Source organism: Cryptomeria japonica, chromosome 1 (assembly GCF_030272615.1).
Source record: "Cryptomeria japonica chromosome 1, Sugi_1.0, whole genome shotgun sequence".
NCBI classification, from domain to species: Eukaryota; Viridiplantae; Streptophyta; class Pinopsida; order Cupressales; family Cupressaceae; genus Cryptomeria; species Cryptomeria japonica.
This window is the reverse complement of record NC_081405.1, coordinates 269188692-269306210: the sequence shown is the minus strand read 5'-3', so window position 1 is coordinate 269306210 and position 117519 is coordinate 269188692. Positions and strand designations below refer to the sequence as shown.

The following is a 117519-nucleotide window of genomic DNA, read 5'->3' as shown; positions in this document are numbered from 1 at the left end:
TCCACTCCAACTTGCCATTTCCTGCTTTAGTAGGAATTTTCATGCCTCTTCTTCACATCCCTGTTTGTTAGGGATCTTCCTAAATTTTGGGAGTCAGGTTCATTGGATGGGGAATTTCGTCCCAATTTTGAATCTATAAAAATTTCCATATTTGGTCGAGATTTGATGTCTAAAAATAGCATAACTGAAAATTCGTCCGAGGGGAATTCTGCTTTTTATTCCTCCTTGACTCCTTGGATTCTGTGCCTTAGGCAAAATTTCAAATTTTTTGCTTGAGTGAAATTTTTTTACCATGCCAAGGATTCATGAATTTTCCTTATGTGAATGACTTCTTGGATTCAGCGCCCTAGCCCTGACTTGGGCACATTTTGGCCATGTCCATGGAGACGTGGATTTTTCCGCTTGTGAATTCATTCTTGATTTTAGCGCCCCAGCACTAACTTGGGCACATTTTCAACATGTCCATGGAGAGGTGGATTTTTGCACTTGTGAATGACTTCATGAATTCAGCGCCCTAGCCCATACTTGGGCGCATTTTGGCCATGCCCATGGACACATGGAATTTCCTTCTTGTGAATGACTTCCAGAAAAAATATTTTGACCTTCCACTTCAGGGATGATTCTTCAGATTTAGCCATTTTAGACCCCTGCCTATCTGCTTTCAACTTTCCAGACTTAGAAGTGATTGTGCATGTTGATTCTCTATTGTCTACTAGCCTGATCCTGCCACAAATAGACTTTCCCGAAATAGAAACTTTCCAAAATGTCAGAGTTAGAGCCCAAGACAAGACGCTGGATGACTTACTAAAAATAGAAATTACTAAAAATAGTAAGTTTGATTTTTGGCAAAATGGCAGCATTTCAGAACTCGGAAAAATCCCTAAAAAATAGGGACTTTCTAAAAATAGAAAGTTGCTCCGTTTGGGCTCAAATTTCACTGGGAGATCCCTTGAAGGGTCTTGATTCCAGTCGTATGCTTAGTTTTCCCGAAACCCTAACAAGAACCCCTAAAATCTAGGACAAAAGGGAAAACCCTAGAAAAAGGACGAAACAGGCCCTAGACCTCACAGAATTTGCTTGACAGAGAAGCAAATTAACCCTAACTGACTCCCAAACATCCGTAATGTGGAGAGATTGAAGAGATAGCCACTGACACACACAAAAATGAAAGCCAAACGACCAAAAGGGCCTAAAAGTTAGGGGGTCCCTATCTCGGATGGGGTGATGTGTGATTAGGTCACAACAGGTCTAGAGTGAAATTCTAGATAGGTCCTATCCCTGGCTAGGTTTTTGAGTGAATTTTCCTTTTCAAGGCTTTTGAGGATTAAGTAGATGTTGCCAAGTTGAGAAGTAGATTCAAAATGAGGGAGCCTAGAGGAGACAAAGTGAAAAGAATGGAGCTAGGTAGGAGAAGACAAGCAAAACATGAATTTCACTCCTGACCCTTCCAAAGGGTCCAGAGCAAAATTCTTCAAACTACCTATTTCCTCCTTGTGTCAAGTCAAGACTTTGAGTCCTAAGGCGTGGTTGAGGTTGAAATGATGTTACTTTGCCCTGCAAGATGAATTGAAGTGAAGGAGATGAGGAATTGAGACCTAAAACTTGAATTTCGCTCCTGACCCTTCCAAAGGGTCCAAAGCGAAATTCCCAAAATCACCTAGTTTGTCCATGATGAAGGTTAAGGTATGAATTCCTAAGCCTTGGTTGAGAGAAGGCTAGCATGTGCTTGTCTTGGGAGGCATTTTGGAGTGGAGAATGATGGAACTTGAGCCTAAACTAGAATTTTGCTCCTGACCCTTCCAGAGGGTCCAAAGCGAAATCCTTTGAAGCTCCTATTTTTCACCCTATTTGGGCCAGGCGAAGAGCTAGTTGAGAGATAATGTTGAAAAGAGTTCTAAATTGGCCAGGAATGCAAATTTCGCTCCTGACCCTTCCAAAGGGTCCAAGGCAAAATTCTTATAGGGCCTATCTCTGGGAAGGATTTTGAGCGCACTTTATTTTGAAGTCTTCTTGTTGATGATTTAAGGTGGAAAATGCTTTGTTGAAATGAACATGTCATATGTACTTAATTACCTTTTGGTTTATTTTGCAGATGGAGAAAACCATATCAAGGACGACCTCTTCCAGTCTAGCATCATCAAGGACGACCTCTTCCAGTCCAGCATCATCAAGGATGACCAATTCTAGTCCATCATCGTCAAGGACGGTCCACAGGCAAAAGGGAAGACTCAAGGTGTTCAAGGAATTGCCAGCTACCTCCAGAACCTTCACTTCACCACACTAAGGAACCACAAGATGACAATGTAAGGCGCTGCTAGTATTTCAAGGACAGGCACACCATCCATCCATCACATCAAAGACAGAGGAGAATCAAATAAGGTCAGTGCAAGGGTCTGTTGAAGAAGCAGATAGCTTCAGAAGAGTTAATTAAAGTTAGCTTCTCAGCTTCATCAAATTGAACATCAACCAAGTTACAAGTGTCAGACAAGATGGCATCCCAGTCATCATTCCTCCAGTTGGATTGATCCACCTCAGCATGTCCAGATTCAATGTACCTGACTTATCGAGAACAACACAAACTTCGAGGCACCTACCCCTACTTCCTATTGGTCCTCACTCTTAGAATGTAATTTTCTAAATGGCTAAGGAAGTTTGTTGTAACAAACCCTAATTAGGGTTTATATCTTGTAATCCTATCCATTGATTCTAAATCAATCAGAGCCATCTATTTGTAAAGGGTTTCTCTATATAAGCCCTGGCTCCTCATTTGTAAAAGGTTAATAGTGGGCTGATAGAGAGTAGCTAGTTAATAGTTAATAGTTGGTTGATAGAGAATAGATAATAGTGAATAGTCAGAGAATAGGAAATAGTTAGAGTAAAGTAGAAAGAGAAGGCAAAGATTGTTGCCAAGATGTTATTGTAAAGGACTTGTAAACTTCATTGAAGAAATGGTGAATTCTATGGGTTGATTCAACAATTTGCATGGTCTCCATACTTCTCAAATTTGATTTCATGTTATTAGATGAGTGGAAGAAATGTGTATGATCGATGGTGAAATTTGTATATTCATACTACTAGCAATTTGTTGATTGCAAACTTGCCTTGTGTAGTCAACTGGAATCATTCAGCTTAAGCTTAACTTCAATTGTCACTTCTTCATTGATATGCATCAGCCCGATGGTATCTATGCCTATAGTGGTGATCTGAACATCATAAAGCTTTCCTCAAAAGATTTGCACTAACCTTGTGAAGATGGTCCTAGGATGTCAAAGCAAGACTTAGTTAGAATCTCATCAAAGGTCATTCATTACTCCTACATTCTTAGTGTTAGAAATAGATCCCATTTCAACCCTTCTCTTTTTCCTTTTTTCCAAAATCTAGGACCAGTAAAATCTCACGTTCCAGCAATATCTAAAGAAAATCAGACATTCACGCAATCAAACGTAAGTCCCCTTGTGATTCCAGCAAAACCACATCGTACCGCAAAGAGCTTATCCACACATAGAGAACCTACATACAAGAACCTTGGAGTTGCCTCGATTGATCCTTCGGCGAGATCTTCAGCAGTCGAGAACTTTGTTCAAGAGAGGATAAGGTACCTTTAGGTATTTTATTCTATGTTCGCATGTGTACAAAAAACACATCAACATGTGTCAAACTATCTAACGGGTGGGACACCTTAGCGAAGTTCTTGATGAACCTCCTTTAGTACCCTACATGACCAAGGAAAGACTTCACCCTAGTGACGTCTGTAGGAGCTTCCATTTCTACTATGACCTGAATCTTGTCAAGTTCCGTTTTCAATCCTTATTTGCACACAATGTGTCCAAGCAATCTTCCCTGTGGTACCATGAATCTACATTTCTTCAGATTAAGGGCCAGTCGTGCCCTTCGACATCTCTCCAGGCACTCCCCGAGGGACTTTAGGTGGATGTCTTGCCCACTATAAATAGACCAATCGTCCAAGAAAGTTTTGAAGTTCCCTACGGACATCTTGTCGAAGATGTGCAAGATGATGCGTTGAAAGGTCATCGGTGCATTACATAGGCCGAATGGCATTTGGTTGTATGCATACACACTGTCCTCCACCACGAAGGTAGTTTTCAACTTACCTTCCTCGACGATGGATATCTGGTTGTACCTAAAGAACCCATCCATGAAGGAATAGATTTCATGTCCAGCCACTTCCTCGAGGATGTTGTCGGTGAAGGGGTATGGGAAATGGGTCTTTAATAGTGACAACGTTCAGACACCGGAAGTCTACACAGATCCGGATCTGATTGGCCTCTTTCTTGAGGGAAATCACAAAGGGAAACACCCATTCACTTGTCTGCACTTTGAAGATTATGCCCGCTTCCAACATCCACTCAATTTCATCATTCACCCGTGCAGCATAATTTTTGTTCATACGATAAGGCTGCTTCCTTACCGGTTGGGCTCCTGATACCAATGTTATGCGGTGTACACATAGCTCTGGGGGAACGCCCTTCAAGTCCTTGTACGTCCATGCAAAAACATCCTTGTATTCGAGGAAAATTTTGAAGGTTGCGGCCTTCAACACTGGATTCCAATCATCTCCGACAAGGATGATCTTGGAGTCACTTGTCTCCCCAATATTTGTCTCCCTCAAATTGGCTTCCTAATATTTAATAGGTTCGCCCTTCGGGAACTGGTGTGTGGGAGTGTCATTCACAGAGGCCTCCCCTTCCTTGTACTCTTCATATTTTGGAGGAAATATATCTTGTTCTTCCTCGATACTCAATACATTGCATGAGGGTGTAAACAATTCATAATCCTCTATTTGCCAGTGGAAGAGGCCATTCATGGAGTCCCCGTCATCTCTCGAGCATGCTTCCAATTCTAACACCCCTCTGTCACTGGGCTCCATATGGCGCTCGTCTCCATCCTCACTCAACTGGTCTCCCTCAGATTCTGACTCGGAGGAGGATGCCAACTCCTCGCTCACCATCTACGTACAGAGATCGATCACGTACTTCCTCCCCGCGCTTTCCATTTCGCTTTCGATTGTGGTTCGCCTTTGCTGCAATGAGCCACCCACGTCCAAGAATGGCGTCTTACCCTTTCTGCTTCAGTGGAATCACTACAAAATCTAACACGAATGGTTGTGTGCCAATCATCACTCGATGGGCCATGAGGGTATCGAGGGGTTTAATCTCGTGTTGATCTGCCCCTAGCAGGTTGAACGTGGGGGGCCACAATGTAGGCTTTCCCCTTTTTTTCCATGTCTCTTCTGGGAGCACATTTACTCCTGACCCTCCGTCCAAAATCATGTCCGTCAAGGTAGTCCCCAAGATGCCCATTTCTACCACCGTCGGGTGGCGTCCGCTGTGAACTACTAACAACATAGGGTCGACCGTGGGGCTTACGACCTCCCTCATTTTGGCTTGTGTGGGTACGGAGTTTAAGATAGCCGTTTTCAACTACGGCATGGTTTCAAGGTCTTGAATCTTCACGGATACCTCTATTTGCAATATTTGTAGTAGGATTCTCTCTTCTCCCCTCATCCGTGACGGGCTTGTGGCCTCATGGCTATTTTGTCCTTGTGCGGCCATTTCCTTTGTGATCTCGACCCTTGCTTCCCGCACTCTCTCAGTCTTCATGCGAGGATCTAGGTACGTAGTCTTTTTGGCCTATGCCCTTGTGATTGCCAACACTTCTGCCTTCGTGGGTTCAATGTTCAAAAGGTTTACTCCTGGCATCGAGCAATTTGCATCCTCATGGTCGCCTAGCCCACACCATCGGCAGAGGAGGGGTGGCTTCTTTTGTGCAATCCCGGGCGAAGTGCCCCCACTAATTGCAAGCCCTACATTGGATCATTGGTCGGCCCTTGGCGTCATAATGGATACAGCATCGGGTATTGTTATTGTTGTTATTCCTTCCGTTGCTGCGTCTGTTGTCTCGGTAACCTCCAGATGATGTCGTTGTGTTGGTTTGTTGGGTCGTACCCGCTGGTGTGGATGTTGTCGCCTTCTCAGTGAACAACACTTGTGTATTTCAGGTCTTCATATTGTATGGGCACTCCTTGATGGAGTGTCCCATTACTTGGCAAATTTTGCAAAAGGCCTTCTTCGAGCATGTACCCTTCGTATGTCCTTCCTCCTTGCACTCCATGCACCACACATCTCCTTCGGTCTGGCTAGTAGAGCCTTTCATTGCTTTAAATTCCCTCATCATACGCTCCATGTCCCTCTACAGGGCCGTCACTTTCTCTTTCGACTCCTCGTTACCACTCTCATGAGAGGAAGAGTCATTTTCCTCGGAGGACTTCCCCTTTTTCTTGGATGTTTTGTATTCACTTTCTAAGTCCATAGCCCTATTGTATGCATCATTGTATGACAAAGGGGGGACTATCTTCATTTTCTTCTTCAAACTGGGTTTTAGGCCTTCTACGAACCACCTCTTCTTGAGTCCATCGGCCGGCTGACTCTCCATTTTCCCAATTAGCTCTTTTAGGTGCCTTTCGTAGACACGAACTGATTCCTTTTGTCCTTGTTTCGTATTGTATATCTCTGCCACTATTTCATTATCATCCTGGAGTAGGTGGAACTCCTTCTCGAAGGCTTTCCGCAGCGTGTCCCATGTGGCCACTGCAGTTTTATCAATGTCCGAGTACCAGTCGATGGCAACTCCTCGTAAGGTCGCTGGAAATTGCCTCGTCCATTCGTCCTAGTCCGTGACACCATTGGCCATCCATATGGTTTCGCGGGTTCTACAGTGCCTTACGGGATCCTCCTTCCCGTTGCCGGTGAATTTGGGCAGCTTTTGCCTATTGGCCATTGATGTGGGTCGTGTCCCCAAAGGTGGTTGTTTTTGTTGTGCACCCGTGCCACTCCCCCCCGCGCCGGTTGTGTTTCCTATTTGAGTGACTGGGGGTACTATGTTTTGTACCTGTGTGCTTGGTGTGATGGGTCCCAAGAGGGGGTCCTATCTGTCATGTGCCTGTGCCTCCTCCGCACCTACGGTCGTACGGTTGCCCTCTCCTCCATTCTCACCCTCATCCTCTGTTCCCTTCCTTCGGTGGTTCTCCGTATGCGGTGTAAGGGATAAATTCTTGAACTGGTCCCGGGTCTCTTTGACCAGATTTCTTCGTAGCCTTGTTTCTTCCAAAAATTCTTTGTAGTTTTTCACCCTATAGTGTTCTGGCGACACGCAGAAATCTCCTTTGGCTTCTGCTCCTACACTCTCCATGACACCTCCTTGGTTCCCTTCGAGCAACCCTTCGACAAGTTGCCTCAACCTCCGTCTACGTTCTACTCGTTGTTCTAGAATCAAGGCTCTCTATGCGACCTCCCACTCCTCACTTTGTACCTTCTTATTTCTATCCTTATTTAATAAGTTGGGCATTAATTCCCGTACATCTTCATAAATAGCAACAACACAAAAAAAAATAGAACACTTCTTTATTAATTCATCCCATTGGATACAATTTATGTTAGTAGTACGACACCATTATTATAGCATAGAATGTTCTTTTTTCCTCCTGGAGGTTCAGGGTTCAATTCCCCTTTCGCCTCTTGCCATCACGCTCGGCTTCCCAGCGACAATTGTTTTCTTCGTACTGTCGGAGGACCTGTTGGCATCGCTCCTCACAGGCAATCTCCTCCAGGTAGGCACATTGTGTCGGTGATGCCTGTGCAAGCAACTGGGGGAGGTGGTTCATCAACCGATTCGCTGCGGGGCTAACTTCCAGTGCAGTCCACACGGCACTTGTTGGGATTTCGACCTCCGTGGCCTCTCTTCGGACATAGGTCTCGATGGCCGCTTAAAGCAGGATTGAGAATTCCCTCGTTGTAGTGTCCTCCCCCTCGTAGAGTTCCGTTTGTGCGTCGTCAGCCTCTGGGTTAATCTCACCAATGGGTAGGCCCATCATGTCCGTATGCCATCCGCTCCTTCCTTTCCCGAGTGTGTCTAGGCAACGGCGCCAAATGTTTACCCCGTGGGGTGTGTTAGTAATATTGCATATCAACCGTCAAATAATAACCATGGAATAGAATAGTAACCAGAAACTCAGAGCAATGCTTTCATTAATGCCAAAATGTCTAGTACAATCATCATTCTCTGCATCCGTGTATCCAACAACAAGTACAAGAGCAAATATAAAAGACACAGTCGAAGGTTGCGGTTACCACCCGTGGGGAACCGTCATGCAACGGCCAACTACCCTTGACGACACTAACATACTTAACCAACGTAGCTTAACAAGTAGTACAAAGCCCATTTTACGACCTCAGGAAAGAGATTCACTTCTTCAAACTCATTCCAATCCTCATCTCCTTCCTCGGGATTGCACTCTGTCCTCTATGTGTGCCATTCAATTTCACACTTATCATCTGCTGTCCATCCACCTACACATGGTCCCTTCACATACATTTTCTCATCATTTTCAACTCCTTTGGTTTGCTCATCCTCAAGGGCATCCATCTTTGCTTCAATTTTCTTCAATTCTTCACGAAGGCCTTCTATTTTCCCCTTCTTCCCAATATTCTTCCCAAAATGGGATTATCACAGGTCTCTTGATGACCCATCTCATCCTCCTCTTCCTTGATGACATCTCACTCACTAGGGTATCACCCCCTATAGTCATAGGTGATCCCTGCAACAAACTCACTTTCACAATCTCTTACAAACTCTTATGCCTCCTCTACCCTCTGCAGTCACAGGTCCTACCTGCAACACGGATCCCTCTAGGAAATAGGCCCTCTATATTTACAAGTCTCCTCTCACCTGCAACAAATTCTTCTAGAACTCAAATCCTTTGCAATTACACCTCTTCTGCAACAAAATCTTTCTAGTGTTTTCTTGAGACACCTTCAAGCTTCTTCTACCCACAGGTCTTGGCAGATCCTCTACACTCTTAGGATCTTGTGGCTCTAATACCAAAACGGTCCAAGGATAAGTTCGTACTCCTAGCTACAGACTCGTAACTTCTCTAATTATATCTCAAATCACATAAATTCAAATCTACATTTAATAATTTCAAAAGAGCACTCAATTGACACAGTCCATCAAAACTGATCCATTTTCTACACAAACTCCTCTTTCCAGTAAGATACAGAGACAAGTCAAAAGTGTTCAATATCAGACATCAAGATTACTTACATTTACAAAAATGACATTATAAATAGATTTTAAATTTAATCCTCTTGTTTGTTTCACACTCCACAAGATGATGTGCTCTTTCTTTGTTTTTAATCCAACTTCTCTTCTTGCCAACAAAGTCTCTGCTCTGTCTTCACATGATCTCCCTCACTGGGTTTTCTCATTTCCAAATCTGCAATTTTTAAACTTCTCACTTTGCGCCTTTTCTTTTCTATTTTCTCCACACACTTGCACTCTGCAGCACCCTTCTCTATTCACGCATATCTCTTCTTCTCTCTTATTTCAACCTCTGCTCTAATACTTTTTTTTCCTTTCTGCATACCTTTTCTTTGTCTTACGTTCTTTTCTTACTCTCTCTCTATTTTAAAGGCCTCTCCTCTGCTCTCCATCAACACAATCCTTATCATTTTCCTTTCTTTAATAATAAACTATAAACTCCTTGTGAAGAAGAAAAATACCACTCTGCAAACTAATCCTTGGAATCTCTGCCCAAACTCATTACTTCTGCAAACTTTTATCTTTGTCATTTACCAACACCTCTCTGTCCATACTTGCTTTCTTTATTTCTTAATTTTGTTTCTGTATCTAATACAACCTTCACCCTTCTCTTTCCTTTTCTCTTTCCTTTACATATAGGCACTTCATATTTCTTTTCAACCTGCAAAACCTTACACTTTCTTTCATTTTGTTTTGATGTATAGGTTATACCACCCAGATGTGAATGCATAATCAATGTGGATACATGAGATAAGACACATGTAGTACACCTCCATCAAATTAGAAATGTACAACCACAATGTTAAAAACATGTACAATCTATCGAAATAAATATCTATTTGAATAAATGTATCCTATCCTATATGCATAACTAAACAAGAAGGAAAATAAAATAATGCATTTACACAAACGTAAGAGAATGATAAAAATACTTTCCATGTGGCATCCATTAGGTAATGAAATGGACTTGCTTTATGTAGCTTGGGATAACTTTGATGATATGGAAGCTCCTCTATCTAAAATCTTTATAGCTCTTGTTGCTTAGTTTTTCCTTATTTTAATCACATTATGCCAATGCGAATCAACTGATTTCCTTTTGGGAGATGAGTTTGTTTTGTGCAGTTGTTTACTTTCCGAGACCAAATAACTCTTAACTCTTCTGTGTGGCTTTGAGATGCTATTCATTCAGCAAGCCATTCAGCACTAAGGCGTCCTTAAGCTATTTGAAACATAGTCTTATCAAAATAACAAAGTGGCCGAATCATTTGACCTCACCTCTTTACATGAAATAGCAAAACTTTATATGTTTTTTAATATGTAATCTAACCATACGTGTTGGTGATTATTTTGAACATATAATTGAAGCACTTTTAACCAACACACCTCTAAGCTGTTAAAAAAAAAACTACTACATGATAGCATCACAACCTGTTACCCCAGTTTAGACACTGAACTTCTGATATATTTTTGAACTATAATAACCCTATGAGATTAAATATTACTGAGATGAAACCAAAATCCAAAAATCATATTATGCATATAAAACAACATTTCCTTGATCCGTAAAACTTTGTTACCATCAATAAATGTTGTCTCCATAACATATTAGATCCTCACTCTGTGTCACACCAGAGCTTAAAACAAAGGACTGTTCTTACAAGTAGCAAATGGTCTGTGTGACTTTCAACTTCTAAAGATTAAATCTCTCCATCCCATAATTCTTCAACAGTCTTGTAGGGGCTGGTTGTGTTATTAACAAAAGCATTCCCACGATATAACTTAGCCTGCTTGAGCATGCCGATCTTATCATGATCTTCCGGAGTCAAAGACCAATCAAATATTTGAAAATTGGAAAATATTCTATCTGTGTTATAGCTCTTGGGCAGCACACTCACCCCCTGTTCTACCCCCCACCTTAACATAACCTTCAGTGGCATGACAGTAACATGAGTTACCAGCCTAGGGTAGTAATCTCAAGAAAAATATCTAAAGACTCAAATATGATTGTATACCTGGGCTCTAGTCTTTCCATACTTCTGAGAAATTTCATGAATGATGGGGTCATCCATCACCAGATTTGAGCCCCATGGAGTATTTGGAGCTCCCAAAGGAGACCATGCACTCACATGAATGTTATGCTTGCTGCAATAATCTCTCAACTTCTTTTGCTGCCATTGTGGATGCATCTCTACCTGCAATTCCAATCCATAATCATCGCATATAGATAGTTACACATTACTATACCAAGTAATGCTCATGACTTAAAGAGGAGGTTTTGGAAACTGATAGAAATACAGGGATTTCAGAAGTAGATTTGTGTGAAGAATAATTAACCAGTCATCACATATTTTAAAAATCAATTAATAAAGCAAGCTCTTTAGCGAGTACTTTGGTAAGAAATGGCAGTCTTTCAATGTGAGAAGGAACTAATGATCATCTATACGTTAGAGAAAACGCTTGCTATAAATATTTTACATTTAGTAAATATATATTTAATCAATTCAAGCTAATCCTCATTCCATGGCGATTGAAACACATTGACCTTAAAGAACATCTAGACAACTTTGTTAGGATAAATTTAATATGAATGGCACATAATTCTGCATCGTACCATGTATTAGCAAAGATTCAATGGGAAATGGAGATTTGAATGATCTACATAAATTTTCTAAGTTCACTCACTGATTCACAAATACACAGTTATATTAAGGGAGTTTCAGATTAAGAAAGAGAAAAGAATATAAAACCTAAGCAGCGTATGACAACTCATTACCTGAACAACTGCAGGAGGAATCTTAGCATGACTCAATAAGTCTTCAATCTTCTTAGATGAAAAGTTACTAACCCCAATGGCTTTAGTAAGCCCCATCTCCAAGCACTGCTCCATACCCTGCCAAGTAGACTTCAAATCTAAGGGTAAAAAGTCTTCTTCTTTAGGCCCAGAATATGGATTCACCTCTGTTGTCAACTTGGTAGGCTTGCGGTCAAGGGCTCCGGACAATGGAGCTTCTTTTCTTAGTTTGATGGGCCAGTGGATAAGGTACAGATCAACGTAATCCAGTTGTAAATTCCTGAATATTACAAATAATTTGGAATTAGAGGATCTGCGATATGGAGACAATATAAAAGACTGCAATTGTAATGAGGAAATCATACTTCAAACTACTCTTGATTGCAGTTACGGGGTCGTCATGTTCGGTATTCCATAGTTTGGTGGTGACAAATACATCTTCCCTCTTAACAAGTCCATTTTGAAAGGCCGTGTTCAGAGCTTTTCCCAGTGGACGCTCTGACTTGTACATGCTTGCTGTGTCGAAGTGTCGATAACCTACCTACAAATATAATTGTTGAAAGAAACAACCCAATTGCATTACTGCTCACAAATTTCATTATTAGTGCTGCAAAATAATATGTAGCTTAGAACAGAAAGGGCAGGGAAGAGGGTTCCAATAGGGTTCTATAGTGGAGCATTTTAGCTTTGCGTTTCGAAAAAATTTACTGTGGGTATTTTCAAATCATTTTCAATTTTATACATCAATTTATTTTAAAAGTTTTCTATTTAACAATTTGGTTTTGAGTTCAGATGTTCAAATATGATGTCATATCAGTATGTTTTTTTGTTCAGGTGTCCAAAATAGTCCAAAACAAAATAAGACTGATAATTGTGCACTAGATCATGTTTATAGTGTGCTGATATAGCATCACATAATTGATTTCTCATTTAGATTTTTTTTTATTCAGTGAAGGCAGAGCCGAGATTTATATTAATTATGCATAATTACAGTATTAACATAGCTGAATGATGAAATATCAAAAAAGCTTGTTGAGTGCTTTTGAAACCATTCTCAGCACTTCGAGAATGAGGGTTTCCAGGCAGGCAGAAAACCATAGGCTTCATAATCTATCATTCCAAAATCTAGCAAGATTATGTAGTCTAGGATCATAAAAAACTGTAGAAAGTTTGGATAGCAGATTCTCAACTGCCAAAATAACAGAGATTTTAACATAGTTATGTAGCCAAAATTAGCTATTACGAGAGTTTAGAGATAAACAACGGAAATGTCTTTAAACAAAACCAAAATTAGAAACCTAGCTTGCAATTTTATTCAAGGGTTTGGATTGAGAAGCAGCATTTCTCGCGCTCCCACGACCTCTACCCGGAGGGTAGCCACGGTCACAACCAGACCCCCAACGGCCCCTGCTTGCACCACCCCGGCGATCCTGTTCAGCCTGGAGCTTCTCATCTTCGGCTTTCAAAGGCAGGATTCCATTAAGTCTTGCAAATTGAAGAGGCTCTTCCTCTCTACCCTGGTCTTCCGGGTTTTCCCCTAAGAATCGCCACTTGAGATATCTGAGACCTACTCCAACAAAAACCCTATGTCTGTCCAGGTCCTTCCCTTTCAAGTCTAACAGGAAAGGGTAATATTTAATGAGCTCACCATGGGCATTGAACAGAACCCTCTCGCTTGGCTGAGGAGCCCCTGAATCATGGCGTGCCTTATTCAGAATCTCTTGGAATTCCTAGATGATTTCATCTGGAAATAGCTTCTTGGTGAGGCTCCATACAGCTTGCTTAGCTAATTTTAGGTCCATCAAAGAGGCAACAAACTTGGAAGAAATACTAGTGTTGTCTCAAGGATACTCCTCCCTATTCAAATGCCCACTTCCTAGAATCATTTTTACTGCCAAGATAACAAGAGACTCTGAGTGGAGAAGGAGGCGTTTCAGTCTCAAGTCTGTAATTCTTCTAAAGGATACTTGGCGTGTCGAAGCCGAGAGGGAAATGGGGGTGTCTTCTCCAAAGCAGGAAGTAGGCCTTGGATAGACACTCATAATAAACCCATGAGGAGCCTCTGTCGACATGGTTGGCAACTACAGAGAATTCAGACAAGAAAGGAATGGGCAGATTGAACTTTGGGATGATTCTGGCAAGATAAGGATGATAATGACTTGCAGAATACGCTAAGGCAAGATCATCGAGTGCACTCTTTAACACCTAATTATGAGGAATAGCTTTGCATTAAATTCGCCAGCTAAAGTGGCGGAGTATATTTGTCCTGGACAAGCCAAATCTCCTTGGCTCAGTTAAGATGGCTACCCTACGAAAAACGCATACCTTGAGTCCTAAATGACGGCTCCTGCCAACTGGATCTCGGGAGGCGAGGTAAGGAAAAGGCTTGATTTGAGAATGCATTTAGATGACATCACTGGGTCCGAGCCCACTGTTTACCCGAAGTGAAGTGAAGTTTGAATTCAGAAAAAGAAATAACCGTTTCCCACTAGACCGCCAAAGATAGGCACTTAGACATTTGCTTTGAATTAGGAGGCGACTTTAACTCTTTTTTACTCTCCTCTCTGAAATTCGTCACTTACACTTAAAAGACTTAAGGGGCATATTCCTGCTAATTAACCTGATCTGCTAGACCAATAAACCGAGCTCCCTAATCCCACCAATGAATGAAGGTTCCCTGAGCTGCTAATTTTGATAGGGCATCTGCCACTGAATTTGCTTCTCTATAGATATGCTTCGCTTCAAAATGCCCTATTCTAGCCAAATTTTCTATTATATTGTCTAAAATTGTCTGTAGTCTCCAATTTGGGGTTTTTTGCCTCTTAATTTCATTTATTGCTATCTCTGAGTCTCCCTCCACTGTAACGTTTCTTAGACCATGCTTGATGCAATCCATCAATCCTAGCTGTAGTGCTTTGAATTCAGCTATGTTATTGATGTTTGGTAGAATCGGCTCTGCCATTTTCCCTATAATCGATCCTGAGTGATCTCTGATTACATATCCTATGCTAGAGGGGCCTGGGTTGCCTTTAGAGGCACCATCAAAGTTTAATTTTAGCCAGCTAGGCTTTGGAGGGGTCCAGGTAGCATCCTTTCTGGAATTGGTTTTTTGCCCAAAGGATGAAGGAATCCTGATCCCTTGCCAGTTTTTCCTGATGCTCTCGTCCCATGAAGAGAAAACTTTGGGCGGGTCCAAAGAGAAAGCTATTTTGCAATTTACTGTGTCCACTATTGCTGATTCAATTGAGTTTAGGATTGATTCTAGCCTTCTGGCTTTGTCTTCAAATAGTCTATGGTTCCTTTCTTTCCAAATTTCCCAGACTAAGCATGATGGGGACACCTCCATGATTTGACTCAATGTGCTCTCATTAATTGGGAAAGGCCAGCTTTGAAATAGAGATTTTATGTCATTCGGTAGGGTTGTGATCAACCCCAATTTAGCACAAAGCCAACGCCAACATTTGGAAGCAAAGGGGCAGTTCAAAAGGAGGTAGTCCACTGTCTTTGCCTGAGCTTTACACATAATGCACCTTGATGGTCCTTCATATCCCATTTTTGTAAACTTTTTTTGATAGGCTAGCCATGCGAAAATCCCTGTTTTTGGAATGATCTTGGAACTCCAAAACAGCTTCGTCGGAATGTCCTGCTTGTCCTGATTTGAATTACTGACTAGAACGTTGTAGCCATCTTTTGAATTATACTGCCCTATTTTGGAGGATGCCCAAATTAAAGAGTCTGCTCCTCTTCTATGATTGATATTTCTTGCTTTTAGTTGTTCTAAGAGTTGGTCTAGATCTTCCCCTGAGATTGGCAATCCTTCCATTGATTTCCACCTCCAACTTTGGATATTCGGCAAGCCATCCTCTTCCAAATAGTCTCTAACTCGAACACCCCAATGCTGTTTAAACCAGTGCTCTGTAATAGGAATATTGAGGGAGTTTGCAACAAGTGGATAACCACCCCAAGAGTTCTCCCAGAAGACACTAGATGATCCATCATGAATATCCCATGTGATCGATTCTGAGACCAATTTTCGACAGGAGATGATAAAGTTCCAAGTTCTAGATCCCTTGAGACAATTGTCTGTTCTAAGAAGGTTGAGAGGATCCTGATCTGGTAGATACTTGGTTGCCAGCATTTTGACCCATGTGATATTAGGATTATTTATGAATTTCCAGACTAGTTTAGCCCCTAGGGCTTTGTTTTGCAATTTAAGATCCTTGATGCCTAATCCCCCCATTGTCTTGGGCTTGATTATTTTATCCCAAGCAATTAAGGCAATTTTGTGCTTTTCCTCAGTGTTTTGTCAAAAGAAATTTCTCATCTTCTTAATTATAAAGGAGTTGGCACTAGCTGATAGGGATAATATGGATAATAGATAAATAGGAAGGGCCGAGACCACTGATTGAATCATCACTAACCTTCCATCCCAAGAGAGCCACTTTCCCTTCCAAGAGTTTGAATTTTGTTCCACTTTTAACTTTAAGGGATCCCAAAATTTAGTGTTCCTTAGACCTTGGTCTATTGGATGCCCAAATGAAAGCAAGGGAGAGATCCTTCTCTGCAATCTAGAATTCTAAGGATCTTGCCCTGTAGTAGATTTGAAGTAGAGAAAAAATAAACTTTAGTTTTATCCTTATTTCTTATTTGACCTGAGGCCTTTCCATAAGTTTCTAATATCTGGTTTAGGTGGGTTACTTCCTTAACTTTTGCTGCCCCTAAGAGGAGATTATCATTTGCAAACTGCAGATGGGTAACTACAAAAATTTTGGTTACTTTGATTCCCTCTAAAAGGTTATTAGAATAACTTGCTTTGATTGCCCTTCCCAAAGCCTCCCCCATTATAATATAGAGGAAAGGAGATATAGGATCTCCTTGTCTGATACCCCTTGTGGAAGAAAAGAAACCTATTGGCTTTCCATTTATCAGAATTGAAAATTTAGGAGTTGAGATGCATTCAAAGTTTCAAACACCCAGTCGATCCATTGTTTGGCAAAGCCGAAGGCTTGCATGATTTTGCAGAGAAAACGCCAATCTACACTATCATAAGCTTTTGATATGTCTAATTTTATTATCATACCTCGTCTGTTTGTGCTTTGAAGGGTGTGGATTGCTTCTTGCGCTATTATCATTGAGCGGCCTCAGACAAATCCTGACTATTCTTCTGATATAATACTTTCCATGAGGAGCTTCATTCTATTTGTCATGACTTTTGAGAGGATTTGTAGACTGTATTGCATAGGGAAATGGGTCTGATATCGCCTAGATTTGATGCTTTTTCCTTCTTTGGGATGAGCGCTATAAACGTGTTATTTACTTCTTTGAGAATTCTCCCTAATCTTCTTGAGCATTCTAGAGCTTCTGAAAGGTCCTAACCTAATATATGCCAGCACTTCTTGAAGAAGTCCGCAGGGAAGCCATCCGGGCCAGGAGCCTTACTAGAGGGAAGTTGATTAAGGGCTTGGAATACTTCCTCCAACTTAATTCTCTCATTTAGTTTTTGGTTTTGCTCGTCTGAAATGATCTTGGGGATCACTTCCAAAAACTTTTTTTGTTCCGGCAATTGAGATACTTCAGTGTTATTTAAGAGATTAAAGTAAAAGGAGGTGATCTCTTTCTTTATCTCATCAGGGTCCTCTGAGATTTGGTTATGCTTTGTCTCCAATTTTGATATCCAATTCTTGCTCCTTCTAAGCTTTGTTACATTATGGAAAAACTTGGTATTTTTATCCCCCATTCTGAGCTAGTTCTCTCTGGACTTTTGTTTGCAGATAATTTCTTCTTTTGAAAGAATATCCTCATACTCCAAAAGGAGGTTCCTTTCTTGATGAAAGGATTCTTGATCCATTCCCACCGAAATGATCTTGTCATTTAGAGTTGTCAATCTCTCTTCTAGTGATCTTTTTGTTGAAAAAATGTTTTTGCAGTGCTGAGAATTCCATTGGAGTAATTCCTGCTTTACTAATTTTTAGCTTTGCAATAAAGCAAAAAAGTTTTGATCCTTCAAATGATCCTTCCTTCCACCAATTTTCTATCAAGGTAAAAAAATTTGGATCTTTCATCCACATATTCTCAAACCTAAATGGAGCTTTGGAAATTTCCTGATTACCTTGCAGAGAAAGCATAATGGGGTAATGGTCTGATCCTGAGCAAGGAAGAGCAACGTAGGAGAGAGAAAAGGGAAAGAGCCTCAAGTCACCTTGCCAGAAGAATCTATCTATTTTTTCAGCTATATTGTTGTAACCTTTCCTTCTATTTGTCCATGTGAAGGTGTCCCCTGAATCTATTTCTAACAGACCATTCCTTTCAATCCAGTCATTGAAGTCCTGCTGGGATCCACCTAAGTGGGTGATTCCTCCCCTTTTGTCGGAAGCAGTCCTAATGGCATTGAAGTCTCCCCCTATGAAAAGTTGATCCTCAATCAAAGAAGACAAGACTCCATCTAAAGAGGACCATAAGAGGCACTTTTTGTGTGGGGACACTGGGCCATAAGTATTTATAACAAAAAAGGAAGTATTTGACTAAAGGTGAGTAATTTTGGCAAGAAGCCAATTCCTGCTAGATGCAATACCCTCAGCTTTGACTTGGGAAGGCTTCCAAACAATCATTAAGCCTCCAGATGCCCCTTCTGAAGCCACTGTCAATTGTAGAGATGCTTGGAACAAAGGACTAATTCCACTTCCAAATGAGACTGCATGCTTACACTCCAATTTAGTTTCTTGCAAGAGGATGATGTCCGCACTGACCAAAAGAATCCTTCTTTTGATCACCCTCTATTTGTTAGGGGCATTGAGACCTCTAACATTCCATGAAAAGATTTTCATTGTTGTTCAGGAAGGGGATTTCCCTTCCCTACTTTCCAAAGATCTGATAGTTTTGATTGATTCTCCGTAGCACCATCTTGGGTTCTAGCTTCAATGAGGGATTTGCGACCCTTCTTAGGAGGGGAAGATCCAAAGTTTGGATTCTCCAATATCTCTTGATTCTGATGCAGCCCTAGTTTCCTTTTTTCCTTAATCTGAGAGTACAGTATTGCTAGAGGAGTCTCTAAGATTGAGTCTGGGTCCTCATCCTCTATCAAAAAACCCTAAAGAAGATTTTGGGGTTTCTGATCTATAGACAAACCCAGACCTTGAGGCACTATAGGCGGAGAAAACAAAAGTGGGTAAGGAATTTCCGCCGAGAGATTAAAATGTTGGTTTGATGGGGGTAGATCTGAAGAAGGAGAGATCTCTCCTTCAGATAAGTGTGGTTCATATTCCTCCTCCAGATCAACTTTAAGGTCATTTTCAATGACATCCTCTTCTTGTAGGATTTTTGCAAGATGCATACGTTTTCTTTTACTAGATTTTATTAGCTTATGGGTTCCCCTTAGATTCTTTCGCCTTAAACTATTCTTCCTTTTTGAAGCCTTAGCAAGAGGTTGGGAGAATATGTTGAAAGCTCCTCTGCTCAGGGAAGGAGTTTGTTTTTGACCAAACAAACTCCTAATAGCCTTTTGAGATTGGATCTTAACAATCAGGGATAGAATGAGAGGAGGACAACTTAAAGGAGAAGGCAGAGAGATCTGAGGAACCTGACCTGGATTTGAATGATTCAGCTCGCCTGGCTTATCTCTTGAAAACCGATGAATTCTAGGAGTATGAAGGCACTGTGAGTCTAGAGGAGCAGGAGAGACGAGTGGAGTAGCTAAAGCTCTATCTTGAGACTGCTGAGAAGCATTCTTGCTTGCTTGGGCTGCATCCAAAGTAGTTGGCTTCAAAAGGTTTTCCAAACCCTTGACCATCTTCTGGAAGTCTTGACCAGCGGTGGTTAGCTCTGAAGGCGGATGAGATAGGTTGAGAGAGCCCATTGAAGCTGCCAAAGAGTTGTTATTGACTATTTGGTTTCGGATAATACATTTGCCAGGGATTTCCTTTCCCATTCTCATCACTTTCTGATTCCATCTACCCATTTCTAAAATAATTTCTAAATCGCTATAAAAGCCTTTCTTAAGGTCAATCTTAACATAAATGTTAGCTAAATCACCTTTGAGGCCTTTCAAGAAATCTGCCTCAATCCCCACTAAGGATCCTAAAGCATTGTCGATCTTCAACACAGCCTCCGAACACCAAAACTCAGATGGGAGGCCTACTAAAGACAGCCAAACTGGAGTTTTCTCGAATCTATGGTGCACTGGGTTGAAGCCTAGTTTCCAATCTAGAAAATGAAAGGTTGAGCCTTGAAAAAACAAAGGACTACCTTTCGTGATTGCTTTCTTCAAAGATGAGTCAACGCATTCTAAGAAGGAAAAATCATTTTGAAGTTGTTTGGCTGAAATCAGACCTGGAAAGGAAGACTTCCACCAGGCGATTATATCTTTGCTATTCCCACCGCTTCCACACCATTGTGCAAAGAAAGCATTTTCTTTGAGTCAAGCAATCATAGGATTCAGGGAGTCTGAAGGTAGAACAAACAATTTGCTTCCCATGGACTTCCTATTCCATTTTTTATCCTTGTGATCAAAGTTAGGAGTTGGTCACGGGGGAAAAGGTTTTTTGAAACCCGAGGCCCTCAGACCCCTGTAGGGCAAGGAAGATGCGGCTGAAGGGCGAGCTTGCAAATTTTGGCTATGAGAGTGCTGATTATATGACAGGGTTTGCTTGGGAAGAGCAAGTCTCTAATCCCTAGCTGAAATAGGGATGCTATTTGAGCCTGTTGCTACTTTCTTAGCCCAAGAGTCTAAGCTTTGGTGCTTCACGGCATCGTTAAACCAATGATTTCGATTACTTGCTTGTTGATCAATGCTAGACCGGCGAGGAAAGACTGTTCTCTCTAGTGGGAAGCTTGCTTGAGGACCCAACCAAGAATGTCTTTGATAGTTCTGGTTCTTATGAAGCCATTGAAATATGTGGTTCTTCTGGTAGCTCGAGGGTTTTTGGTGCTCTATCCGGGTGTTATGCCGCCTAAAGGAGCCCTGGTTAGAGTATTGATTTTGGAACCGCACTGATTTCTGAAAGATCTGATTTTTCTGAGTTCTCTGAACTTTAGACCTCAAATCCTGAGGTCTTGAGGTCTTGAGGGATAACCTCGAGGATTCATTTTTACCATGCAAATAATGCTTCTCCAACATCCGATTGCATTTTCTAGAAAAATTTTGTAACCCAACAGATCTAGATTTCTCATTTAGATTTAATGCAATCTTTTTTGAAGATAAATATTGACATGACTATTTGAATGCTCCAGTAAAAGACTCTATTTGATCAACTACTATCTCCGCTATAAAAACCTACTCCACTATAAAACCCTCTCCCTACCATAACAACAGAAAAATCACCTACAAAATAAAATGATATATCAAAATAACGAAGTACTAAAATGATACTTATGATATTACCCTTTAAAATCATCAATTACACTACCTAACGATGCTTTGCAAAGTATCACAATCTGCAGAAGCTGAATATAAGTGAAAACGAATTTGCCCAATGCCATAAATGTTCAATCACAAAGTCAATGCTAGATTACATAGAATGCACAAGGGAAAGGCTCTAATTTTTAAACCGTTCTGTGAAATACGATTTTGCATAATGCCCCTAATTATTATATCAAAGTAAATAGTACTGCAACAGTTTTAACTTTATATAATCTGGAACAGGCAAGTGCAGAGCTCTAATTCTATTTATGATGGATTTTATATTATTAACAAGTTTGTATTGTTATTTGATATGGAAGTACAAGTATATATTGATATTTTTTATTAAAAATTAAGAAATAAAGGTTATTTGTTTCACCTAAATTTTGAACCTGGGTAAATGGTCTAATCAAAGAACATGCCATCACCCTCATCAATTATGTTCAACCAATTGAAAGAGAAACCCTTTAATATCTGCAGTGAGCTTTAAAAATTAATAGTACAAAAATATTCACCCACAATTACAACTACAAAATAAAATGATAGAAATTGATCAATGTTGTTTCTTCATTAGATTATATAAGAGTTTTTTAATCAACATATAAGATCACATACTCTGATCCATCATGAAGATTTTAGAAAAATTGATCTGAAGCATTGATTCAAAAACTCTTGCCCAGTAATCCTAATCCTAAAACAACATTGATCAATATCATGAATTGTGAAAATCTGACATCTTTATAGAAAACCTTATAAAAAACTATAAATTTTGTTTATACCAATGTTTTTAGATCAGACTGAGAGATCCATCAGGATGAAAGTAAATCAAATAGTGTATAAAGCCAATTAATCAGCCTTCAAAAGCATCAGTCACGCTACCTACTAATTTCAACAGTGGTTCGAAGCCAACCCAAACTCAAGAAAAGAAAAAACTCTAAAATAGAAGCTAGAAATGTACTAATCTATTCTTTAATTGGTTTTGCAGAGGGCAGTTGTCTTATATTGTGGACAGTGAAATAAACCTGGAGAGCTGTAATCACGGCTGCCGTAATGTCCTCCTCATTCTGATCAGCAGAAACAGTCCCCAACCCAATCAAAGGAATTTGGGCTCCTGTATTCAGTTGAGCAGTTCTTTTGAAAACTTCCATAATTTCTGCAGAGCACTCTGCAAGCGTTCAAGAGGCAGCACCCTTAGGTTTGCATCTGTCCATCATCAACAGATTAAAATGCTACATAATCACTCTGAAAAGTAAGCAGAGACTTGATGTTAAGTAATTCTTCTGAAAAGACATTTTATTTCGCTTGATTTCTGTGGCGGGTAATCCGCCAGCTGGACTATCATCGACAGATAATTTTTACTCTTTTGAGTTTGACAAGACTTTTTTGAGGAGGTCCAGTTTAGGCATGTGCTCCGAAAAAGAAAGAGTAGCTGATTTGTTCGCTAATTACAGAGAAAAAGAAGAAATAATTTTAATGTCTACGAGTCTATGGGATAGCACATCAGACCTAACCAATTTTTGCAAATCTGCCTGCTTTCTGTGTAAAATGCTGACAAGTGGCCCCAACCTCTAGACAAAATCCTCGCTGAAAAAATCATACCAAGATCCCGCAGTCAAGAATTTATTATACTTGTCCCTAACATTCTTGAAGGCATCGCACTCTAAAATGAAGTGTTTTTCAGTTTCAACTTTCCCAGATGTGCAAAAAATACACTCTTTCCTCCCAAGTTTCTTTTGGTCTTTTCCCACCACCAATTTCACTACGGCACTGATGAGAGTTAGTTCTTAATTGAGCAATAATACACTTAGCTTTCTATGAAATATTAGCCCTTATATAAGATTTTTTATGATGATCATAAGCAAGATTGAACTCCATGATATAATATTTTTTCTTTCTCACTAACTCATTACCCCAAGCCCACTTGTGATTTATCTCTTTACTATTTGTGGGGTACTAATTTAGGTAGATATTCCATTTACTCAACCATTTGATGTTTTGTTGCATCCAAGTCTTCTTTCTTTTACACAAGGTGTCATTGAAAACAGCTTTAGGTCATCTTCCTTCCTCCATTTGCCCAATTCTTTTGAGATAACTAATGATGGCAGAGGAAAGAATGTCTACCTAGGAGAGGGGAATACAAAAGAATGGGTAGAGGGCATAAGAAAGTGGAGCTTTCCAATTGTGATGGGGTCTGCACGATGCCCCAAGTCTAATTTTAGAGGGAGGTTTATCCTTATCTCGAGAGGTTAAATAGTCATGACCTTACTATAATGAAGGTCTTTTCTAAAGGTAGAAAAATATAAAAGTTAATGCTTTCGGTTGGGAATTCTCTCTCTATGAGGATTTATTGGCCCACATTACAAGGATATCAACTAAATCGAGGAAAGCTATTAAAGTGAGTGAAGAAGCTATCTAATCTTTTTCAAGGGTGGTGAAAGGGACAAACTATTGAAGTTGCACTTACACTATAAGAGAACATCACTCAAACCAATTCAAACTGCAATAGCAGAATGTCTTATGAGATACATTTTTCTTGAAGGGAGGTTTGAATCGATGTATAACTACCATACAACTCTTGCTTAACCATTTAAGACAAAGTGTTAGTCTCCTTTCCTTTCTTTATTATGGCATTTTTGAAATACTTGATAAAGGAGAATATTAAAGCACCCAAAATGACTTCTAATCACCAAGGTCTCATGGTTTTTATAGTGAATTATATAAAGGCACAAACTCCTAGTCAAAAAATCCTAGGGAGTAGAGCTTCTTTTAAGGAGAGTAAATCTAGGGTTATGGAGTATTCTAATACCTTTTCTTTTGAGTCTTTGAGCCTAGGACATATTTCACAAGATGATGGTAAGGAAGGAATGGTGTTTGGAGATGCTTTAGGCGAATTTGATCATGAGGTTGTGGAATTGTCCTTGGACCGAGAGTATAAAGTCTGTGAGAAGATGGTGACCTTGACGAAGAAGAGAAAGTTCAAAGATGATAAGCCCCTAAGCCTACCCATCCAAGAAAGAAAGGGAAGGAAAATAAAATCATTATTTGGTCAAAGGACTCTAAGACTATGAACAAGAGGTTTTATGAAGAAGATTTGGAAAAAGAGTTGGAAGAAGATAGTGTCAAAGAGAAAAAAGGCATCAAGAAAGGGAAAGTCATTTTTTGTGGAACCTAAGATTGAGGTTCCCTTCCCAAGGATTTTGGATCCCACCCTAGATATCCCCAAGGATTCATAATAACCACCCTTTAGTTGCTAAAAATATTTTTTATTTATTACTTCACAAGTACCATATCAATCACCCAGACTTCTTGTTCTAGCCTAGAAGTGGTGCCTTCATAACTTTTTGAATCACCGTAGTGGTTACAACTCTACACAGTCACTTATGCTTACTCTCAAAGGTGATAAGCTCTTGAGGTCAAGGTCTCCTTTAGATCTAGACCTATGTCTTGAGGGCTCATTCCTGATGACCTTGCCTATGTATCCCCTCAAGGGAAATCAAAGGCTTTGAAGTTGGCCCTTGAGGTTAGAGGGAGCTCATTCTCTCCTCTCATTTCAAAACTTTGATCTCTTCTTTAAACTAGGCTTGTTTGTCAAACTCAGTCTAATAACTAATTGCCATCAAGTAGTGTACAAACATACAAAATTACACAAGGCTCATATCCTTTTATAATTCCCCAATTCCTTAGAGAGTGACTCAAATGCACATCACAAGATGAATGGATTGTACATATCACATATATATAGTGGCTATATCCAGCATACATCACATATACATAGTGACTAGCTCTAAAGCATATGTCATGTATATGCAATGACTACCTCTACCATACGTCACATATACATAGTGACTAGCTCCACTCTGTGTCATATACATAGTGACTAACATATACATAATGAGAGACTAACATATCCACAATGGCTAACTATCACTTGCTAATAGTGCATCCTAGATAAAAGGAATGTCGGTGCATTGCACACTACACCATGCTTCACATTATTTTCCCCAATCTTCTACACAAAATGAGCAAGTGAGAATAGGATTTGATGTATCTCATACTACATCAAGTGTCCATCCTCGTCCCAACAAGGTCAAGTATACCATTTTCACATTAAGATATGCCCAAATTATACTATGAGGTTGGTCCAATTGTTGCCTACATGTTCTTCATTAAAACTTATCTTCCCTATAGTCCATCAAATGACTAAGCAACCAAGGACATTCATTGTTGGCATGCTACTTGCCCCAAGGTCCACATACTCCTAGTGAAATTTGTCCTTCTATCTATGTGGTATGGTTAACAAGATGTGGGCACAATAGTCTCCTTGACTAGAATCATTCTCCAGTGTCACTCCTTGACTACTGTCAATCTCAAGCATACATGTCTTGACTATTGTCAATCTCTAGCATCGATATGGTTATCTCTAAATTGGTAATAGGATTTCCATCAGTGATCACCTCAGATTGGGAAGGGTAGCCTACATATTAGACATATGCAACCTCTACATATGCCCTTGTAGGGCTCTTACTCCACCCATAGTGGCAAAGTTAGTGCTTGTACCCTGCTCAACACTATAATTGGAAGAGAGGTTCCTAAGTCAAAACAAGAAGATCACAATTGGTTGATCTAAATGCACAAATTCTTATAGGTCCATGTTTAAATTTCACATCACATGAATTAACTTTGAACCAACACAAGATGACCTCCACTCATCAAGTACAAATAACCAATATCAACCATAAGGTAGTCAACCCATTCACTTCATTCAAATCAATATTCCAAAGCACATTATGTATTAAATACAAATTATCAACTTTTCTTCTTTCTTTCATAACCATCTAATACCCATTTCAGCATCTGAAAGCTACTAAAGAGAGAAGGTCAAACCAATTAGGAACAATACCACAACTTGGGGTTATCCCCTCTAGACCCTCCCCCCTACAAACTTGAGGTCACAGGAGCATCCTTCACCCAAGGACCACCAACATACCCACTTCCAAATGAATCTAAGTTACATGTAGTTCTCCTTACTATGTCTCTCACAAATGAACTACACACATTCTCCATAATTAAGGTTTCATTAATTAATCCAACATAATAATAGTTGGGAAATCATGACTAAGTTCATACTTTACCAGCCTATACTATAGCACTTCCCTTTAAGGATATTATGGGTTTCACTCAAAGTCCTTTGGTTATAATTCATAAACCAATTTGAACATCCCAAGGTTGGTTGATAGGGAGATTCTCACAAAAGAGTTGCAATTTTGGTTTATAGGTTAGAAAAGGGTGTTAAGGTGGGCTTCCATGTTTGTTTATGCCATGCTCTCCTCTTGAATCAATTCCAACACCTAAACTCCTTTGGAAAACTCTCTACCAACTAGATTTCTCTAGTTACTCAAGATCAAGGCTAGAACTCACTAGAGTAAGTTCAACCATAAAGATGTCAAATTCTATAACCTTCACTTGTAGGGGACTAGGAGGAGTCTGAGATGGTTTAACAACTCCTACCATGTGGTTTTGTAGTTTGTTTCCCTTCATTTCTTCATCGCTTTCATAAGTTCCTATTTTCAAGGCCTAGTAGCCCTATGAGCCCCTTTTAGCCCTACCTTCATGGTTTTTGCTCATTTTCTCAAAAAACTTCCAAAAGACCCCATAAAAGCTTTTATGATCTGGATACCCATTTGGACAGTCTTTTAGATTCAAGAGCTTAGATGGCCTGATACATCCGTACAAGTACGACCCACCAAAATGACACTTTCTAAGGGTTTGAGGTTTATATGCTTTCAACAATGGGTTTTATAGGTCTCCACATCCTGTCAAACCTCCACACTCACACTGAGGCTCTGCAAGACAACCATGTTCCATGCCAATCACTTGGCTCAATCAAATTTGATCACCCTTGCAAGAAATAGGAGAAATATCAGTCATGTTCCTAGTCGGGCTATGTCAGAGCTCGCCTAGGGCATGATGGTAAAGTGATCCAATGCAACTTACAGGACACAAAAAGGAATATTTACACTGTACACAGAATCCTTTACTTGAATCCCAAAGGCCATTGAGAAACCACAATGGGAATTCAAGTTGGAGCCATTTTTAGGGCCTTAACCCCTTTGCTCAGACCGAGAGTAGTGAAAACAAGAAAGAATTTCTAGACACCAACTAAACCTAAACAATGATTGAACACAAATACTTTCTAAGCACCACAACAACACAAACTAAGCATCCATGAAGGTACAATACGAAAATCAATCCATCTGGTACGGACTGCAATAAACAATTTTGCAATTTTTTGGAAACAAGAAAATGCTTGAAGTTGCTTATTGAGGAATTTGATTATCTATATCTTCCAACCACTTCACAATAATTTGAAAAGCCTTATATATGCCTACTCACTCACAACTAGCTACCCATCGGTTCTCTAACCACCGATTTGAGCATTTTTAAAAAATTGCTCACATTGTTGCAAAATGTTGTCAAGCAAACATGACAACTTTTGCTCCACAATGCATTTTTGAAACTTGTGCATATCTACACACTCTAAACCCCCTAGGATGGTTTGCTAACATCAAACCAACATTCCCAAAAGCCTTATGAGGCCTTACAAGGAGTTTTACCCAATTTTGCTAAATGATGCCATTTTAGGCTTACAAGGGCACATTGGCCAAAACTGAAAAAATAAGCTAACACTAGAGACAATCAAACTACAAATAACCTTAAAACACACTTTTGGACCTTTTAATAATCCTTTATTTACTCATTGACCCAATGAGGATCATTCACTCCAAAATTGTGAAAATTCATCAAGAAATCTAGGTGCTCCTGCACCATTGGTTTTGTCAATCTACGGGATAAACTTATTGCTCAACCTAAAACTACCTTAGTTTACACAAACCCGTAGGAAAACACTTCCATTCAAATTTCACGTAATATATTTAATATGGAAGTTTGTCTACCCCATGAATCAATAGATATCTTATAGTCATATTATAGAATATTATTATTGCACTAAATGAGGAGGATGCCATGACATTAAAGGAACTTATCAAACGTGTGTCCACTACAATAGATTTTCTCACGCTTAAGTGACCACACGATTATATCTAATATTTTTTCCAACTTAAAAAGTTTATCAATCACATATATCCCAATGTACAAGTACATAACCATTTAGAATTTCCCACAAGAGATGTAATGCTATATTGAATAATGCAAACATGTATATGATAATTATGTATCATCTTATGTTGAGGTCAATAAGATAGTGAGTTGCATATATAATTACCTCACACACGCGTGCACGCATGCGTTTGATATCCCACCTCATCTGTAGAAGTCAAGCTTCATTGTTACTCAATTCATATAATATTTGAAAACATTGTCATAATCAAACTATATGTAATAATATACATAACCTCATAATCAACAATATATATTGAACATATTCAAACACAAGACAAAAGTAATCAAAATATGATTTTATTGCAATAATTATGCAAAGCTTCGAATGACTCTATGAAGATGTCCTGCTATAACATGGTTCAATGATATTGATATCATATTTGCACTATGATATGACACTCTTTGAAAGACACTTAATAATATAATCTTACTTCTAGCATGAATAGTTCTTGATTTGAACCAAATTAAATCCATCAAATCACTATTTAAGGATGAACTCTTTCTCATAATATTAATAGAATTCTTATCCTTTTGATTTGTTTATATAAGGATGCACTCTTTCTCATAATATTAATAGCATTCTTATCCTTTGATTTGTTTATCCTAAGGTGTAACACAATAATCCTTTACTAAGTCAACCCATTTGAACAATTCATTAAAAACGTTATCCATTAAAAACATTATCAACAACTTATTATAATGATCATCTTACTATCAATTTGGTAATTTCATCATTGTAGTTGAGTATATTAAGCTTGAGGAACAACACTACCCTAACAAAGGTAAAAGCGCGGTGATTGCTCTACTAGATGGATAAATTTACATATTTTATGAGACCTCTATTGGAAGGAGTTTTGATTGAGTATAAATGATATAATATATTTATTTATTACAAATGATATGTGAGACACATATAAATATAAAACTACCCACTCACCTCAAGAGCCTGATTTGAAAAGAGAACCATCCGACTTAATGGTTTACCAAAAGGACCTCTGCATAACACCACACAATGTTGCACACCAAATGCCAACAATCTTGAGGATGACCAATAAGCAAATTATAGTTTCATTTTTCTCTAATCACACTATGCTTGTCCTCTACCCTATCCAAAAATATTTGGATACCTCATTCCATGTTCCTACCATACTCAGAGAGATAGATCTTTCTTCAAAATTACATACATTCGTGCATGACCAATGTTATATAGATCTCGAATGTGCTACATAATTAAAAATGATATTTAATGACATCTAAACTCAAACGGAGAATACTCAACTATGACCCCTTTTATAAATCTTAAGATACCTCATTCCATGTTCCTACCATGCTCAAGGAGATAGATCTTTGTTTAAAATTACATACATTCATGCATGACCAATGTTATATAGATCTTGAATGTGCTACATAAATAAAAATGGCATTTAAAGACATCTAAACTCAAAGGGAGAATACTCAACGATGACCCCTTTTATAAATTTTAAGATAGCTAAGCATTGTTATGTGCTATATTATGGAAGACAACTCAAACCTTGTCCCAAATTTCTCTACGAAAAATATAACTCTTCACTTAGAAAAAGAAGATCTAGGGGAGAGGACCCAATAGTTGAGCACCCTAACTTCATGCTTCTCAAAATCCTATATGGAAATATCAAATCACTCCCAATTTTCTACAATAGCTTATTTGGCTGGTCCCTTTCTTATAACTAAGATTTCAAGGCCATATCATCAAATATGATGCCACACCAACATGTTTTTTGCCAAGGTGTCCAAAAAGGCCCTAAAAGAAAGTGGGATCACATGATTTGTTGCTTTTTAGATCTAAGGAATACATTTCATTCAATTATAGGTAGTCATCATCAACACTCATAACTTTAAAGTCACGACTATTTGTGCAACAATAAGTGCTATAGCAACTATTGGAATGCACTCAACTAGTGGATCCTCTCTTCTAAACAACACAATAAACTTATTCATACTTGGAATCTATCAAGGTAAAAATTTTAGGCAAATGGTTCCTATTTCAAATGAAACTCTTGTAACTAAATGATGTCAATGTAAAAGAAATTGTTTTTACAACTAAATCAAATTATGTGGTGAAAATTATACCAAGAAATGCAAATTGGAAGGAATACAAAATACCTTAAATATAAGTCATAATTTGTTCTTTTTGTTAGAGTTTTGTCTATAATTGAAAGTAAAAAAAACTCAAATTTTAATTAATTAATTAATTAATACATTAATACATCAAATGTAAAATCCATAACTACATAGATGTTGCCTTTCCATGGTTCTATTTTCATGCCCTTCCTTTATACCTTTTTCTGCAAACATCTATTATTTCTTGCCTTCAAGCTATCCCAAAATCGCCCCTATCCCACCTACGGACATTTTGAGTGTTTTTTTTTTCTCTAAAAGTGCCCAGAACCATAGTTTCCTTCTTGCCTCTCCATGGCTCTGAAACTCTACTCCGCCCTAGATACCTCCATTCACCCATCCTACTGTCATTTTTTTTTCCTTCCACACTCTCTTTCTCACTTTCCCACGCCATCCTTGCATTCTCTCCCGTTTCTCCCCACGAGACCAAGCTTGAATGGACAGAATAAATAGTCGTGAAGGTTTTAAAATCAACATAAAGCACTCATTTCCCACGCAATCAGCAAAATGGGAGAGGGACGCCATAGTGGATTAATGGCGTGACCCCTTTTTTGTTTTAGCATTCAGACATGTCCATTGTTTTATTTCTTGTAAGAATTAAATCCATTAATAAGTCTTAAAAACATTCATTCATTCTTACATTCATTATCGAAAAGTGACTGACATAAAGATATAACAAAATTTTCCTATCCTCCTTGCAAGTACTCTTCTAGAGAGGAGCTCTCTAGGTTCTTGATACTATAAAGGAGCCGGTTTCTTCCCAGTACACCATGACCACATGGTTCTATGTGGAAACTAATAGAATTGATATTAACCTTGAAGCACTACAGAAAAGAATGGGGGGTGAAACTCAGCCTTGAGGAGAGGACGGTATGAATATTCTCTAAGGCTGGGAGGGATAGACCTGTTCAATATTAGTAGTGAATTTGAGGCTGAACTAATTGTGGACAAGTGGAAACAAGATGTCAATGATAGAGCCACCTCTCTGAAGAATGAATTGACGATCATAAAAGACAATCATGAGCATGCTGTGCAGATTAGCAAATGTACGATTAGCAACAATATAGCTGGAACTAAATTTCTTATTGGTAAGCTTAAGGATCTCCATAAAAGTCATTTATTTCAGGAGATTAACAAAGCTGCTCTGGGGGATACAAGTGGACATGCTGGGTCTAGCACCAGAACCAGAGCTAACAAGAAGAAATCTCTTGAAGAAGAGAAGAAAGACTTGCTGAGGTTTATCGAATTGCATGATAATTTCTATTAGCAGGAGCTGAAGGTAGCTGAAATCTTAAAACTTTTGTAGTTGGGGTTCTGTTCTTGCCTTTTATTCTTCTGTTGTTTATTGGGTTCTTCAAAACATATTTTATCTCTAATCAACAATTATATTTTACTCATCATTGGCATATATTTTAATATGAAATCTAACGATATCTATTGGTTGTTATTTTGAACATATAGCTGAAATACTTTTAACCAGAACACCTCTAAGTTACTGAAAAAAAGCCTACGAATGATAGCATCTCAACTTGTTACCCCAGTTTAGACATTGCATTTCTAACATATTTTTGAGCTATAACAACTCTACGAACTTAAATAGTGCTGAAATGAAACCACAATCAAGAAAGCGTATTGCATATAAAACAGTATTTCCTTGATCCATAAAAGTTTGTTGCCACCAATAAATGATGTCTCCATAACATATTACATCCTCACTTATATCACACCAGAGCTTAAAACAAAGGACTGTTCTTGCAAGTAGCAAATGTTCTATGTGACCTTCAAATTCTAAAGATTAAATCTCTCCATCCCATAATTCTTCAACAGTCTTATAGGGGCCGGTTGTGCTATTAACGAAAGCATCCCCACGAAATAACTTAACCTGCTTAAGCATGCCAATCTTATCATGACCATCCGGAGTCAAAGACCAATCAAATATTTGAAAATTTGAAAATATTCTGTCTTTGTTATAACTCTTGGGTAGCACACTCACTCCCTGTTCTACCCCCCACCTTAACATAACCTGCAATTACATGACAGTAACATGAGCTACCAGCCTAGGTTCGTAATCTCAAGAAAAATATCGAAAGATTCAAATATGATCGAGTACCTGGGCTCTAGTCTTTCCATACTTTTGAGAAATTTCATGGATGAGGGGATCATCCATCACCAGATTTGAGCCCCATGGAGTATTTGGAGCTCCCATAGGAGACCATGCACTCACATGAATGTTATGCTTGCTGCAATAATCTCTCAACTTCTTTTGCTGCCATTGTGGATGCATCTCTACCTGTAATTACATTCCATAGACCTCAAAGAACATCTACACATCTTTCTAAGAAGAAACTTACTATGAATATAATTCTGCACTGTACCATGTATTAGCAAAGATTCAATGGGGAATGGTGATCTTAAGGATCTACATAATTTGTTAAGTTTATCCACTGATTCACAAGTACAAAGTTATATTAAGGGTGTTTCAGAATACAAAAAGGAAAAAATATATACAACCTAAGAGGCGTATGCCAAGTAACTCATTACCTGATCAACTGCAGGGGGGATCTTAGCATGACTCAATAGGTCTTCAATCTTCTTAGAGGAAAAGTTACTAACCCCAATGGCTTTGGTAAGCCCCATCTCCAAGCACTGCTCCATGCCATTCCAAGTGGACTTCATATCTAAGGGTAAAAAGTAGTCTTCTTCAGGCCCGGAATATGGATTCACGTCTGTTCCCAGCTTGGTAGGCTTGCGGTCAAGAACCGCGGACATTGGAACCTCTTTTCTAAATCTGACAGGTAAGTGGATAAGGTAGAGATCAACGTAATCCAGTTGTAAGTTCCTGCATATTAGAAATAATTTGAAATAAGTTCTGCAATACGGAGATAATATAAGAGACTGAAATTGTAATGAGGAAATCATACTTCAAACTATTCTTGATTGCAGTGACCGGGTCGTCATGTTGGGTACTCCATAGTTTGGTAGTGACAAATACATCTTCTCGGTTAACAAGTCTATTATGAAAAGCCATGTGCAGAACTTCCCCCAGTGGACGCTCTGAGTTGTAACTGCTTGCTGTGTCGAAGTGTCGATAACCTACCTACAAATATAATTGTTGAAACAACCAACCCAATTGCATTAACGCTCACAAATTTAATCATAGGCTCATTGTGCTGCAAAAGAATGTGCAGGTTAGAATAGAAACTCTTGTCTATGCAGTCATTAGACTGTACATTTGATCGTATTTATTTATTAACTGAAAATAAAAAAATTATTTTTAATTAATTAATACAGTTAAATGTGCAGCCTGAATAACCCCGTTCAATGGTGAGCTATATGCAGAAAATAGGAATCTATAACATAAACTTAAACTGATATATCAAAATAAACAAGATTATTAAAATGCTAATTATAAATTATATAAAGAAAATAGGAATGGAAAATGTTCACCTATAACATAAACTGATACATCAAAACAAGCAAGATTACTAAAATGATACTCATGAGCTGCTTAAAGAATATAGGAATAGAAAACGTTCACCTATAACATATACGTGATATATCAAAATAAGAAAGATTACTAAAATATACTTAGGATTATTCTTTAACATCATCAATCACACTACATAACAATGTTCTCAAACAGTCTCAATTTGTAGAAGCTGAATATAATTGAAAACCACATTTGCTCAATGCATGAAGTGTTCAATCACAAGTCAATGCTACTGTAAAAGTATATCTAACATAGAATAGACAAGACAAAGGATCTAATAACCTGGGATATATAAGATATATAAGTGATGAGTTCTAACCCAATCTAGGGTGGACTTTCAGAAGTTTGTTTTTCTGTTTCATTTGGAATCACAATTCTATGCTGATATCTTTTTGGCTGAGATTCAAGACTGAGGGGTATTTATTTCACAAAAGATATCCATTTCACTAAAGTTTCCTAAGACACGATCTCATCCTCATCTCTTATATCATGCATACTGCTGAGAGTTTTGAAACATGATTGATGACATAATCAATGAATATCCCATTACCCTCATCAATATGCTCAATCATTGAACTGCAACCCTTGATATCTGTAATAAGCTTTAAAAATTAATAGTACAAAAACATTCACTCACAATTATAACTATAAAATAATATGATAAAAAAATGATCAATGTTATATCTGAATTAGATTGTTAACAGTTTTTGAATCAATGTTTCAGATATACTCTATGATCTATCATCAGGATGCTAGATAGCTACAGAAGAAATTAATCTGACACATTAATTCAAAAACTCGTACACAACCCAACCCAAAAACCACATTGATACCCTGATATTTTTAAATGATAGAAAAAACTGTACATTTTGTTAACACCAATGTTCTGGATGAGACTGAGCGATCCATCAAAATGAAAGCAAGTGAAATAGTGTACAAACCAATTCGTCAGCCTTCAAAAGCACCAGTCACATTACCTACTAATTTCAATAGGGGTCCCAAACCAACCCAACTGTAGAACCGAAAAACTACAAAACAGAAGCCAGAGTGTACTAATCTATTTTGTTAATTGGTTTATTAGAGGACAATTGTTAAACTTATATTGTGGACAGTGAAATACACCTGGAGAGCTGTAGTCACGGCTGCCTTGATGACCTCCTCATTCTGATCAACAGCACCAGTCCCCAACCCGATCAATGGAATTTTGGCTCCTGTATTCAGTTGAGCAGTTTTTTTGAAAACTTCCATAATTTCTTCAGAGTACTCTGCAAGCATTCAAAAAGGCAGTACCCTTATGTTTGCATCATGTCCATCAACAACAGATTGAATTGCTACATAATCAGTTTGAAAAATATACAGAAAATTTCTATCCATGTTGAGTGGCTGGGTAAAGTTGAAAAGACGTGAGAGATCAAATGCCACGTGGGAGTGACAAATCCAACAAGCTTAAACGACATACATCAGAGGAATTCTAAATGATTTATCCGCGAAGATATTTTATTATTTTGATTTTTGTGGCTGGTCACCCTCAAGCTGGACTATCTTGAGACACAATTTTTTCCTTTCCCATTTTAAGTAGGCATTTGATTAATGGCATTTAAAATTATTCTAATTGCAATGATGAAATCTGTATATTTTATTATGTTTTGTTTTTATTTTGAGAGAATGAGTTAATATATTTGTGTATTGTAATTGCAATAATGAAATTTGTATATTTTATAATGTTTTGTGTTTATTTTGAGAGAATGAGTTAATATATTTGTGTATTGATAAGGAAAGGATCTAGTATGCGTTTCAATTGTTATGATAGAAGTTGTTGATTTAATACCTATACTTTTTGATTTAATGTCTATTTTTGTAAAAAAATATTGCACCAATAGCTATGACTTTAAAGTTGTTATTGTCGATGAATGAAATATACCATTAGTTGTAAAAAGCAACCAATCATGTGATATTGCACCAATAGCTATGACTTTAAAGTTGTTATTGTCGATGATGACTACCAATAATTGAATGAAATATACCATTAGTTGTAAAAAGCAACCAATCATGTGATACTACATCATCTACACAACTATTGGAGTTTCTTTTGCACGACTATTGGTCTAACCTTTTTTTTTTGGTTGTTTTGGACACCTTGACAAAAAACACGCTGATGTGGCATCATATTTGATGATGTGGCTCTAAAACCTTAGTTATAAGGGGACTTGCCAAATAAGCTGTTGTAAAAAAGTGGGAGTGATTTGAAATTTCCACGTAGGATTTTGAGAAGCACAAAGTTAGGGTGCACAACTAGTGGGTCCTCTCCCCTAAATGGTAGGTATAATCTTGTATTTAGTTAGATTTCTTCCTTCAAGCTAGAATTTATGTATTTATATATTTCTATACATTTATTGTCATCTTATCTTCTAGACATGCATATTGATATATTCATCCAACGTGTTTATCATACGAATACATGTATTCTATACATTATGTTATCCATCCAATTTTACCATTTTCATGTGCTAGTCATTTTTGCAACTACAAAGGTGAGTCCATAGTCACAGATTCAACCCTTAAAAATATTAAATTTTAAATTCAATTGTCCATGCCATAGTCATAAAATTTTCTCCTAAAATATGAAATTTAAATATTGGTTGTGTTGATGGGTGTTTTGTGACACTCTCAAACGCAGAATAAAATACCAAGTATTGTATCCTCTCTTGAACAAGGAAGCCTTGATTGTTAAACAATGTGATCGGTTAAGGTCACCCCAAGGCTCCTACCATCAAGTCTTGACATTAAAATGAATAGACTCAGTGAAATGATGTGATTTGTTGTTTACACAAAGGGACTTATGATTTTCACTTCCACAAAACAACTAGAAATTGAACATCCGATATAGCAATTTAAGTGATGCTCTCTTCCTAAACTAACTTAAACTCTTTGAACAAAAGGACAAAAGATAAGGGTTTGGGAATTTAATCTAAGACCTATGGAAAATGATGATAATGGATAGTGCTTTAGATAGATGGATCTCATAAATCAAGCTTTACTTTGACATGAGGAAACAACTACACAAAACTAATGTGATCTCCAAAGGTAATGAAAGGTTTTCATATTGTAAACATCCACCTGAATACACAATGTTGGTGCAATCCAAATGAACATCCACAATCAAACTATTGCCTAGTAAAGTTCAAACTAACCATACACTACAATTTGCAATAAAAAAACTACAAATGGTATGAATCGGAATTCCATCAAACATCTTCACATTTTTCCATACAATCAATGAACTTCAACTAATACTTGAGAAATAGAAACCATGCAAAATGTTGAAACAACATGCAAGGATCCACCCATATCTTCAATGAAAATTATGTATTTATTCCAACATAGTCTTGGCAACAATTTTTGATCTACTACTATCACTATTAACCTTTACAAATGAAAAGGTCAAGCCTTTTATAGACTTTGAGTTACAAAATGTAGGGCCCAAATTGATTCTAAATCAACAACCAAGATAATTCAATGAAACCCTAAGTGGAGTTGGTTATAACTACCACCTCATACATTTAATGCCATCCAATGAGAAAATTACAAGTCCTTAAATGGACATCCTTTTGAGAAAAAAAAAAGACCAATAAAAAATTAGTTGTAAAATCATATTAAATGTAATTCCACATGCCAATTTCCCTCTTTGTAGGAGTTAGGTTCAATGAATCTAGACATGATAATCCTTGGATTATTTGATTGGTGGAGGTGAGTAGACACCATGTTAGTTATGATGGTTCATATTCCCAAATTGCATCATCTTGTGAACTTTCTTCTTCTTCAACTAACTTCTTTGGTTCAACTCCACTTCTCTATCATCATATAGAAGTCTTTCATTTTTAACTTTGATTAACTCTTCTGAAACTTCAAAATGTCTTTCTTAATCTTATCTTTTGCACTTCCATCCTCATCTTTGAAATACTTCTTAATGTTTTTTATCTTTGCATCCTCTTGCCTTTCAAGTTGTTCCATCTACTTCTTTGTATTGTTGAGTCCTTCATATTGTAATATCTTTCCTTGACATTTTTTTGAACCTTGATCTCCTTTGCATTGTTAAGTCCATCTCCTTTATTCGCCATCATTTTTTTGGATCATTCCATGCATTCATTCCTTGCATTACCTAAAAAGGAAAACACCTTGAATTCCGATTGTGAATAAAAATGAAATGCAAAAACATCGTGAGAGGAAAATGTTAGTTCAAAGTTTTGCACTTTAAATTCATTTGAAGAACTTAAAATTATTTCATGAAAATATCCCTCAAAACATTATGAAATGAATTGTATCTCAAACCCTCTTTGGATTTGTAAAATATCATCAAATAATGCCTCTCAAAATGACTTAAATACCCTCATCTTGACCTCATTTCTAGAAAAATGAATGTTAAGACCTGATTTCTCCTTTACAATCAGGAAATAATTTTGAAATTCTGGAAATGAAGTTTCAGGTTTGGAATTATTCAGTTTGGTGAGGAATTTTCTCAAATCTGGATGTATATGACTCAAGATTGCTTCCTCTAGCCTTCAATATCAAATTCTTATTTCCTTCCTATTGTGACGTAATCACGCATTGCCCATTGCAAATGGGGATCCCCTCTTTTTGCTTTTTAGATTAGGTTTTGGCATCTTAGCAGTTTTGTCTCCAGTCTCTAAGCCATATAAATTAGTCAAGTTTTGTGAAATTTGGAGGAGTCATCAAAGTTAGTAAAGTGAAGGAATGGTCGAAAGAATGTTTTGATGCTATAGATGAGCTCGGATAGGTCAAAGGAGTAGAATTGCAATTTCTTAGGGTCAATTCTGACAACTTCCTATTTTTAGGAAATTTTCTTTTTTGATTTTTTCTAAATTTATAAAGTTTTGTTTTTGACATTTTGGGACCAATCCAGGGACCTGCTTTTTTCTAAAAATAGAAAGTTGTTTTTTTGCTTTTTTCGAGGTCATGGATGGTTTCGGGGTCAGAAGAGGCGTCAGGTTGGAAGAATTCATCTAGAGCAAACCAAGTATGGAATGACTTTCAAATCTAGAAGATATATTCTTGAAAAGCTAGTTGAAGATCATGACGAAATGGTTAAGTTGGAATCAAAATCAAGAAATTCCTTGTTCAAATCCTTAAGGTCACTTGGGAAAGAGGAAATTTTTTAAGTAAATATTAGGCCATGGTGAAAGTTTCCAGTCAATGATGAACTCTACCAAGGCATGAAGAAAGTTCATCATCTAGACACGAAGTCTGCCTTGGGAAGCATCAAACTTTCCAATGCTACCTTGAAGTCTGCCCATGCCATGGAGAAATCTTCCTTGTGAGCATTGCAAGTCTGCCCTAGGTGATGTGAAATCTTTCTTGGCATTGTGCAAACTCCACCCAAACGTAGCGAAATCTTTCCTGACCTTGTGTGAAGTCTACCCTAGGAAGGGGTAAGAAAAGTGATTAAGTGTTGGGAAAAGGATAAGAATTTTTGGTTAAGTAGGGCAATATCATGAAAATTTCCTATTGAGAGGTAAAGTCCACCCTAGGGAGGCTGGCAATATTCCTTGATCACTCACAAAGTCCACCACCTTGGTGTGAAAATTTCCAATTCACCATGGAGTCCAACCAAGGAATGGGTCAAGAAATGGGTAAGTGTTGGCATTTTAAAGGGAATAGGTCAAAATTTAAGTCTGCCTAGCAACATGACAAAATTCCTTGTGCCATCCCCAAGTCCACCCTACCTCATGGGAAAAGTTCCTCAATAGCAAGCAAAGTCCACCTACCATATGCAAAATCAATTCCAAATCATGTGCAAAGTCCACCCAGAACTAAAATAATGGAGATCCATCAATCATGTGGATTTCATGTTTATTTTTCACTAAGGATTGATGAAGCTACAAAATACTCCTTTGGGGAGCAAGTTTGATTTAAAGTTATGATTTAATGCCTTGTTATAATTTTTCTGATTTATGTAGCAGAGATGATGAAAGAGGCAGCAACAAAATTAAAGACAAGTGATGCATTTACATCTTTGGCATTGTTGTCAAAGGGGGAGAAGAAAAGAATAGAAATCAGATATGGCAGACATGTGAGAAGTTGAAGATCAGATTGAGTGAAGCACTGGTTAAGGGGGAGATGACAAAAGGAAAATCGATAGAGATGTGATATCGGCAAGAAAGTTGCAGATGATGATGTTATTCTGATTGTATATCTGATTAGTGTTGCCATCAATGCCAAAGGGGGAGATTGTTAGGATTTGGCATAGCTGATGCAGATCAGGTGATGCAGTTGAAGTTGGATGACTGTATCAATAAAGGATAGAAGTCTATTTGTGATGAATAGATTGAGATTCTATGAATAGATGACATGATCAATTATTTGTGTTGTCATTGATGGCAACAGATGTTCCTAATGTTTTGTTTTGTCATCTAAGCAATTTGGTTTATCGAAAGACAAGGTTTACTGACAATGAACTACAATTTGTGAAATAGGACTTTAACCGGTAAAACATAATTATTTTGATTGGATCGGTTGATTGGCGATGACCGGTGATTTGTGGTTTGGATGGTGAACTTGTATCATGGAAAGGTGTATATGACTGGAACCAGAACTTGTAATGATTATCGGAAGGCATGTTTCAAATTTCTGATGAAGTTTTGCTAAGGTTTTAGTAGGGTTTAAGGACCGGTGAATAAATCATCAAACCGATAATGATTTTTGTTATGACGGTGATCGACAACGAGTCTACATGAAGTTGGTAACATGACACAACCTGCGTGAAAGATTTGATAGTTGTTTTGGCACGATTCAAGGAAGATTTTCTTGGGAATCAGCAAAACACTTAGTAGAGTGTTTTGAGGATACATATCGGATTTTCGCGATGAGTTAAGATCAACCAACGATTGATATTGCATTGTAATTTGTTGTAATGATCTGTATAACAATCTATGATGATCTATTGTGATCTAATTGTAAATTCATGATGTAATTAGGTTTTGTAGCCGACCTAGTTGAGATGGCTATTTAGGTTGACACAGTTGATGTTTATTATGTCGATGGTCTTAGAAAATGTGTTAAGTCGTCCAAGTGAAGTGTGAGATATTCCTAAGAGTTGCAGAGTGTTGTGTATATTTGTATTTGATCAAGCAAGCAGAGAAGTAAACAAATCATTTTCTTACCTGTTGTTCCCTAATAGTTGCAACAGGTTAAATCCCTTAACTAGGTAGTTCCTAACAGGCCTTAAACATTTAAGTCCCCTAACATTGAAAATCTCAAAAGAGTGTTAAATCCTCTCACGAGGTTGATCCTAACAGATCATCAAGCTCCTGATCAGACTGCAAGGCAAATCCCCTAACCGAGTGGCTCCTAACAGGGCGTACTTCAAAAGAGTACAAATATTTGTGGGTGCTAACTCCCACCGTGGTTTTTCCCTATTTAGTTTTCCATGTCAAAAACTTATGGTGTTCATGTGTGGAATGTTTTTCATGTGATGTTCTTGTTTATATTTCATTTCATGCATTATTTCTGAGACATCGATTATGATGTTTTATCATAACTTTATCAAAGGTTACCGGTATCGATAAGAAGTTGTTTGAGAAAGTATTTGATCTGATTGATAAGGTTAATGTGTTGGTAAATGATCAAGTTTATATGATTTCTTTGGTGGTGAAAGTATTGGTAAATGATTTAATTAGTGTGTTGAGCAAATCTGATAAAGAGGTTATTATATTTGATTACAGAAGTTGAGATATTTTTTACATGGTTTCAGATCTGAGATAAGTTTGATTTTGAGTTAAAGTTTGAATTTGTCTTTATACCAATTCACCCCCCCCTCTCAGTATTAACCAGATCCTCATGGGATTAACATTTTAAAATAGGTTTGTTTGTCAAACTCAGTCTAATAACTAATTGCCATCAAGTAGTGTACAAACATACACAATTACACAAGGCTCATATCCTTTTATAATTCCCCAATTCCTTAGAAAGTGACTCAAGTGCACATCACAACATGAAGGGATTGTACATATCACATATCTATAGTGGCTATGTCCAGCATACATCACATATACATAGTGACTAGCTCTAAAGCATATGTCACATATACTCAGTGACTACCTCTATCATACGTCACATATACATAGTGACTAGCTCCACGCTGTGTCATATACATAGTGACTAACATATACATAATGAGAGACTAACGCATCCACAATGGCTAACTATTACTTGCCAATAGTGCATCCTAGATAAAAGGAATGTCAGTGCATTGCACACTACACCATGCTTCACATTATTTTCCCCAATCTTCTACACAAAATGAGCAAGTGAGAATAGGATTTGATGTATCTCATACTACATCAAGTGTCCATCCTCATCCCAACAAGGTCAAGTATACCATTTTCACATTAAGATATGCCCAAATTATACTATGAGGTTGGTCTAATTGTTGCCTACATTTTCTTCATTAAAACTTATCTTCCCTATAGTCCATCAAATGACTAAGCAACTAAGGATGTTCATTGTTGGCATGCTACTTTCCCCAAGGTCCACATACTCCTAGTGAAATTTGTCCTTCTATCTATGTGGTACGGTTAACAATCTGTGGGCACAATATTCTCCTTGACTAGAATCATTCTCCAATGTCACTTCTTGACTATTGTCAATTTCTAGCATCGATATGGTTATCTCTAAATTGGTAATAGGATTTCCATCAATGATCACCTCAGATTGGGAAGGGTAGCCTACATATTAGACATATGCAACCTCTACATATGCCCTTGTAGGGCTCTTACTCCACCCATAGTTGTAAAGTTAGTGCTTGTACCCTGCTCAACACTATAATTGGAAGAGAGGTTCCCAAGTCAAAACAAGTAGATCACAATTGGTTGATCTATATACATAAATTATTATAGGTCCACGTTTAAATTTCACATCACATGAATTAACTTTGAACCAACACAAGATGACCTCCACTCATCAAGTACAAATAACCAATATCAACCATAAGGTAGTCAACCCATTCACTTCATTCAAATCAATATTCCAAAACACATTATGTTTTAAATACAAATTATCAACTTTTCTTCTTTCTTTCATAACCCATTTCAGCATCTCAAACCTACTAAAGAGATAAGGTCAAACCAATTAGGAACAACACCACAACTTGGGGTTATCCCCTCTAGACCCCCCCCCCACCCCTACAAACTTGAGGTCACAGGAGCATCCTACACCCAAGGACCACTAACATACCCACTTCCAAATGAATCAAAGTTACATGCAGTTCTCCTTGCTACGTCTCTCAAACTTCAAATAAACTGAACACATATTTTCCATAATTAATGTTTCATTAATTAATCCAACATGATCATAGTTGGGAAATCATGACTAAGTTCATACTTTACCAACCTATACTATAGCACTTCCTATAGCACTTCCCTTTAAGGATATTGCGGGTTTCACTCAAAGTCCTTTGGTTATAATTCATAAACCAATTTGAACATCCCAAGGTTGGTTTTGTCAACCTACGGGCTAAATTTATTGCTCAACCTAAAACTACCCTAGTTTACACAAACCCATATGAAAACACTTCCATTCAAATTTTACGTAATATATTTAATATGGAGGTTTTTCTACCCCATGAATCATTTGATATCTTATAGTCATATTATAGCATATTATTATTGCACTAAATGAGGAGGATGCCATGACATTAAAGGAACTTATCAAACGTGTTTCCACTACAATAGATTTTCTCACACTTAAGTGACCACACGATTATATCTAATATTTTTTCCAACTCAATTTTTTTATCAATCACATATATCCCAATGTACAACTACATAACCATTTAGAATTTCCCACAAGAGATGTAATGCTATATTGAATAATAAAAACATGTATATGATAATTATGTATCATCTTATGTTGAGGCCAATAAGGTAGTGAGTTGCATATACAATTACCTCACAAACACACACACACACACACATGTTTCATATCCCACCTCATTCGGTAGAAGTCAAGCTTCATTGTTACTCAATTCATATAATATTTGCTAACATTATCATAATCAAACTATATGTAATAATATACATAACCAACAATATATATTGAACATATTTGAACACAAGACAAAAGTAATCAAAAGATGATTTTATTGCAATAATTATGCAAAGCTTCAAATGGATCTATGAAGATGTCCTGCTATGACATGGTTCAATGATATTGATATCATATTCACACAATGATATAACACTCTTTGAAAGACTCTTAATAATATAATCTTACTTCTAGCATGAATAGTTCTTGATTTGAACCAAATTAAATCCATCAAATCACTATTTAAGGATGAACTCTTTCTCATTATATTAATAGAATTCTTATCCTTTTGATTTGTTTATATAAGGATGCACTCTTTCTCATAATATTAATAGCATTCTTATCCTTTGATTTGTTTATCCTAAGGTGTAACACGACAATCCTTTACTAAGTCAACCCATTTGAACAATCCATTTAAAACGGTATCCATTAAAAACATTATCAACAACTTATTATAATTATCATCTTACTATCAATTTGGTAATTTCATCATTGCAATTGAGTATATTAAGCTTGAGGAACAACACCACCCTAACAAAGGTAAAAGCACAATGACTGCTCTACTAGATGGATAAATTTACATATTTTATGAGACCTCTATTGGAAGGAGTTTTGAGTGAGCATAAATGATATAATATTTTATTTATTACAAAAGATATGTGAGACACATATAAATATAAAACTACCCACTCACCTCAAGAGCCTAATTTGAAAAGAGAACCATCTGACTTAATGGTTTACCAAAAGGACCTCTGCATAGCACCACATAATGTTGTACACCAAATGCCAACAATCTTGAGGATGCCCAATAAGCAAATTATAGTTTCATTTTTCTCTAATCACACTATGCTTGTCCTCTACCCTATCCAAAAATATTTGGATACCTCATTCCATGTTCCTACCATATTCAGGGAGAGAGATCTTTTTTCAAAATTACATACATTCGTGCATGACCAATGTTATATAGATCTTGAATGTGCTACATAATTAAAAATGATATTTAGTGACATCTAAACTCAAATGGAGAATACTCAACTATGACCCCTTTATAAATCTTAAGATACCTCATTCCATGTTCCTACCATGCTCAAGGAGATAGATGTTTCTTCAAAATTACATACATTCATGTATGACCAATGTTATATAGATCTCAAATGTGCTACATAAATAAAAATAGCATTTAAAGACATCTAAAATCAAAGGGAGAATACTCAACTATGACCCCTTTTATAAATTTTAAGATAGCTAAGCATTGTTATGTGCTATATTTATGGAAGAAAACTCAAACCTTGTCCCAAATTTCTCTACGAAAAATAGAACTCTTCACTTTGAAAAAAGAAGATCCAAGGGAGAGGACCCAATAGTTGAGCACCCTAACTTCATGCTTCTCAAAATCCTATATGGAAATATCAAATCACTCCCAATTTTTTACAATAGCTTATTTAGCTAGTCCCTTGCTTATAACTAAGATTTCAAGGCCATATCAACAAATATGATGCCACACCGACATGTTTTTTGCCTAGGTGTCCAAAAAGGCCCTAAAAGAAAGTGGGATCACATGATTTGTTGCTTTTTAGATCTAAGGAATCCATTTCATTCAATTATAGGTAGTCATAATCAACACTCATAACTTTAAAGTCACAACTATTGGTGCAACAAGAAGTGCTATAGCAACTATTGGAATCTAAGCAACACAATAAACTCATTCATACTTGGAATCTATCAAGGTAAAGATTTTAGGCAAATGGTTCCTATTTCAAATGAAACTCTTGTAAATAAATGATATCAGTGTAAAAGAAATTGCTTTTACAACTAAATCAAATTAAGTGATGAAAATTATACCAAGAAATATGAATTGGAAGGAATACAAAATACCTTGAATATAAGTCATGTAATTTGTTCTTTTCGTTAGACTTTTGTCTATGTACTTTTGACTATTTATTAATTAATTGAAAGTAAAAAAAATAACTTTTTAATTAATTAATTAATACATTAATACATCAAATGTACAATCCATAACTACATAGATTTTGCCTTTCCATGGTTCTATTTTCATGCCCTTCCTTTATACCTTTTTCTGCAAACATCTATTATTTCTTGCCTTCAAGCTATCCCAAAATCGCCCCTTTCCCACCTTCAATATTAGTAGTGAATTTGAGGCTGAACTAATTGTGGACGAGTGGAAACAAGATATCAATGATAGAGCCACCTCTCTGAAGAATGAATTGACGATCATAAAAGACAATCATGAGCATGCTGTGTAGATCAGTAAATGTACGATGAGCAACAATATAGCTGGAACTAAATTTCTTACTGATAAGCTTTTGGATCTCCATAAAAGTAATTTATTTCAGGAGATTAACAAAGCTGCTCTGGGGGATACAAGTGGACATGCTGGGTCTAGCACCAGAACCAGAGCTAACAAAAAGAAATCTCTGGAAGAAAAGAAGAAAGACTTGCTGAGGTTTATCGAATTGCATGATAATTTCTTTTTTGGTGAGGTGGTTGTGAAAGTTTTGCTGTTAATCAGCCTCTTGTAAAGAGTTTTAAGACCTCTTCAAAACATATTTTATCTCTAATCAACAATTAAATTTTAGTCATCATTGTCATATATTTTAATATGAAATCTAACGATATCTATTGGTTGTTATTTTGAACATATAGTTGAAATACTTTTAACCAGAACAACGTCTAAGTTATTGAAAAAAAGCCTACTAATGATAGCATCTCAACTTGTTACCCCAGTTTAGACATTGCATTTCTAACATATTTTTGAGCTATAACAACTTAAATAATGCTGAAATGAAACCACAATCAAGAAAGCATATTTGCATATAAAACAGCATTTCCTTGATCCGTAAAAGTTTGTTGCCACCAATAAATGCTGTCTCCAAACATATTACATCCTCACTTTATATCACACCAGAGCTTAAAAGAAAGGACTGTTCTTGTAAGTAGCAAATGTTCTATGTGACCTTCAAATTCTAAAGATTAAATCTCTCCATCCCATAATTCTTCAACAGTCTCATAGGGGCCGGTTGTGCTATTAACGAAAGCATCCCCACGAAATAACTTAGCCTGCTTAAGCATGCCAATCTTATCATGACCTTCCGGAGTCAAAGACCAATCAAATATTTGAAAATTTGAAAATATTCTGTCTTTGTTATAGCTCTTGGGCAGCACACTCACTCCCTGTTCTACCCCCCACCTTAACATAACCTGAATTTACATGACAGTAACATGAGTTACCAGCCTAGGTTCGTAATCTCAAGAAAAATATCAAAAGATTCAAATATGATCGAGTACCTGGGCTCTAGTCTTTCCATACTTTTGAGAAATTTCATGGACGAGGGGGTCATCCATCACCAGATTTGAGCCCCATGAAGTATTTGGAGCTCCCATAGGAGACCATGCACTCACATGAATGTTATGCTTGCTGCAATAATCTCTCAACTTCTTTTGCTGCCATTGTGGATGCATCTCTACCTGTAATTACATTCCATAGACCTCAAAGAACATCTACACATCTTTCTAAGAAGAAACTTACTATGAATATAATTCTGCACTGTACCATGTATTAGCAAAGATTCAATGGGGAATAGAGATCTTAAGGATCTACATATTTTGTTAAGTTTACCCACTGATTCACAAGTACAAAGTTATATTAAGGGTGTTTCAGAATACAAAAAGGAAAAAATATATACAACCTAAGAGGCGTATGCCAAGTAACTCATTACCTGATCAACTGCAGGAGGGATCTTAGCATGACTCAATAGGTCTTCAATCTTCTTAGAGGAAAAGTTACTAACCCCAATGGCTTTGGTAAGCCCCATCTCCAAGCACTGCTCCATGCCATTCCAAGTGGACTTCATATCTAAGGGTAAAAAGTAGTCTTCTTGAGGCCCGTAATATGGATTCACATCTGTTCCCAGCTCGGTAGGCTTGCGGTCAAGAAACGCGGACATTGGAACCTCTTTTCTAAATCTGACAGGTAAGTGGATAAGGTAGAGATCAACGTAATCTATTTGTAAGTTCCTGCATATAAGAAATAATTTGAAGTAAGTTCTGCAATACGGAGATAATATAAGAGACTGAAATTGTAATGAGGAAATCATGCTTCAAACTATTCTTGATTGCAGTGACCGGGTCGTCATGTTGGTTACTCCATAGTTTGGTAGTGACAAATACATCTTCTCGGTTAACAAGTCCATTATGAAAAGCCATGTGCAGAGCTTCCCCCAGTGGACGCTCTGAGTTGTAACTGCTTGCTGTGTCAAAGTGTCGATAACCTACCTACAAATATAATTGTTGAAACAACCAACCCAATTGCATTAACGTTCACAAATTTCATCATCGGCTCATTGTGCTGCAAAAGAATATGTAGGTTAAAATAGAAACTCTTGTCTATGCAGTCATTAGACTGTAGGTTAAAATAGAAACTCTTGTCTATGCAGTCATTAGACTGTACATTTGATCGTATTTATTTATTAACTGAAAATAAATAAAAAATGTTTTTAATTAATTAATACGGTTAAATGTGCAGGCTGACGGCTGCATAGCCGTTGCCCCCTTCACCATAACCCCTTTCAATGGTGAGCTATATACAGAAAATAGGAATAGAAAATGTTCATCTATAACATAAACTTAGACTGATATATCAAAATAAACAAGATTATTAAAATGCTAATTATAAAATATATAAAAAAAATAGAAATAGAAAATGTTCACCTATAACATAAACTGATACATCAAAACAAGCAAGATTACTAAAATGATACTCATGAGCTGCATAAAGAAAATAAGAATAGAAAATGTTCACCTATAGCATATATGTGATATATCACTAAAATGATACTTAGTCCTTTAACATCATCAATCACACTATATAACAATGTTCTCAAACAGTCTCAATTTGCAGAAGTTGAATATAATTGAAAACAACATTTGCTCAATGCATGAAGTGTTCAATCACAAGTCAATGCTACTGCGAAAGTATATCTAACATAGAATAGACAAGACAAAGGATCTAATGTTTAAACCCATCTATGAAATACAATTTTACATACAATCTGGGATATATAAGTGAAGAGCTCTAACCCAATCTAGAGTGGACTTTCATAAGTTTGTTTTTCTATTTCATTTGGAATCACAATTCTATGTTGATATCTTTTTGGCTAAGATTCAAGACTGGGGTATCTATTTCACAAAAGATATCTATTTCACCAAAGTTTCCTAAGACACGATCTCATCCTCATTTCTTATATCATACTTCTGAGAGTTCTGAATCTTGATTGATGACATAATCAATGAATATCCCATTATCCTCATCAAGGTGCTCAATCATTGAACTGCAACCCTTGATATCTGTAATTAGCTTTAAAAATTATTAGTACAAAATCATTCACTCACAATTATAACTATAAAATAATATGTTAAAAAATGATCAATGTTATATCTGAATTAGAATGTGTAACAGTTTTTGAATCAATGTTTCAGATATACTCTATGATCTATCATCAGAATGCTAGATAGCTACAGAAGAAATTAATCTGAAACATTAATTCAAAAACTCGTGTACAGCCCAACCCAGAAACAATATTGATAATATCATAAATTATGAAACCCTGATATTTTTAAATGATAGAAAAAACTGTACATTTTGTTAACGCCAATGTTTTGGATGAGACTGAGCGACCCATCAAAATGAAAGCAAGTGAAATAGTGTACAAACCAATTAGTCAGCCTTCAAAAGCACCAGTCACACTACCTACTAATTTCAATAGGGGTTCCAAACCAACCCAACCCAACTGTAGAACTGAAAAACTACAAAACAGAAGCCAGAGTGTACTAACCTATTTTGTTAATTGGTCTAATAGAGGACAATTGTTAAACTTATATTGTGGACAGTGAAATACACCTGGAGAGCTGTAGTCACGGCTGCCTTGATGACCTCCTCATTCTGATCAACAGCAGTAGTCCCCAACCCGATCAATGGAATTTTGGCTCCTGTATTCAGTTGAGCAGTTTTTTTGAAAACTTCCATAATTTCTTCAGAGTACTCTGCAAGCATTCAAAAAGGCAGTACCCTTATGTTTGCATCATGTCCATCAACAACAGATTGAATTGGTACATAAATCAGTTTGAAAAATATACAGAAAATCTCTATCCATGTTGAGTGGGTGGGTAAAGTTGAAAAGACGTGAGAGGTCAAATGCCACGAGGAAGTGACAAATCCAACAAGCTTAAACGACATACATCAGAGGAATCCTAAATGATTTATCCGCGAAGATATTTTATTATTTGGATTTTTGTGGCGGGTCACCCTCCAGCTGGATTTCCTTTCCCATTTTAAGCAGGCATTTGATTAATGGCATTTAAAATTATTCTAATCGCAATGATGAAATTTGTATAACTAGCAATTGCACTTTGGTGTCCAATGAGCACGCCGAATAAGTGTGGAGACTCAATTAGAATAAAAGGGTCCATTTCTTGCATACATTTATGCAATACATGACATCAATTGGTAGGCCATTTAGCAAATGATGTTTTTTTGTGAAAAAGGTATCAATGGAGAAGTGATAGCTTCAAATCAACTATGCATCCTCTTACAAGGACTGAAATGCAATTGCAGAAAAACCTCTGAATGAGAAAGTTAATTAGGCTCCATTACCAATAAGCTCTCAGAGAGAGAGAGAGAGAGAGAGATGTGCAAGGATTTTAGTATCGACTCTATCTACATGTTAATTTTTCATTAGCTTGACAGATTCCAAGGACAATTGCATATATATTTTGTGCATATTTTACGATCATAGAAAGCCATGACAAGATGTCTATAAGAAATTCTACTAAGCAATTTTCTCCTAGTTAATTGGATCACTTTAACTATATAAAGATTATTTCTCTACTTAGAAAATAATATTAAATTAATCTATAAATTATGATGTAATATTAAATAAAATTTTAATGATATTAATTATAAATTATATATTATAATATAACAATGAGTAGAATCTTAAAAATAAAAAATAAGATATATATATGTGTGTGTGTGTGTGTGTGTGCAAGAGTAATATTAATATAAATAGTTTATTTAGTGTATAATTATAATTCATGGGATCAATTTGTAGCCCATCTAACAAATGATGTTGTTTGTTCAAACAATATCTTAATAAAGAATGAGAGCAATAGATAGATATAGGGAGAGATGGAAGAAGAAAAATGGAGGGATGGAGGTAAAAAGGCAAAGAGATATTGATAGAGAGGTATAGAGAGAGGGAGATGGATGGTTACAGAGAGGGGACATGTCTAGATATAGAGGGGGAGAGAGGACGATAGAGGTAGAGATGAAGATAGATAAAGATAGGAAGATTGAGATAAATAAATAGAGATAGAGAGGGGTAGAGGGGGAAATAAAGACAACAAGAGATAGGGAGATAGAGAAGAAGATGTAGAGAGAGGGAGAAGGAGAAATGGAGAAAGACTTAAACGCAGATAGAGATATAAGAAGAGAGAGAGAGAGAGAGAGAGAGAGAGAGAGAGAGAGAGAGAGAGAGAGAGAGAGAGAGAGAGAGAGAGATGAAGAAAGGGATTTAATTTATTCTATTAAATAAATTTAAGTAAAAATAAAAATATAAAATTTCACAATAGTATGAATTTTAATAAATAAATAAAAATTTAAATAGACATTTTTATAAATATTTTCTTTAAAAAATAAAAAAAGATAAATTAACTTTTTCAAATTTTATATGTTTTTAATTAACCAAATTCGAATTGGTAGGAAGTTGGACTGATGGTGCGCATGCAAGCTTCTTCGGGCTGCCGAGCTAGGGCTTTGTTGCCCTAGCTCGCGGGAGGCGAAGCTGCAGGTGGGTCGTCAGGGAGCAGTTGGTGCAAGCGTTGCGGGGGAGAGGAGTTGTAGGTGGGGTCAGGGGAGGCTCTGCGGTGGGTGGCGTGGGGGTTTCGAGGGGCTATGTGTGGAGGGAGGTCTGCGTGCAGCTTGGAGCTGCGGGGGGAGGAGGGTGGTCTGCGTGTGGTCGGGGGTTGGGGGCTGCTGTGGGTGGTTTAGGGGTTAGGGGTTTAGGTAGGCACTCCTTCTCAGTGTGCATTAAGGGGTGGGCCTGCTAGTCCGGTGCTGCCTCGAAAGGCCCTTCGGGGTGGGGGTCTTTCTCTTTCCTTAGTTTTTTTGTCGGAGCTCCGATGACGAGTAGTGGTGGTAAGGAATCGCATGTTCCTCCAGTCATGGATTTTCGCACTGCAGTGGGTTCAAAACCCCCATTCCAGAGTATCAAGACTTTTAACAATAACCTTTTCTCACCTAAATTGGGACCGGGGACCGCTGGCGGTTCTCGCATTATGAAGACCAATGGTTGCCTGGAGAGATGCAGTGAGAGACCGAAGCTGGTTATTCCTCCTGAATTGATTGCTAAAGACATTGAGTACTTTTCAAAACACTCACTTTATTGCAAGTTTTTGGGAATGAGGGTTTCTCTGCAGTTTTTGGAAAACTGGGCGCAGAGGACTTGGGTGTCGGAAGGGGAAATGGAGATTATGATGCTAGCAAACAACTATTTCATGGTTACCTTCAACTGCATGGAGGATTGCATTAGGGTCTTTGAGGGAGGTCCGTATTTTTACAATCAGGTGGGGTTGTTCATCAAGCCTTGGCATGCAGGGTTTAACCCATCGGAGGAGCTTCCAAACAGGGTTCTTGTGTGGGTTCGTTTGCCTCGTTTTCCTGTGGAATGTTGTTGGGAGGATGTGCTACGGATGCTGGCCGCACTATTGGGGAAGCCAATGGGATCCTCAACGCAAACCCTAGGAAGAAAGGTAATGACTTTTGCTCGTATCTGTGTTGAAATTGATCTTAGTAAACCTCTGCCAAATGCTATAGATATGAGTGCGGGTTCTTATTCATGGATCCAACTGCTAGATTATGAGACTTTACCTTTTCGTTGTTGTCTGTGTCATGAGTATGGATATTTACAGCGTAAGTGCCCTAGATATAAACCAGTGGTTTGCCAACCTCAACAATCGGCTCAGAGCCAAGATAGGGCTGATAAAGGAAAAGCCCCTATGTCGACAGAGGTAGAGGGCGTTGATGGTTTTGTCTCAGTTAAGACAAGGAATAGGAATCGAGGACATAAGAGGTCCTTACAAGAGAGACAGGAGGAAGATACCTTTAACAGATTTGAGGCCTTGGACGACCTTAGCCATCAAGAAGTGAACCCAGGGTTAACTCCTTTGGAACTAGGTGCGTCAGGAGGGGGTCCGGAAAGTGGTATTGAGGATTTTACTCAGGCCCTGCAAGTGATTGGCAGCCAACAAATGGAGATGGACCAGTCAATAGGAGTCCAGCAAGGAATCACTTTGGGTTTGGAGGTAGTTGCGGTTGGGGGGGAGGGCTCTCTGATAGCCCTGAAATTGGAACCGGTTGGGGCTAAGAGTAACAAGTCTTCTGTTCACTTGGGTCTGCATCAGAAGGATATCAAGAAAAGTGCTATGGAGAAGAATTCAAAGGTCAGCAGGAAGAAGGATTTAGATAAAATCAAACTGATGGGAGAAAATTTGGTAGAGTCAGGGTCGGTGAAGACTTTGGATTCTCACTTTTCCAATCCTCCTAAATGATTGTGCTCTCATGGAATGTAAGGGGCTTGAATAGTGGCCCTAGACAAAAAGCTATTCAGGATTTGATCAGGAATCATTCACGAGATGTCCTGCTCTTGCAAGAAACTAAACTCTTAGTGGAGAGTATGATGGGTCTGGCGCTGAAGCTCTAGGGGTGAGGTGAATGTCAGTGTATTGGGGCTGCTGGCTCCTTCGGAGGGGTGGCCTATCTTTGGAACCCTTCAAGGATTCGCCCTGTCAGGTGGATGGCTTCCAGATCTTCGCTATCCGGGGTTGCCTCTAGTCTTGAGACCGAAGATCTTATTTTATTTACTAATATTTATGCTCCTATTGATTTCCAGGGCAAACAGAACTTATGGTCTCACATCTCATATATGTGAAGGCTGGCCCCTTTCCATCCTTGGATTATGGCAGGAGATTTCAATGCTATCCTGGAGTTGAGTGAGAAGAAGGGGGTTTCATGCGGTTGGAGCCCCCGTCTCTCCTCTTTCGAGATAGGATCTCATCATTACATCTGGTGGACATTAAGCCCGGTAATGGACTGTTCACTTGGAACAATAGGACAATGGGGAGGATTGGATTGCTGAGAGGTTGGACCAATTTTTGGTTTCTAGTTTTTGGGTTGGTGGGGGGTGGTCCACTAGTTCTGAGATTCTTGACTGGAGAGGGTCAGACCATTGGCCTATCAAGCTGGTTTTTTCTGCGGCCTGGTTTGCTCGCTCTCCTTCGTTCAAATTCCAACTTATGTGGCTTCGTGATCCTGCTATGCCTGCTTTGGTTGAGCAGTGGTGGAGGAAGGGGAGGCCGGCCTTTGGTACAACTATGTATACTTTCACCAAGCAACTGCATTTTGTTAAGTTCCAGCTTAAACAATGGAATCGACAAGGTTTTGGGAACATTTTTCATGCTAATAAAGCAACACAAACAGAGTTAAATGGCATCACTAGGGAAATCAAAGAGAGTAGTTTGTTTGAAGCTTTGCTTAAGAAGGAGGAGAGGGCTGTCAGGGCCGTAGAGGAATGGGAGCTTAGGGAAGAAATTTACTGGAAACAAAGGGCCCACATTGATTGGCTTCAAGCAGGCAATAAGAACATGACCTCTTTTTCCACTCTATGAAATCAAGACGTCACAGTGATGCGGAGCATCATGTAAAACCCTTCAAGAACCCCAAATCAACATGGAGTTTCAATCTCAACACATCATCTTCACTTGTATTAGAGGCATAATCTGATCATAATCATTATTCTATAGTCAAAACAATATTAATATCAACCAACCAATACAATATCAAATCCATCATATCATTTTACAACCCTTTGAACATTAATCAAGACCAAAACAATGCATTATGTTGTACCGGTTAATGACAGTTTGATATACCTGTACTCAGTTATTAATAACTTTAAAACCTGCGCATATTTGGAAGATCGCTTCAGTGAGGCTGTAGAAAACTATGTTTTTAAAACCATATCCAAAATTTAGAACGATCCAACAGTGCAATAAAAAGTTATCATCTCTACACCGAGACCCATTTTGACTGTCATAAATCCGGGAAATGTATGCTTGCTGCCTGCTAGGGCATCATATTTCACAATAAATACTTAACCAAACTAAAACAATACCATACTCAAATGAGAGTCCTCTGAGTCTACTTTCATAATATGCAAGTCATTAATTTTTCCAATTGTGAAATCACAAGATAAGTACAAACCCTTTCCAACAACTCCATTTAAGACAGTTTAAAACCAGTTTTCACCAAAATCTTCATAACTTCCACAAATATAAACAAAAATGCCTCAAACCAAAGGGAAAAGAAATATGATTCACATATCTTTCCAATAAGTCTATTTATAGGTCTTAATAATATCATATGAGTTCATACCATACGCTGCAATGTGACTGTTCTCAGGAAGTATCAAATCTGCAATTAACAACTTTCACCAAAACTTCCATATCTTCTTCATTTCTAAACATAATAATCCAAAAAAAAAGGAAAAGAAAGGTAATTGACATATATAACTATACATTATACATATACAAAGGTTTCCAGGCCATACATGGTCGTACAAGACCTAGAACCAACACAAAAACTGGAAAGCCAACCAAAATAACAATAGTAGAATGCACCAAAATGTATTCAAAATGTTCTCCTTTCTTCTCTATTCTTCCAATAATGATTTGGTTCGACCAATAAAACATATTTATAGACTCTTTGGTAGTTATAAACCATCCAACTACCTTTATGACCCTTCATCTTCCCTTTTACAACTTTATGTGCAATTTTTGCACTTTTACATTTTTTGCAAATGTTGCACTTTTGCAATTTTCTTGCAACTTTGACACTTTTTCCTAATGACTCTCCAAATTGTAAAAACCTCATAAACATGTCCAAATAATCTATTTAATACCTTTTTACATACTTGATAGCCTTCTCATGGCCTTTTATACAATTTTGACCATCTTGACCTATAAGGGCCTATATGGACAACTAGGACATAATTAGGACTTGCTTACATTTTTAGGCTTCCAAGTCTTACAAATCATTCCAAATGGATTCAAATACATTATAAATGACCTTCAAATATAAATTATATTTCAAATGATGAATTTGACCATATATTTTCCTTATGCCATGGGTGCTCCTGCACCACACAGTAACTCCAATCCTGCTCTGGTCAATAATAGAGGTGAGGTGTTATTATCCTTGCGGGAGATATCTAGGGAGTCTTTGTAGCATTTCCGAACCCTCTTCAGTGAGGAGTTTCAGGGGGAAGCGAAGGAGGAGAATCAGGTTCTTGCTTGCATTCCTCCTCTTGTTACTGGGGAGATGAATGAGCAGCTTATGGCCCCTATATTGATGGAAGAACTTGAGAGGATTGTCTTTCAGTTGAGGAAAGGAAAAGCCCCTAGCCCAGATGGGTTCCCGGTTGAGTTCTTTCAGGAGTTTTGGGATATCATCAATTTGGACTTACTAGTAGTAGTTCAAGAGTCCCAAGGAATAAACAGATGTTGAGGGCCCTGAATGCTACCTTCATTGTGCTTATCCCCAAGTGTGAGCGGGCCGACAGTTTAGGCCAGTTCTGCCCTATATCTCTCTGCAATGTTATTTATAAGATCATCTCGAAGCTTATTACAGAGAGGCTGAAGAAGTGTCTTGGGGGTGTGATCTCTGAAGAACAGAGTGGGTTTGTGGAAGGGCATCAAATTCTGGATGGGGTGGTCATTTCTACAGAGACCATTCATTCTATGGCCACCTCCAAGGAAAAAGCTATGTTTATCAAATTGGACATGGCTAAAGCTTACGATAGAGTTCGTTGGTCTTTCCTTCAGAAGATCCTTAAGGCTTTTGGTTTTGCTGAGGAATTGATTCAATGGGTTATGAGTGGAGTTACGTCCACTTCTTTCTCAGTGCTAATCAATGGGGATCATACCGAGCTGTTTGGTGCATCTAGGGGCCTTTGTCAGGGGGATCCCCTCTCCCCTTATCTTTTCATCCTCTTGGCTAAGGGCCTGGGGGGGATGATCAAACATAATGTTGGTCAAGGTAGTATTCAAGGGTGGAACTAGGGTAATGAATTGCAGCCGCAGTCTCATCTGCAATTTGTTGATGACACAGCCTTGATGGGACTTGTTAGGATCAGAGAAGCTACGAATCTGCGTAAGGTTCTAGATGTTTATCTGGTGGCTTCAAGCCAGTTAATCAATGAAGATAAATCATCTATCATTTTCTTCAACACTCCTGAAGCTATTCAAAGGAGGATTGCTCTGATCTTGAGATTTCAAGTTGGCTCTTTGCCCTTGATTTATTTGGGTATTCCTATCTCTCCTGGTAACCCTCCTCGGGAGTCATGGCAGGGTCTATTGGATAAATTTCGCTCGAAGGTTGAACATTGGACTCATAGATGGTTGTATTTTGTTGGGAGGGTTCAATTGATTTAGTCAGTGGTTCAAGCTCTTCCAACTTATAGATGTATGCTTCAAGTGGCTCCCAAATGGTTCTTGAAAGACCTGGATTCTTTGGTAAGGCAATTCTTATGGGCAGGTAATCTATCCTCATCCAAATGGAGTCTGGTCAATTGGGACCTGGTGTGTAGCCTGAGGCACTTTAGGGGTCTTGGCTTAAGGCAGGCTATTTTATTCGGGCAGGCTTTGGCGGCAAAATTGTACTAGAGGTGGTGTGTTGAGCAGGATCGTGGTTGGGCTAAGATTTTGGCCTTCAAATATATGCAAAGGATACCAACTCAGGAGGTGCCAAGATATCCACTAGAGGGTAAAGGCTCTACGATTTGGTATACTCTCAAGAAGGGGGCCTCTCTCATTAAGGAAGGACTCTTTTGGTTGTAGGAGGGGGGAAGAGGTCCTTTTCTGGAATGACTCTTGGGATGGGACCCCCCATTCTTGATCAGTTTCCTAACCTTGGTAACCTTAGCCAGAGGTTTTTGGAGGTGGGGTGGTCAAGGGTGAGTGACTTCAAGACTGTATATAGGTGTGGGAGGTTGGAGATGGAGCCGTGGAAGGATTGTAATGAGTGGCCAGTTGCTGGGATGGAGGAGGACTGTGCTGAGTTACAAGGCATTCTGGCGAATAGACACTCTAGTGGCATTAAGGGTAGGGATGGACTTGCCTAGTCTTTGAATCCTAAGGGAGTCTTTACGGTTGCTAGTGGTTATGGGGAACTGTTGAGCCAAAGATTGGAGGGAAGAGAGGTGCACTGGTGGAAATAGGTTTGGAACAATTCTTCATGGCTGAAGTGCAACTGCTTTGCGTGGACCCTGGCCTGGAATAGATGCCTTACCTAGGATAATATTTGTAAGCGGGGTTTCTCGAGGCCTTCGATGTGCGTTTTGTGTGGCAATGGGGAGGAAGAATCCTCACATCTAATCTTTAGGTGCCCCTTTTCTATGCTTATTTGGCACTATTGGTGGGGGGTGTGGAAGTGTTCTTGTGTTCACGCAAATTCTCTGGTGGAGTTTTGGATCAGTTTGGGTAGACCTCCTATCTCGTCCCCCTTCCTCCAGACGGTCTGGTATATGGGGCCCATCTTTATTCTCTGGCAAATCTGGCTTGAGAGGAACAGAAGGATTTTCCGTGAGGCCAGACTGTTAGTGCAACAAGTGTGGAATAGAATCATGGTTATGATTAGGGAAACGATAGAAGCTAAATGTGAGGTAAATTTTCATTTGGACAGAACTGAGGTGGATATCATGAGTAGGTTTGGCTGGCATGAGTTGTCTCCTGCCTCTGCTCGTGTCAGAAGAGGTAGGTGTGCTATGAAGAAGGTCCAAAGGTTGGGAAGGTGGAGGCCCCCCCAGGATGAGATTATCAAGATTAACACTGATGGCTCCTCCAGGGGTAACCTAGGCCCGACAGGGGTTGGAGGTGTTGGTAGGAATTGTTTGGGGGAGGTGGAGTTCTTCTTCTCGGTGCATAAAGGGAGGCAATCTAATAATCTTATGGAGGGACTTGCTATTCTCTATGCCCTGGAGCGGACTTGGGAGTTGGGTAGAAGGAAGGTTATCTGTGAATCAGATTCACAAATTATTATGAATTTGTTGACTGAGAAGAAGGTAAGTGGGATTCATTGGCAATTGGCAGGGATAGTTCATCAGATTCTTCAAATTAGTTCTTTAATGGAGCAGGTGTCCTTCATCCACATTCCCTGTGAATGGGACAGAGCAGCTGATTGCTTGGCTAAGTGGGCTTCGAAACATGACAGTGACTGGAAAATTGAGGGATGGGAGCATCTTTCCCCGGATTACTGTGAGGTCTTGCAGAAGATTTTTGCTGAGGATATGGATAGTAATGATGTTGGTTGAGCTTGGTTGGAGCTTGAGGTTCTCTTTTTGGAGCCTTAGCGCTTGGGACCTCCTTGTAATTTTTGTGTCTTTGCTTCAATAAAGTTTTTACCCCTTTTATTCAAAAATAAAAATAAAAATTAACCAAATTCACTAGAACTTATCATGAGTCTTAGAAACAATGACTCCATATATGGTATACATTACACTACGATAATCGTACTCCATGAGATGTGATTGCATTCTTCTTTTTTCATATGGGCAAATTATTTAGGGGTGTCCAACAATCTTCTATGCTTGACTTACATGTAAACAACCTTAATTTTAACAAGTCACTATTATTTTATTGTTCATGATTATAATTTGTTCACTTTGTTGTAATGAGGGATAGACAACTTGAAAGGTGTTTTCCAAAACAATATTTTATATATTATATATTAATACATATTTAATATATGTATGCATTTAACATTTAATATGACATATTAATATACATTTAATATTTATTATATATTAGATAAAAAATAATAATTATATATTCATTATATAATATTTATATGTATTTAATATCTGCATATATTTAATATAAAAAAATAAAACTAAATAAATATTATAAAAGAACAAGTGTTTATCACAACAATGTTTAATATTTAATAATAAAATTAAATATATATTGTACAGATAATTTTTTTTAATTCTTTAATTTAATATTGATTTTACAATACATATTAATATATTATATATCTATATAATTATAATTAAATCTATTTACTTAAAATTAAAATGGACAACTTTCTAGTCATATTTAAGGCTGGTGTAATGTTGTTTGGAAGGAAATTTTGGAGTCTACCAAATTTGTAATCCTAATAATAATAAAAAAATTGAAATGTTATCACTTGTGTTGAAAGATGGAAAAGGTACTTTCATAACATGATTAAGATAGGTATGTGATGCCCCATGCTATAATTTTGTAATATATTAAGCAATACATACCTGTATGGTGACATATATGAATTTTTAATCTGGGATTTCTTATGCCAAAATATAAATTAGATTTTGAAAAAGGCAATAAATATAGGGGATTATTTAAAACAATGAATGTTGTGCATTTCCCCATAAGCAATGGCGAAGTGGAGCGACGAGGTTAATATTGTGTACAGTGAATGGTGGATGACAGTAAAGGAAATGACACACATTCCAACCTTGTATGCATGGGATAGAAAAATGAGCGCACAAGATATGAGTAGAAATGAGAAAATGGTGAACGAAACCCTATGAAACCCTGATTACCTTTCTTCATATGCGCGCATTTAGTAATGCATCGGGAGAAGTAAAAATTACCAAAATAAAAAATTTATCAACGGCGGTAGACGTCCTAATCGTCTTGCACACCTTTAGATAAATGTACACCATTGATTTTATATTTCAGGTCCTCCATTTCATAGAATGAGACGCCTTCAGCGTAATTATTATGTTTTGTGTTTATTTTGAAAGAATGAGTTAATATATTTGTGTATTATAATTGCAATAATGAAGTTTGTATATTTTATTATGTTTTGTGTTTATTTGGAGAGAATAAGTTAATATGTTTGTGTATTGATAGGGGAAAAAAACCACTAGTTGAACACGTTTCAATTGTTATGATAGAAGTTGTTGATTTAATACCCGTATTTGTTGATTTAATGTCCATTTTTTTTCTAAACATTGCACCAATAGCTGTCACTTTAAAGTTGTTATTGCTAATGATGACTACCAATAATTGAATGAAATATACCATTAGTTGTAAAAAGCAACCAATCATGTCATACCACATCATCTACACAAGCATTGGGGCTTCTTTTGCACAACTATTGGTCTCACCTTTTTTTTAGTTGTTTTGGACACCTTGGAAAAAAGCATGTTGATGTGGCATCATATTTGATGATGTGACTCTAAATTCTTAGTTATAAGCAGGGGACTTGCCAATTAAGCTGTAAAAAAGTGGTAGTGATTTGAAATTTCTACATGGGATTTTGAGAAGCATAAAGTTAGGGTGCACAACTACTGGGTCCTCTCCCCTAAATGGTAGGTATAATCTTGTATTCAGTTGGATTTCTTCCTTCAAGATAGTATTTATGTATTTATATATTTCTATACATTTATTGTCATCTTATCTTCTAGACATGCATATTGATATATTCATCCAATGTGCTTATCATATGAATATGTGTATTTTGTACATTATGTTATCTATCCAATTTTACCATTTTCATTTGCTAGTCATTTTTGCAGGTACAAAGTTGAGCCCATAGTCACAAATTCAACCCTTAAAAATATTAAATTTTAAATTCAATTGTGCACTCCATAGTCATAAATTTTTCCCTAAAATATGAAATTTAAATATTGATTGTGTTGATGGGTGTTTTGTGACACTCTCAAACACGGAATAAAATACCAAGTATTCTATCCTCTCTTGAACAAGGAAGCCTCAAATGTTAAACAATGTGATCAATTAAGGTCACCCCAAGGTTCCTACCATCAAGTTTTGACATTACAATGAATAGACTAAGTGAAATGATGTGATTTGTTGTTTACACGAAGGGTCTTATGCTTTTTACTTCCACAAAGCAACTAGAAATTGAACATCCAATATAGCAATTTAAGTGATGCTCTCTTCCTAAACTAACTTAAACTCTATGAACAAAAGGACAAAAGATAAGGGTTTGTTAATCTAATATAAGACCTATGGACAATGATGATAATGGATAGTGCTTTAGATAGATGGATCTTATAAATCAAGCTTTACTTCGACACGAGGAAACAACTACACAAAATTGATGTGATCTCAAAAGGTAATGAAAGGTTTTCATATTGTAAACATCCATCTAAATACCCAATGTTGGTGCAATCCAAATGAACATCCATAATCAAACTATTGCTTAGTAAAGTTCAAACTAACCATACACTACAATTTTTAATCAACAAACTACAAATGGTATGAACCGGAATTCCATCAAACATCTTCACATTTTTCCATACAATCAATGAACTTCAACTAATACTTGAGAAGTAGAAACCATGCAAAATGTTGAAACAACACACAAGGATCCACCCATATCTTCAATGAAAATTATGTATTTATTCCAACATAGTCTTGGAAATAATTTTTGATCCACTACTATCACTATTAACCTTTACAAATGAAAAGATCAAGCCTTTTATAGACTTTGAGTTACAAAATGAAGGGCCCAAATTGATTCTAAATCAACGACCAAGATAATTCAATGAAACCCTAAGTGGAGTTGGTTATAACTACCACCTCATACATTTAATGCCATCCAATGAGAAAATTACAAGTCCTTAAATGGACATCCTTTTGAGAAAAAAAGAGCAATAAAAAATGGGTTGTAACGCCATATTAAATGTAATTCCACATGCCAATTTTGCTCTTTGTAGCAGTTAGGTTCAATGAATCTAGACATGATAATCCTTGGATTATTTGATTTGTGGAGGTGAGTAGACACGATCTTAGTTGTGATGGTTCATATTCCCAAATTGCATCATCTTGTGAACTTTATTCTTCTTCAACTAACTTCTTTGGTTCAACTTCACTTCTATATCATCATATAGAAGTCTTTAATTTTTAACTTTGATTAACTCTTCTGAAACTTCAAAATGCTTTTCTTAATCTTCTCTTTTGCACTTCCATCCTCACCTTTGAAATACTTCTTAATGTTTTTTATCTTCGTATCCTCTTGCCTTTCAAGTTGTTCCATCTACTTCTTTGTATTGTTGAGTCCTTCATATTGTAATATCTTTCCTTGACATTTTTTTGAACCTTGATCTCCTTTGCATTGTTAAGTCCATCTCCTTTATTCGTCATCATTTTTTGGGATCATTCCATGCATTCATTCCTTGCATTACCTAAAAAGGAAAACACCTTGAATCCCAATTGTGAATAAAAATGAAATGCAAAAACATTGTGAGAGGAAAATGTTAGTTCAAAGTTTTGCACTTTAAATTCATTTGAAGAACTTAAAATTATTTCATGAAATGAATTGTATCTCAAACCCTCTTTGGATTTGTAAAATATCTTCAAATAATGCCTCTCAAAATGACTTAATAACCCTCATCTTGAACTCATTTCTAGAAAAATGAATGTTAAGACCTGATTTCTCCTTTAGAATTTGGAAATAATTTTTAATTTCTAGAAATGAAGTTTCAGGTCTGGAATTATTCTGTTTGGTGAGGAATTTGCTCAAATTTTTTATGTATATGACTTAAAATTGCTTCCTCTAGCCTATAAAATGTCAAATTGTTATTGCCTTCCTGTTGTGACATAATCACACCTTTCCCAATTGCAAATAGGGACCCCCTCTTTTTTCTTTTTAGATTAGGGTTTTGGCATCTTAGCAATTTTGTCTCCAGTCTCTAAGCCTTAGAAATAAGTCAAGTTTTGTGAAATTTGGAGGAGTCATCAAAGTTAGTAAAGTGAAGGAATGGTCAAAAGAATGTTTTGATGCTACAAATGAGCTTAGATAGGTCAAAGGAGTAGAATTGCAATTTCTCGAGGTCAATTCTAACAACTTCCTATTTTAGGAAAAAAAAAAAATTCTAAATTTAGAAAGTTTTGTTTTTGTCATTTTGGGGCCAAACCAGGAACCTATTTTTTTCTAAAAATAGAAAATTGCTTTTTGATTTTTCTGAGGTCATGGATGGTTTTAGGGCCAGAAGAGGTGTCAGGTTGGAAGAATTCATCTAGAGAAAACCAAGTATGGAATGGCTTTCAAATCTAGAAGATATATTCTTGAAAAGCTAGTTGAAGATCATGACGAAATGGTTAACTTTGGAATCAAAATCAAGAAATTCCTCATTCAAATCCTTAAGGTCGCTTGGGAAAGAGAAAAATTTTCAAGTAAATATCAGGCCATGGTAAAAATTTCCAGCCAATGATGAACTCTGCCAAGGCATGAAGAAAGTTCCTCATCTAGACATGAAGTCCGCCTTGGGAAGCATCAAAGTTTCCAATGCTACCTTGAAGTCCGCCCATGCCATGGAGAAATCTTCCTTGTGAGCATTGAAAGTCTGCCCTAGGTGATGCGAAAACTTTCTTGGCACTGTGCAAACTCCGCCCAAACGTAGTGAAATCTTTCCTAACCTTTTGTTAAGTCTACCCTAGGAAGGGGTAAGAAAAGTGATTAAGTGTTGGGAAAAGGATTAGAATTTTTGGTTAAGTAGGGCAATATCATGAAAATTTCCCATTTAGAGGTAAAGTCCACCCTAGGGAGGCTGGAAATATTCCTTGACCACTCACAAAGTCCACCCTAGGGAGGTTGGCAATATTCCTTGATCACTCACAAAGTCCACCACCTTGGTGTGGAAATTTCCAATTCACCATGAAGTCCAACCAAGGAATGGGTCAATAAATGGTTAAGTGTTGGCATTTTAAAGGGAAGAGGTCAAAAATTTTGGTTTCCTATCAAGAGGTTAAGTCTACCTAGCAACATGACAAAATTCCTTGTGCCATCCCCAAGTCCGCCCTACCTCATGGAAAAAGTTTCTCAATAGAAAGAAAAGTCCACCCTACCATGCAAAATCAATTCCAAATCATGTGCAAAGTCTGCCCCAAGAGTGAAAGGGAATAAAGAAAGGAAGAAAAACAAAAAAAATTGCCCAACAAGGAAAGTGAAAAGTAAAAAAATGAAATAAAAAATTGACCTAAGTGTTGGTTCAAAGCAAAAAGAAATAAAGCAAGAAGAATTCACCCAAATCATGTATGCAAAATTTGAAAGAAAAAAAAAACAAATAAAGCAAGGGGAATTCAGTCAAGCTTTGAGAAGATGATAAGATGAATAAAGTAAAGGGAAATTCATCCAACTTGAGAAGGCAAATTTGGTGGAAAATAAAGAGTAAAAGAACAAGAAAAATAATTTGCCTAAGTGGTGAGGGTGAGGTGAATAAAGAAAGGAATTCACCAAAGTTGAGAAGAGAAAGTTTGGCAAAAGGGTGAAAGGAAGAAAAAATGAAAAAAAGCAAAAAAAGGATGACACAAGTCATAGGAGGGAAAGAGTGAAAGAGTTTGACAAAGTAAAAAAGTGAATAAAGCAAAAAAAGGTTGGAACCAAAAGGGAACTCACCTAAGTGTTTAAGAAAGATGAATTAAAGAAAACAAATCTGAAGGCACAAGGAAATTTGTTTGAGGGAAGGAGCTTTAAATTTGGCTAAGTTGAAGTGAATAAAGCAAAAAGGATTGAAAAGAAAAAGATGAAGTTTGCTCAAGAGAAAAGAAATTGCCATGAAATTAAAACACAAAAAAACTAGACAAGGTAAAGTTTGAATTCCCTATAAACATAAACATTGGTCTTTATTCATTCACAAGTTGTCTCTCATACTTGGAAATTCAAGCTCTTCCAAGAAATCCTTTCAAGTTTATAGGTAGTTTTCAAAGTGAAATTGCAGATGCAAGGAGATTTAGGGAAGAAATCAAGCCAAGTTGAGGAATTTCTTCAATATTTTTCAAGTCTAAAAGCGTTCTCAAGGCAAATTTTTAGGATTTCGCACTTCAAAATTCCTTTTTCAGTCCGAATTTATGATTCTCAAACTTGTACATGGATTTCCACCTTAAATTCTTCAAATCTCATCGAAGATCCATGTTGCTTTTTGTGCTTTTTCAATCTTGAAGTTAGAAATTTCATAAATCGAACTTAATTCCACAATTTCCAGAATTTTTCAAGTCTGATTTTAGTTTTTGAAGTTTTTTTGTCTGATTTTCATTCCTAAAGTTTGTAATCAGACTTAATTTTATAATTTCCAAAGGTTTATTAACTTTGTTTTTCATAATATGACTTGTCTAAGTCTAATTTTTAGTCTAATTTCAAGAATTTCATGAGCTAAATCAAAATTATCCTTTGAAAAATCCTTCAAACTTTACACCCCGGGATGGGAACCCCCTTATTGTTTTTAAACTTAGAAAAAATTCATGATTTTCAGGTGGTAGATGTCAACTGGGGAAGGGATTTCCAGAAAGGTGAAGATGAAACAAAGGGACCAGTTGAAAAGATGATTCCATAATGCAGGGAAGGACAACATTCATGCTTCAAGGTGGAATCCAAAGATGAATGGAACAAAGAAGAAGGACTTACACTCCATCAAGACATTCAAGAAGATTAAGTCATACAAGGATGAAAGACTCTACATTTCCCTTGGATTTCTTTTGAAAATCCAAAATCAAAAGAAAAGAAAAAAACTTGTTACCAAGGAGCAATAAGTTCAAGACACAATGAGGATGAAGAAAATGTTCTAATCATCTTGAATTTCCTTCGAAAACCCAAGATTAAGGTATCAACACTTCTTCATGATGGGGAATGCAAGACAAGATGAAGTGGCGTCCTGGCAATCATCAATCAACCAATCCAAGGGTTCCAATCCAAACATGTCCAGTTGCAATGAACCAGACTCAACAAGTGGAAGATATTAAATGGCTCCTATTTTTGTTAGTGTAGGTTTTTATTTCCTAGTGGGTTATTTATTTTTTCCCTATATTCCTAGGTTTTTCCTACACTTCTTTTAATGTCACTTAGGTTAATAAATCATGCTTAATTAGGTGAGTGGTTATGAGGTGTCACCTTCCTACATGTGTGCATCCATTTTCTATCTTGGGAAGATACTTGTTATCTTTAGTCCAAGAGATGGTTGCTCTTGATTGGTCGGTATTGCCACCTCTTCCCTCTCCCTGGTCTATAAAAGCATGCTACCTGGCTTGTATTTGTTATCTCTTGATTTTGCATCCTCTTAATGCTATTTTGCTTCTAGCATTTGCATTACTCTCTTGGAGACTAACTCTGTGTTGCTACTTTGATTTCGTATCATTTGCATTCATAGTTTAGATATCTATTCATTTGCACTAGTTTTCTGAGTTTATAATATTTTTAGATTTTATCATGGTATCATAGCTATTCTATGTGCAAGAGTAGATTTTAGTTTCCATATTTGAGAGATTCGGGGGGGGCTAATAAATCTTATTATAGTTTTTTGCTGGGGTTTGCACATGTGTTTTATGAAATCTGGGTGATTGTAGCATTTCTGGTTATATTGGAAGCATCTATGGTTGTTCCAACGCGTCCAAGAGGCCTATGAAAGTCAAATCTAGCTTTCGTTTCACCAAAATCAAATATCGTCATACACAGTTGCAAAACTGAGGTTTCAAGATCAAATCTGACAACCATCTTGCATATTTGGTGTTCTCAATCAATATTGCAGGTTCCAGCATTCCTTCTCTTGACTTTGGTAGCTGATTCAGCCTTTGCATGCCATTTTTTGGTTGTTGGGGTCATTTTTTATATCTAAAGTCATTCTATTTACACTGGATCTACATCTTATATACATCAGAAAGAAAAACGCCTTCTAGGTTTTGTTCGCAGCACAAAAAAACCATCTGGGTATCTTTTAGTTTTTGCATGTAGACTGTATGTTTTGCAGAAATGCACTCAGAAAGTTACAATAGGACCCCTCTTTGTTGGTTGTTGCAGTTTTGAAGGCCGTTTTCAAATGCTTCGTTCTTGCTCATACGGACTCCATTTTCCACGAATTTTTTTTTTATTCTAGATATTTTTTCATGCTCTATGCACTAGTGTAGCCGTTTTTTGATTTTGATGCAGAGATTTTTCCGAAATTGCATATTCTCAGTCGTGACACTGCATAGTTCTCGTTTTGTGAACTTCGGAGGATCATAACTTTCACATACGACCTCGTATCGAGGTGATTATTTTTTTGAAAGTGCATGATTTTTTGTGTAGATTGCAGTGGTGATGTTTATGTTTTCTGGATATTGTGCCAAAATTTCATTCTCAGCATATGCTTTTCATGAGGATTTTGTAATGCATTGAAATCAAGACCACTTAGTATTTCTTGCTAGTGGTAGTTGTAAACGCACTAATGTAAAGTGCCAAAACATAATTTATTGGGGGGGTCTTTGATTGAGTGAAAAGGTGGGGGGGGGTTGTCTTGATTGTGTTCTCTTCCTTTCGAGATTTTTTTTCTGCACTTCTTCATCATGGATCAAATAATAGCGCCTATCCTAACTCCATGTAACTACTTTGAGTGGAAATCATGCATGACAATCTACTTAAGGAAATCTGGATTACATAGGATAACTATGGGGCTTGAAACTGAACCTGCTAAAGATGAAGATAAGCCTAATTGGTTTAACAAATGTGATGAGGCATATGGAACATTGTGTTTTTATGTTTCTCTTGAATTTCTCTTTCACATTGAGTCTTTAAATTTGCCAAATGAAATCTAGTAAAAGTTAGAAATACTATTTGGCACACAAGATTCAATGAGGGGTCATATGTTGGAAAATGAACTAATTAGTTTAAGTCTAGGCAATTTCAACACAATCCAGGATTTATTCACTAAATTGAAATCACTAAGGCTATAGTTAAAATAAAGTGGAATTGAAAAGAAAGATGTACAATTGATTCTTAGTATTCTCTCTAAGCTAAATTCAAAATATTTTGTGTTTGTTTCTACCTTCTATGCTACTAAGGGTGCACTTGGTACACAATTTACCATGCCATCTCTAGATGATTTTGCTATCTCTCTCACTTGGGAACAGGAAAAGCTAATTCAGATGGGCACTCTTAAGTCCTCTAAGTCACATGCCCTGGCTGCCAACCAAGGCACAAAAGAATAGAAAGGACAAAGTAGTAATAACAATAGTAAGGATAAGAAATAGGAGAATAGCAAGGAGAAGAAGGATCAGACGTCAGTTGCTTTAAAAGAAACTAATGAGACCCAATCTTCCAAGGGAGACAATCCTAAGAAGGAGAAGGTCCAATGTGCCTATTGTAAAAGACCTGGTCATGATGAACATAAATGTCTGAAGAAATAAATTGATCACTTGACACACATTCTTGAGAAGAATAATATCAGTGTTCCTGAGTCAATTAAACAGAGTTCTAGTGAGGGGTCTAACAAGGCAAAATAAAGCAACAAGGGGAAAGGAAAGGGCAAGGCCCTTGTTGCATTTGCTTCTTCACCATCCACTTGGGTCCTTCATTCGGGTGCTTCACACCACATGGCTTCATCTAAGGAATAATTTGCATCTTTGGAGCCGTGTACTATGCCTTCTATTTTGATGGGTGATGACACTCCTGTTGAGGTGTGTGGGAGAAGGTCTGTTGATGTGAGGGATGGCACATTTGATGATGTTCTTTGTGTGCCCTCATTATCAACTAATCTCCTATCAGTATACCATATCACTCACACAGGTTCAGGAAAGCGGACTGAGATCACTCCTGATTCAGTGGAGATTCATGAGTTGCACAGTGATTCTACAGTTGCAGTTGGGAGAGCAGATCATCAGTCATGACTCTATCTATTTTCTCACTTTGCTCCTGATCCTCCTTCGACTATTTTGCTCACTCATTCCAATGATGTGAGTAGATTATGGCATGAACGGTTTGGCCACCTTAACTTCCGCTACTTGCAGCAACTCAACCAATAGAGTATGGTCACAGGGTTGCCTTCAGTTCAGTTTTCAAGTGGTGTTTGCCAAGGTTGCATACTTGGTAAGCATCCTAAGGAAAAGTTTGATAAAGGAAAGGCATGGAGAGCTTCACAGATACTAGAGTTAGTTCACAATGATTTGACTGGTCCATTCCAGCATCCTTCATTTAGCAGGGCCAGATATGTCCTCACATTCATTGATGACTTTACTCGATATACTTGGGTGTACTTTCTCAAATAGAAGTCTGAGGTATTTGATCAGTTTCAGGACTTCAAAACTTTTGTAGAGAAGCAATCCGGGAAAGCCATCAAAGTTTTGCGCACTAACAATGGTGGTAAGTATGTCAACCATCGGGTTGAGAGGTTTTGCACTTGAGAGGGAATTGATTTGCAACATTCAGTTCCATACAATCCTCAGTAGAACGGTGTGGCAGAACTCAAGAATAGGTCCTTGAAGGAAATGGCGAACTGCATGATTCACTCCAGATCTCTTGCACCATAGTATTGGGTAGAGGCCATTAACTATGCTTGTTATATCCAGAACCGTGTTCCTCATCGAGCCTTGAAGGGAGTCACTCCTTTTGAAGCTTGGAGCGGTCGAAAACCATCAGTTAAGCACTTCCAAGTTTTTGGTTCTCCTGCATGGGCCCACATTCCTATAGAGAAACACAAGGCCTTGGATCCGCAGAGCAGACCTTGCATATTTGTAGATTATCCTGATGGTGTGAAGGGTTATCGGTTGCTCCACCCTACTACACATGAGTTGTTCATTGAGAGGAGTGTTCAGTTTGAGGAGGGCTCTTCGAGCTCACTTTCTACCACTTCTCCAACTCCTTCTACTTTGACATTGGAGTCACTTGGGATACATGACAACTCTTCTGATGAGTCAGATTCACCTAAGCAGTCTTCTACCTCTACTTCTAATGCAGAGACCAATTTAGAGGACTCACCTCCTTCCTCTCCTAGTCATCATTCAAAGGTTGATGATTCTCCTCCAGATTCTCCATCTTTCGGTCCACTTTGGGCTAGACAGACCTTGCAATCTGCAGGTGATTAGGTTGGGGATCCATCAGACACCAGGCGGACTCGTTCACAGTTCCAGGGTGCTCCACATGTCTTCATTGCTACTGCCTCAGATCCACAGTCTTTTCATGAGGCTTTTGGTATTCCTGAGTGGGATACAACTATGCAGGAGGAGTATAGTTCCTTAATGAGGAACCACACTTGGGATCTCTTCCCTCTTCCTAAGGGAAGAAAACTTGTTCGATGTAAGTGGATCTATGGGACAAAATTTGCAGCAGATGGGTTGGTTGACAAGTATAAGGCTCGCTTGGTCACCAAAGGATTCTCCCAGGTTCCTTGGATTGACTACTCTGAGACTTTTGTGCTAGTTGCTCGAATGAATTCCATCCGACTTGTTCTTGCCATTTCTGCAGCTAATTGTTGGGAAGTGCACCAAATGGATGTGAAGAGTGCTTTTCTTCACGATTACCTTCAAGAGGAGATCTACATGGAGCAGCCACAGGGGTTCCTTTAGGATTCTTCACTTGTGTGCCGTCTTCGGAAGTCTCTTTATGGCCTCAAATAGGCTCCTCAGGCCTGGTATTCCAAGATGGACTCCTTCCTTCTATTAGTTGGGTTCACTCGGTGCCATTCTGATCCCAATGTCTACATTCTGCAATAGGATGATTCACTCCTATTTTTGGTTTTGTATGTTGATGACTTGTTGATCACAGGGAGTTCTTCATCCACTATTGGGGTTGTCAAAACTGCCCTTCATGACAAGTTTTTGATGATTGACTTGGGCTTGTTGCATTACTTTCTCGGGATTGAGATCTACCAGTCTTCTTCTAGGATCACCATCAACCAGTCCAAGTATGCTCTAGATTTTCTCTCGAGGTTTCATATGGCTGATTGTAAGCCTGCTCCGACTCCCTTTCTTTCAGGAGTCAAACTTGAGGCTCAGTGTTCTTCTCCACTTGTTGATGGCACTTTGTACCAACAACTTGTTGGGAGTCTCATTTATCTGACTCATACGAGACCTGACATTTCATATGCTGTAGGCATGGTCTCTCGATTCATGCAGGAGCCTCATGAGTTGCACTGGAAAGCAGCCAAGAGAATCCTTCACTACCTTCAGGGTACTCACAATTTTGGGATTCACTACACAACGGGAATTGAGCTTGACTTGGTGGGCTACACAGATTTAGATTGGGCGGGCGATTCTCAAGATCGCAAGTCTACTTCAGGTTACAACTTCTCACTTGGTTCAGGTCTTGTTTGTTGGTCGAGCAAGAAGTGGTCTTCTATTGCTCTAACTTCTACTAAGGTCGAGTATCGGGGGGCTGTGAATGCCGCCATTGAGGCCATTTGGCTTCAAAATCTCCTCACTGAGTTTGGTATCTAGATTAGATGGCCATCAGTCATATTTCATGACAACTAGAGTGCCATTCATATCTCACGGAATCCGCTCCATCATCAGCGGACCAAACACATCGAGATCCACATGCACTACATCTGAGAGCTCATCCATGGCCATGCCATCGATATTCGCTATTATCCAACTTCCAAGCAGGTTGCTGATATCTTTACCAAACCCTTCACTGAGAGAAAGTTCCTTCATTTGCAAGCTTTGCTAGGGGTGCGGGATGCTTCATCTTCTGGGGGGGATTCTTCCTCTCACTCGGAGTCCTGACTCTCTCTACTCTTGGGGGGGTCTCTTTTCGCTCTCTTTTTGGGGGAATTTTATGTACATGGGTACCTCACTAGGCTTGATTTGTCGGGACCCATTTCTACATCCACCTAAGCTTCGCTTATGGGGGGGTGTTAGTGTAGGTTTTTATTTCCTAGTGGGTTATTTATTTTTTCCCTATATTCCTAGGTTTTTTCTACACTTCTTTTAATCTCACTTAGGTTAATAAATCATGCTTAATTAGGTGAGTGGTTATGAGGTGTCACCTTCCTACATGTGTGCATCCATTTTCTATCTTGGGACGATACTTGCTATCTTTAGTCCAAGAGATGGTTGCTCTTGATTGGATGGTATTGCCACCTCTTCCCTCTCCCTGGTCTATAAAAGCTTGCTACCTGGCTTGTATTTGGTATCTCTTGATTTTGCATCCTCTTAATGCTATTTTGCTTCTAGCATTTGCATTACTCTCTTGGAGACTAACTCTGTGTTGCTACTTTGATTTCGTATCATTTGCATTCATAGTTTAGATATCTATTCATTTGCACTAGTTTTCTGGGTTTATAATCTTTTTAGATTTTATCAATTTTCTCATTGGTTATCTAGTACATTGTAATTTTCTCATTGGCCAAAAGGAGTTTTTTGCAATTAATCCTAATTAGGGTTTTATCTATTAATCTTGGATCAATATGGGTCATTGCTTTGTAATGGGCTGCCTATATAAACCCTCCTCTCATTTGTAAGGGAGAGATTTATGATAAATTGTTGTAGTGATACTTCTAAGTGCTAAGACATGATTCATTGTTCAATTGTTGGTGAATTTTGTCTACTTTTGCAAGTTAGCACGGTTTCTTGGCTCTTAATAGAATAGATTTCATTTTCAAGTTATTAGATTGAATGAAGGATTTGATAGAATTTCTCAATGTAGAATGATGTATTCATACTTTTGATAATTGGATGATTTTCAGTTATTGTGCAAAGTTAGCCTGAAGTAGTTAATGAGAACTTAACTTCTATTTCTTTATTCATTGTTCAAAATGTTGGTGAATATGAGTAATATGAAAATCTTTTAAATTCCATAGAAGAATGCACCATTCTTGTGTAGTTATTGAATTTGGTGAAGCAAGGATTGGTTTTGATTCTACGCTTGCAATTTATGTCTCTCGAGTTCATAGGATTAGCTTAAGATTAGAATTATCTTCCTCAACTCTCATCTTTTGCCCTTTTTTTTTCAAATCTTTGTGGTAGGATTGAACTAGAAATTGAAAATCGTTCAAAAAAAAAGTAAGTCAAGAAATCAGTAAAATCTTTAGATTGATTAACTCCTTAAACAATTGTGTAAGTCCCCCTTGAGATTACCAACATATCACAACAAACCAACTGAAACTATCCGCATGAATCCCGTCTATTTAGCCCATAGAAGATTTTGATCAAGAGAAAATAGAATATCTCTAGACGTTTTATTCTGAGTTGAAACACACCAACACTTCCTTATTTCACATGAGTTATAATATGGTTTTCCTCTGGAACTCACCCTTTCTGCTATGGATTCAATGCTCTTCTTTCTTGAATTCACTTGTCTTCTGGTACTTTGATTTATTCCTTGACAAAATTCACTTTTGTCTTGTTTAAGACTTTATTTGAATCTGATTTTTTTGGTTCACACTCACCTTCTCTGGAATTTGTCTTCTCCTCTATTGCAAGTTCACTTTGTTTCTGCCCTGCCTTAAATTGATTTTGAATTGGATTACAAAATAATAATGATTTCTCCTGTATACTTTTTAAGACAGTTGAGCATATATTTTTTTGTTATTGGGGATTCAAAATGTTCATGCATGGATTTTTTTGGGGATTTCAAGTAATTGTGCATAAAAAATTTCACGTATTTTGAGTAGTCTTGCATAAACGTTTTTGTGAATTTTGAGTAGTCTTGCATAAACTATTTTGTGAATTTTGAGGAGTCTTGCATAAATTTTTTCATGGATTTTGAGTACCCATGTATAAACTTGACAAAAATCCAAGATGAAATTAGACTTGTTCATGCTTTTCCAAACAAATCTTGGACTTGTGTATGTATTCCTTGGCGAGATTAACATCTTTGCATGTATAAAATTTCAATAATGCAAGGTAGGGATATGGGTTATGCATGCATTGGAATTATAGTGTATAGCAGAGATAGCAAAGATGTGCATTAACCAAGGATATTGAAACTCAAGATAATCCTGCAATGTCAATTGAAACTTCACCTTTTCTTGCAATCTAAAAAAAAATACAAGGATTTCAACACTTTCAAAGAGAAAAAAATGTAACGAAGTTACACAATTTTGATGGGAGTTTGTAAAGGTTTCAACATTTTTGAGTGGATTTTTTTAACCTTACCTTGCATTTTAAGGCAAACTTTTAACTCAATTTCAAATGAAATTACATGGAGGCTTACATGGTTTTGTTGGCATATGGACACTCTAATGAGACATTGTGTGTGATTGAAGGTTTTGTCATTGATGGCAACCTTGCAATCCTATGGCACCGGTAAGACATTATACCGGCAAAGCATCACACAGGCAACCTTGCAAATCCTATGGCACCGACAAGACATTATACCAGCAAAGCATTATTCAAACAAGACAGCGCACCGACTTCAGCAAGATCAATCTACACCGGCACCGGCACAGAAGATGTACACTGACACAGAAGGAAATATGTATACCGGCACAGAGGCTGACAGGATTTTTGATATGTAATATTTTGTTGTTTATTGTAAGCCGACCTGGCAAATTGTAAAATGACTCTTGTATATAAAAGAGATTATTGTAGTCATTTGTAGGATATGGATAGGAAGCATAATAATTATAAGGCAGAACTAATGTGCGAATTGTAGGTCAAGGGTATATGTAAAGAACAGAGCAAGAACCGGTACTGAATCTGGCATTGAAGATGCTATTCTAAAGCAGTACAGATCATTGAATTTGCATAATTCTCATTGTAAGTCAGTGTGACTTCTTATTGAGCAGTGTGCTCTAGGCAGTTGGCCTTCCTGCATGTGTAGGCCCCTATTGTAAGTAATATTCTCTTATTGGCTAGTAAGTGAATATTGTGGGTCACAAATCCCACTGAGGTTTTTCCCACACCGGGTTTCCTCATTAAACATCTTGTGTTATGATGTTCTTTTCATGTGGATGTTTTTGATTTTATTATTTACATTAATTCTTGCATATCGGTATGCTATTACTTTATGTTATGCATATTCAGTTTTAAGAAAATTACATTACCGGTCAGATACTGATTCACCCCCCCCTCTCAGTATTTGTGGGAACTCTAACAATTGGTATCAGAGCCTGGTCCTCTATTTTCAGAAGCCTAACAGCTTGAGGAAGATCTTGACACCGGTAAAGATGGAAAATCTGATGAAGCAACTTGAAGGAGCTCTTACTGACTATGATGCAGAGAAGTTGAAAAATATCAAATTAGAAGATGATTTAAAAGCAGCTTAGGACATTATTCAGGCACTTCAAGAAAATCTTATTGTTACAAGAAATAAGATGAGAGAACTTTGTGAAAAATTGCAAAATGAGAATGATGAAAAGGAATCACTAAATGATATGATAAGCAAATTGAAACAAGAGATCATGACGACAAAAAATGAAATGCAGGATATGACTATGAGATTTTGCAAAGAGATTGAGGACAGAAAGAAGAATAAAGAAGAATTGACCAGAAGACTAAGTGATGCAGCAAATGAGAACACAAGACTTAGCTATGAAAATGACATGTTGAAGACAGATCTGATGCATACTCAGAATGACTCGAATGAACTAATGAGACAAAAAGAAATATTGGAAAGGGAATTGGAAACTACAAATCAACACAAAGAAAAATTCAAGAAAAGCTCAGAAGAACTTGGTACCTTATTGAAGAATCAAAACCCCAAAGGTGACACTTTTGGAATTGGATTTGAAGTTGGAGAAAGCTCTGGTACTGCAAATACCTAGGATCACAGCAAACTGGTAAGACCTTCTAATACTTACAAATTCAATGGAAAATGTTTTAACTGTAATAAATATGGTCATAGGGAAAATGAATGTAGATCTAGGAATTATCAAAACATCAATCCTCCCACTAGTCAATGCTCCAAATGCAACAAAATTGGTCATAACTCTGAAAAATTGCAGAATGAATGTAAGATGTTATGTTTGTGGAAGATTTGGTCATTTATCAAATAAATGCAGAACACAAACTGACATAGGTTATGGGAAAGCTATTCAGAAAAATAATGTAACTTGTTATGCATGTAACAAGATTGGTCATATTGCTAAATTTTGTAGAAGTAAAGGTACACCGGTAGACAACAAAAGTACTAGTTTGAAAGGTAAAGAAAAGGTTGAAGAGGTTAAGCAAGAATTCTCAAAACAATGGATTAGAAAAGGTAATCTAAATATTGGAGATACTCCTTCACCGGTAGAACCAACAAATGCTCCATCGGCAGGACAAAGCAATGCTCCACCGACAGGATGTTCTTCATCAAATTGAAGAAAATTATCTTGAGGGTTTGGCAATCTAATGACACGTGCTATTATTCCCTCGATTAGAGAAAAGAAGTTGAAAATCATTCATTACCCGCAAATAAAGTTGAGCTAATACATTACTAGCAAGCAATTAATGTGGTAGGTAGTAGAAAAGACTATAAAATAAGGTTTTTGGCTCCATTTCATTTCACCGTGAATTCAAACTTTTAGAGAGCGCGAAGATTTCCGAGCTAAGGCATTCCGAGCAAAGAGGCAAAGCACTTCAGCAATCAATCCATCCAAAGGCAGAAAAAGGTATTTATCATCATGGCATCGTCCTCTGCACCTGAATTCATAGCAAACCCTATAGTAGTCGAGGTTATAAAATGACCTAGGCCCGTGTTTCAGCTAGTTCCCAAGGTAGCTAAGAAATATGACAACACAGGTGCTTTTTCAAAAATTCCAAAAGGTGTTGTTTATGCAGAAGACCCTAGAATGTATATTCATTGCAACATAGAGGAATTAGGTGATGAAGAAATCAAAAACATGTATAAGTCTATTATATGTGACAACTCTGGGAATGTGAAACCTGAACATAAAATTGTTGAAACCCTAGAATTCACTAAAATCCTCTGCATTCCTGAATTTCCCAAGGAAGTGGTTAGGATAGTTTTAAGCAGGGTACATGGTTCATTCTTTTGGCTTGACTCAGTGCATAAAATTACAAAGGAAGCTGTGAAAGCAGTAACAGGGTTACCCTCCACCGGTAGCAGACCTGACAAAACCAAGAAGGTCTCCAATGACTTAGTAACAAACTTAATTGGTGCAACATTCGACAAGAGATCATTGAGGGTTAATGATGTGACTGATACAAATGTTAGATTTGTTAGCATGATTCTAGGTTACAAAGCAACTCATGCTAATAGGCTTAACTCAGTTTCCAGTTTATGCATAAAGAGTGCTTATGACATGGTTAAGGACAATGTAAAAATTGATATCTGTGAATGGTTAAAGGATGAGTTAATTGACAATTTAGCAAAAATCAAGAAGGATAAGAAAGGAACCTTTAGATTTGGAAATTTACTTGTATGTTTAATGCTACACATAACCAAATAGGCTCCGAGTATAGGCAACAAGGATTTTGGATTTGACCTACCGGTAGGAAAACAATTGTCTGACTTATTCAACAACATGGGTGAAAACAGAGAAAAGAATATCAATGAGTATTTTCAAGCACTAAAGGTCAGAATGAATAAAAGAATCAGACTATCAAAGGAAAGTGTCAACAAATACAAGGATGATATATGTTTTGTAATAAAAAAGGATGAGATCTAGATGGAAGCAGTCATCCCAAGGACAGTCTGGGTAACAGAGATGGGGTATGAAACAGATGACCACATAGTGGAAACTTATGCCAAAGCACTTCTGGAAGCCCCCAATGAACCAAAGGAAGAAGTATTTGGTAGTGTTGAGACCATCGAAAGTCAAATTCAATCTAAAAAGAGAGTAAAGAAAGATGAGGCATTTGTGAGGAAAGGAACCAGACAAGCAAAAGCCATAAAGGAAGATGTATTAAAGAAAACCGACATAACAGAAGAAGAGTTGGCAGCCCAACAACCTAAAACTCATCTATTACCGGTAGATACTTCCTCAGAAGGAGATATGCCAGCAACTTTCAAAAGAGTTGTTAGGAAAAGAGACCCCTCACCGGTATCCACTCCTTCACCTAGAAGGACAAGACAGAAGCAACAAGCCGTGAGATCTCCAGTTAAGAAGGTCACACCTAAGAAGAAGCTGACCCCCAAAAAGAAGAAGAAGACAAACACTAACTTGGCCCCTCTTGACATATTACTGAATGAGATCACAGAGGAAGGAAAATTGAAAAACATAAGGAAAATCTATGACACCCTATCAGATGATGAGAAAGGACAAGTTGAAGAGAGTGTCATATTACACATGGACATGTATAAAAGTTTTTGATGCAAGTCCTAAATGAAATTCCTGATGAACTATATAAAAGACTTGAGGCCAGAAGGCAAGGAATAATTGAGTTGGATAAGAAAATAAAAATAGAGAAATTACTTGCAGTATACCCGGTCAACTCACCTAAGGAAATTGATGATCTGATAGCTCAGGCCAACCAGTCAGTTTTCTCCACTGCACACTAGCAAATTTCACTAATGTCAGGTAGAATTACAGAAGTTTCAGAGGAAACAGAAAATGGTTGGGATACATTCTTGGTTGAAAAAGAAAAACAAGAAGAATATAGGAATCCCAAGCCCATTCTGGTATATTAGAAGGACAAGGATAAAGGGAAAGGTAAAGTTGGTGGACCACCAAGTATCAAGATTAGAGACAACTTACCCCCACCTCCTTTAAATACTCCACTGGTAAAAACAACAACTGCAGAAGATCAACCGACAGCTGAGAGCATGGACACAGAGGATAATAATCCTAATCCTGAAGTCCTATATACTGTGAATGTTGATACTCAGAAAATCAACATAGTGGTAGATAAGGATACAATAGATAAATCAGGAAACAAAGAGCAACTGGCAGCAGATTCAGAGAAAAAGATGGAATTTGGAACACCAACAGAGAAACCAACAGAGCTAAAGGCTCCAGAACAGATGCCACCGGTAAGAAATGATGCAGGAAAACCAATGCTTAAAGAGATGGAGACACAAACAGACCTACCAGAGGTCAATACTAGCATGGTCACTTCCACTGGCACTCAGTTTGTTGGGTCACCATCAAATGTAACAAAGGTATTGCTTGAATCTATCAAGAAAATAACTGATTATAGCTCACAAGCTTATAAAGCGATAGATGATTCAATTCCAGTTTTGAAATCAATAGCTCCCAATTGTAATATAGCCAACAAAGATTCTTTAGGCCAGTTGGATACACTTTGTAAATATATTTCTAGAAATTTTGAGCAAACAAAGGTAGAATATGTAAAGGAAAGTGTAGAAAAAGAGAAACAGGAATTCTTTGAGGAAGGAATAAAGAAGTGTAACCGGGAATTTGACACACTTCTATCGGAACTGTGCAATTTATTGAAAGAGTACAAAACTCTATACAAAGACACCTGTAAGATAAACTTTTTGACCATAGATGTAGACAAAAAGATGAGCAAGGTACAGGAAGAGATCAATAAACTTGCAGATAATTTTGTTAACTCACCCGATACATTATCAATTTTTGAGAAAAAGATAACAAATTTTGAGGAAGAATTGCTCAAATTAGAAAGAGAGAAAGAGAAAATAATAAACAAGGCAAAATTCTTGAGATCTAAACTAAGTCCAAGATTGGACTATTTAGCATCTCTGCGGAAGGAAATCTCAGAGGCACTAACACAGGGTAGCAAAACACCGGCAGAGCACTTGCAGCATCTCACCGGTACAGTATACAGAACTGAGATAGCAATAAAGGAGAGCAAGAAGTTTTGGATGGCATAAACTTAATTTTGGGAGATATTCTTCAGATAATAACTACCCAACTACAAGGTTGAGGTTATGGATTAATACAACTACAAAATCTACTAACCTTTGTCATTGATGCCAAAGGGGGAGTAGTAGGATGAGAAAATTCAAAGCACAGGGATCACATGCTCAGGGGGAGCTCTCACATTTTTGGTAACATTTTTGGTCTACACATTTTTGGATATCTTTTTGAAATTTCTCATGAGTGTTGCCATCAATGCCAAAGGGGGAGATTGTTGGCATATGGACACTCCAATGAGACATTGTGTGTGATTGAAGGTTTTGTCATTGATGGCAACCTTGCAATCCTATGGCATCGGTAAGACATTATACCGGCAAAGCATCACACAGGCAACCTTGCAAATCCTATGGCACCGGCAAGACATTATACCAGCAAAGCATTATTCAAACAAAACAGTGCACCGGCTTCAACAAGATCAATCTACACCGACACCAGCATAGAAGATGTACACCGACATAGAAGGAAATATGTATACCGACACAGAGGCCGACATGATTTTTGATATGTAATATTTTGTTGTTTATTGTAAGCCGACTTGGCAAATTGTAAAATGACTCTTGTATATAAAAGAGATCATTGTAGTCATTTGTAGGATATGGATGGGAAGCATAATAATTATAAGGCAGACCTAATATGCGAATTGTAGGTCAAGGGTATATGTAAAGAACAAAGCAAGAACCGGTACTAAATCTGGCATTGAAGATGCTATTCTAAAGCAGTACAGATCATTGAATTTGCATAATCCTCATTGTAAGTCAGTGCGACTTCTTATTGAGTAGTGTGCTCTAGGCAGTTGGCCTTCCTGCATGTGCAGGCCCCTATTGTAAGTAATATTCTCTTATTGGCCAGTAAGTGAATATTGTGGGTCACAAATCCCACCGAGGTTTTTCCCACACCGGGTTTCCTCGTTAAACATCTTGTGTTATGATGTTCTTTTCATGTGGATGTTTTTGATTTTGTTATTTACATTAATTCTTGCATACTGGTATACTATTACTTTATGTTCTGCATATTCAGTTTTAAGAAAATTACATTACCGGTCAGATACTGATTCACCCCCCCCTCTCAGTATCTGTGGGAACCCTAACAGGTTTGGGGGAAAGGCTTATGATCCTTGCAAAGATATCTTACAACTTTAACCAACACTTCAACCATTACTTGCAATTTTCACTTTCATAGTCTTGATTTTGCAATTTCATTCTTGGACTGGCCCCTAGACTTGACAAAAAGTAACCCTTCTCATTCTAAGGCCATAGACTAAAATTATCACCAATCTAAGGCCATAGAAGTTCTGCAATATGGAGATAATATTTAAGGCTGAAATTGTAACGAGGAAATCATACTTCAAACTACTCTTGATTGCAGTGACAGGGTCGTTATGTTGGGTATCCCATAGTTTGGTGGTGACAATTACATCTTCCCTGTTAACAAGTCCATTTTGAAAAGCAGCGTGCAGAGCTTTCCCAAGTGGACGCTCTGAGTTGTAAAGGCTTGCTGTGTCAAAGTGTCGATAACCTACCTACAAATATAATGGTTTGAAAGTAACAACGCAATTGCATTAATACTCACAACTTTCGTCTTGTGATGCAAAAGAATATGTAGCTTAGAATAGAAAGGGTACCGTAACCTCATCAATGGTGAGTTATATAGAAGAAATAGTAATAGAAAAATGTTCACCTTCAGCATAAAATGATATATCAGGATAACTAAGATTACTAAAATTATACTTAACAATTACCATTTAAAGTCATCAATCACACTACCTAGCAATGTTTCCAAACAGTCTCAACTTGTAGAACCTGAATATAACTGGAAATTTTTTTTGCCCAATGTCATAAATGTTCAATCACAACTACAAGCCAATCCTACTGCAAAAGTATATCTAACATAGAATCAATCACAACTACAAGCCAATCCTACTGCAAAAGTATATCTAACATAGAATAAAAAGGATTTGATGTTGAAACCTATATGAGAAATACAATTTTGTACCTCTAATTATTATATCAAAGTCAATGGTGCTGCAAGATATAAATAAGGCAAAAAGGATTTGATATTGAAATCCATATGAGAAATACCATTTTGTACCTCTAATTATTATATCAAAGTCAATGGTGCTGCAAGATATAGAAGTGAAATCTAATTTTAGAAGTGAAGAAATCTAATTTTAGAGTGGATTTTATATCATTTACAAGTTTGTTTTGTTATTTGATATGGAAGTGCAAATTTATGTCGATATCTTTTGATTAAAAATCGAGGATTCAAGAATCCTTTTTGTCAAAATTTGCTGGCACACAATCCTAGTCTCATCTATTATATCATTATCTCTAGGGGTTTTGAACCCTGATAGATAGCATAATCAAGGAACATGCCATTACCCTCATCAATTATGCTCAACCAATTGAACTTCAACTCTTTGATATTTGTGATGAGCTTTAAAATTAATGGTACTAAATTAGTCACTCACAATTACAATTATAAATTAATATTATAAGAAATTGATCAATAGATATTGCGAAAATTGTTGAATCAATATTTAATATCACACTCCAAGATTCATCATCAAAATACTACAGAACTACAAGAAAAATTGATCAGAAATTTTGGTTCAAAAACTCTTAGACGGTCTTTATCCAAAAACAATATTGACTACTATTATGAATTTTGAAAATCTGATATCTTTAAATAATAAAAATCTTTTGAAAATACTGTATAAATTTTATTTACACCAATGTTTGAATCAGACTCAGCGATCCATCAGGATGGATGAAAACAAATCAAAGTGTACAGAGCCAATTAATCAGCCTTCAAATGCATCAGACACACTACCAACTAATTTCAATAGTGGTTCCAAGCCAACCCAACTGTAGAACTGAAAAAACTACAAAACAGAAGCTAGAATATACTAATCTATTCTGTTAATTGGTTTTATAGAGGGCAATTGTTAAACTTATGTTGTGGACAGTGAAATACACCTCGAGAGCTGTAGTCACGGCTGCCTCAATGACCTCCTCATTCTGATCAACAGCAACAGTCCCTAACCCAATCAATGGAATTTTGGCTTCTGTATTCAGTTGAGCATTTTTTTGGAAAACTTCCATAATTTCTTCAGAGTACTTTGCAAGCATTCAAAAGGCAGTACCCTAAAGTTTGCATCATGTCCATCAACAACAGATTGAAATGCTACATAATCAGTTTCAAAAAAAAAAAACGAAAATCGCTATCCATGTTGAGTGGCTGGGTAAATGCCACGAGGAAGTGACAAATCCAACAAACTTGAATGACATACATCAGGAGAATTCTAAATGATTTATCCGCGAAGACATTTTATTAGTTTGATTTTTTGGCAGGTCGGCCCCAGCTGTGACCGCTTAGGTGGCTGTGGGCCCAGTCCTTCACATAACAATCCTTTCCTCATCCTTCCGTCCAAATAAACAGCACGGTTATCATTCTAATTCGAAGTGTTCTCGCGTAGAAGTTTCACCGTATGGAACAATCAGGTTTCCGTCCACATCAGTTTTTATTTGCAGCGTACTACCTGCCTGGGCTAGGGGAGCTTCCTAACAGGGTAGACATCCATCAAAGCATAACAAAAGGGCATGATACAGTCGAATTGCTCTAGTAGACATTTATCCAAAATTTGGAAGCATAGACGAGGCACGCGAACCGTTTGACCGGATGCCACAAAGAAATGTGGTCTCATGGAATGCTATGAAAGCAGGGGATATGCACAAAATGAGTTTAATTTAGATACTTTCAACCAAATGTGATTAGCAGATGTAAAGCTCTGTCAACATTCCCCCAGACTTGTGAAAATTGGAGCTTTGGAATAGGGTATGGACGTCATCACAAGATAAACAGTAGAGGTAATTTGTCAGGTCGTGTAGCTGCAATTGTCCTGGTAAACCTGTATGCAAAATGTGTAAGCTTAGACAAGGCACGTGAACTGTTTAACAGAATGCCTAAAAGAAATATGGTCTAATGGAAAGCCCTGATTACAGGATATGAACAAAATGGTTTCATGCAAACGCTTTAGAAACTTACAATCAAATGCGATTGTCAGGTCTAAAGCTTTGCCAGCATCCTCCCAGCCTGCGCTAAGATGGGAGCTATGGAACACGGTATGAACATCTGTCGTAGGATAAACGATAGAGGAATTTTGTCACTTGTAGCTGCAACTGATCTGGTTCACATGCATGCAAAATGTGTAAGCTCAGACAAGGCACGTGAACTGTTTGACAGAATGCGTCGAAGTGATGTTTATTCTCCAATTAATAGAGCATCTTTTCTATGTACATAGAATGATCATCATCAAATTGCATGATTTAAACAATAAGAAACCAAGTAAAATAATTTCAATTGCTTCTTCATTCTAAGATCAATTCTTTCAAGAATATTATAGGAGTCAACATTTTCTAAGATTTTTATGAGGAATCTTCAACTACTACATCATTTTTCGTGTTAATATCAAGCTTGATTCTCATGTTTTATATTTGTATTGGAAATTGAGTGATTTATTTCATGTCTAGTGTTGATAGTGGGAATTATGGATCTTTTCAAGATTAAGCAACTTTGCTCTTGAGAATTTTAAAAAAGGAGCATTATTTTTAGATGGTTCTTTGCTTAATTTGAGAGAATTTTATAGTGTTAAAAAGGGAATTTAAAAAAAAAATTCTACAAAAGATTAAAGGGAATAATTTTTTTTTGGCCTCTAGCCCTCCTTGAGCCATACACAAGGGCTAGAAGGAAACTTCCCAGTCAATTTTCATCTCACAGTCCTCGAGATCCAATGGCAAGGTCCATTTTGTGCGAGAGGGTCATGTGCGAAACTTCCCATATAAAAACCTCATAATGAACACCAAAGAAAAACATTTTTCCAACTTATATTTATATTCCCATATCTACAAAAAATAACCACAAATCTACAAACTCAAAACCTCAAATTTGCAACAAAAAAAACTTACACAAAACCATGATACCTTTCCATGTCTTCATTATTTCTTGTAAAACCCTAGATTTAACTATGCACCAGATCTACTCATATAAGGGTTATACCAACCAAAACCATGGCTCTAATACCAAATGAAAGGAAATTTGCAACCAACTATGACAATTTCTACACAAGACAAATAGAGAAATCAATGTAAACAAGTATTTAGAATCCATATGCAAAATAACAACCAGCATATCATCAAAGGTGGCATAAGATATACCCTAAAAAAACCCTCAGGAGGAAAAATCCTAGCCTCGAAAAGCATCCATCATCCATGTATTATTTAAAAATGAAACATTTTTAACGCATCTCCAAAGTCTCCATGAACACTTTTAAAATATCAAGTTCTCGACATGCACTTCATGTGAATAAGAATGTAACTACACATCCCATGCCATGTTTCAAACCCACATATGTGTAATCAAGAGATGCTCTCACAAGCAAACCCCTTAGCCAAAATAGCCAACGTTAGATAACTACTCATGTTCACTTTATAAACATAAGCTTCCACAAAACACCAAGTGGTATTACATAAACCATGTGACTAATACCATGAGCTTACAAAATCATTTTCCCCCTCATTTACTTTTTCATACTAAGTTTTTCTAATATTAAATTTGTATCCCAATGTGCAAACCCACATTAATTATTTAAGCTATTATTACATACAACAAACAAATTTGCCCCAAGAATGTTAACCCCATTTGATGCACACATCCTTAAATCCCCTAGGTGCATTACAAATTATAGTAGATTACATTATAACATTATGCAAGGTGTAGAACACCTTTTACTAATATGAATGTGCACCAAAACCTTACCCATTCTAAGGGTTTTGTTAAGGTTTATGTTGTTCCTATTGCAAAGTCCTAGGAGGTACTGAAATGTGTCCTAAAATGAGACTAAGACATCTAGACCCTAAATTACCACTTGACCACCATTGTCGGTAGCCAAATCCTCCTATATCATTTTGGCTTTCTCAATAAGAACCTCTAACTTTTTTAGTTCTAGCACTTGAACACCACTACTAAAACAAGATTTTAACCCTCTTAGAAATCTCTACACAAGAAAGTCCTCATTCTCCACTAAGATCACATACCACTTAATTTCAAAAAAGTGATTCTCATCCTAGGCAACAATCAAGCCCAACCTTTAAGATCATTGATATCATTTGCATGACACTTACGAAACCTCTTCAAGAATGTTTTCCATGGGAATACAGTAATATTTGACACTCTTTTTCCTGAAAACGTTTGTAAGTGCATGATGGTAGATCGAGCCTTGACATTGCTATCATACAAATGCATCTCAAAACATCTATCAAGGGTGAAGAGACAATTATTAGCCTCATATCCTTTGTTATAATCTTTGAAGGTCAATAGATATTCTTGTAGAAGATCTCTTATGCAAGCCACTAACACATTATCCTCATCCACAAAATGCATAGCCTCTTAATGAGATGGGTGCTTCCCCATTTTATATATGTCAATCATAATTGTTTGATGTAAAAAATTTACAATTTAAACATGACATACAAAAAAATACAAAATTTTATGACACATTATCTAATGATATATAATTTGAAAATACCAAAAAAAATTTTCTTTCTACAAATTAAAACTATCAAACATGATTTTCAATTTAAAAATTTATTTTTGAAAAAGTTTTAAACAATTATAAATATATAATTAATAATTAATTAATTTAATGTGAAACCTTAAATTCCTATCTTCCAAAATATATAAAATTCCCACATTTTGAGAATACCCTTAGATCCCCAAAATGAACAATAACCAACATTCCAAAGCACAAAAGAATTTTGGGGAAAAACTACCACAACCTTCTCCTTTATTGACATTTTTTTTCAAATTAAATAATAAATATGAAAATGAAAATTCATTTAAAGCAATCTTATACCAAAGAGGTCACGTCTGCCAATTTTGGATATGAAAAGAGAAAAAACTTTTCTTTAATACAAAAAATTTACAAACAATAAAGAGGAGATTTTTCCTTGACGCATAAACCTTCAACAACTTTTATAATACCAAATCTAAGCTTTGTAATATTTTTAAATCATTCTTTCAAAGGAGGAAGGAGAGTTTCTTTTTTCAAAACAAAAAAGATGAGCAAATGAAAATAAACTTTTCCTTCTCTTTATGATAATTTTTTAAATCCTTTTGTATTTTTCTCATATTTCCCACTTGAAGGATACAGCCAATAATGGCCTTTTCAATAATAAATATTTTTCAATTTAAGGTACTTTCATTATTTCATTATTTTAAAAAATTTAATAAAATAAATATGATTATATAAATTAAAGTAGAAATGGTTAATTAAAATAGAGATTGTTTTTTATTAAAAAAAATAATGTTAACTAAGGCGTTGACCTTTCACATAGCCGAAAGGTTATCAATTAGCATACAACAGCTTATAGCCGACAAATAGAGACAAACTAAGAAGGGGTACTAACCCTAAACAAACAAGGTCAGACAGACAAAGAAACCTGTCAAACCTGAAACAACCCAAAGCCCAACTCAAGAGTAGGGTGAAACTCCCAAAACTTGAAAAGGAGGGGTTTGGAAAAGGGGGGCAAACTTCCCCTTCCGCCTACGACAAACAACCATCTAGGAAACACTGTCATTAGGAACATTCAAAGAATAATCAGGTGGGGAGGGCCCCGCAGAGTTATTGCCAGGCTACTGTAGAAGATCAACAATGGGTTGTTGCTACAAAACAACAAGAGCAAAATCACCGGGAGTAGAGTAGAGTAGAGTTACGGGGCACAAGCAACATAAGTAGGAGCCACGAGGGCAGAAGAGGCAACAACAACAGTAACAAGAGGGACAATGAAGGCTTCATTAGCGGTAAGGGGCACCTCATCTCGAGAGGAGTCGACGGAATCAACATTAACTGTCAAGTGATCTTCAGTAGCATCCTTCCACCAAGTAGCAGCACCTCTGCGGTGAGAGAGAGAACAATCAAAATCAAAATAGACAGATTGTTCACTTCTAGATTTTGGGGAATTTTGCGGAGTACTTAGACTAGATATAATCTTGAGGTTAGTTAATCATATCATCCAAAGACTACTAAGAAAATATTATGAGTCAATCAAGTAATATAAGACATGCTTAGAATTATTGTATAGACCACTAGCAAAGTGGGAGTAACTCTTACCACTTAAAGAATTTTCTTATAATAACTCATTTCATGCATCTCTTAAATGGAAATCTTTGTATTGGAGGAAGCATAGAACACTAGTTGGTTGAAATCATCTAAATAAATGGGCTGTGATTGGACTAAATGTGTTTCAAGAGTATGATATATAGATTCAAATTAGCAAGGAGATGCTAAAGAAATCTGTAGATAGAAAAAGAGATGTCCAAATCAAAAGAGAAGTTTTAGACCATTTAAAGTTAAAGAGTGAATTTGAGGGTTAGACCTTTACATTTTTAAATTAAGTTAAAAAATACATTTGAATTGGCTTCACATTATGTAGGACCTTTTGAGATCTTAGAAAATATCAATTCCATGGCATATTATCTAGCACTTACACCTTTACTTTCTAGGATTCATGATGTTTTTCATATATCATTACTAACGAAATGCTCATAATCTTTCTCATGTGATTGAGTGGTAGGTTATTTAGATAGATTCACAAGATAAATTATTTTTCAACCAATTAACATTTTGGAAAAAAAAATCCTCCTTAATAATTAAAAATATTAAATAAATAAAAATCATATGAAAATAATTTGATAAAAAAAGGCGCTACTTGAAAAAATGAAGACATCTTTCACAAGGAGTAACTTTATTTATTTGATGTTTGGGCCTACCTCTTTTAATAGAAGATTATGCAATATCCCAAAGTGTTGACCTCTTTGAGTTATTATTCTTTGGTTCATTTGATTATCATTTAGATATAGATATGTTACTTGTTGGTTATCCTTATTATGTTATGGATGGATATTGTGTGGATTTATTGTTTATTTATATGGTTGTATTTTATTGATCATGTATTTTGGTGTATTAATTAAATATTTAATTAGATTATTTATTACTTAATGAACAAAAGTCTACTAATGATATATTTGAGTGTGTTATATTTCAAACATAAATAATGTTGAGGTTGGTTGGAATTAAATTTTATTATAGGTGATAAACATTTGATCTTGGTTCAAGAAATAATATTTCAAAAACTTATAATTTAATTTAATTTAAATAATAAAATTTGTGCATGCTAATTTTAAATAAAATAAATATAATATAATATTTGACATAACTAAATTAACTAATTAATTAAAGAGAAGTAAATAGATAAATGCATTTCTATTTATTAAGAATTGCAAGAATATTAATTAAATATATAAATGAACATCTATATAAAAGAATTAAGAAAATATTGGGATGAATGCAAATATATTTTTTAGAAAATTGATAATTATGAAATTATTAATAATTGAGTATAAATGTTATATCTTTAGTTAGAAATTTTTGGAATGGACAAAATATTTTTTATATTAGATATCAAGAACTAAAGAGATCAAAGAGTAGATACAATATAAGGTGCCTACACATTAGCCATAATCCAAAATCAATCCGGGAAAACTTATACTATCTACATAAATAACAAGTTATAGCCCAAAAGCTACTCAAAACACATAAAGCTAATAGTTAATCATACTTAGTTACAAAAAGACAACAAATAATATCTCATTGTGAGGCCCTACCCCGATTCAGTTTGACATTTTCAGTTATTTGCATATTGAGACTATTTTGGATGCTTTATTTTATGCATTATGGACTTAGAACTTATATGATTCCATGATTTGGATCACACTGACATATGTTGATGTTTTATTTCATGCATGATGATTATGAAACTTTAGATATGTTACTAGAGTAGAATTGCAGTATGATGGTGAATGTCATTATTGGAAATTTGCAGGATTTTATTTTGATGAAAGAAAATGATGCTTATTTATGAATGGTTCAATTTTGGGAAATTATGTTAATTGTTTATGTGAAAATTGAATTTGAAAACAAATGAGATATTGGATTATTGTTGCCTAATGTATGAGTGTTTGATTTGCAATGGAATCCATGTATTTGATTATGAATAATTGTGATTATTTGGAGTTACTAATGTGTTAATTGAGATGCGCAGGAAAATTATCCATGTGACCATGGAATTTAATGGAGAATCAAGCCTAGACCGATGTGCGTTTGTTAAGCCGGGAGTTGTCTATTTGGAGAGACAACACCCCTCCCCTTGTAATGTATTTTATTTGTGATGTGTAAATAATGCTTGAGTGTAAAATTTGATTTATATGTAAGTGTGTAATCCTTCAAGAGACCCATTTTCCATGTGTGATTTTTATATTGTAATTTTGTTGTGTCACTTGACACATGTGCTGATTAAGTGTCATTGATGTTGACTTGTCTCTTGGAGGGAGTTTTGTTTCTACCAAAGCCAATTCAAAAACATGAGTGTGGTCCCAAATTTGTCTTGGGTAGGGAGTCATGGGAGAGGTCAACTCATGCTTGACCCGTAGGTAAACTTCAGTGGAGTTTCCAAAGGGTTTAATGGACTCCTAGGGTAAGTTTTTAGGCTTTTCCAAAGGTCCTAAGGGTATACCTATGGGTTAGGGGTGTTTTGCAACATGTGGCTTCTCCCATGTGACTATGAAGTCACTTCAAAAAGTGACAATTCCAAGATGCACGAAAATTGAACTTAGAAAGTTCTTCCTAGGATAGAGAACCTTCCCCTTAGGAGTTAAACTCTCTTCCCCATCCTCTTCCACCTTTTCCCTTTCCAATTTGAGTAATGTGCAAGAGTTTGGGAAGGGCAACCAATGGGAACTCACACCTCACCCAAGGGGTTGGGAAGTGTGTGAGAGGCCTTCTTAGGCAAGAATTTGCAAACTTAGTGAGTAATCACCCACTCTCCTTTCTTGGAGATTTTGCTTGTTTTGGAAAAAGTTAGTAGGAGTTGGCATTTTTAGTGGAATTTTGGGAGAAAAGATAGTGGAAATTGGGCAGCTCATCCCCAACTAAAGTTAGCAAACCTTTTGGCAGAATAAGGTTGGTTACTCCCTTCTTCCTCTTATTATGTTGTAAATGATAATTTGTGTTGTTTTGTGAAATGAAAGAGTTGTTTGTAAGATTGTGCTTATGAAGTTTTTGGTTGAAGTTATTATGTGTAGCTTTCCTTTCTATGTATTTGTTTGTGTTTCTTGTGGTTTTTTTTTGGGAGTGTCCAAGATCTCCTATCCTTGGGAGGGTAGGAAGATCTTGGGGTGGAAGGAGTTTGACAGCCATGGGTGAGAGGCTCTCCTTATGGAGAGTGTTCTCAAGGGAGTCCTTGGTGACCCTTGATGCATAGCCATGTGTATGCATTTGGGGGTCATAAGGGGAGCATATATGGCCTTGAGCCTTTTTGGGGGGCATAAGGTTGTGAAAGTATTTGGGTTGCATTTGTGTTGCCATGAGGTGGCTAATGTAGTATTGTTTTTTTTTGGCATGCATTCTCCCCATAGGTACTTGGTCCACTTCCACCCATGGAAGAGTCACCATGAAAGTGGTGAATGTGTAGCTTGGGAAGGGATATTTGAATGTAAATGTGTTTGTTTTATGTTTGTTGTGGGGTTTGCATGTTTGTAACCCGTCTAGTGCTTGGTTCTCCAAGCTCGGGGGTGGCTTCTAGTAAGCCTAGGCTGGGAGGTGAGCTTCCCATGGTCAAGGTGTGTTGTTTTTGCAGGTTGCATGGGAATGGGAAAAGAAGTGTTGAAAGACCATGTTGTTGTTTATGTTGCAGAAATTAGTTAAGAAGACATTTTATTCTCTTTTGGGAGCTGTAAATAAAAAGAAAGGAAAGGAGCTAGATTTTGTTATTCATAAGGAAAGAGGATTTTGTACTCCATGATTGCTTGTAAAAGAAAAGATAGGCCATGATGTATTTATTTTCCAAATAGAAAAGCAATGTATTGGAAAGGAAAAAAAAAGGTAAATGTGTATTTTTCCCAAATCTTTGTGTTCATCTTTACTAATAATAAGTTTCAAAAAAGGGGTATAATGCCCACACTCTAGTTAGTGTTACCTAGTAATGAAGGAATAGAAATATTTTCTTATAGGTATTAAGTTTAAGTTAATGTTTACTTGCTGGACTGTATTATGACAGAAAGTTATTTTTGTGTACTAATAAGTTTTTGAAAAGAAATGAAAAATGTAGTGTTTTTTTGGTAATACATCATCAATTGTTATTGTTTAAATGCATATTAGGCAACATTGGTTGCAGCTGTAATAACACTAAAATCTGCTTGCCTTTTCATTTTGTAAATGTGGTTAGAAAATAAAGTTAGTTATATTTTCTTATTTTTAAAAGAATAGCAAAAAAAAAAAAAAGAGAGATAATATATCTATATATATACATTTGAATACATTTTACCCTCATGGATTACAGTCTGATATTCAGTTATATTCCAGCAAAGAAACAAAAAAAAAAGGGGGGGTTTTATTAAACCCATTTCCACATTTTAAATATATATAAAGATATATATATATATATGTAGATATAAACATATATACATATATATATATATATATATATATATATAAGATGAAAACTGAATCCATGTCTGATAAAAAAGAGAAAACTCATTGCTCATAAACCTGTTACAGATAGAGATTCAATGATATACTCATGAAACACACACACACACACACACACACACACACACACACACACACACACAGATATATATATATATATATATATATATATATCCAAATAAAATCAAGTATATACATTGTAACTGACAGACCATATAAAACCACTGTTCCACAAATTTAAACAGAACATATATATATATATATATATATATCGTTATAAATATTAAAGAAAAAAAAGATAATACTAGACAATGATTAATCCGTTTTTTAAAAAAAAAAAGGAAAACAACTTCATCGCGGAGGGTTGTAGAGGTCACCACGACAGCACCAAGTGTGCCGGCCGTGGCCCTCACGGGGGTAGCGGCGCTGCGCAGGCCGCGACCCACACAGTGGGCCGCACCACTGTGCGGGCCGCGACCTGCACAGCGGGTTGTGCCCACTGTGCGGGCCGCAGCCCACGCAGTGGAGAGACCCACTGGTGGCGCCGCCCAGAAACCTCTCCCGCTTCCTTGCTTCGGCCGCTGCGTGCCCTCGGATCGCCTCCTCCTCTCCCGGTTCCCTTCGCACCGTTCCCCCCTGCACAAGCCCGCAAAACACACACCAATGAAAAAACAAGAAAATAACAAAGCTCAGCAAGTTAGGGTTAGGGAAGTAGGAAGTGCGAAAAGAAATTTAGAGTTAAATTTTAAATAAAACAAACATATGTGGGTATGACGTGTTTCGCCCTAACCCTAATTTCGGGTTAGGGCAACACTCATAAAGTTTAAAATATGAGAGGGGGGGGAAATGGCGTTTAAAAGGATAAGTATTAGTATAAAGTAATAAGTGCATGTATGGGTAATTACGTAGATATATATATATATATATATATATATATATATATATATATATATATATATTCAAAAATATATATATATATATATATATATTCAAAAATATATATATATATATATATATATATACGTATATATAGATTTATATATTTAGGTATATATGAAATTAGTAGGATTAAAATTGGTAATTAATTGGTATTAAAGTTGATAGATGTGAAGATAAATTTTGAACACTTGTGATAATAAGAAGAAGGAACGTTATAAAATGATTTAAGTACCTAGGTGAGTTAGTGTTAAATAAATATATTAGGGGTGTAATTACTAAGATTTAGTAGGGCCAAATAGGGCCAAATTTAGTACATGAATGCAACGTAATTTTAACTCATGGAGGTCCAAATTAAATAAGGTGTTTTAAGGCATGATGAATATTAAATAAAAAATTCTAGAGGATAAGAAAGTAAGATAAAATTTGAGAAGCTTAAATTTGAAATTAATCGTTACACTTGAACTTTAAATTATTTATCAATGTAGCTTAGTGAATTTCCTTTTTGGAGAAAATCTAGCGCATGGAATAACCTAGTCATCCTTATTACTAAATTGGACTTAACTACCAGAATGATACTAACGTAGTTGAGGCCGAACCAAAGATGCATTATTTAGTTAAGTTAATCGCACTAAGTTGCATTATTTTAATTTAGTTAGTCGATAATTAGTTAAGTATTTTTTTAAAAAAAAAAATTCCGTTCGTGCCCAAGAGTTGGGCATGACACTCATGGTAGAGCATTTTACTCCTAGCAACATTTCTAGTTGCTATTATTTTCATAGTAGTCCATTTCATAAATACCAATAACAAGATTAACTTTCTCATATTTATTCAAAGTCTTTGACAATATATTCATACATAATTGGTTGCTTGAACAATCTACTAAAATCCAGCGAAAACTTTAGTGGCAAATATTTTGTATCGGCCATTTCAAAATTGGCGAATACGTTGGACCAAAAGGGGTGGTTGGATCGCCCTGACTTTATCAATTTTCTGTCAAATACATTTCAATTTGCCTTCATTTTTATTAATTATTTGTCATAATAGGTCCTATTATGTCATAAGACCCCTTAAGAAGACCTATTATGTCACACAACCCCTTAAGATGACCTATTATGACATTATACCCCTTAGTAGGACCTGTCAAGGGGTGTTATCTCATAACATGACCTATTATGACATAATAGGACCTATTATGACATAATAGGACCTATTATGTCATGATAGGTCATCTTAAGGGATACTATGTCATAATAGGTCCCATTATGTCACAAGACCCCTTAAGAGGACCTATCATGTCATAATAGGTCCTATTATAGTAAAAGACCCCTTAAGAGGACCTATTATGACATTATACCCCTTAGTAGGACCTATTAAGGAATATTATGTCATAATAGGACCTATGATGACATAACAGGGTTTATTATGACATAATAGGATTTATTATGACATAATAGGATTTATTATGACATAAAAGGTCCTATTATGTCATCATAGGTCCTATTATGTCATAAGACCCCTTAAGAAGACCTATTATGACACTATACCCCTTAGTAGGACCTATTAAGGGGTATTATGTCATAAGACCCCCTTAAGAGGACCTATTATGACATAAGACCCCTTAGTAGGACCTATTATGACATATGTAGAGAAAGATAAGTTGGTAGGGAGAGAGAGAAGGTACATTTAGAGACATATAGAGGGGTCTATATAGAGAAATATAGGTAGGGAGGGAGTGAGGGGAGATGTGTAGAGAGAGAGAGGAGCTAAAGAGTAGAGAGTTAAGGATGTGTGAGAGAGGTAAAGATATAGTTCTACATTTTGGGAGAGGGGAAAAAGTAAGATATAGGTATAGAGGGGATAGAAGGGAGATAAAAATAGAGAGGGAATTAGGGAGGGGTGGAGAGAGAGATATGTTGGTAGGGAGGGAGAGAAAGGTATGTAGAGAGAGATAGGTAGGTATATGTAGAGAAATAGAGGTAGGTAGGTAGTGAGGGGATGTGTACAGAGATGAGATAGAGATTAGAAAGTTAAGGATGTGAGAGAGAGGTAGAGATAGGTCTAGATTTTGGGAGAGAAAGGAGAGATTGAGATAGAGAGGTAGAGAGGAGATAGAGGGGAGATAAAAGTAGAGAGGGGTGGAGAGAGAGAGAGAGAGAGAGAGAGAGAGAGAGAGAGAGAGAGAGAGAGAGAGAGAGAGAGGTATATATGTATAGAAATAGAGGTAGGTAGGGAGTGAGGGGAGGTGTGTAGAGAGAGAGAGAGAGAGGAGGCAAAGAGTAGAGAGTTAGGAATGTGTGAGAGAGAGAGAGAGATAGAGAGATAAATCTAGATTTTGGGATAGAGAGAGAAAAGAGTGAGATATGGAGGTAGAGAGGGGATAGAGGAAGAGCGTTGTGGAGAGGGATGAGTCTAGAGCTCAAGGAAGATAAGAGAGCTAGAAAATGCTAATAGGAGCCTACTGATTACTGAAATTTGACTGTCTGAAAATTTATAAGATCTTCTAAAGTCTAGAATTTGCATTATAACTCCTAGAGATTTGAAACCACTTTCAAACATCTTGTGAATATAGATATGGAGAGGGATGAGTCTAGAGCTCAAGGAAGATAAAGAGATTGACATGAAGAGTGCTAGAAAATGTTGAACTGCTGATTATTGAAATTTAACTGTCTGAAAATTTATAAGATCTAAAATCTAGAATTTGCATTATAACTCCTAGAGATCTTAAACCACTCTCAAACATCCTACCAATATATACATGAATTTTCCTATGTCTTTTTCCTTTCTTATACTTAAATGCTATATTTCATGTATATGTATGTTATTTTTAATATTAAAAAAATGAAGCGCAATCCTGTTTAGTTTTCGAAACGAGATCCCGTTTCCTAGATATAGGCTCAAGATCTCTATAGAAAGCTAGACCATGTTTCAAATTTTGGCTCGGGACCTTGAACCATAACAAGATCCCGTTTTGTTTCTCATGCACTCCGTGCAATTTGCCATTTTTTCTAAGTGTAAAATTTCCACACTAAGTGGACTCAACTTCTTGCACTTACCCTCTTGTTCAAAGAATATAATTTATTTAAGAGGAAATTAAAGGAGGCCATTGAAATCACCAACTACCCCTCTAACCTAAATCGTGATGAGGGGTGGAGTTTACGCATGTATTGGCAACCATTTCTTTCTAGCATAAAAAAGCTTCGTCATCTCCATCCTTGACCTTCTCCCTAGTTGGCTTTCATGTATCTCTTTCCTCCCCCTCTCCTCTCTCTCCCTTGTGTTTCCTTGTCCCTAGGTTACCTTTCCCCTTAGGTTCTTGACTTTCTCTCCCCCCTTGGTTGTCAATATCTCCTGACATTCAGGTTGGTATCCTCGACCTGCCCTTCCTCTTCGTTCTTGCTTGCTTTCTTGTGCTCTTGTTCTTATTATCATATGGAGTCCTCCTCTGCATTTGTTCCTTTCTCTTACATTTTCTTTTTGTTTCATGGTCGTTTTCCTTCCCTGGTTTCTTGGTTTCTCCTTTCTTTTTTTCCTTGCTTTCTTTTTCTCTCAATTTTTCCCCTTCCCTTGTTGCTTTTGCTTCTCACTTTTTTATTGTTTTTCTTCATCTCATTCCTTATATTTTTTGTCATTATGTGTGTGTGTACATACATATAATTTTCTTTTATTTTTAGTATTGTTGGCTCTTTTTAGCCTCTTCTTTTATTTCTTTGTGTGTTTCTATTTTTGACCTTTTTTATTCCTTTGTTCCTTTTTATTGGGCTTTTCTTGAGTGTGATTTTATTGTTTTGTTTTGAGTTATTTTTATTCTCTTGTTTATATGTATGTATGTATGTATGTATGTATGTATACACACACACACCCTTTCTTTAGTTTTACTAGTTTGATTTTTGCTTTTGTTTGTATATACATTGTGTGTGTGTGTGTGTGTGTGTGTGTGTGTGTGTGTGTGTGCATACATATTTGTATATACACACACACACCCTTTCTTTAGTTTTACTGATTTGATTTTTGCTTTTGTTTATATATATATATATATAGACACACATACACATACACATACACATACACATACACATACACATACACATACACATACACATACACATACACATACACATACACATACACATACACATACACATACACATACACATACACATACACATACACATACACATACACATACACATATATATACACATGCATACACAGACACATATACATACATACATATCTTTAGTTTTTATATTCTTTTTCATCGTAGTCTTAGTTTTAGCTTTTGAATTATTCATTAGTTTTGTGTTTTTCTCTTTACTTTCCTTGTTCATTTAGTTTATTTTCTTGCCTTAATTTTTAATTTAATTTAATTTAATTTTATTTTTTAATTTTATTTATTTATATTTTTTCTATTATTTTTGGGCTTCTTGTCTTTTCTCTTTGTATTTTCTTCGTTTCCTCCTTTTGGTGATCTACTTAATTTGGTTCTCTTTGTTTTGTTGTTTTCTTTTTTGATCCTTGTTGTCTCTTATTATTTTTATTGTATTATTTATTGATGTGATCTTTTTATTTTTAACTTGTTGTTTTTTGTTTTCATTATCTTATTTTATTCATTTATTTTAATCCCCTATCCTAAGTTGCCACTTGGCCTATCCTGATACCCTCTCTCTCTCTCTCTCTCTCTCTCTCTCTCTTTAATGTGTCAAGGTCTGCAACATTATCTATATTCTTCTCCTTGTGCTCCCTACTATCATTCTGATTGTGGATCAGAGAGTGTGACCCGAAACATTGATGCAAAAAAAACTCACACAATCAAATCCAAAAGCATTATAGACTGTAAAATACTAGTGAACTAATTTTATGAATGAGCAAATAAATTAGGTTTTGCATTTCATTAATAAATGAAGAAATAATTTCTACAATTGAACTTAAAATATCAAACTTAGAAGTAAATATTGTATTGGATAAATTTACTAAGAAAAAAGCATAAACTCTAGTTGGGAGATTAAAGATTTGAAATGATTGAAAACTAAAATAGAATTGGATTGTTGGATTTATGATTGGTCATCTTATATATGTTATATACGTTATTTAATGCATGTTGGGTTAGTCAATTTTGGTCTTGTGACTTAAAATTGATTAATCTTTCATTGTACTTGATTTTCTCACTTCATCATGATGTATATAAATTTGAATAACTAAAACCCTATCATTTTTATGAGTTGATTAGTTTTATGGAATCTTTGAACACGGTTAACATTTTACTTTGTTCCCTGAAATTTATGATTATGTCACTTTTATAAATTTTGTTTCTTACTTCTATTAATTTTTAGATCAAACTAAAATTATAGTTTAAAGCCTAGTGAAAAGCCTAATGAATATATTGGGTAGAAATTTTCTAAAAACTTTATTTCAAGATACTATCAAACTATGTCGATCACCAATGAAATGATTGAGTTGCAACCAAAAACACTTAAGAATGATCACAAGCTATCAAAATGGCATGTCTTATGGAAATGGTATGTCTCTTAATGAGTAATGTTATCACATTATATATGTCAAGTCTATGATTCTGGAAACATTATTTGAAATGTATGATTTGAAGTCATTAGTGATTGTCTTTTCATTTGTAATGTTACCTCTATCATAAAATAATGGGCGATTCCCATAATGGAATGTTAAAAATATATGAGGATGAAGTTAATATTCTTATCTTTTGAAATAAGGGGTAAAAATTTATTAATTGGAATAATGGAATGAAAAAAATCTATGAGGATGAAGTTAATATTCTTATCTTTTGGAATAAGGGGTAAAAATTTATTAATCGGAATAAACCATCATTACAAAAGAACATAAACCACCAACCAACAAAGAATACCAACAAACCCCCAAATACCAATTCCCATATGACCCCAACCAACACATCCAACAATAAACCATCAACAACCAGTCCTCAAACATCCAACAATCATTGGTTATCTTCAAGAAGCAACCTTTCAAGCCTTTGAGAACACTTAGGAGGGAGTAGTTAGCATCCACCAACATTCCAATCACCTATGTGTTCTGACACCCATTTCACCAAACAATTAGCAACATTGTTCCATTCTCTCGAAATATGAACAAAAGTGTCTTAATAATATGACACAAGACCAAAAAAACCAAAACTAAAGATCTCCTCATTAAACTTAAGTAAACTAGTGTGAATAGAACCTAAGAGGTAAACCAATTAGGTAATTTTAGATTTAAATAATCCCATTACATATCAATAAGTTGAAATGAAGTCATTTCATATATAATAATTAATTTTTTTTGTTTTTAAATCAAGTACCAAAATGTATAAGTAATCAACCAGAATGCATATATGTGATGAACACAATAAAAAATACCTAATAGCAATTCTAGAAAAAGTGTATAGATGGTTAGGAAGATCTCGACAATACCTTTCCAACACCTATTCATTTTCTAAAAATGGTATTCTAGGTCAAAGTTATGAGCTTGGATGCCAAAATGACAATATGAACTCCAATCAACAATATTAAACATTTGGAACAAAATCTAGAAAAGTAACTTAGACCACTACAAAGTGCTTTTCAACAAATATAAGAAGTCTAAAATTTGACATGCTAACAAAAAGTTGTGGCTCCTAAAAAAACTACCCCTTTAGCAATGAAAATGGCCCCAACATTGCTCTAGTGGAATGATTGGGTGGTAACACCCTATTGGTGGTGAATTTATGCAATTCACTAGTGGCATGGTCACAACAAAGCAATGCATGAGCATGATAATGTTGGAGTATTAAAGTAGTTAGCAGAGGTGGAGATATCCAATGAAGGAGTTGAGCATTACAAGATTAGTGGCAAACCTTGTTGTTCCACTCAACAGTTAAGCCCCCTAGAACTGGGAGTGACCATTCCCTTTAGTTACCAATGTTCAAGGCTAATCACTTGTAGCGTCGTAAATTGTACGCACTTGCTAGGGTGGTACAATTTCACACCTAGTTTAGCACCCGCCCTGGCGCATTTTGCATTTTGCATTGCATTTCCCCTTTAGCACTTAATTAATTAAATTAATTAGGTCTAGGGTTCTATTTTATCATCTCCCATATCATAAAGTTGGGCCCTTTTCATTAAAGTGTGCCCCTTTCATTTTATTCTTCCAATACATCATTTAATCTAAAACCTTAATTAGGTCCTATTTTGAACTTGGGGGCTTGATTTTGGGGGTCAAAACATCTCGAAATCAGCTGTAACTTCAGGATTCTCTCTAAAATCATCATATCCGATGGCCCTAAAAATTTGGTGAAAAGTTGTCGGGACCATGGCGCCCGACGTGCACATGGTCCCGGACATTTTTCCCAAAATTTTAGGAGCGCGATCCAATCATAAAATAAAGCTTAACCCCAAGAAATTGGCGGGATATTCAATCTCTAGGTCGGCCAAAAGTTGAAATTAAGACCTAGGGTTTCATATATAAGAGCTCTCTTTCTTCATTTGAAAGGATCCGAATTTTGTTTTTAGGGACCTTCTATGCAGCGAAAGAGCAGATCTTTGAAGACTTCAATAACATTCAACATCCATCCATCAAGCATTCATCAATTTCATTCATTTAGGGCTTGGGAGACATTGAAGAACAATAGGAGATTACCGACTGAAGATTGGCTTGTACTCCTCCCTTAAGGGTTGGGTATGATTTCATGTTGTTTTCATGTCTTTGCATAAGCTTCAATATATCCTTTATTCATGCTTTAGATCACTTTGCATCTTGATTTAGAGCATTTACATTATCATTTACAAGCAATTAGGGTTTACTTTCTAGGTTGCTCTAGTTTGCTTTCTTGCATTTAAGGACCTTGCACACACACTAGGTCTGCACACACAATACATTTTACAATACAACTTGGCTATTCGTGGAGGTGGAAATCACCGAAGCGGGGGTTTGACTAAGGCAAAACCCTATATAGCCGCCCACCACACCTTTTCAGATATAAGTGCAGGTTTCGGAATTTGGACGACGCCGCAAGTTATAGATCTGGAAGAAGCAGACGGAGACCGAACTTCACACCAAATCTCAGAGCAAAAGACTAGGACAGGGGCGTGGGGCACCCTGGTCTTGCCAGGACAGGGGCGTTGGGCGCCCTGGTCCTTCTGACAACAGTTTTTCAGCATTTTTGACAACTTTGCAAAACAACAGTTTCCGGAGCAGTTTTAGGGGCAGAATCAGGACAGTGGCGCCCGCACCCCCGTCCCAAACATTTTCAGTCAGATTTTAACTCCGGGTACGCATTTACATTCTTGTCTTGTCCTTGTGTTTACAGCTTTCCATTGTTTAAGTTCAATTCTGCAATCTTGTTATTAGTTCATACTTGCACTTTGGGGTTAGGGATTGAACTTACATCATTTCATCTTTCAATTGCAACAAAGGAATAGAAATCCTAATAGGTAGCCCGTGGCTCTCTCTTCCACAAGAAGAAGTAGCCAATTGTGTGATACCTCTAGGCTCTTTCGTATTCCACAAGTGTGTGGTTGAAAGTGAGATTAGGGCATGTTGACCTAGTCTCGCTTTTTCCCCTACACATCACTAAATAAAATCTATAGTCTTAAACAATATTTTTTTATTAAAAAATGGTGTACCTTATATGATGCAAATAGTAGATGACATTAACGGGTGTGTGCATGTAAAATTCATCTTAATAACAATAATCAATTAGAAACAAAGGGAAATCACAAATCCCTATCTAATCAAAGAATTCTAACAAACAAGACAATGAAATAATGCAATATCAAACAAATAGGAATTAAAATAGTTCAAATCAAACTCCCTATTCCAAGATTGCATATAGCTTCCATTGCTCTTCTCTTCTCCGTGGTATGATGACTCTCAGATATTGTGCTGGTAACTTGCAAGTGACACAAAGATTCAAAGTTCGTGATTCGACGTAATTGTCCAGGATTGAGGAGGAGAAGGAGGATTGAAAATGGAGATTGAATGCTCAATTTATAGATAATTAGATGAGATTGATTGAAAGGTGGAACAAAATGATCAAGAGGTGGAACTCAGGTGAGCTCAAATGAAAATTGATAGATGAACTGCTGATTGTAGGAGTGAAACTCAATAGATTGAATAGATTAATTGAGTCAACTGATTGAGAAAAAGCTAACTGAAGGAAGAAAAAAGAATGATTGGAGGAAATAAAGAGGATGACAAAGAAAGCTTAATTTTAAAAAAGCTAATTGAAAGATGGAAATAGAGATTGGAGAGATAAATGATTTAATTAATTAATTTAGCATGTGTTTGCACTTTAACTTAGATTTTCAATTTAATCTTTGCATGATATTTATTCAAATAATTGAATTTATTTTAAATTCAATTTAATATTTGAATATATTTAGAACTTGACTATGATTTTCAATTTGATTTTTGAAATCATGCACATGTAATTGAAATTAGAAGAATAATAAATTAAATGAAATTAGAATTTGGAGAACTAGAAGAATTAATTAGTTAATTAAATAATTTAAAGAAATTATTTAATTATTTAGAAATTGAATTTAATTAAATAATAAAGATTATTTAATTTAAAGGATTAAATCACAATTAATTAAATAATAAATATTTAATTAATATTTAGAAGAGGGTTGAATGATTAGATGATCAAAGAGATAGAAATTGAAATTAATTTATTCAAATAATAAAGATTATTTAAATTGGGGAATTAATTAGAATTAATTAAATAATAAATATTTAATTAACATTAGAAAATGGTTTAAATGATTAAATGATTATAGAATAAGAAAATAGAATAATTAGTAAGATGATGAGGAAATATGAAATTAGAAGAATAAGAATAATTAAATTGATTAAATAATAAAGATTATTTAATAATAAAGATTATTAAATAATAAATATTATTTAATCAATTAGAGGAATAATTAATACATGATCAATGAGACATTTTTAGGTGTCTATGTTTTTCTCTCTTTGAGACAAAGTCGAAACGACATTGTTTCAAAGAAAATGAAAAATACTGCCCCAGTATGCCTCGGTACTGTTGTACAGTGTAAATATGCCCCCTCGAAAAAGGTGGTCAAAAAATTCAAAAATTGAGACCATGTTTTCGATACCAATGTAATAAGCAAGTGTGTGAAGTTTCGTTCAATTTTGAGATCGTTTGAGTAGGCTACAAGTTGTTTGAAGCTGGCGGGGACCACGCGCGTCGAGGTGTCAAAAAACCCTAATTTTGAGCTATAAATAGAGATTTTTAGGTTTCATTAGTTCATTTGCAATTTAGTAATTTCTTGGTTTTCTCTACAATTTGTGTGCTTTCTTGCTAGTATTTGATCATCATGGCTGGTTATAGAGCTTGATTGCATCTGTTTGACTAAGTACGTTCATATCAGAGACCTCTTGGGACTGGCGGCATGGTATTTTTCCAATTTTTTTCTCAGTTTTTTACCTGTTTTTTGGTTATTTTCCAAAAAACTTTCACTGATCAATTTTTGCATTGTGTTACGCAATCGCTTTTCAATGTTTATGCATTCATTGTTAATGTATCACAAATGCTCTAAATGCTATGCATGCGCCTTAAGTGTTACACATTCGTGTTAAACGTGCCGCATTCGCTCATTTCTTTACGCAAAAGTGTCTAATGTAATGCATGCGCTCATGTCATTATGCATTAGCTTTAAACGTCACACAAGAGTCATAATTGTACCACATTAGTCATAACTATCATGCATTCGTTGTAAATGTAATTTTTGTCATGCGTTTGAAAATATTTTAGTTTTTCGGGATCCGATATCTGATATATTCAACATTTTCTCATTGCAGGAGAACATTGGAGTGTTATACTACTGACAAAGCAGACCTAGTGGACTTGATCTTTGAACTGACTTACTTGATGAGGAGATTGAGCATATTTGACAACTTGGTCTATATCATGTTTTACACTTGCCAGAGGTTATGGCCAACAGGGCCATGATTACAACATTGATAGAGCAGTGGCACTCTGAGACTTGTTCATTTCATCTTTCAACTAGTGAGACATCCATTACATTAGAGGATGTATGGCGTATACTCCGTATTCTGATTCATGGTGAGAGAGTTGTATATGATCATGATGATGACATTACTGGACTATGTGCACTTTTCGAGTGTGAGATACAAGACTTACAGATCAGTGGCCATTATGACATCCTTTGGGCCCGATTAGACTATGATGACATGACTATTGTATTATGCAGTGTTGTCGGTGGTTTACTAATACCTGACAGACGAGGTCATGGATTTCCAGTTGGATGGGGCAAAGTGCTCCATGATATGATTGTTTATCATCGACTGTATGCGTGGGGTCCTTGTCTACTAGCCATGTTGTACTATCAAATGCATGGTATTGTGTACCTTGGATACCGTTCTATCAGTTGTGGTGTTACTTTGCTCCAGACATGGGCATGGGAGCATATTTCTATCTCTAGGCCTATTATTCATGTAGATTTGCAGCCTGGTGAGCCTTATGATTTCAGGTATACAACAGGTATTAGACACAGGGGTTCAGGTAATACCTTGTATTGGAGGCATCAGTTTGACATATTGCAGCATTTTATTTGGAGACCATACTTAGATTGCCCTGGTTGGGAGGATGATGCAATGCACATGCCTTTCTGCTGACAACAGAGACATCTGATCGGTAGGGCCTTTCAAACCCAGCGAATTATCGAGATGTATCTTCCAGGGCGGGTTCTGAGACAATTCGGTGAGGTATAGGTGACACCTGTGGTTACTGCTTGCTTTGCTCGCGTATCACGGGAGGTATCTGATTGGGGTGTTTGTATTCAGCCACATGTTGCTTCTGCTGAGTTTGATTCTCTACAACCATTACTCTGGGGTTGGGGTAGAGGTGCAGCAGATCCAGGGATGACGATGCAGTATAATGCGTGGTTTGCTAGGCATAGGCCAGTGCCTTTGACTAATCCTGTTGTTCCTATTACAACACACTAGATGAGGGAGATGAGGATGTAGACATTGGTGGAGACACCGAGTCTATTAGCAATGAAGATAGAAATGGTGCTTCTGAGTCATCAAGCATCGAGAGTGGAGATGATGATGAGGATATGCCAGAGCTAGAGGATGTGCTTGCTGCCGAGGGTGGGAGAGGACAGGTCGGTGAGGAGGATGAGCTGTAGACTCTTAGAGCGCAGGTCCAAAGTTTGGAGGATGATGTCGCTAGACAAGAGATCGAGCGGGAGACCTACCATGCCAATTATGGGGCCCTTGATGCTGAGAGAGATCGTCTGAGATGAGGCAGTGCGGAGATGTCAGATTACCATGGATGCCTTTGATCAGCTTTTTAGAGCAGGTACAGATGCATGCGACCAGGCAAATAGGTATTTCACTGCTACACAGGAGGCTATTTATTATAGACAGGCATATGAGAGAGCCATCCCTGAGGGTCAAAGAGAGCCTAGCTTCAGTGCGTTTATGGGGAGGAGATCGAGTAGATCTACTTCACGATGGACTAGCAATGGTGGCGTTATGGGACCACCTCGACATCCTGGGGCAGGATCTAGTGGACATGATCCACTTGCCGATAGAGGCAGTGTTGGTTGAGACATTTTTTGATCATGTTATCTAATCCTTCGGGCTTATTTATTGTATTCACACACATTATCATTTTTGAGTCGTATATATATGATATGCAGGTTTTGGCAGTGATCTATTTATGTTTTGTTTTCCATGTATGCTTATATGATGCTATGAGTTTTATGATGCATATCTATTTCATTTTATGTGATTCTGAAATGCAATGATAGTACATGTATGTATTAATGATGCTAATGAATGCAATGGAATGTATTATGAATCCAATGGAATGAACCAATTTTACCTCAGATACACCATGAAGAAATGCTAGTTAGATGATAGAAAGAAAAATTGATGATAGAAAGAATGTTAGAAAGAATACGATTTAGAAAGAAGATGAGAAATCAACAAACTATCAATAAGCAAATGAGATGCAAATGAAATTTGAAAGAATCATGAACCCGTGTCACATATTTTATTGCGTCAATATATATTCATCACTGAGCCTTATTATTGAACAATGAAGCTTAGCATAGCAGGGTATAAGTAACCAAGATGCAAAGATATCTCATTGTACAAACAAACACGTAGTAGACAAGGAGCAAACAAAGAAAAAGATAATGCCCATCATGGCTCCTCTAGTCACTTGTGGACATCCTTGAGTAGCATAGGAACATAATCTGTCGCCAATTGATAAAAGATAAAGACTGACCCAAACAAAATTCAGCAGCTATACTGACCTTGTGCCTTTGTTCCCAGTTGCTTGATGTGATGGTTGATAATGTCTGATCTCAAAAAGTTGCAGACCCCGTTTAAGACTGACTTGTTTGATTTCGAGTGTATACTCTTTTGTTTAAGACAAGATAATGATCACTTGATATGGATATGATACGATTGATAAGACAGTTTGATTAGTTGATTGCAGATGTTTGACTAGATAGTCGTATCCTTTGTTAACTTTGTGCGAAGTGTTTGCTTGATGTCTGCTAGGGTATTTGTTTCTCACAAGATATTTTATTGCAAGTTTTTTGATTGATTGATTTTTAGTTCTTTTCCGAGAGCTTTTTCGATGTTTTTGGATTATGTGGATCGATATTTGAATGTTTTTGGATGATTTTTCAGGACATTTTTCAGATGTTTTTTGGTTGTTATGGAGGATTGTTTGCAGATGTTTTTGGTTGTTTTCCATATTTGACTGTTTTTTTGATTTTGAGTTTTTCATTGTTTTTGGATTTTTTTCAGGATCATATTTGATTTTTTAGGATGTTTTCGAAGGACATTATAGGATTTTTTTCAAGACTTTATACGATTTTTTGGAGTTTTTTAGGACTTTGTATGATTTTTTGGATTTTTTCAGTTATGCCCCCAGTGTGCAGACCGAAATGACATGATGATCTGCAAAATGCATGTGGAGACAAATGAATTTTTGACATGACCTATGTGAATGCAATATGCATGATGAAGATGCATTTCCTATTCGAACAAGGTTGACTGTGTCATTTGTAATAGACCAATTGAAATAGAGGTGCAAAACATTTCATAGATAAGCAGTCAATCGATCCCTAAGGCCCTTTGGAATATTCAACTCAACACACTTAGTGACTTGGATTTACAAATGGAGACGCGGAAAGCTTCCCCATTGGTTCTTGACACTTTGATCTTCTTTTTCCCATGTGTGTGCAAATGAGTTAATTCCTGCTCTTGTGTTCACTAAAGATCCTTAGCATTCTATATGACTCATGGATTATCCTAACTTCAAAAGCATCCCGAATAGAGCCTTGCTGCCAGCAAGCCTTGAGAACTTCGACGAGGTTATAGACTGTAATTGCTCAAATATTGTTCCATTTCCAGTAGGCGTTCATAGCCCTGATGGAGTTACTTGCATGTTCCCATAGTCAATCTTTTTTATCACATTTGTATACATGATATTTCAGTTATATATCATTGCTCTTTTGACTTAAGATGGATATTTGGCATAGCTCTTTTTCTTTTTCTTTTCTTGCCTTGACTTGTAAGTAATGAAACCTACTTGGGTGTGACAATTACAGGGGGGCTGAAGTGGAATTTTAGATTTTTCAATAGTCATATGATCAACTAGGTGTCTCGAATGAATTAGAGATCTTCTTAATGTGTTTGAGATATAGCAATTGATAGATTTTGGGTTAACAAGTCTCGAATAGTGAAATCACTACCCAACCATAAGTAAAGCGTCGTCACAGGGTAATGTTGAAAATGAATGACCTTAGGACCTCAAAGACTTCATGTTCAAATATCTAAGAAAGGAGATGACCCTTGCTTCTCTTAAATGCAAATGAATGATAAACTTGAACAATTGTCTTGTTTTATTGATGCTACTATATGAAAATGTTAAAACTTCTGAGAGTGCGATGCATTTAAAAAAAGAAAAAACTATATGTAATGCAATGCTTTGAATAATATGATATGGAATGCGGAAAGTAAAACCTAAACTATAGAGCCCTTAGGTATAATATCGTTTAAGGTGCTTGTTGTTCATCGGGTCAAAGAGCTTTGTGTAGGTAGTTCATTGGTCTTTGTTTAAAGAGTCGGATAAAGATGTCTTTTTCAATAGGATATAAGGACTCAGGTGGGTGTATATGTTCAAAATATCCAATGTTTTTTTTTTCCAAAACAAGGTGGCGGTGCCACAATATATTTTATTATATAAAGCTGATTCAAAGAGCTCCCGGAGAAAAGAACCAGTAAGAAAAACTCCGATCCTTGCTCTACAATACATAAAAAGGTTGTGAGATTTAAATCTCAAATATGCCAAGAAATACAATATCTTATAGTGTCTAGAATACCGAGTGCCATAAAACATCCCCCAGTATTGAATATTTTCTGGAATGTATTGAACAAGATACAGTCTAAACCAAAACATCACGAGAGCTGTGCACATTTACATAGCAGTCCACAATCTGTCTCACTTATGAATTTATCGAACTTACAATCCAACACACTTCTCAAATCGATATCCCTTCACAATATATAGATGCAACAAAACCACATGGCCCTGCACTTATAATATCACACATACCAATTTATATCATTATGAAAAAGACCACTGTATAGCTATATGTAATATTATCCTATACCCATATCTTCCAAAATTTTTGCCTTAAGAATTGGATAAGAATCAAAATCACAATTTGGACCCATCATATTAAGTTCCTCCTTGGAACTTCCCATGTTTGCCAAATGATCTGCAACCCGGTTCCCTTCTCTCTACACATGTGAAATGGTGAAGTTTATAAATGTATCAATTGGTGTCCATGCTTGTTCAAGTAAATATCTTATCTGCCAATTATCAATATTTCTCTTTATGCAAGCATTGATAATAATAGTTGAATTGCCTTCAATGTGTATATATGAGATGTTCAGTTTTTTTACTAGTAGAATACCTTCAAGTAAAGCATATGCCTCTGCAAAGTTGTTAGTACCCGACAGAATAAAAGCAACTTTCAAAGCTAAAACACATCTTGTGTGATCCCTTATGCATACTCCTATCCCTGCATCACCTGGGTTCCCTTTAGAGGAGCCATCAAAATTTATTTTGAAATGCATTGAATCTGGAGGACACCATTTCACTTTATTTCTATCAATTTTACTAGTTCTCACTCTCGGAAGACAAGGTGATACAGGAATAGAGATGCCCTTCCAGCAGTTAATAACTTGACCATCCCAAGAAGTAAATTCCCTATTTGAATTGAACTGATTTGAAACTTGAGCATTAACCAGTTCTGATACTGATTTTTCAATATAATTGAAAACTTCAGAAAGAGGAGATGTTTGCTTTCTAAAAATACACTTATTTCTTTCCCACCAAAGTGACCATACTACTATGGATGGGATCACTTTCCAAATACATGCAAAAGGAGAGGATGAGTAGAAGACTGGCCATGACTGGAACAAATCCCATACATTATTTGGAAGAGGTGTGCTAAAGGAAAGCTTATCAAGCATGAACATCTAACAATAGTGAGCAAAATCACATTGGAGGAGGAGATGATCTAACGTTTCACTGTGTTCACCACAAAGTACACAAGCAAATGGATGTGCAATATTCAATTTAACAAGTCTCTCATTGGTGAGTATTCTCTTATGTAGAGCAAGCCAAGCAAACATCCTTGCCTTGGGAAGAACACTATTATTCCAACAGAAATTGTAGGCTCTTTGTGAATAGGATTGAACAAACATTTGATGAATTTCCTTATACCCTTCCTTGATAGAGTACTTTCCATTCTTTGTAGGGCACTATATCAATTTGTCCAAACCATTAGAGATAAAGATAATGCGGTTCTTGAGAATCAAAGAAAATTTTACCTTTTGACTTGGGGAGATTGGGAGTAGAGCTGGCTTCTTCCAAATGACACGATTTGAAGGCTTCTCAAGATCATCTATGTAATCATAAAGGTGTGAACCCCAATGAGCAGTAAATATAGGGATCACATCTACTAGGGACTCCTCCAGATTAAGAGGGGGGAGACTAATCCATGAATCATGCCAAAAGTTGACTTCTTTGCCATTATGTACTTGCCACGATAAGTATCTAGTAATCACATTCCTAAAGTCCATCATGAAGTTCCAAACTGCAGATCCTGATGGAGGATCAAGGATAGTAAATATACGTGAAGGGATAGGAGTATCTAAATACTTTGCTCGCATAATTTGACACCATAAAGCATGTGGTTTTTCATACATATTCCAAACTAGCTTTCCCCCAAAGGCCTTATTCCTTTTTGACAGATCGTGCAGACCCACCCCACCCGTAGATTTGCTTGGAGTCATTTTGTTGAGAGACACAAGCGGGATCTTTTTCTCTTCTGAAAGATTACCTTTACAAATAAAATTTCAAATAATTTTCTCGATATGATTACACAACTCCTTCACAAACCAAGGCCTAAAACTGACCATTGGGCTCTGCCACACCTTGGAGATCACTAATCAAACAATTTCCACTTGTCATTTTGCCAAACACTTGGCAAACAAACTCTAAATGAGCAAAATACACTGTCAAATCCTTGTTTTTTCTGATTTTTCACAGTTGTCCCTACATAACAGCTAATTAGGAGTACACCTAGAACACCACTATTGCAAATAGATGCTACCAAACAAGTTTTCAACTCTAATACAACATCAAAAATCATTTTCCAATACAAAAAGCATTCATAGAGCAAATTTTGTAACAAAAACCATTATATTTCCCAAAACAGGGAGATCGCTGCCCTTCACAAACAGTGACACTTTATAATGAAAAATGGATAAATTTTGGTGCTCCAATCCCTTCAAAATGCTTCATGGGACAGGTGCAGACCTCTGTCCATGTCTTGTTTCAATATCTAGTGCTTAGAACCCAAATTTTGAGCGTAAAGGAATAATACTAGCCAAGTTAGACAACTTGCCTAATAAGTGCTCAAACTCATCTTTTCCATTATGAATGACAGAAAAAACTTAAAATACAATATGTACAAAGGTCAAACTTGGTCTCCAAGGTTCATTTTTGCTTGGTTACCCATGGAGACCAAGTGTTTCAACCCATTTTCCTCAAAACCCCAGTTCAGGGTAGTCAACTGGCAAAAACTAAAAGATTTTATTTGATAAACCAAAACATAGTAAAAACCTTAACACAAAGAATGAAAAACCTTCATACAACCATGACACAAACTCCCATGAAAGAAAAGTATGGAAATATTGCTTTTTATGGACCGTTACGATAGATTAAGCTTAAAAAGCATGAAAAACAGTCATATTTCATTAATTTCCTCTTGCTAATACAAAGCCAACCCATTTACAATGTTTGAAGTGTCCTTATATAGGCACACTCAAACCTTTCCAACCATTATGGCGTCCATAACTACCTTGTAGAGTGATTTTACAACTTTTCTCTCTTTTTTGTCAACATGTTGCTTGACAACATTGGCAATTTTTGACGCTTAGTGCATTTTTGACCTACAAGACAAATATCTTCCACCTAACCATTTGAGAAGGTGTCAAATCAATAAATACACCTACTCCAATTCCTTTCTAGGCTTGTTACAAAGTTTTGAGCATATTTTCACTATAATGCCATTTTTGGCTTACAAGGCACTATGGGCCAAAACTGGAAAGAAAACTTGAGAAGAACTATCTAAACAACTCTAAGATAAACTTAAACTATAATGAAACCTAAAACACACACTTGGACCCTTACAATAGTCCTTTATTCAATTCTTGATCCCATCAGGATCAAACAAGCCAAAATTGTGAAGGTGCTCCTACACCAATGAAATACAATTACAACCTTCCTCCTCTACCTTGGCGGAACGAGTCTCTCAGGCTAGAGACATCCTTAGGAAACATCAACAGATCAAAATTAGGGGTGCTTTCATTAGAGCCCGTAACCACTGGCTCAAATTTGGAGACAAAGGCTCCAAAGTTTTCTTCAACCTTCTTAAGTAAAAACAAAACAGAGAAAAAATTGACAGAATCATAGTAGAGGACAAGGAACTCCTGAATATCAATGATATCAAAGATGCTTTTGAAATGTTTTATAAGAATCTCTTTACCTCAGAGGATATTGAAGCTTCGAAAGATGATAGAAATAGATGTAGTAGCATTATCCCGAAAAGGATCTCTGAGAATGAAGCTCTCCTTCTCAAGACCAAAATCTCTATGGAAGAAATTGTTGATGCCATTAAGGCTCTCAAGGATAATAAGGCCCCAGGCCCTGATGGACTCCCTGTTGAATTCTACAAAACCAATATTGAGTGGGTCACCAAAGACCTCTATGACCTATACACTGAAGCACTTGATAATGGCACCCTTGGGGAGTCCATCAATAGGGGCATTGTTAAACTTATCCCAAAAGATGGGGACAAAGCCCTCATAAAAAACTGGAGGCCAATTACCCTCCTTAACGTCTCCTATAAAATCCTGGTCAAAGCCCTAGCTTCTCACCTTGAGAAAATTCTTCCCAAGTTCATCTACTCTACCCAAACAGGATTCATTAAAGGTAGGTATATCTTGGAGAATCTTGTCACTAGCTGGGAATCTATGGAATGGGCCAAGACCTCTAATCAAGATACTGCCATGTTCCTTGTTGACTTTGAGAAAGCCTATGACAGGGTGGAATGGGACTTCATCCTCATGATGCTCAAAGCCTTGGATTCCCTAGCAAGTTCTGTAATTATGTTCAAATCCTCCTCAAAGATGCCTCTGCCCTGATTGAAATTAATGGGACTCTCTCTGTGCCTATTCCTCTTTCTAGATCTATTAGGTAGGGCTGCCCTCTTGCCCTTGCTCTATTTGTTATTGCCTCAGATGCCCTATTCTACCTCCTAAGAGATGACACCCTATCTCCTAAAGTTCATGGCATTAAGATGCCAGATGACTCTAAATTGCTCAACATTCAGTTTGCTGATGATACCTTCCTCTTCTTGGAGCTCTCTAGACATAACATTGACTTCCTCAATCAAAAACTTGCAACCTTTGGTAGAGCCTCTGGTGCTCATATCTCCAACTCCAAATCTATTCTGCTTGGGTGGAAAGAGGAACCCCCGGACTGGCTTCAACAGTCTGGATATTCATGGGGAGGACCCAATAAAATAGTCTGATACCTTGGTATCCCTTTTTCTATCTCTCCCTCTCTCAAAGATATGTGGATTTGGGTAAAAAAAAAAGATTGATAAAAAACTTAACAAATGGAACAATAGGGTTCTCTCCCTAGCTGGTAGGATTGAAGTCTGTCAGAAAATCCTTTCTTCCTATAGTATATACTACTCCTCTATTTGGATGTTTAGTAACTACCAAATCTTTGAAATCCAAAAATCTATCAGACTCTTCCTTTGGTCTGATGGCAAGGGTAAAAGAAAGGCCCATGCGGTCAAATGGATCTGGTGCCACATAGACAGGAAACTGGGTGGGTTGGGTCTTAAGGATCTTAGAACGCAAGGAATTTCCCTTGCTGCCAAATGGATATTTCATGCTTTGGAAGGACAAGAACCTTGGAAGATTCTTGTCAGAAATAACATACAAAATGGTGTCCCCAAGTTTGCCAAATCTTGGAAAGCCCTCCCCCTTAGTGATTTGGTAGCAGGCGGTTTCTCTGTGTTTGTCCAAGGCACTTGGGTGTTATGTCCATCTGGAAAGCCTAGGAGCATGTGTGTAAACTTATTGTCAACTCTAATATTGACTGTAATAACACTCTGCATGGGGAGAGATCAATATGGTGGAATCTCTACCATAACTCTAAACCCCTTGCCTTAACCCAAGGATGCTCTACTAAGTGTTGGTATAATAAGGGCATTAAGTATCTTATGGACATCTTGGAACATGATAATCTCATTAGCTGGGAGGATCTTAGTAATGAGTATGGCCTCCCTGCCTCGCATAAGAAAACTTACAATATGATTAAAAACGCTTGTGCTTGTCTAAATCTTCCTAGGAACACTGATGTAGACACTCACATATACCTCTCGTTCCTATGGAAGGATGGCTCCCCCCTCTCCAAGATCAAAGCCAAGTCTATTTACAAACTGCTCAACTATGACATCTCGGTGATCGATCATGTTAATTCCCTTTGGTATGCTGACCTTAATACCTCTGCTTGGCAAAAAACGTTTGAGAAACTATGGAAGTCTCCCATCCCCCCTAAGATCAAATGCTTCAGGTGGCAACTAATGCTAGATAGACTTCCTATTAGGAATAACTCTGTTGCTTTTGACCTATGCTCTGTCTATAGGAAGCCCGAGACTGCACGACACATTTTTTTCGACTACTTTTTGCCAGAGAAGTCTGGTTGATGTTTGGAATCTCCCTTACTGAACATGTATGTACTCTTGATATTATTTCTAGTTTCATTCGTGGCCTTAAGAAGGATGCTAACCTATTCTGGCAAATTCTCTCTTCTTTCATACTTTGGTTTATTTGGAAATTTGGAAATGAGGAAAAGTTCCAAGGTACTGATAGGTCTCTTACTGGGTTTTTTAAAAAACTCACATGTTATAAAATTGTTGTGCAGATATGCTTTTTGATGAATGTCGAGAGGGAAAAGTTGTTGCGTTTCCTCAGGGATGGCCGTGCAACCATGTTCGTCTATGAGATGAAGGATGGCTTTGAATGGGCTAGAGTTGCAAAAAACCAGACTGCCTTCGATGATGCACTAAAGAAGCTGATCAAGGAACTCAGGGATAACAAAGGTCCCTACTTTGACAAGCTCGAGATGTTTACCCAGATCCTGGATCGGAAGAAGGTGGTATGGATGGAAGGCCCACAAGGTTGGACCACGTGGTTGGAAAATCAGGATGAGATTCTCCACTAGGTGTTTAGAAAATGTTTAGTAGATGATTATGGATGACTGTATATACTTTCCTTCGTGACTCTTTTTGGTAGGTGGACGACTGTATATGTTCACCCGGTTAGTCTCTCTAACCTTACTGTGTGATGGCTGAGGCTCTGCCTCCCATGCTCTTTTTTGTATAAACTCTCCATATTTTGGTCTCTCGATTTTTAATACAAAAAAAATAAATCTTTTAATTATATATATATTTTTTTAAATAACATTTAATATTATAATATTTTATCAATTCTAGTTGTCAAAAATATTTTATGTTTATTAATATTTTTTTTTGATCAATCACAACCGAAGTGGTATTTGATTTTGACTCGAGCTATGAACCAGTGAGACCACATTTTTGAGGGGCCTCATCCTCATGTTTATTGATATTTTATATATATTAATTACATCAATTAAATAATTATCCAAAAGAACTCTAAGAAAAGTTTGATCACTTTATAATTATATAATTACTTTATTATTTATAAAAAATACTTTTAAAAATGACTAAATTAGCGTGTAATCTTTTTCCCAAAAGATTTTTATTGGTACTTCACTTTTTTCAAAGAATTTCCAAATAACAAAAAGATAATTGATAGATATTCCTTAAAAGAGTCACATACATTCTTCAACCAAAGCAAAGAAGAATTAAGCTTCCCTAAACTATTATAATATAAATAAATAAATATTATGCATTGTCAACTTTGGCGTTGGATATCCATACTTAGCCCTAGGCATCATCTTTGAAACTTTCAAACCCAAAAGGTTTTTATGTATTTAAGAAAAACCTTGTAATTTTCAAATACATAGGAAATAGTGATGTTTAATTATAATTTCCAAGGAACCGTTCAACTTCCTTAAAGACGTTGCATTTGTTGACCTTAAACATTTCCCTAGAATATTTATATTTAATTAATTACAATTGAAATTTGAAATTTGAATTTTTTTTAAAAATAATTTCGCTATGAGATTTATGTTTCTAGCAATTAAAGTATGAGCATATCTATAGATAGATGACACTTCAAAATTAGTTAATGATATTTTGTTTCTAGGCTTTGTCTGTGTGATTCTTATTTTGTTTTTTTTGGCATTGTTTGAAGGATTCTGAGGGGTGGACATGCATTTTCCTACCTTTTTCTTTTATGAATATGTGTATTTATATTTTATTAATAGATATGATACACCTATTCATAAAAAAAAGCTAAAAAGATCTTTATATTCCACTCTTCTCCTATTTATCTTTA

At 36.6% G+C, this 117519-nt stretch overlaps 4 protein-coding genes across 4 annotated transcripts; all 4 read right to left on the bottom strand.

The window, feature by feature from the left end:
• Window positions 1-10627: 10627 nt before the first annotated feature.
• On the bottom strand, window positions 10628-22599 carry LOC131855763 (aldo-keto reductase family 4 member C11-like). The gene is made up of 5 exons (XM_058012609.2): window positions 22325-22599; window positions 12274-12449; window positions 11891-12188; window positions 11130-11309; window positions 10628-11042 (listed from the first exon to the last, which is right to left on the bottom strand). Exons 1-5 carry the CDS (start codon window positions 22448-22450, stop codon window positions 10815-10817), a joined length of 1008 nt encoding a protein of 335 aa, XP_057868592.2. The 5' UTR covers window positions 22451-22599; the 3' UTR covers window positions 10628-10814.
• Window positions 22600-32246: 9647 nt separating this feature from the next.
• Window positions 32247-35503, bottom strand: LOC131075731 (NADPH-dependent aldo-keto reductase, chloroplastic). Its single transcript, XM_058012603.2, has 5 exons — window positions 35251-35503; window positions 33560-33735; window positions 33180-33477; window positions 32749-32928; window positions 32247-32661 (listed from the first exon to the last, which is right to left on the bottom strand). The coding sequence occupies exons 1-5, from the start codon at window positions 35401-35403 to the stop codon at window positions 32434-32436; spliced, it is 1035 nt and encodes a 344-aa protein (XP_057868586.2). The 5' UTR covers window positions 35404-35503; the 3' UTR covers window positions 32247-32433.
• Window positions 35504-47053: 11550 nt separating this feature from the next.
• LOC131075733 (aldo-keto reductase family 4 member C11) lies at window positions 47054-50424 on the bottom strand. Its single transcript, XM_058012610.2, has 5 exons — window positions 50144-50424; window positions 48344-48519; window positions 47964-48261; window positions 47533-47712; window positions 47054-47445 (listed from the first exon to the last, which is right to left on the bottom strand). The coding sequence occupies exons 1-5, from the start codon at window positions 50294-50296 to the stop codon at window positions 47218-47220; spliced, it is 1035 nt and encodes a 344-aa protein (XP_057868593.1). The 5' UTR covers window positions 50297-50424; the 3' UTR covers window positions 47054-47217.
• Window positions 50425-82044: 31620 nt separating this feature from the next.
• Window positions 82045-84097, bottom strand: LOC131075717 (aldose reductase-like). The gene is made up of 2 exons (XM_058012589.1): window positions 83807-84097; window positions 82045-82350 (listed from the first exon to the last, which is right to left on the bottom strand). Exons 1-2 carry the CDS (start codon window positions 83957-83959, stop codon window positions 82045-82047), a joined length of 459 nt encoding a protein of 152 aa, XP_057868572.1. The 5' UTR covers window positions 83960-84097.
• Window positions 84098-117519: the final 33422 nt, after the last annotated feature.

What these genes read in the sequence shown, in the direction of transcription:
- LOC131075731 (XM_058012603.2), bottom strand. Translation starts at nt 35,403, where the DNA reads ATGCTTGCAGAGTACTCTGAAGAAATTATGGAAGTTTTCAAAAAAACT. An exon ending in GCAATCAAGAATAGTTTGAA is followed by an intron (nt 33,478 to 33,559) that starts GTATGATTTCCT and finishes TCTAATATGCAG; the next exon opens with GAACTTACAACTGGATTACG. An exon ending in ATGGAAAGACTAGAGCCCAG is followed by an intron (nt 32,662 to 32,748) that starts GTACTCGATCAT and finishes ATGTAATTGCAG; the next exon opens with GTTATGTTAAGGTGGGGGGT.
- LOC131855763 (XM_058012609.2), bottom strand. Translation starts at nt 22,450, where the DNA reads ATGGAAGTTTTCAAAAGAACTGCTCAACTGAATACAGGAGCCCAAATT. An exon ending in CCGTGATTACAGCTCTCCAG is followed by an intron (nt 12,450 to 22,324) that starts GTTTATTTCACT and finishes TTATATTTGTAG; the next exon opens with GTAGGTTATCGACACTTCGA. An exon ending in ATGGAAAGACTAGAGCCCAG is followed by an intron (nt 11,043 to 11,129) that starts GTATACAATCAT and finishes ATGCCACTGAAG; the next exon opens with GTTATGTTAAGGTGGGGGGT.
- LOC131075717 (XM_058012589.1), bottom strand. Translation starts at nt 83,959, where the DNA reads ATGCTTGCAAAGTACTCTGAAGAAATTATGGAAGTTTTCCAAAAAAAT. An exon ending in CCGTGACTACAGCTCTCGAG is followed by an intron (nt 82,351 to 83,806) that starts GTGTATTTCACT and finishes TTATATTTGTAG; the next exon opens with GTAGGTTATCGACACTTTGA.
- LOC131075733 (XM_058012610.2), bottom strand. Translation starts at nt 50,296, where the DNA reads ATGCTTGCAGAGTACTCTGAAGAAATTATGGAAGTTTTCAAAAAAACT. An exon ending in GCAATCAAGAATAGTTTGAA is followed by an intron (nt 48,262 to 48,343) that starts GCATGATTTCCT and finishes TCTTATATGCAG; the next exon opens with GAACTTACAAATAGATTACG. An exon ending in ATGGAAAGACTAGAGCCCAG is followed by an intron (nt 47,446 to 47,532) that starts GTACTCGATCAT and finishes ATGTAAATTCAG; the next exon opens with GTTATGTTAAGGTGGGGGGT.